General features: G+C 39.0%; 4 protein-coding genes across 9 annotated transcripts; all 4 read left to right on the plus strand.

Annotated features, from left to right (window-relative positions):
* Positions 1-704: 704 nt before the first annotated feature.
* Positions 705-47,718, plus strand: eeig1b (estrogen-induced osteoclastogenesis regulator 1b). 4 transcript variants are annotated; one of them, XR_013816426.1, is made up of 14 exons: positions 705-898; positions 1,144-1,190; positions 1,275-1,570; positions 36,114-36,234; positions 37,500-37,529; positions 40,876-40,992; positions 41,506-41,552; positions 42,148-42,302; positions 42,507-42,647; positions 43,541-43,742; positions 43,903-44,024; positions 44,199-44,268; positions 44,532-45,290; positions 47,378-47,718. XR_013816426.1 is itself a non-coding variant. In XM_079816055.1 (13 exons), exons 3-13 carry the CDS (start codon positions 1,425-1,427, stop codon positions 44,575-44,577), a joined length of 1,197 nt encoding a protein of 398 aa, XP_079672181.1. In that variant the 5' UTR covers positions 705-898; positions 1,144-1,190; positions 1,275-1,424; the 3' UTR covers positions 44,578-47,718. The 4 variants fall into 4 exon arrangements, 2 of the variants coding, with proteins under 2 accessions (XP_079672181.1, XP_079672182.1); XR_013816427.1 differs by having other exon boundaries at positions 42,507-42,614; XM_079816055.1 differs by having other exon boundaries at positions 44,532-47,718.
* Positions 47,719-48,403: 685 nt separating this feature from the next.
* dpm2 (dolichyl-phosphate mannosyltransferase subunit 2, regulatory) lies at positions 48,404-51,943 on the plus strand. Its single transcript, XM_079813994.1, has 4 exons — positions 48,404-48,437; positions 49,124-49,213; positions 49,313-49,415; positions 51,290-51,943. The coding sequence occupies exons 1-4, from the start codon at positions 48,435-48,437 to the stop codon at positions 51,343-51,345; spliced, it is 252 nt and encodes an 83-aa protein (XP_079670120.1). The 5' UTR covers positions 48,404-48,434; the 3' UTR covers positions 51,346-51,943.
* A 1,347-nt stretch (positions 51,944-53,290) lies between these two features.
* On the plus strand, positions 53,291-66,072 carry pip5kl1 (phosphatidylinositol-4-phosphate 5-kinase-like 1). Of its 2 annotated transcripts, none has more exons than XM_079813992.1 (10): positions 53,291-53,484; positions 54,969-55,163; positions 57,226-57,276; positions 58,276-58,430; positions 61,702-61,826; positions 61,993-62,027; positions 62,136-62,191; positions 62,476-62,588; positions 62,669-62,825; positions 65,003-66,072. In XM_079813992.1, exons 1-10 carry the CDS (start codon positions 53,470-53,472, stop codon positions 65,466-65,468), a joined length of 1,368 nt encoding a protein of 455 aa, XP_079670118.1. In that variant the 5' UTR covers positions 53,291-53,469; the 3' UTR covers positions 65,469-66,072. The 2 variants fall into 2 exon arrangements, with proteins under 2 accessions (XP_079670118.1, XP_079670119.1); XM_079813993.1 differs by having other exon boundaries at positions 53,337-53,484; positions 54,955-55,163.
* An 897-nt stretch (positions 66,073-66,969) lies between these two features.
* On the plus strand, positions 66,970-97,698 carry sh3glb2b (SH3-domain GRB2-like endophilin B2b). 2 transcript variants are annotated; one of them, XM_079816251.1, is made up of 12 exons: positions 66,970-67,112; positions 69,672-69,813; positions 75,057-75,185; positions 76,054-76,187; positions 77,661-77,753; positions 86,503-86,565; positions 90,268-90,291; positions 91,442-91,531; positions 92,875-92,975; positions 93,211-93,225; positions 93,670-93,907; positions 96,880-97,698. In XM_079816251.1, the coding sequence occupies exons 1-12, from the start codon at positions 67,050-67,052 to the stop codon at positions 96,985-96,987; spliced, it is 1,200 nt and encodes a 399-aa protein (XP_079672377.1). In that variant the 5' UTR covers positions 66,970-67,049; the 3' UTR covers positions 96,988-97,698. The 2 variants fall into 2 exon arrangements, with proteins under 2 accessions (XP_079672377.1, XP_079672378.1); XM_079816252.1 differs by lacking the exons at positions 86,503-86,565; positions 90,268-90,291.
* The last annotated feature ends 27,095 nt before the right edge of the window (positions 97,699-124,793 follow it).

Here is a 124,793-nt window from a genome sequence, read left to right on the forward strand (position 1 = left end):
TTCTTAAATGTTATGTGTGTTGTTATATTTACACGTGGAAGCTTCAATACCAAGGTACATTCCTTGTGTGCAAACACACTTGGCAATAAAGCTCTTTCTGATTCTGATGCATATCAAAGCAATATTAAACCAACGTGTTAGTAGTGTTAATAATGAGTTCACCACTCCTAGAACAGCCGAGTGTGTCGTAATATAGCTATATTTTTTTGAAAGGTTGAAATACAGAATCGCATAGGCTACATAGAAAACTGACTGTAAATTAGCTAACTATAAAGCTAACCAGTTATTGTATACGTAAATTAGTTTACTTTCACATTGCCCCAATGCATTATCTCTGTATGCAACTGTCTTTTATGTAAATCAGCGTCAAAATGACAAGCATTAGCAAGTATGCGGCCACGAGATGGCGCTACATTCATTCTAGAACAAAACCCAAGCTAATATTTTCTGCTTTAACGCAACACAAGCGCGCGAAGAAATCCTTATTATTCACTAGGATTGTGATTCTCCTTGGCAACACGAACGTTTGTCTTCGTCCTCCCTAGAACCCACTGAGGGTTTATTGACGAATCTACAAAGCTAGCAATCCTAACCTTTATAGTGAAGTCGAAACACTGTTGCGCTCCTGTGGTTGTAACGGGAGTTTCGAACGCTCTCTGTGAACTGCAGGCTGTATTTAGGGAAATCCACGCGTCCATGGAGGCGGCGCTTATTGGAGTTCACTAAAGAGCAAGAGACCGTTTCAGTCCAGAGCAGTCAGTCAGTCTTTTGACTCAACGCTACACAGTTGATTTCGAAACGATTTACATCTGGTTAATAATTATATTATGGGCCGTTTTCTAAATCGTTCCGTCCAGTGATCTCTGTCCTGGCTTCCATATGAAAAATGCCCATCGACGTAAGTATTCAACTGTCTCTATTCAAATGTTCATTTACGACACGAAACAACAGGCGACTACTTTCGATTAAAGAGAGAAGAGATGATGGTCAATTTGCTAAATATTGTCAGTAGCTCTCAAGGAGCATACTAAATTTCCTTTGAATATGTGAATGGTGCCAGTGGAGTCCCAGGGATCTTTACACCTGGATATAATGGATTTCTTCCAGGTAACTAACTCTTCAGGGAATGTGTTTGGTTTTCAGCAAAGACTGTAGCCTTCCCACAGTGCTGCCCCTGTATTGGTTTTAAGGTAAGTTATGATGTAGTTTCTAATGTTGGTCTTGTGTCTTGTCTGACCAGTCTTGGTGTGATTTTCCACTGTTTTACACCTCAGGTTCCTCTGGACAGCTTCAGTCCTCTCAGAGATGCTGAACCAAAGCACATACATTGAGAAGGACTTCCAAGCACCAGATTAAAAGAAACACATCTCCCTGTATTCGTCTACCTCTGTCTTCAAACATCCAAAGTTCAGTCTTAAAAGAATATGGCGTTTTTAATAAAAAAGAAGAAGTTCAAGTTTCAGATACACTTCACCCTGGAGGAGCTCACGGCTGTGCCGTTTGTGAATGGGATGCTTTTCTGCAAAATCAGACTGTTGGATGGTGGAGACTTCTCCATTTCTTCATCCAGGTAAGATTTGGGATTCTCTCTGGTTGTATTGGGTCTAACACAAAAGTTCCATTGGTGTCCATGATTTCTGCCAAATAATAGTTGCTAGGGCAGTAAAACTGTGCTAACGTTTTATTAGACACCACTGTCATATAAAATACTGTAAATTACACTCTTTACACTTGGTTTAAGCTGTGCTTAACATGTACGATTGTTGATGGATGATTATCTGTTGAAATATATTTCAAAGGATGGTTGGAAGGACATTATTTCTGTTATTATTCTGCTGTTGTCTTTGGTGTAGGTTTCATGAGGAACACTTGTTCAGATCTTGGGTTTTTACCCAGCCTGCCCTGCAGCATTTTTGGGTCCATTTAAAATGCACTTAGAAGACCACACAGGTTGCTTTGTGGGTCTCTTGAACAGGTCTCACATCAAAAGCCAAGACATTTTTTAAAGGTCAGGGTCAAACCACTGTGCCATTCTTTACATTGTTTACCCAGGTAAAGGATTTGCTCTTTTGATCATTGCACACAGACAGCCTGAATTGCGCAATCACGTCCATTTTCATGATTTCTTTTGCCCGTGACTAATTCTAAACACATTCCTGCACTTTGACTGTGGTTTAAGATGATAGCACACACATGTCAGTGTTACAGTTGTTTATAAATGGAGGCTTAAGCTCTTAGTTGGTTAAACTCACAGTTGGGCAAGTCTGATCAGACACAGCCTAATTAGAATAATGAAGGACCATTAGTAAATCTGAGTGAATCAGCAGTCTTATATGTTGACCAGTGGGTTATGATTCAAGCATGTGAATGCCATAAAGATGTTGCATGAATCTTACACCTGATGTGTTCAATGCATTATTGTTACCCTATTATAGACTCAAAACAGTTTTGCAGCCATCTGATATAGATAGGTCACAATTTGAGATCACATTTATTTATTTTTGTCACACTTTAGTTTAGGGTCCAATTCTCACTATAAACTAACTATTTATTAATTATGACTTTTTCCTTAATAAACTCCTAATTACTGCTTATTAATAGTTAATAAGGTACTAGATGTGAAAAGGTTACTTCAGCGATTTAGCATTAAGCTTTGTATCAGTAGAAACCCGGTAGTATATTCAAATTATCGTACTTTCCCCCCTCATGTCCCCCTGAGACGAGAGAATTATGCATTTTATTTCTGAAAAAAATCCTCAGATGACGCAAATATCGTCGTTCCACATGTTTTCAACCCGCCCATAGGGGAGAGATCTCACTCTCAGAATGTAAATGCGCACGGCCGCTCGGCTCAGGCATTAATAACGGAGCGGTACAGAGCAAAGTGAGTGTTTCAACTTTTCAATGAATTCCTATGAAAGTTAAGCTTCCATAGGCATGATCTGAAAACGCGCCAGACTGAACACGTGCCGAGAATGACTGCCGCACTTACCTCAGGTCTGCTCAGCTCTTCACTCTCATGATTAATGAAATCTGACTCCTGCTGCGTCTGTGCCGTGACTTTCGTTCGGCTCACTCGCACTTTATTGAAAAGACACGTTCAGTTTTTAATTGTAGTGTCTGTTCTCTAACTGAACGAAATGATTTTATTACTATGAATATCAAAATGACGGTGGGGCGGTGTCATGGTGGGCAAGTGATAACCAGTAGCCGTGGCTTTGGGAGTGGCCTCGTAGGGCTGCGAAGCAAGTGCATTCTGGTGAGAATGTTGTCAAGTGAGTCGTTGTATTTCATCCACTCGAGACAAAAATACATTTTCTGTCTTTTCTCAGTCTAGAAGGCACCAAATTCAAAAATAATTTCACATTTCTACTACATAAATGACCCAATTTACATACACATTCATCTTGCCAGCGCTGAAGTACCCCTTTAAGTTAAGGTTTTGGGTAGGATTAAGGTGCGTAGTATATAGTCATGCAGAATAAGCCATTATAAACTGAAAATATCCTAGTAATATTTATGATAATAAGCAACTAGTTAATAGTGAGAATTGGACCCTAAACTTAAGTGTTACCTTTTTTTAACACTTATCTAATATCAAGAATAAAATGACAGTTTGGTAATAGACTTGATATGAGATGTATGTGTATATTTTCAAATGTATACACACCTATAGATAGATATTAGATATAATATTTTTACTCAGCAAGGATTCATTATATTGACAGTAAAGGCTTTGCTTTAACATTGCTACAAAATATCTTTATTTTAAATAAATGCTGTTCTTGTGAACTTTCTATTTATCAAATAATCCTCAAAAAATGAATTGCGATTTTTCCCTAGAACCACCTTCCGGCCCGTTAGCGACGGCCCAGAGTGCACGAGAAACAGTAACTCTAGAGGCCAAAAATGTGTCAGTCTATTTGAAGTCCTCTTGTGTTGTGAAGTTGTTGTTAGTGGCATATGACTGGGGGTGGTATATTGTGTGGGCGCATTGACTTGCTAGCGGTGCCAGGCACAGTGCGTGCTCTCGTTCTAGTGCACTGAGATGCCCTCCACATTCATTGCGCACAATGCCTTGTGTATCTAATGTGAGGAGGGAGAGGAGGGTTATGTCATGAATGTCCCAACGCCATTATTCCTCATATGGACTGATAGAGAGATTAGATTGGATAGATAGCAGGAACTGAGTGTGTGGTAATTTCTAGAGAGAGAAAGTGAAAAAAAAAAAACAAGACAGTGATAGGAACTGGAAGTGGAATGCAAGATGGATAGAGGAGTAATGCATGAAGGAGAAAAAGAGGGTGAGAGAGAGAAAGCGTAAAACAGGACAGAGACTTCAGTGATAGTCCAAACAGAGAGCCGTTTGTCTGACTAAGCCACGGTCCTGTTTCCCTCTGCCCTCCTCCCCTCTCTCATTCTTTTCTCTCACTCTCTCACGTTTCTTCATCCTTCTGTCCTCTTTATCAGTGTGGACTGAGTTCATGGAGCGCTTGATTGACAGGAGTAAGCTCTCAGAGTGATGACAGACCAATAGTAGTAGTGTCAATGTGGAAGACCTTGCCTCTTTAATCTGATCTCAGACTCGTTCTCCAGCTTTTTCATGGTTCAGGTTTGCATTTGAACTTGGAGAAATCAGATCAACGTGATGAAAATTCCTGGGGTGGATGATGAGGTTGTAGACACAGAAGTCATTATTTTCCAGAGGTGTCTTGGCTTGCTGAATGGACAGAGGGCAGTGAAGCCTGAAGGAAGAGAGAGTGCTGATTGGGTTGCTTTTTAATGGATGGTCTCTATAGAGGCGGGAGTTAAACTTCCCATTCAGACATTCACAGTCATGACACGTGAACTACATCAACTTATGCAAACCATTATCACTACCGTTGGCTGGTCTTTTTTTTTTTTTAGCTTCCTGTTTGTGATTAGCACCCAAACATTAAAAGACTTTGCTGAAAGATTCTAGTCTGAGTTATAAATAATTTTTGTAGCAGATTTTCCTAAGGTGTTTCATCATTGTGGCAGAGGTTATACAGCAGCAATGGTTGCTAAGGAAACTGTGCGTGTGTGTGTCTCTCCACCGATGGCGGTTTTGATGAAATTGCTCTGTAATTGTAATCATTACAGGGATGCTCATCTCTCTTCCTTCCTGTTCTGTTCCTCTGCCTTCCACAGACGATAAATACTCAAGCAGCCATGTGCCTTTGATTCTCACAGATTTATTTCTGCTCAAGAATTAAGGCTTGTTCCCACCAAAGACAATAACTAAAATGATAACTAAAGTTTTAATAGTAATTTTAATTCTATGCATCCACAGTAGGCCATTCTGTCAAGGCATTTTGGGGTTATCGGCATTGGCCAATAGGGCTAGGTATCAACACAAATTTCATGATTTGATTAGTTTTAATTCTCAAGTTTGCAATTCGATGAATTGAGGTATGTTTCAGTTATAATACATGGCAAATTTTTGGGGAAAAACTCTATCTCAACTAATGCTGTAAACTATACAAAGAACCCAAGTTGGTACCTTACAATAATATTAAAGGTTAAAATGAACTGATTTGAATAGGTTATTTACATTTAAATTACACATAAGGAATGTTTTATAATTATAACATTAATAACTTTTTAATGACAATCATAAATACTTGTTTTTGAAATAGAAACATTTAAATGGTGGCTGATCAATCAGCTGCAGATCGGTATCGGCCGATAATCACATTCTATGACTCAATCACTAGTCACTAAATTTGGCAGATCTCACAAACCGATTTAAATTTGAAGAGGTAAAATGTGCATGTAAACAGTATTCAGATGAGGGTTTAGCACCACGTTCTGCTTTGTAACTTCACGAAACATCAGTAAACCATAGTGAATCACGCATCTTTTTTTAGAGCAGTTTGTCTCGATTCAAACAAGCCCACACACAACATAACATGATGCGTAGATCTTGAGAAAATTGTTGCTCTTGAGTGACATGACATGCTGCTTGGCTACAGCTATAGGACTTCCGAACACAGATCATGACACGTCATTTCAACATCATTTGAAAGTTCAACCAGTGGAAACTGGATCTTGTGTATGGTGGGTAGGGACAACGTGTTGACACCAATCGGACATTGTTTTACAGCTGGAGCACGTTTGGATTGGATTGATCGCTAAGATTGTTAGGTCTTGATTTACCTTGCGTGGAAACCATGATAAACGGCACTGGAAGATTATCAAAAACTAAACCAAACTTGATTTTACCTGCCATATATACTATCTAATAGTCATCATGTCAAGCATGCATAACAACAAAACCAATAAATTGCATCACTTTTTCTGGGGTTTTCTCAGCAGTGTTGTAACCTAAGAACCTCCAAACATGATAAAAATCTAGTTTTTTCAAAATAAGGTTTTGCTTGTGTAAGGGGTTAAAGGTGACAGCCAACAGAGAGCTTACATAAAACTTGAATGATCGTTATCGGCCAATCGTGATGACAAGAAATCTAGTTGGTATCGGCTCCAAAAAATAAAAAAATCATAAAAAATTTGATGGATTCTAGCTGACTAATGAGTTGGACATTAAATAGTTTTTTTTTTTTTTCTGGGGTAAATGTAATGTTTCGTGACATAGTGTTTACAAGTTGTTGTTTTATTAATGTTTTTCCGCAGTTGAAACACTGAATGAGGGAGTTGTACTGTATCTTTTAACATACCTTCTGATGTTTATTCCATGCTGTAACTAGTAGTAAAGCGGAAGAAATGATCAATTAACGGAAGTTGTGTAGTTTCCTTGATGGATAATGCATATTGCTATTTATAATGCAAATAGATATTTTATAAAAGAAATTTACATTTCAGAAATAAATTGTTGAACAAAATATTTACTCCATTTACTTGAAAATATGCATTCATTATCCATTAAGAAAATTACACAAATTCTGGCCAAAAAAACTGATTTTATATATGTACACACTACTGTTCAAAAGATTTTAAATACATGTTGTTCTTCACGGTTTCCACAAGAATGTTAAGCAGCACAACCGTATAAAATTTTAAGTTTCTTGAGCACCAAATCACCTTTTCCATCACGGAAATAAATTATATTTTAAAATGTATTAAAACAGAAAGCAGTTATTTTAATTTAGTTACTGTTTTTACTGTATTTTAACCAAATAAATGCAGCCTTGGTGAGCGCAAGAGCCTCCTATCCAAAAACATGAAAAAATCTTACCGACTCCAAACTTTGAAATGTGCTGAATGTACATTAACCATGTCTAGATATGTGTAGATATCGGCTTTAGCCACTGTGCAAATCAGTATTGTTGACAACTACTTTATAAAAATCACTGAAAAAACAGGAAAACACATATTGTCCAATTTACTTAATCATATTATTTAGAATCTACTCAACAAAATTGTGGCTCTCTTCTAAACGTGATTTCTTTGCTTTCAATTAATGTAATTCTCTAAAATGTGCAGTCTAATAGATTACATTATTTGGGGTGAATGTGAACCAGTTAAGTACTCAAAAATGATTTTTGCTGAAACTGTAGTTCCCAGCATGCTTTGCTTGGGACTTGAGGAGTAGAGTAAAATTGTTAAAATTAAGTGTTATTTTATGTGTTTTTGGGCAAAATGAGAAAAGGGGGAGACTTTATATTTTTTAATAGTGTCTAATTGTTATTTATGTTGGAATTAATTGAACCATTTAAATAATGCTTTGTTACCATAGTGGAAAAGAGCGGAGCGATTGCTTAGGCTGTGGACTGATACAGCACATGTCATTAAAGAGCATTTCATACTTAGCATTTGGCATGTGCTAATAGAATGAAAGCTAGTTAGTACAGACTTATAAATCAGTCAACTGACAACACAAAAACATACAAAAATAAACTTGGGTTTTGTGATTGCATTAAATAGGCAGGGTCTAAAGCCCCCCTGTGCACACCACTGTTGTTAGGGAGCCATATTAAAATCACTGTGAGATTACTCAATTCGGTTACTTAAAAATGACTTCATTCCATGATGTTGAAATTATGTGAACAAATTATGTTTGTTTAACTTAATTGATCATGTAAATCCAGCACCTTTTTTATCAGTGATGTTTTTGTTTTATATTTAATATTTTGGTGCTGATTGTCGTTCTTAAATGAACAAAGAGAAAGCTGAAGAAAGAAAGAGCATCCAGTTTCTCTCCGCTCAGTGTGTGTTATTAGGACCATAGCGGCTTTGACAAATCAAGCAGAACCTCATTCTTTAGATTCCACTGGAAGAGTTACACCCCGAAACAGACACAGATTATGCTAATGGACAATGTGAGATTATGAAAACAAATCATTCTCTTTTTCATTGCCTAGAACCCATTCATGTGCATTCATGGCTGTTTGTGTTTAGTATCTTAGCAACAGGGTATCAAACTAAACCTTTGAGAATGTGGTACTTTAGGTAGTATGGCACACACACAAACGCACATTCACAATGATATTATACGTCTTATCTAAGACTCCAGATTCAGTGATTTATACACATAGGGCATCATTTTAATGAAGCGCTTATCTCTCTCCCACAATGCACCACAAAAACGACACATTCTGTCGGCAGTTTACAGGTTCATGCTCAATAGTTTGTCTTTTTTGCATTTCAATGGTGATTTTTCTCCCCTGCTTGTCTAATTTTCTCTTTTCATGGACATAAAGTGGCCCGTAAGATCTGTATCAGGGTGTATTCAGAGTTCAGAAGTTCAATTCTTCTGGTGACTATACACACCATAAGGTTGCTAGTTGAGTTCCTGGCATTTGCTGCCAGCTTGCTTACGCAGCACAAGTGGGCAGAGGTACAAGGGTCTCATCCCGTACAGGCCGCCGTGTTATTGGGCTACAACTACTCAATGAGATTAGCAGCTGAGACTCAGCGGTGCACCTGCTCTCAGCGGGGACAGACTGAGGCTGCTAAACTGCCTCCTGTAAACACTTCATGAAACAGATTGCTGTGAACCAAACAGATGTAGGTAAACAGTTGGAGTGTCTTAAAACTGGACTTTGCACTGTCTGCCCTCCTTTAGACATCAGCTACTGTTTTCCAGAGATCCATTAGTCAATTATTAGTGGTGCTTGCTGTTATATGTCTAAACTTTGGCACGCAACTCATCCCTTATCTTATCTGCTATTAAATTATATCTGAAAGTGTGTGTTTTGTTGAGGAGAAATGTGCTATTACTTTTCAAAGCAATTGGATTTTTCACAAGGCAGATGATAAAGCTGGTAAAAAAACAACAACCTTCGACTTGCATTAAGTGTGTTTACATGCAAAACAATATGCTGATAACCATCAAAAATCAGCTTATTTTAAAAACTAAAGAATACCGGCGGGAAATAAATGTGTACTGTACTGTAAAAGCAGAAATACAATGGCAGAGTTCTGTCTTGTTACATCAATAATCCTGACAATCTATAAAGGAAACTTAAACATCCCCACTTCTCTTTTCATGTTTTAAGATAAGATAACGATTGTATTAGTATCACGGGATATTTTTTTTATTACAGTAGCAACACTTAACATTCCTCTAGCTCAAACAGTAGAGCATGAATCTAGCAACAGCAAGACCATGAGTTTCATTTACAGCGAATCCATAAACCTGATAAAATGTCTATATGCAATGCAAGTCGCATTGGATAAAAATTTCAGCCGAATGCATTAATGTAAATGTAAGTGCACAAATGTATACTGTTCAATGGTTTGTGGGGTGAGTTACATTTTTAAAATGTTTTTTGAAAGAAGTCTCTTACACTAAAAGTAATATTGTGAAATATCATTACAATTTAAAAGAACAGGTTTTTTTTTTTTTTTTTAATACATTAAAATGTAATTTATTCATGTGATGGCAAAGCTAAATTGTTACTCTAGTCTTCAGTGTCACATGATCCTTCAAAAATCATTCTAATATATTGGTTTGGTGATCGAGAAATATTCCTCAATTTTTTCAGGATTCTTTGATGAATAGAAAGTTCAGAAGAATAGCGTCATATTCTAAATGACTTTCCTGTGCATGAATTAAAATATTATAAAAAAACAACAACTTTTGACCTCAAATTTTCAACGGCAGTAGTCACGCAATAAAATATGTACAATAAACAATAGAATTGAGGTATAGAATTAAAAAACATATATAAGTTTAGAAATGTTCAATACTGACATAGTGCCATAATAAAGTGGCAATAGGTCAAATAAAATACTGTATATAAATCAATAAGTCAAGAACTCTCTCATTTACTCATGGATTCTTGAGTCTGTGGGCATATTGTGGGGAAATATGGAATAGAGGGAAAGACGGATAAAAAGTGAGCACCATCTGGAAGTGAGTTTCACACAGAAGTAGGTTAAATGAAGTCCTGGGGGAACAGAAGGGTGGAGGGACAGAGGCATTGAGGACAAGCTTTATTTCACAAAACATGACTGGCTCTTTTGCGTCTGTCACAAGAAACAGTTTTAGATGTAGTTTGTTTGCTTTTGTTTACAGTAGTTTTGTTTGCCTCAAACCTTATTTCTCATGTTATATATATTGTCGCAGATCTGTTCAAGTATTATGTATTTGAGCTTCGCTCTCACAGCTTTTTCACAGCTGTGTCTTATGCTCCCTGGTTTTGCGTAGTCACAGGTTTCCAGGGGTCAACGTTCAGTTGCCGGATGTGTTGCAGGGTTTCACAGACAACATAGCTAGGAATGTCCGCTTGATTTACCTCTCTCCCCCTCACACGTTCCTCCATTCCTCACAGCATTATATGCAAACACTCCAGTGCAGACAACAGTGTTTCTTGGCAGCTTTAATAAACACATCTCCTCCACCTCAAATCTTCAGTCAGCCTGTTTGAAACGTTTCTCAAATTGGTGCAGACTAAGCTGTATTATCAGCACAAGCAACAGACATTATCTCTGGCGCATGTCCACACCTGTTACAGTTACCGTATTTAAATGACAAGCCTTGACATTGTATAGCCTACTATTATGAAAATATAGCCACACAAACCAACAGTTTTTTGTTGTTGTTGTAAGCTTAGGGCAAAAGCTTGTACAATACATACAGTCCCGAACAGGACGAAACATGATATTGTTACCATTCTGGTGATTCCAGTACATTTTCTGTTCATTTCAGCATCAGACTCTTTATATCAGTGCACTTTCATGGCCATTTTGTTGCAGTACAGTGTGTGACTAATACTGTCTGGTAGATTTGGGTTATAATATTAAATGAACACATGCTTTGGTGCACACCATTAAGGCACAGCACTAGCATCTGGATACTTCATTACACACACCAAAGCTAAATCAAAGCCTTTGTTCAGGGAGAACCTACCACAGAAAGAAGAAAACTCCTCGGGTGAATAATGACTGACATTAAGCTGGCTGTAATGTTCCACCAGTATTTTATCATTTCTGTTTCTGTTGGCTTAAAGCACTCATTTGAACATTCAAGAGAAGGAATTATTTAGTGACTTTGCACCCTGCTGCCCTTACATTTTGTTCTTCATGCAAATTGTAGTCGGTTTAGACTTGTCTTTTTTCTCCCTCCAACAATGTTTTTTGTGGTTTTGCCTCTGCACGTTAAGAGGCTAATCATTGTGCTTTATCTTCTGCTCGCTCTTCAGTTCATTCCTTTCTACTTAAGATGCATTTGCTGTCATACACACCGCCTGCTCTCTGATTGCAATCTCGGTGCAGTAAATCTGCTGTGCCTCTTAGAATTTGGACTCTCATTCAAAGACGAGCTTGGAGAGCTTGTGATGTCAAAGGTCAAATTCTTTTTAAGGCATAAAATCGGCATTAGTGGTGAACATATCCCGGCCCCTTTTCTTCAAGTCCTGCATCAGATAAAAAATGTCCCTCTCCCATTATGATGTATATCTGAGTGAAAATGTTAATGAATAATGGGACTCGATTTTGTCCATTGGAAATTGATTGGGTCGATGCTGTTTGCGAGGGAGAGGGAAAGTATAGCACATAAATTATGTTCACAAATAAATAGTTTATAATAAACTGTCAATTTTTATTTCATTGTGACTGTAATCAAGTATTGCATTAGTAGAGTATACATGGAGTATATTACAATGGAAGTATAGGGAAATTTAATTGGTCATCAACACCTTGGTTAGATATTATACATGCAGTGTAACAAATCTTTAGTTTCCCTAGCCCTTCATGCGTAAATGGCAAGTATCCTTGCATACACAAATCTCAGAATCAATGTTTGGCTGTTTAACATCCCTTATAACACACACACAGATTTATAAATTACTGTAATTACTGAAGCGTTTAGCCCATTGGCTACATTGGAGAACATTTGGTGAGTTTAGTCTTGCCTGTTTTATGGAGAATGACCGACATAGAAAAGACGAGCAGCTGAATGAAGAAAACACAGCTGGCACTCCTCAACTCCTATAGAGTTAATAACCACATCTTTTATGCTATACTATACATTAAATGTCCAGCATATAAAATTTTTTATTTACCAATTCATCATTTTATACCATTTGACATGAGCTTACACTCTAAACAGGCTCACATTAACAAGTGGCAGAAGAATTCTTTGCTTGATCTGTAACAACAACAATGCCTTCTGACATACAAAAAGCTCTACAATTTCCCAGAACTATTAAGGGCAATCAACCAAATGGTTTGTATCTGTCAATCCCACAGCAGTGTTCTTCTTACCACCCCTTCATTTTCTTACTTGTGTTTTTTATTTTATTTGGGTCTCTCCCTCTTTCAGTCAGCTGAGAGAGCCTGAGTCAGACCTTCAAATACTGCTCCTCCAACCACAAACACGTGAGGTAGAGAGAGAGAGAGAAAAAAGGGGAGAAAAAAAATTGGCCTATATAGGGTGATGGCAATAAAATGTGACTAACATCAGGAGACACTGTACATGCTGGTCTGCCTGGGTGCTACAAAGATCTGGAGTTGATTTCAAAGAGTTTCAAAGATTTCAATTTAGTCTGTGGTATTTTTGTAAGCATTCTGTTTCCATCAATCTTGATGACTTTGTTTTTAGTTGATCTTATATTTGTTTGTTTTCATGTGACCAGAGCTCCCACAGCAGGAGCATTTCATATTGTTTGCCTGTTCGTACAACAGTTATTGGCAGCATATCATCCTCCATAAAGAGTGAGCTGGGTTTTCTCATCTGCATTGCTCTGTGTTTCTGGCTCTTCTCTGAGGGTCTGGCCTGTCCCATGTGTTCTGATCCATTCCAGTGGAATGAGAGATGACTGAGAGAGCCTGGAGCCTTTGAGAGCCATTCTCCATGTTTGACCTCCAGACTTCAGCTCACATTTGAATGTTCAATTGATTACCTATTGATAAGTGTTTAATCATGCTTTTTAAAGCCAAGTGGTCCCTCTATCTTTGTTACCAAACCTCTTTTAAACCAACAACTCCAATAATTGTGACCTTTTGAATGCTTTCAGTCAGTAATCATTTAAAGTGAGGTTTTGTTGGCAAGTCCACAGGGTCCACTTAAAGCATTGAAGAGGCTCTGATGTCAAAACCCAGTGATTAGGGCCTCTGTTCCAGCGAATCACACTGCACGGGTGGTTACATGTGTAAAGTGCATGTAGGAATGGTCTCCAGCCATTTCCTGTGCCTCTTATGCAACAGCTAACAATGATAATGTCAAGAGGCCCCAGGCTGGTATTTGCATACTTTATCAGAGAGGAAAAGAGCCAGGTTATGATCCAGTGTTAAGTGTGTGAGTGAGGGTCTTTGTGGCTATGGATATCTGTAGTCTGTAGGGCTGCACGACTAAAGAATTTCCTAGTTGACTGTTAGTTGTTTATTTAAACCATAGTCGATTAGTTGGTGGAAAAACTACTTGTCCACATTGTCGGGGAGAAGTGAGCTACGTGTCTTGCTCACAATGAAGCTGGCCTGGATGGCATGATGGATGTAGAAGTCCCTGTAAAGTCAAAATTAAGTATCTGTTCTGAGTTTGTCACACCACAGACAAATGTGTTATTAACCACCCAGCCAAATTTGAATCATAAAAAAATCTGCCAAGTAAATAAAATAGCTTATCAAAATCTTGAAAAAATCAGCAGCATTCTCTGCTCTCAAACGCTGGGGGCCACCGTTTTATACCCGCCTAAAAAATCCTGGACACAGCAATGCTGAAAAACTGTTTAACGGTCTTACTCCGCCATTCAGTACTACACAGTTCACAGTGTTTGTAACGTTTTTCAGCAATACATTTCTAACATTTATAATGTGTTTAGAAACAAATCTCAAAATTGCCTTTACAGGGACTTTAAGTTAAACATGTTGTGCAGTAACTGCGGTACTAATTTAGCTTCCACTAGGTTAATGGTAGAGCGACGGCCATGTAAAGTTGCTAACGTTAGGCTACTACTTAATTAAAAAAAAAAAAAAGTCATGTTTGAGGTTGTACGTCACCTTTTTGTGGGCATTCTCTCGAAATGTTCCCACAGTACTTTTCTACCGACATATTACCGCATTGACCAGCCGTGACTGCGTGACTGTGAGAGAAATGTTGACTTAAAAAGTTTAAACAACATAAGCATGTTTTTCATGTAACTACTACAAATGAATTATTTTATCCAATATTTATGTCATGTCATGTACGTGTTTATGTTTAATACAGTATTGTGCTGTTAGCTTAGCAACATGCTCATTAAAGTCACAATGAAATTAAAGGTTCTTATTTTTTGTTTATTGTAAATTATTCATTCATGCATGATTTTTTTCAAGTAATGTGCCCTTGTAATCTTTAATCGTGTTGCCGTGTATGTAGATTGTCCCAAATTGTTCACATTTGCTTACATGATTTTAAGATGCTGTCTTAGAAGGCAGTAGGCTGCTCACCAAGGTTTTGGACCAGAGCTTCTGTCTCATCTTCATCTTCTCCAAGGCAAATTTTAATGAAAGTTGTCAACAGCTTTTCAGCACGCATCCGTTTTTGGAGGTTAATGCACATGACTTTTGTGATGTGTTTGAATTTATATATCTATTTTTTCATAATTATGGAAAACTGCTTTTGAATTGGTAGTTTTTACTTTGTGTTCAGGTCTAAGGTTTAGCCACTGATTAAGTAAAGTCCTATTAGTTTTGCCTTTCACATGGTTAATTAAATTCCTGAGACCCCTGATTTAATTGAGCAACCCTGGTAACAGAGTAATCCGAATAATAACTCAACAAACACACTTAGTGTGTTTTTGTATGTGTGTGGTCAGAGACAATAATGCATACTGTTTTATTGAATTAGCTCTGAGATGTGAGAAGGTTAATAAACTAATCAAGGTCAATGCAAAAGTAAGTTCATTAGATCAGCTGATTGCATCAATATATTCACATTTGCTCTCCATAAACATCCATGAACTGCTTTCCTTTTCACCGAAATGTGAATGGATTGTCTATCAAATTCAAGAAGGATTTGAGTTCCACCTGGTCTCCCTTGGCAGAAAATTTGGCAGATCAATTTATCTATATGATACAATCTTTGTACCCTCAGGCAGGTCGATTAATCCTCCTTTTTTGTATGACTGAAGGCTTAGACATTAGTTAGAACTTGTTTAAGATCACTGGTCCTCTAGAAAGAGTAGATTTGTTTTTAGTTGTCACTCCTAAACCTCAAACGGTATTGAATGGCAGCATTGAGAGAGAAGTTTCTGGTAGCTGTGTGTCACTGCCTGGACCTGTGCGATGTCAACATCACAGGAATCTCTGTATTGGGCTGGATTGCATTACAAAACCACCATTCTCTTCTTAGCCCCCGTCCCCTACCACAGGTACACCCTAATCTCAGCAATGAGAGCCCGTTACATAATGCAATAAAAAGCAGATCCTTCTGTGCGTCTACTCGGCAGATTGATTTAATCTTGTTTGTGTGTGTGTGGTCCAGGCAAACCCTACATTTTGGGTGCCCGCATAAGGATAGTAAAACCAAAAATTTTTGACCTTGATATTACTGTTGTTGCTGTATTTTTAATCAAACAAATGCAGACTTGGTGAGCATAAGAGAGCATTTCAAAAACATAAAAAAAATCGTACAGATCCGAAAACCTTTGACCAGTAGTGGATACAGAAGCCCTGTTCAGATCCTTTTGACCGTTTTCCCGAAGGAGGTTAGGTTTCATAAACAGAGTTTGTGGTTTTTTTAAAATTCCATCCTAATCAAAAAAAGGCAAAAGTGTAGAATTATAGAGAAAATTACCTACTATTTTTCATGTAACTCAGAGTTATTCTGAGAAATCTAATCTTGTCAGGTAGCTATGACTGTGATTGTTGTATACAGTTTTTATTTTTCCTACACAGTAGTTCTCAGCTTTTATTTTGACAAAGGTCAAAATAAATGAGAAGTCTTCTGAGTAAAATGACAGTTGGCGGTTCAAGTACTGTTGCCATCCCATCTGATGTAAACATCTAAATCATAGGGCCAGATTTACTTAACAGGGCAAACTAGTGTGAGAGCGCAATTCCATAAAAGCGCAGATGGGAGTGGACAGTTCTGCGTGTGATCTACTGACGACGCGCAAATTAAAGCACATAGACACAGCCGGATCATTTCCATAATGACCAGCGCAATCTACCCGTTAGCGTCTGGTTTAAGACGTGCTTTTTTTGGGCGGTAAACAATGGTGCAAACGCCAGTAAATTTACGAGCGCAAACCTTTGTAAATCACCTTGCATGATTCATTTAAATACTCTCCCCCCATAAATTTTGCGCCTGAAAGGGGAAACTCCTACAAATGCATATGCAATAAGGTCAGCCGCAAAAATAAATGTCCACGCCTTTTTAGCACTAATTTATCTCTGCGCGTCTTTAGTAAATCCTGATAGTAGTTTTTTTAACGGCATAAGAGGGTTTGCGCTGGTGCAAGGGCAAGCTGTTAGTAAATCTGGCCCTTAGTCTGTACAGTAACTGTAGTAGCAGCATCAGTCAATTCCTTACCTCAATTACATAGTATAATTAACATAAAACTTTTTTGTTTCACTGGGTTTCATGATGCATCCTATAATCAAATGACCTTCTGTAACGCCTACATCCTGACAATAGACACTCCCACCTGACAGCATATACAGTTCTTTACATGCACACAAACACACTAATAGGTACATGTTGTACAACAATACTGTTTCTGATCCAGATGTTTGTGTGTATCTACTGGAGAATGGGGTTTAACACCAGTCCTGGATTAACTGTCTGTCTAAACAGATGGGCTCAGATTAACTCTTGGGTTGAAAATTAGGCTACAGTTGAGTCTGCTAAAAGGGCACAACCAATACTACGCATTATCCAGATGAATTTGAAAAGGTGTCCCTGTGTTGACTTTAAAAGGCAAAGATGTCAGACATCAGGGAGATTTCAGGGCAAACTCTAGGCTTAAAAAGCTAATTCCACTGCTGTCACCAGATTTGATGAGGCTAAACATCCACATATGATCCACACTCTATCAAAAGTGTTTTATTTCCTCTGCCTTTGTCTTTGTATAAAACAACAATCTTCTGGCTCAGCAGAGTGTCTAGTGGGAGGTGAACAGTCAGTGTTTGCGAGGGATGACCTTAGCATAGTAGTCTTTTCTCTGGGAGAAGATTGATGCTCTTGCTGGAACATCTGGAATGTTGTTATTGTGTTTACGTCAAGACTATGTCATACCTCACCCTTATGCACAATTAGAGGTTTATACTCTAAGAGGGTATGTAGAATAAAAACAAAAGAATAAACTGCAAAAGTCCCCTTATGAAAGATGTTATGTTCCAATACTGTATCTACTAGCGCTGGGCGATTAAACGATAACGATATGTATCGCGATAGACTCGTAATCGATATCAATAAAAAATGCGTTCGATAAAACGTTCAATAATTTTTTTTTTCTTCACTGGAAGAAACCAGAGGTTGCGAAGCCAATCATGTAACTGTATCCAGTTTGGTTGCGACATATAGTCGTCTCGTGTTGGATTCATTCTTCAGTCAACAGAACCGCCGTGGAGTGATAAGTGGGAAACGAGTGCCGCAGCGAGCGAGGAAATTGTTGATAAAACAGGAAAACAAGTCAGCTCGCCAGTATGGCAGTTTTCTGGATTTTATAAGTCTGACCGTCGTCCCCACCAAGACTGGTCAGTGCGAGCTATTCTTGACTGTGGCTGAATCCGAAATCGCCCCCTAAACCCTCAATCACTATTCCCTACTTTTATCCACTAATACAGTTCACTTGAAGGAGTGAATGAAAACACATGAGTGAATTCGGAAAGCCGCTGTGTGTACATCAGCTGTACACTCGTTATTGCGGTGCAAAGTGGAATAGAATGAGTGCACTCAATAACGTCCACTATCGTTTCGGACACCACTACAAATGGCTATCCCCTCAAATAGTGCCCTATTTAAGGGTATAGGGGGCGATTTCGGATTCAGCCTTTGAAACTACATGGAGAGGTAATGTTACTCTGCATCAGTGCCTTATGACAAAACATCTAAACGGTAACGAAATAACGGAGGCACTGCACCTTAATTTTAAGAGATAATTGTTAAGTGTTCATTGTGATTTTAGACTTGTGTTTTATATTTTAATTATTTGAGTGTTTTCCATGGTTGTGTTGCCATTTCTGCCTTTATAACTGAGGGGATTATAATCAGAGGAAGGTTAAGTTTAAAATAAAAATGTTTAAATGTAAAATACTCCTGGTTCTTATTTTAAATGGGCCATAAAACATATCAATAATTATCGATATCGACCGATATGAAGCGCTTATATCGTGATACAGTTTTCAGCCATATCGCCCAGCCCTATAGTATCTACACACATACTCAAAGTGAATTAGTACTTTTATTATTTATTCTGCATTACATATATTTAATAATTCTACAAAAATACTACTTCAAATAAATGCTATTCTTTTGAACTCTTCTTCTGTATCACATTTCCAGAAATATTGAGCAGCTCAACGGTTTTCAACATTGATAATAATAAGAAATGTTTCTAAAAGTCAGCATATTAGAATGATTTCTGAAGACTGGAGTAATAACTGCTTTGTCATCACAGGAATACATTTTAAAATATATTAGAATAGAAAACTGTAATTTTTAAGGGGTCATGAAATGGTAGTTCAATAAATACATACTGCAAGTGTCATACCTCAAAGCTATTTCCCTGATTTAAAATACAAATGTTTGTTTTCTGCCCTTTTGAAACGGCAGGATTTGAAATGACAATGACGTGACATGACGATTTTCCTCTATATGGCCCTTAACATGTATATGTAAATCAAGGAGATGTGCTCATGTTTGTTCATCAATTACAAAGCGATACAGCTGTGAGATGTCAAGAAAGACCGTCCAAAGTTGTTCTGTCCTTGGATGTAGACAAACTGCACCTCCAAAAACAAAGTACTAGAAATGTATGACTGAAGTTTAATTTTAATGAAGTGCCCGAGCAATTAAATGACAAAGTTTTCATCTTTTTGTATCGTTTCACACCGGACTTTCTTAATTATACTCAACATGTCATGCAGCCAGTTTTTCTAAATATTTTATGTTGAAATCTACGGCAGTGTCAAGTATTTTGTCCTCGCTGGAACTGTTGTTAAGTTAATTTATTTATAATCTGTGTTTGTAATAAACATTAATGCAGCATTTAACGCTAATAAGAGATCAAGGGCCAGATTTACTAAACAGGGGAAATTAGCGTGAGAGCGCAATTCCAAAAAAGCGCAGATGGGAGTGAAAATTTCTGCGCATGATCTACTGACAATGCGCAAATTAAAGAACACCGACACAGCTGGATCATTTCCATAATGACCAACACAATCTACCAGTTAGCATCTGGTTTAAGACATGCTTTTTTTGGGCGGGTAAATAATGGCGCAAACACCAGTAAATTGATGAGCGCAAACCTTAGTAAATCACCTTGCACGTGCAAATGCAATAACTCCTACAAATGCATATGCAATAAGGTCAGCCACAAAAATAACTGTCCACGGCTTTTCAGCGCTAATTTTTCACTGCTTGTCTTTAATAAATCCTGACGGTAGTTTTTTAATGCCAAAAGAGGGTTTGCGCTGGCCCAAGCTGTTAGTAAATCTGGCCTCAAGTGTGTGTCAAATCAGTACATACATGGAATAACAATGCTTTCTTGAGTTAAATATTAATATATTGTGTGAAGAAATTGTAGTCAAGTTGAATATATACCACTACAGTTTATGCAATACGTATACGTGCGATGAAGTTCACCAATCACGGAAGTGAGATTTTACTTGCGATTCTGGAAGATGTAACACCCTGGCTTTGTGTTCTTTACAGAGAGTGAAAATGAGAATGGAGAATGATTGATTGTTTTTACAAATATTAGGATTTTTTTTAACACGAACAATAAGATAAAGATCTGAAAATGCATTTCATGGCTCCTTTAATTGTAATATTATGTCACAATATTACTGTTTTTATTGTATTTTGATTTTTTTTTCTCTGTGCTGCTTTAATTGCAATTTATTTTTTTTAAAGATTTGCCTCCTCTATGGGCCTCATTTGGCCCATAGGCTGTGTGTTCGACACCGTGGCACTATACGCTTCACTAAGCTAATGAGCTCTGCAGAGTGATGAAATATAGATATCATCCACTCAAGTGCCTCATATCACTTTCTCTCTGAGGTTTTCAACATGATGGAGAGAACCATGAATAATTCATTAGGGCTGATAATCTTGAATCGGTCACGTTTTAAGATGCATCACGTTAAGATGCATTCCACGTGCTGCCACAAAACAGACAGTTTTTGGAATGTTTTTGAACTCGATTTTCAGTGGCATCGAACCCCAGCCACAGCTAATAAAGCAAGTAGTGGGGTCTCATCGACCTGTGGGCAGAAAACCTTCCACAAAAGCTGACAAAGCAAGGGCCTGTAAAATGTTTTTCACCTCATTAAATCTCAAGTCAGGTTCTAACAAGGTGTGACTCTATAAAAAGACAATTGAGAAAAGCTATATGTTTGCCATGTGAAATCTCATTGGTCCTCATTCCAGCTCCCCCATACATTAAAGTCAGTATAAAATGGAAGTTCCGATCATAGTGACGGTTATTAGAGAGTGAAAAAATGCAGAGCAGGGCTTGATTTTGTCCATTTATGAGTTTCAAAGCAACGGAGTTCACTGTGCACTTTAATTCAAAAGACATAGACCTGTACATAGCCAAACTTAATAGATCCCTAAAATGCGGGGTGCTTTTCACGTGTATCAATAAAGGAACGGATAGCTTTCCTGCCAGGACACCTGTTGCACCAGCTGTGCGCAAGTTACATCTAGCCTAGTTTTGACGTAAATGGGCACTAAGTTACAACTTATGCACTACTAAATATTTTTGCGTTGCACCATTAAACTTAGTTGAAGCCTAAATCTACGTGTAAACTAAATATTTACAGGAGTAACATTGACAGATAGAATAGCGGGCTGACTGAACTGCATCAATACACTCTTGTTTTACATGACAGACTTCAATTCTTTACACGTACATGATAATGCTGAAATATAAACCTACATGCCCTTATGTTTTAAGAGAGAAAACATGTGAATCGATTAACGTTATATTAGCGGTTAACGTGAACCTGTCCAAAACAGCGTGTCGCTGTGTGCATCTGTCCCATCGGTCCGTGTTGTGCATGTCAAATAAAATCAGTCATAATCAATAAATGTCATTTCTTATTTTTTTGTTTCAGTATTTATTTATTGATCCTTAATTTAGTTTCAAATAGCCTACAGTTTCTGAATGTTATTTATATATATAAAAGCACTTATGTTATTCATGATTATAGTATCTTCTGGCATCCTGGGGCACATCAGCTGTCCATCATGTTGAAATAGTAAGGTTTAGACAGTTCAATTATTTTATAGATACCAATGCTACAGCCGCTCTAGCGCTCCCCTGATTGCCTGCCAAAATGGTGGAGTTTAGGCTGTGTGACGTCAACCTCCGGAGCTCTATAGTGCATCATTTGGGACGCTTTAACCCTTTCTAATATTGCTATGAGTACTGTGCTAGACTAACTTGGACTCTTTTGTTGGTTTAACTGCTTATATTGTTCTTCTCATCATATGCAAGTCACTTTGGACAAAAGCGTCTGCTAAACTATATAGAGTTACTCTGTGCAGCAAATTCAAATTCAGTGCGGACACGCTTGTCACATTGCTCTTAGACATGGACATGATCTCAATCTCATTACCCAGAGCTCTGTGCTTCCATATATGGAAAGTGTGTGAGCATATCTTCTCAATACATCTATCTTTTGTGCTCAATATAGACCCTGGTGAGCTCACCTACAAGTGATCGCCACACATCCACGTCACATCCATTGTTCTTTTCAGCAGCCAACATGACCTCAGTGCAACTTAATAATGTGTATATCAATGAAGTGGGTCATGTTGTTTATTTTTCCTTTAGTTTATTTTACATAGTCCTCGTGCCATATGCTCTGTTATTTCTCTCCCACTCTACTATAGATGTGTGTCTGTATTTTGTGGATGCATGTGAGCGTACATGTGCATGTGATTGTATGTTGTGTATGACTCATATTTTCATCCCTCTCTCCAGCTTGATTCCCTCCTTCGTCATTCCTGTTCTCCCCGATCCAGATGAGGAATGCCTCTCTGATCTGTTACAGATTTTACACAGATGTGCTTGACTGTGAACGTCCTTTTACAGTTAAAGGGGACATATCATGGAAAGCAGGATTCTTCTTGCTCTTTTGATATAAAAGTGTTCAATGCAGGGGTCTCAAACTCGCTGCCCTCAGGATGATATTTTGTGGCCCCCTTCTTGACATCAAAGTTTAGTGTTAGTGCGGCCCGCGCGTTGCTCTGAAAAGCACCTTTTTGCTGAATCGTTGTGTGTGCAGCGCTTGCCACGCTTGCTGCCTCTTTTGTGTGTGTGTGTGTGTGTGTGTGTGTGAGAGAGAGAGAGAGACTTAGCTCGCCCCTCCCTCGTGCAGTATAATTGGTTGACGCCGCGTGATTGACAGGAACAGACGAACGAAGCTGATCAGACAGTTGAAACGAATGTGGTCTAACAGCGCTCGTCAATGTCAAAATGATTGAGATGGCCAATCAAATCAAAGTAGGCGGGGTTTACGTTCTCTTTTGGCTCGTGCACACTGCTCAGTCTGCACACACTGACGAGCGCGTCAATCTTTCGCTTAATGCCGTTGCTGAGAGAGACTCTTTTCTACCGGTGAAATCATGAAACCGTGTCCATGGTCTTATTATACAATCATTGATGAACATCTTTGATTTTAATGAAGAAAAACTATATGCGGATTAGAACCCGGAACCTTTGACACGGTTGACAAAAATTCTACCACCAGAGTAGGGCTGTCACGATTATGAAATTTGGCTGACGATTAATTGTCCAATAAATAATTGCGATTATGACGATTAATTGTCTGTTTTAGGGCTTTGGCGATTTATTGCCTGTTTTAGGGCTTTGTCGATTAATTGTCATACAAATTGTTGTGATTATTTAATTGAATCCCTTGTAAGTTGTCACTTGCAATAACACATTAATACACTTAAAGCCTTTAAATATTAAAGTAATTTAATCAATGAAAAATATGTATCTTTCAGAAATGTGTACATTTAAAGAAACAATGTAAATTCAGAAACATGGCTTTTCCTATCACTGCTATGCAGACGACACTCAACTCTACTTCTCATTTCAACCAGATGATCCCACGGTTGGTGTTCGTATTGCTGCCTGCCTAACAGACATTTCTGCCTGGATGAAGGAACATCACCTGCAACTCAACCTTGCAAAGACTGAACTGCTTGTGGTCTCAGCCAACCCAGCACTTCATCACAATCTCTCCATTCAGCTAGGATCATCAACCATAACTCCGTCCAGGACAGCCAGGAATCTTGGAGTTGTGATCGATGATCAGCTAAAATTCACTGACCACATTACTGCAACAACCCGGTCCTGCAGATTTGCATTATACATTATTAGGAAGATTAGACCCTTCCTATCTGAGCTGACCACACAACTCTTGGTCCAAGCTCTTGTTCTCTCCAGACTGGACTACTGTAATGCTCTTCTAGCGGGCCTTCCGGCATGCACTATCAAACCCTTGCAACTGATCCAGAATGCAGCGGCGAGGGTGATCTTTAACGAGCCGAAGAGAGCGCACGTCACGCCTCTCTTCATCAGACTCCACTGGCTACCAATAGCCGCTCGCATCAAATTCAAGGCACTGGTACTCGCCTTCAAAGCAACCACTGGCTCTGCACCAATATACCTTAACTCGCTTGTTCGGACATACACACCCTCCAGGAGTTTGCGTTCTACCAGTGAACGACGCCTTGTGGTGCCATACCAGAGAGGCATGAAATCACTGTCACGGACCTTTTCCTGGACCGCCCCCACCTGGTGGAATGACCTGCCTATCTCAATTCGAGCAGCCGAGTCTTTAGCCATTTTCAAAAAACATCTAAAGACGCATCTCTTCCGGCAGCACCTGACCAATCAAGAATAGCACTTAACACTCTATTCATTTTTCTGTCTGTCTAAATTATTTATTAAAAAAAAAAAAAAAAAATCCTGTGTGTTCTGTGTTAGATTAACCGAGACTTGTTACAGCACTTGCATACTGTAGCCTCTGACTGTTGTAGTTGCTTCTATTGCTCTCATTTGTAAGTCGCTTTGGATAAAAGCGTCTGCTAAATGACTAAATGTAAATGTAAATGTATATGAAAGTATAAATAATAGAAACAATCACCATAAAGTTACCATAACACAAAAAGGACTGTCAATATCTCATTCCAAACTAAAGTAAAATATAAATATATTTTACAAATTTGAAAATTCTGTAAATAACAGAAACAATGAATCACAAATATAAACTATGATCATAACAGAACAGGCCATAAAAATCTAATTCTGAAATAAAAAACAATCATGCTAATGCTACATATGCACATGTAGGCTACTTTCTCGCCAACTTGGAAATTAAAGGAAACCTATGTATGACACGCCAATTCGCTATGCCATTTTGGAGTGCTATCAAGACGCATAATCGCTTTTTAACGTGTTTATCAACGCCGTTTCATTCTATCCCCCTACACTGCCCCTACCCATCACACACACACACACACACACACACTGCCCCTAAACCTACCCATCACAAGAAACATTCTGCATTTTTACATTTTCAAAAAAAAACATAATTTAGTATGTTTATAAATCCATTTACATTCACGCGGAATCACACTGCGTAGACATACACGCGGAGATGATGGTTCGTTTCGGCGTACACATACACGCGGAATCACACGGCGTAGACATACACGCGGATAGCTCAAAATGCGTACAGATAACGCCATTTGGCTTTAGAAAGTGGCGTGTATGTTTAAGCAAAGTCATGATGTCATGTTGATTGGCGTTGTCGTTTTCGGCTTTGAAACTAAATCCATCTTTGTTGAATAACTGGGCTGCTCTAACTCAGGATGGAGAAATCAACAGGGCAATATAATTTGAACGTAATGCTCAGCGTAATGAATTCAGAGGGAGACCGGTAGAAGTAGAGTGCTGCAGGTACGTTGTTCATGAACGAATGATTCTTTAATATGACTCGGGACTACCGAGTTGTCTCAGAGAGTGATCCGTTCATTTTGTTGGCCGCGCGTGTGCGCAAAATCCCATAGGTTCTGTACATGAAACAGAAAATATTAGTTCATCCCTCGAGTCTCGAGTTCGGGTTTGAGTCTTTCGTTCTTCCTGTCAGTCCTATAGTAGACTATGCTGTCAGAACCGGAAAGAGAAATGATTCGTTCATCTTTCGAGGTTCGGGTTCCGCCGGGTCCGAGTCTTTCGTTCTTCCTGTTATGCTGAAATGACTCAATTTTTTTTTTTTTTTCATTTTGCTGAACGAGATTCAAAGATCCGAGTCTGTAAAATTATCCGAACTTCCCGCTACTAACTACAGGGCCCCCTTGTGTCTTCTAATAGTGGGCAATAATAACGATCACCTGTAATGACCGCGATTAGACCAATTAATCGCGATCAAACGATTATTTTATAATCGTGACAGGTCTACACCAGAGCACTAGGGAATCCATAATCGCGGATCTATGTATTTATTCACTCACTCATCCAAAGAATATCGGGACTAATAATATATTTGATGCAAATATTGTTTGCAAATAGTCCCAAAAAGATTATTTCCCAACTAGAATTAGACCTAGAATTTTGCTCACTGTTCTGTTTGACCTGATTACGGCCTTGCTGTGAATTAGTCTATTATTTAAAATAAAATTAAAATCATTCATTATTTCATATTACATTATTTAATTTCTATAGGCTATATTTAGTTCAAATTCAGAGGAAAAGTTCATGTTCAGAAGAAACATTCATGTTGAAGAACTGTTAATAATAAAGATTGAGAAGATTGGATCCGTTGTGCTACTTTTTTTTTAAATACTTGAAACACTTTTTATGTGTAATACTTGATGTGGCCCAGCCTGACCCAGAGTCTACCTCCAGCGGCCCCCAGGTAAAATGAGTTTGAGACCCCTGGTTCAATGTATTAAACTTTCAGAAATACCTGCCAAGTCCACTTAGATGATTCATTGAAACTAAGTTGAGCACAGTAGATTTTGATTTGCTTTAGAGCCCAAAAGGGACATTTGTTTGCAAAAATTTTGCGTTCCACCAAGATACTCACAAAGGTTTTGTGATCCTCCAAGATATTTGGCATTCACTTTCAAAAAACACAGTTGTGCAGGCGAATGCAGAGTTTCTTGGGGAAATGTAAAAGTTTTGCGAGTGAACACAAAACCCTTGTGAAATATATCATTTTTCCTCACAGCTCAATTTTTCACTGTCACTTTTAAGAGCTTTGTACATAAATGTATTTTTCAGCAATGTGAGGAAAGCCTTACATGCAAAGAGATGATCCAGTTTTAACAGAGATCACTTACACATTAGCATTTATGACTTAAATTTGCAGTAGCAAAAACAGCCTGTTTAATTCTAGGGGTTAGAGAGAGGGTGGGAAGACAAAATGATGTCTGTCTTGCTGCCAGAAACTTTCCCTAACAGTATAATTGGACTTTAGGGACACACAAACTGAAGAAACTGTAGATGGAACACGCAAAAGTGCATGTTTTCAAAATCATCTTGCCAGAATGACTAATTAACCAATCCTCCTTAAAGGATCATTGTGTAATTTTCGGGTTTTAGGTTCACCTAACACAAATCAGATGTGTTTCTTGGGGTGGGGCTTTGATGTGGCAAAAACAGCTATTAGGGGTTCATATGGGTTAAAAAATGTTGCGTGTTAAAAATGTAAAACTTGTGGCATGAGACGCTGTAATAGCTGTGAGCTATTATTTACATTGTGTTTACATTTACATGCTCTTTACATGCAGGTGTCTTTGACTTCCTCTGCCGTGTCTCGTCATGTCAACAGTCTGAGCCTGTTTGCACCTGTCTACGTGCTTGCTGAAGTATGAAATACAAGACTGGCTGAAAAAAGCAGAGAGAGGGATGTGTGTGTGTGTGTGTGTGTGTGTGTGTGTGTGTGTGTGTGTGTGTGTGTGTGTGTGTGTGTGTGTGTGTGTGTGTGTGTGTGTGTGTGTGTGTGTGTGTGTGTGTGTGTGTGTGTGTGTGTGTGTGTGTGTGTGTGTGTGTGTGTGTGTGTGTGTGTTTGTTCTGGTTCTGTTTGCTAATGGCTGTTGAATGTCTCTCATTGGCACTCACATGAGTGAGCTTTAGTGTAATCAGTTATCCCTTATGAGCGGCAGAAGAACCAGAAGTCCAGGTTATGTAAGAATGATTCTTCCAGTGACACGGCACACCTGTGGGAGGGCCTTATGTAACAGTGGAGACTAACTGTACATTTACTGTGTGTGTGTGTGTGTGTGTGTGTGTGTGTGTGTGTGTGTGTGTGTGTGTGTGTGTGTGTGTGTGTGTGTGTGTGTGTGTGTGTGTGTGTGTGTGTGTGTGTGTGTGTGTGTGTGTGTGTGTGTGTGTGTGTGTGTGTGTGTGTGTGTGTGTGTGTGTGTGTGTGTGTGTGTGTGTGTGTGTGTGTGTGTGTGTGTGTGTGTGTGTGAGAGAGAGAGAGAGAGAGAGAGCGAGTGAGTGAGTGTGAGAGAGGGGGAGCAAATAGATCAGTCTGAAGAGCGGTCCAGGGGATTTCATTAAAAGGACTTTATCTTGAAGAATCAGCTTACTGTTTAATTACTCTACAGCCGCATCAAAGACTAATTTTTATTTTATATTAATGCAGCAATTTACACACCACCGTTTAAAAGTCTGGTGGCTTATACAAATTTGTAATGTTTTGTTTTTTTAAAGAGGTCTTTTTATACTCACCAAAGCTGCATTTATTTGATCAAAAATACAGTAAAAGCAGTAGAGTGAAATATTACGGTTTAAAATAACAATTTTCTATTTTAAGCCGATTCTTACATTTAAAATGTAGTTTATTCTTATGATAGCAGCGGTGAATTTTTATTCGTAACAATTTAAACCCTTATTACTTTCATTTTTCAATGGAATGTGTCCTTTCTAAATCAAAGTATTCATTTCTTTAAAAAACATTTAGCCTATTGACCCCAAGCTCTTGAATGATAGTTGTGCACTTTTCAAATGGACTAATTAATCACATGTGCCAGATATCTCGACCAAGATGGCGGCGCGAGTAGATCGCGAGGCTCAGCGTCTCTCCAGATTCTGCAATTTTGCGGTATTTTTCTTGTTCATCTCGGGTCTGTTCGTACAGAACAGTTGTGCTTTTACATCGTACACCCGTTGTGAGCTTTTGGATATTGGTTTGCGAATTTCCGACAGTTTTATGGACAATCTTCAACTCCTTCCTGAGATCGCTAGGACGCCCGAGGCGATGCGCTCTGCCCGGCCGGGCGGAAGTGCTAGAAGGCGGCGCTGTGATCGTAAACAAAGGCGGGGTAAGCGTGGAGGTCTAAGGGCTAAGCTAAGGCTAACTCCTTACCGGCTCTCTTTACCCAGCATTTTCCTTGCCAATGTACGATCGCTAGTGAACAAAATGGAGGAGATTCGACTCAGCATTACACACAGTAAGAAACTTTTGAACTGTAACGTCCTAATCTTCACTGAAACCTGGTTAAACAGCGGAATACCGGACACCGCTATTGAGCTAGCGGGACGCCACACACTCCGGGCGGATAGAACACTAGATGGCTCCGGGAAGAGCAGAGGGGGCGGATTGTGCATTTATATTAACAAGGCTTGGTGCACAAACTCTGCTATTGTTGGGAGTCATTGTTCAGCTAACCTGGAGTTTCTCATGGTTAAATGTAGACCGTTTTATCTACTGCGGGAGTTCACTTCCACCATTATCACTGCAGCCTATATTCCCCCGGATGCTGATGCCAAGCTTGCTATGAAAGAACTTCACGCAGCCATCAGTAAACAACAGACTGATCACCCGGAAGCTGCGTTTATTGTTGCAGGTGACTTTAATCATTCAAACCTAAAGTCAGTGCTACCCAAGTTTCACCAGCATGTTTCCTGCCACACCAGAGGAAACAAAACCTTAGACCATGTTTACACAAACATGGCGGGAGCTTACGTTGCGACACCCCTCCCCCACCTGGGACAGTCAGACCACCTCTCTTTGTTTCTATCACCCAAATATTCACCCCTCATCAACCGTGTGAAGCCATCAGTGAAGACCATCAAGGTGTGGCCTGCGGGGGCAGACTCCACACTCCAGGAAAGGTTTCTAAACACAGACTGGAGTATGTTTGCTTCTCAAGCCACCAGTGGCGCTCACACGGACATTGACTCATTCACTTCCTCTGTATTGGATCATATCAATACCACCATTGACAGTGTTACAACCCAGAAACAGATCACCACATACCCTAATCAGAAGCCTTGGATGAACAGGGAAGTTCGACTCCTGCTGAAGTCACGCAATACTGCCTTCAGATCAGGTGATGCACAAGCCTACAGTACGTCCAGGGCAAACCTGAAGAGGGGGATCAAAAAGGCCAAGCACTGCTACAAGCTAAAGATGGAGGGTCACTTTTCCAACTCTGACCCTCGACGCATGTGGCAGGGCATTCAGGCCATCAGCGACTACAAACCCACCCACTCCACCCCCGCAGCCACTGATGTCAACTTCCTGAACGAGCTAAATTACTTTTACGCTCGTTTTGAAAGAGACAACAGAGAAACTGCCACCAAGCTCAAACCCTCAGCTGACCACCCACCAATCACACTCTCCACCACAGATGTCTGCAAGGCACTGAGCTGGATCAGCGCGCACAAGGCTGCTGGACCAGACAACATCCCTGGACGTGTGCTCAGGGCATGTGCGGAGCAGCTCGCTGGGGTTTTTACAGACATTTTCAACCTGTCTCTTGCCCAAGCAGCTGTACCAACATGCTTCAAACGCACTTCCATTGTGCCAGTGCCGAAAAGCTCTAGCCCGAGGTGCCCTAATGACTACCGCCCTGTAGCACTCACACCCATCGTCATGAAGTGCTTTGAGCGGCTGGTCCTGGAACACCTAAAAGACTCTCTACCATCCACATTGGACTCACACCAGTTTGCCTACCGCAGCAATAGGAGCACAGAGGATGCCGTTTCCATGGCACTGCACTCTGTGCTCACTCACCTGGACAATAAAAACACTTACGCACGCATGCTGTTTGTTGACTTCAGCTCAGCATTCAACACTGTCATCCCATCCAAGTTAATTGCCAAACTTGGAGACCTGGGCATCAACACTTCAATGTGTAACTGGATTTTGGACTTCCTAACTGACAGACCCCAGAATGTTCGTTCAGGATTCACCTGCTCCACATCCATCACACTCAACACTGGCGTACCACAGGGCTGTGTGCTAAGTCCGTTTCTCTACTCCCTCTTCACCGCCGACTGCAAGCCTGTGTATGGATCTAATTCCATCGTCAAGTTTGCGGACGACACAACGGTGATTGGTCTCATCAGCAACAACGATGAGACTGCCTACAGGGAGGAGATCCAGCACCTGGCCACATGGTGCGCTGATAATAACCTGCTCCTCAACACCACCAAAACGAAGGAGCTCATCGTGGACTTCAGGAAGGAGTCAAGAGGCACACACGACACCATCCACATCAATGGAATGGCTGTTGAACGTGTCTCCAGTTTCAAGTTCCTGGGGACCCACATCTCGGCGGACATGTCGTGGACGACCAACACCTCCAGCCTGGTCAAGAAGGCTCACCAGCGCCTCTTCTTCCTGAGGACACTGAGGAAGAATCAGCTCTCCTCGGCTATCCTGGTGAACTTCTATCGCTGCGCAATAGAGAGCATCCTGACCAACTGTGTGGCAGTGTGTTATGGGAGCTGCTCTGTTGCGGAGCGCAAGGCACTGCAGCGGGTGGTGAAAACTGCCCAGCGCATCACAGGGACTCCACTGCCTGCCATCGAACACATCCAGAGGAAACGCTGTCTGCATCGAGCTCGCAGCATCCTCAAGGACTCCTCTCACCCAGCCCACAGACTGTTTTCTCTCCTGCCCTCCGGCAGGCGTTTCAGGATCCACCGGACCAGGACCAGCAGACTTAAGAACAGTTTTTTCCCCAGAGCTGTCTCTTTATTGAACTCAAACCCCCGTTGATCCACTTCCCTCATAAACTGCTAACTCTCCTACCTCACATCTTCCTTCACTTTGTTATTTGCACTACCGACTGTTTATCACAGTAACAACTGTTTACATATGCATCTTGCACTGCCATATCTTAACTGGATTATGCTCATTTGCACTGCCGACTATTTATAGTACCAATGTTTACATTTGCATTTTGCACTGTACTTCTAACTGTAATATGCAACCACTTTCCACTGCACTTTTACACTTTTCTCCGGATAGCTCTGTCCATAATTTATTGCACTACCCTAATCGACTGCTATTCCTCATATTAGCCTAACATATTATTGTATACCTCTATCTGTAAAATTCTGTTTATAGTAATAGCCATCTGTATATTGTATTCATAGTACATATTCACCTGTAAATTCTGTTTATAGTAATAGCCATCTGTATATTTATTCACTGTACATATTCACCTGTAAATTCAGTTCTGTTTATAGTAATAACGTCTCTCTATTTATACATATTTATATATATTCAGTACATATCCATGTCCTGCACTTACGCATCCATTGTATATCCTGCACTTGCTGCTATTGCACTTCTGGTTAGACCTAAACTGCATTTCGTTGCCTTGTACTTGTACTTGTGTAATGACAATAAAGTTGAATCTAATCTAATCTAATATTGTGGAGATATAGTCATATAGCAGCCCTTTTATCAGCATCGATTTGTGTGTGTATGTGTATATTTGGACAGTCCCGCTGGAGCATCCAATGGTTCACTGCCTTAAGGGCGCAGCAGTAATAGCTCACAGATCATCAAACGTACCAGTTGTGATGTTTAACCACTCACACCATCCCATTATATTTTAATACAGCAATAGTGTATCAGTAGAGTGAGTTATTGAGTTGCTATCTGCGTTGACTGGCTAATGTCGTTCCTTTTTTCAAATTTGTCACCGCATTGCTTCATAATGGAAAAGTACTTACTTTGTCACCTAACTGTGAAAAGATGGAAGTTTTATTATTTGCACACGTCACAGATGTCATTAAGGTAGTACATTTAAATGTTTTCATTGTGGCATTTATTGCTTGCCAGGTTACTCATACAACGGATTATTTTTTCCATCTCATGTGTGGTTAGTGACAACAGCTTTGTAGTGGCTCTTTTAAACAGGAGTGTTAAAGTTCTCTCTCTCTCTCTCTCTCTCTCTCTCTCTCTCTCTCTCTCTCTCTCTCTCTCTCTCGCTCTCTTGTTTTTCATCCGTCTTTTGTTTGATGTTCACTGGGGCTATGCGCCTTTTAAATTTTAGCTCGGTAGCTGAATTTGAATTATATATATATATATATATATATATATATATATGTGTGTGTGTGTGTGTGTATTTAATTTATATATTTATTTGAATGAATTTATGTGCTTAATGAATGGGACAACCATTATAGTCGTTTTTTTTTTTTGTAGTAACTTTTGTTTTATATAGTTTTCAAAGCAGTCTGACTATGTGTAATTTATGTTCTAGAACAAAACTTCAAAGTCTTTTCAGGTATTAATAACCACATACATTGTTACTCATAAATTGACTTAAACTGCTTTTCTAAAAACCCATTAGGAATTCCTGAGGAAGCCCATGGCCTTCTAGATGTCCATGATGAATAACGCTATAGTTTTGTCCAGTCATGCTTTGCCACAGAGTTTTCGTGAACTGCCAATTACATGTATGACAAAAGACAGAACTTGAAGGAACAGAATGTAAAATATCAAGTAGATTGTAACATTCAGCTAATTTGTGAACTCTCCGTGATTTCATCATTCCACATTATATTAAAAAGTTCATTTTTGATCATCCATGCTTTTTATGTGAGGTTTGTTCTTTCAATACTTAGTTTTTTGGCTTTTAGTATGAATATGTTAGCCTTACTGTTATCTATAAGGTAGTGTGCTCCAAAACAATGACAGAATTCAAATTTAGAAGATATAAGCTTTCAAAACATATAGTCTCTCACTTCCGCCAATATGGATCAATGATTTTGATGACATCACTGCGCACTTCAGCTTCTCATCAGATTTTCTGTCCAATCAAATGCGGCTAAAATTTGTCGTTTGTTCAGACATTTACTATTTTCTATTTAGCTACGTAGTGCACTATGTAGGGGATAGGGAATGATTCAGACAGTGTAAATAGGCTACATTCCATTGGGGCGAATGAAGTCTGGCTTTATGATACTGGAGACATTATAGCACAGAGTCATATGCGCGAGTCCAGTACCAGAAAACATATTGAACCCATTTGAATTCTGCACCGAATGCTATATTTTGAAGCGATATGGAGGAGATTATGAGGGTAATCAGTTGGAGATTAGGAGGAAACTGTGGCTTTACCAAGCTCAACAGCTCTGGCCGAGCTGTGATATAAACCAAACGCTATTGGCTATTTTTTTTAAAAGGGAAGGAACTGTACGATATGTCCTGCCCTGGATACCTGTTTCAGTGGAAATTACGTCAACACATTGAATAGTGCTACGTATTTCAAGGCACTTCAATGGGCCTTTAAGGATGAAAATGCTACATTCTGCTCTCCTCTGATCTTCAGACCACCAGTAAAGTCTTGATGCGATCTTTGCATCATCCTCCAGCTGTGAGCTTACAGGTGCATGAGTGTTTCAGAGGAACTTGTGAATGTCTGATGTTGCTCAGAGAACAGGAAGGAAACACTTTCTCACTCAAAAGAACAAAGCCTTGGGATGTTACTCAGACTCTGAAAGAACTCAGAGCTAGGGGCTGTAGCTTCAGACACATGTGTCTTTCATGTGGAGTGAGTTTGGAAGTCTTCTTCTCCTTCACTGTGTAATTTGAGCTAAAAAAGTCTTGATTATTTCGTTTCGATTTCGTTTCGTTACTAGCTGTTTAGACTAGGGTGCAAGTATATCATTCTTATCAGACATATCTAGCTGAATCAAACATGACCTGTAGCCCATCAGCAGTTGGTGTGTGTGTGTGTGTGTGTGTGTGTGTGGTACTGGTGGAGGGCTGGCCGGTTCAGGGTCACACTCAGGTAATGGATGTGCCGTTATTCGCTCTCATTTTCCTTAGCACTCTGGCGGATATCAGGAACAGATGCCTTGGCAACAAGCCCAGGGTAAATGAAGGACTGGAGGAGGCCATCAAATCTGATTCAAGGCACAGTACAATATGAAGGATAACCGAGTGGAAGCAGGCTGGTAAAACCTTAGTAAGAGCTTTATCTAGTTAGACAGCCACAACAGTGCTTGGTTTTGTGATAGTAGTCTCCATATTAGGGGCAAAATAATATTCCTTCCAAATTGAAAATCATGAAAAGGGCCCCACCACTGCGACCAAAGACTTCCCCCGGTAAATCTACAGAAGATCTACTGTCTTCTCATTTTTGCAGGGTATATAAAATATAAATGAGATAAAGTAGATCTTTGTTTACAGCATAGGTATAGTTTATTTGGTAACACTTTACAATAAGGTCTCATTTGTTAACATTAGTTATATTTCATGCATTCATGTGCAATGTGCCACATATTTTTTGCGTAATATTTTAACCTGTGTTAATGTTACTTAATACAAATATTCATGGTCATGTTAGTTCACAGAGCATCAACTAATTTGATCTTGTACTAGTAAATTAGTACTAATAGTAAATGTTGAGATTACTATTAGCTATGATTAAGAAATGCTGTAGAAGTATTGTTCATGTTAGTTCATCTAATGTAGTTGTTGCATTAATAGTGTCAACAAATTAAACCTTACTGTAAAGTGTTACTGTTTATTTATGTCTGTTACATCTTTTATTTTTAGCGTCTTTGTGCATTCAAAAGTAACACAATATTTGTTATCGTACAAATTTAAAAGAATATTTCCTGTTAACAATTAGAAGAAAAAAAGCAAAACCTTTTTCTATGAAGCCTTGGGAGAGAGTTTATGAAAGTGGTGGGGATGTAAGAGAGTGGTGTAATGCAAAAGAGCTGCAGGAATGGAGGATAATGAGAAGGAATATAACAGAAAGCGAAGGGAGAACACACTGACCCACTTTCATCAAAGAGGTCTGCAGAGACGAAAGGATTAGAATGGTAAAGTTTCCTTTGGCATTTCTTATTGTACAGTCTCTTTTATGACCGCTACTGCCACAGTCTAGCTTCATTTTTGTGACTGAAAGCTCGGCTGGGTTCTAATCTGATTCTTTAACATTCTCGTTTCCTGTGCAAAGTTCTGTTAGTTTCACACAGATGGACGGATGTGGTGAAGAGCGATTAGTACCAGTGAATAGATTGCAGAAAACTTTTCAGCATGACCAGACTTTCACAGTGATCTCTTACCCTGTGAACTTTCTGAAAACTCATCCAAACTGACAATGTTGTCCATTTGTTAATCGTCATAGAGTTCATTGTGTTATTTGTTTTATCTGTGGTCTTCTCAGTAATATTCCACTGGCTGGTTTAGAAAGACGGATTTATAATGATGTTGATAACTCATTCTCTATCTGTCTCTCTCTACAGGCAGGAGGTTCAGGAGAACTGTGTTCGCTGGCGAAAGAAATTCTCCTTTGTGTGTAAGATGAGTGCCAGTCCTGCCACGGGGGTCCTGGACCCCTGTATTTGTAGAGTGTCTGTGCGTAAGGTTAGTCTCACACACACACACACACACATGCACACACATTGGGTTTTCATGTTTTATGGGGATATTCCATAGACGTAATGGTTTTTATACTGTAAAAACTGTATATTTTATCCCTTTACACTAACCCTACCTTTAAACACATCACAGAAAACTTTCTGCACTTTTACATTTTCAAAAAAACATCACTTAGTATGTTTTATAAGCTGTTTTCCTTATGGGGACCAAAAATTTCCCCACAATGACAAGGATTATCCCCATAATGTAGGGTTTACCTGAAACAAACAAACAAACAAACACACACACACAGATCACATCTTAGACCAGTAACACTCTCAACAATAACTTTTCTTTTCAGCTCTGCAAAAATAATAATAATGGCTTAATAGGCCAAAAAAATGTGTACTAAGGTTATTTTCATAGCCAGCATTTTATGTATCTTAAATACACAGTTACATAACATTTTCACACTTTTTGCACAATATTTTAAGATGCACAATAAAAATGTTAGAACTGCTACCTTCCATCACATCACATCAGTGACACTTTAGTATTCTTGGTAACCAATTACACTTACTTTGGATAATACTTTACTCGGGGCAAAATTGTTGGTTGTTGCACATTTGAGTAATTTGTGTAAAAATGTATATATATATATATATATATATATATATATATATATATATATATATATATATATATATATATATATATATATATATATATATATATATTTATTTTTTTTTTATTTTTTTTTCTCACAATAGATATGGAATTGGTTAGTTTATTTCAGTCTTTGGTTACATTATCATCATTGTCATAGTTTTTAAATACAATTCATATTTTTATAATACACTTTCATATTTTAAGTTTAAAAAAATCTGTGTCAACGACAAGGGTAAAACATTACAATTTATACATAAAAGGCATTTGAAGCAAAAATTAAAGATGAATGATTGGATAAAATGTACAAAACAATTTAATGTGAACTTGAAATTATGAACTTGAAATCTGTTAGTTTTAATAAATAAAAAAAACGGGACATCAAAGTGCTCGTGTTGAAGAAATACTTTATTACCCAATTAACGATCAGATTGTGGGACTATTCAGTGAGTTCTGATGTTTGGTTTACTCTTTGGTATCTGCTGTCTTATGGTTTCCTTTGCTCTCATTACCCTTCACTCCCTTTGCCTCAGTGTCACCACACCAATGGCAAACATATTACATAACAAATAAACTCTCTTTCTCTTTCTCTGTTTTCCTTGCAGGAACTTAAAGGTGGGAAATCGTTTTCAAAGGTAAGAGCTTTCTCCTTATCCTTTTTCTCTTTTTTTTTCTTTTTTTCTCTCCATATGATTGGTTCTTCCTCATGAACTGACTTTAAGGGAACATCACAGATTTCTTTCTCACGCTCTGCAAATCAAAAGGTCTGTTTTTTTAATATGTTAAACACAAAAGCCCTTGTGAGTCACATGCATATACACACAAGTATGCATTCTGTACTCAGAGAAACTCAGGACACCACATGTACAGGAAATACTGATTAAGCAAATATAAATGGTGTAATGCAGTGGGAGGTTAGTTTTAGGGATTCTGTGATCTGGTCTGGACCTGTCATAGACATGTGTTTCCACACCTTGAGAATCTCTAAACCACACAGTTATCAGGTATTGTGTGTACCACCCCACATTAATTGTACAATAAATTCAAGCAATCCATGATAATAGACAAAAAGCTGAACCCATATTTTTAGTAATCACAGGAAAGTCAGACACAGGCAGGCCATTTCTCTTGTGTCGATCCCTAAACGATCCCTAAACAGACGCCCTTAGTGTGATTACATATAAAAGTACTATGTATATATATTGATACACTGATCTGGCATAACATAATTATGACCAGGTGAAGTGAATAACACTGATTATCTTTTCATCACGGCACCTGTTAGTGGGTGGGATATATTAGGCAGCAAGTGAACATTTTGTCCTCAAAGTTGATGTGTTAGAAGCAGGAAAAATGGGTAAGCGTAAGGATTTGAGCAGTTCTTGTCGGGTGTTCCCGGTCTGCAGTGGTCAATATCTATCAAAAGTGGCCCAAGGAAGGAACAGTGGTGAACCAGAGCGAAGGCTAACCTGTGTGGTCCGATCAAACAGATGAGCTACTGTAGCTCAAAAAGTTAATGCTGGTTCTTATAGAAAGGTGTCAGAATACACAGTGCATCGCAGTTTGTTGCGTTTGGGGCTGCATAGCCGCAGACCAGTCAGGGTTCCCATGCTGACCCCTGTCCACCGCCAAAAGCGCCAACAGTGAGGCATGTGAGCCTCAGAACTGGACCACGGAGCAATGGAAGGTGGCCTGGTCTGATGAATCACATTTTCTTTTACATCATGTGGATGGCCAGGTGCGTGTCCGTCGATTACCTAGGGAACACATGGCACCAGGTACTATGGGAAGAAGGCAAGCTGGTGGAGGCAGTGTGAGGTTTTGGGCAATGTTCTGCTTGGAAACCTTGGGTCCTGCAATCCATGTGGATGTTACTTTGACATGTATCAACTACCTAAGCATCGTTGCAGACCATGTACACCCTTTCATGGAAACAAACGGTATTCCCTAGTGGCTATGGCTCATTCAGCAGGACAATGTGCCCTGCCACAAAGAAAAATGCTTCAGGAATGGTCTTCCCCAGATCTCAATCCAATCGAGAATTTGTGGGATGTGCTGAACAAACAAGTCCGATCCATGGAGGCCCCACCTCGCAACTTACAGGACTTAAAGGATCTGCTGCTAACAGCTTGGTGCCAGATACCACAGCACACCATCAGGGGTCTAGTGGAGTCCATGCCTCGACATAATATTATGCCTGATTGGTATATAAATATATATTTATAAATATGGAGCACTTTGTGTTTGTGTGAAGAAGTGTGTCACTCTTAGCAGTGCTGCTGGTTGTTTGGGCATGTGACATTGTGATTGCTGCTGGTTAAGGTTATCCAGGCCAAATTACTGCAGAGAGAAACATGTTTGACATGTTTGTGTTTGTAATGAGTTACAGGAGGGTGTTTTGTTTGGGAGTGTGCATCCATGTCCTTTTCTCTTCATTTACTGATCTCTTACATCCTGAACGGGAGCAGTTTGTCTAAACAGTATGCTGATGTAGCAAAAGCTGGGAATGAGGGAGGTCAAATCTATGGACTGTAACCAGGAATGAGGGAGAAACACAGGAAGGAGGGGGTGGATATGACCTTTAAGATGAAATAAAGGGAACCTTTGCTATGGCAGATATTTAATTGCTACAGTACATTGACATGAGTTGAAATGAGTTAACATGAATTTGATCAATGCAAATGTTTGTGAATCCTGGAATCACTTAGTTATTGTCAGTCTCAGAAAGAGCACAGAAAACCTGCATTGTCTGGAATAAACCACATAAACCTTTGAAGGACAGCAATCATTTCTAGCAAGGAGAAGTGTGCCAGTCACAGAGGAAATATTCTGTGCTAAAGGTAGCAGTGGAACAGCAAATATAGATAAGGAATGGCACACACACACACGCACAGATCTGTGAGAAGATTAGAAAATACCCTAATATCTCAGTCTCTCCTGCCTTTTAAGGAGGTGTACAGTTTGCAGCCATTACAGTCAACTGTTTGGTTAAAATATCTCTCTTTAAGTGATTCAATATACAAGCATTATTCTTTTAGAACTTTGTGTGAAGACATGTATGTTAATTATTATATGTATTAAGCCATGAGAACTAGTGTGAAATAAATGTGGGTTTTTACATTTTTTAAATCAATGTCGGCATTTAACATAAAAGTTAATATATAATGATATTCTGTTCTTATAGGAACAGAAAATATGTATTAAAATTTATACAAAATAGTTTCATGGGCAGTAAAAAATATATATATTTTAAATATTTATGGTGGGTAAATTTTCTTCTCGCTCACTGTTGGAGGTGTGACAATAAAACATATTCTGTGTGTGACCTTGCATTAGTCCCTTTATCACTTGCTGTAATATCACACATCAATGATTTTTAAAGGCCAGCCGGTCACGTGCATCAGTGCTGACTGTGTAGGGTATTATTCATCCTATAAAGGAAATGGAAAGAATTATTTCAGCTACTGTTATATCATTAACCAAGGTTAATAGAATTTTTCGAAGAACATTTTTAATGAGAACGTGGAGGGAGAAAGGGAGATAGTACCCAGAAAGCTTTCCAGTATTGTTGGAGAAACCCTTATCGAGTCCGAATCAGAGAGGGATTTCATGGATGAGTGACTCTGCCATCTTCACATGCCTGTAGTTATATAAGAGTGCTCTTAAGAGTTAACCCTTTCCTTTCTTTCTTCCCTTCATGCTTCTACAGCTGGACAGACTTTTGTTTTCTTCTTTTTTACTCTGAATAAAATGTACCCTGAATAAACAAGTCTGAAGTTGAAAAGCAAGATAAATAGGAAAAACAATGAAGCCCCTAGATTTATGCCCTGACTTATTCCTAGTGTCATGTTCATAAAGCTAATGGTGTAACTGTGGGGAAATACTGGAGAACTCACTTGAAGACCTGTTTGGGAGAGTTTCGAGCTTTCTTTTTTGTATGGCTGAAGTACTGATGATAAAACCTTTATTTTGTCTCTCCAGCTGGGCTTTGCTGACCTCAACTTGGCGGAGTTTGCTGGTTCAGGCTCCACTGTTCGCTGCTGTATACTGGAGGGCTACGACACCAAGAATACTCGGCAGGACAACTCCATACTCAAGGTGAGTGTGTCCCTGTTTGTGTAAATGTCCTTCTCTCATTTCAGGAGTGACACTAGACATGTCCATTTTGACGGGCCTCTAACACTCAGTCAGTCAGACCAAAAGCACCACGTTTTTCATCATGAAAGGCCAGGAACCTCTTTTTCTGCATTATTTTTATCACCTTCAGAGTCTATTTTAAAAGGAGACAGCAGAAGCACTGTCCTCACCACAAACAGCGTCATCTAAAGCCGGTATACTGTGTGGGCGACGTGACTGGTCAAACCCTCTCATGAGTCTCTGTAATGACAGGCTGACTGACTCACTTGTCTCTTAGACATGTCAGGAGGGAAAATGTGATGGAAAAAACAACAGATAACATTTACTCATAGATATTTTGTCATTTTGACTCATTGTAATCTAGAATTCATGTGTAGGTTCCCACAGGCAGTATGCTTTACTATCAAAATCTGTTATGAAACAGATATGATTTGAAACTCTTTTATTATTTAATATTTTCATCTCCCTTCCCAGGTTACCATTGGCATGACTCTTCTCTCTGGAGATCCCTGCTTCAAAACGTGAGTGTGTTGCATAACAATGACTTTGTGTTACTGAATTCTACATCTGTCTAGTTCAGTAATTTTCTCCCAGGGGGCCAAAGCCCACTAGTGTCCCTTAGAAAACGATGGCTTAAAATGATTTCAAATAAGGGGGAAAAAAAGATTTGTACACTAAAACATATAATTAATATAATATTAAAATATATTTCTTAGTTTAAATCACTCCCTTCAACCAGTTTTTTCTTTTCTTTGAAGAACCAAGGTTTCCACTGTCTTGGAACACCTTTATGTATTTTAAAAATGTGATTTCTAGACCTGGAAAAAGTCATGTAAATGCCATGGTATTCTTATTAAGAATATGCATTTTTTTCTAGTTATGTCAAACTCTAAAATATTTTATTAGGTAGAAATTGTATTTTTACAAATCCTTATCCTTAATCGTTATCCATTAAACCACAAATTACTAAAAATGTAATGTAAATTCTTTGGTTAGAAGTGTGATTCTTGATCCATGCTCAGTTTAGCACCCCTCCTTTATTTTAGGCAATTGAGAGAACGCATGCGCTTATTGCTCCCTGATGACATCTTAAGTTGTCTTTCTCCTCTTCCTCAGGCCTGTGAGCACAGCTAAGACCATTGCCATGGCTGGGCTGGACCCCTCTCTGCAGCTGGACCGCAAGGGAGAGGGCACCGCCGACCACTCCGCAGCACCCCTGGGTGGCAGCACTCGCCGATCAGTCAAAACCAGACCCTCTGTGAACAACTCGGGTATGACCAACACATCTCTTCTGAAATAGTGGAGAACGTTAACAAGTAGATAAATGCTTTACATTTGTAATTGTATTAAAAATGTGGAGTTTGAATATGTTATTTTGATTTTGTATGGACTATCTTGGAAATGTTATACTCTTGGTGTTCTATATTTTGGACTTTATAAATAAATGGTACTAACCTGAAGCTGTTTTTTCTCAGGAGGCCTTCAGGAGGGATTGGAGGAGAACCTGTCCAGTCCAGATGAAGTGTTCCACACGGGACACTCTCGCAACTCCAGCTTTGCCAGCCAACAGAGCAAAATCTCAGGTGGGACTCAGGGCACGATCAAAAGAATATCAGGTACAGATTATAGCTGATTACAGTATAAAAACATTAACTTCAAACTACATTTCTATCATTTACATTTTATTGTTTAGACTTATAATTGAATAAAGTTTTGAGCAATTTATAATACAGGACACAAGAGCAGTAATACAGAGATTTTCAACACTGATAATAATTTTTAAAAAATGTATTGATCACCAAATCAGCATATTAGAATGATGATGGAGTAATGACTACTAAACATTCAGCTTTTACATCACAGGAGTAAATGACTATTATTTTATATTAAAATAGTTATTTTAAATTGTAATCACTTATCACTGTATTTTTGCAGCCTTGTTAAGAGAGTTCTTTAAGTTAAGTTCTTTTAAAAACATTAAAAAATATTACAGACCCCAACCTTGAATGGTAGAGTATGCATTTAAAAATAAAAAAGGACGCCCACTTCCCTTAAGTGAAAATTTCTCTCGAAAAATGTTTGTTGTGATGCTTAATATTTTTGTGGAAACAGAAAAATACATTTTCTTTCTAAAGATTCTTTGATAAAATGAGAAAATAAAAAGAATAGTATTTATTTGAAATACTAGAGATAAATTGTAACATTATAAACGTCTTTACTGTCACTTTTGATCAATTTTAAATGTGTCCTTGTTGAATAAAAGTATTCATTTCTTTACTTTATTTTTACTGTACGTATTGGTCAAAACTTGAGAGGTTTATACTTGAAAGTGAAAATGAATTTCTGTTTATTTTCATCAGTACATTCAATTGAACCATAAAAGACAAAACATTTGAGAGTTTTACTTTTCGTTTGCACAATACATTGTCTTTCACAATACTGCTATGTTCAAGAGAACTGCTTAGTTACTCATGGACTGATTTGTGGCATGTGTCTGTCTTTCGCGCAGGCTACAGCACAGAGCACTCTCACTCCTCCAGCCTGACAGATCTGTCCCAGCACCGGCGGAACACCTCCACCAGCAGCAGCAACACATCAGGAGGCACGTCTACTGCTATCGAGAGCCCTGTAGACCCGGAGAAAGAGCTGGTAAAACCAGAGAGGCCCCCACGTCCCCCTCGCCCTGCTCTGCCCCCAAACAGACCCTCAAGGTAGGGAGTCACTGGCAACACTCGCTTAACTTCACCTAGGCACTCAAATTAATTTTATTGTCTTATGTTTAACTGCACAAGCAGAAATGGGGTATAGCTTAAACACAAAGTACAACGTGAGTTCATTTGAAAGATAAGAAGTATCTGTATATCTACATAGGAGAAAGAAGGACTCTGTGGAGAGCCATCCCACATGGGTGGATGACACACGAATCGATGCAGATGATATTGTGGAGAAGATTGTGCAGAGTCAGAACTTTGCAGATGTCAGCAACAATGAAGGTGTGTTGAAGCGATTTGGTAATATTAAATGTTTAGCCCCATTAACTCCTCTTTAGCCCTTTTTGTTTTCATTCAACACTAATACAATACTGATATGAATGTGTAAGGGTGTTACTCACTTGTGAAGCCTTCACTTCTCTGAAGCTGATCATTCTGTCACTCTTTCTCTCACAGACAGCAATTTAACACTGTTTATCAGTAGAGATGGTACCACAGCATTAAGTGGCATCCAGCTTGTCAACAGGTAAATTGGTGCTATTTTATACGTGTTTTAATTTAGTGTTATAAATGTAGAAAAATCTAGTAAGAATTGAATTATTGATTTATTACTTGTACTTTCATTCAAGATTGGGCTTATGTTCATCAAGGCTGCATAAAATACAATTGTAAGCTATTACCATTTAAAAGAACTGTTCATCAAGGCTGAATTGTCGGCAACATATGTGCACTATTTGTACGGTTATGCTTCAGTATCATGTGTGATATTGTTCTTTTATTCTTTGGCAGGGTGTCTGCGGGCGTTTTTGAACCGGTGGTGATTGAGAGCCATTAGATCTCTGAGGCCGCGGTGGTCGCGCTTTCACACAGCCACATGTTTTTTGATTTTTAAATGATGGAGAGAGCAAGACATGGACTGTATGTCAGAGTGGGCAACTGACTTCACAACTTGCTCCTCTTATGGGTCTGACATATTACTAGCATATTACAACCGTAACACCCTAATCGTGCATTACATTTGCTGAAAAAATGGGGTTGGTACGTTTTGTGTTTTTTTTTGTTTTTTACATTCATTGTTCTATGGGTAAGAATTAATAATCATAAATATTTTACAGCGGATTCAGAGAGTACAAACTACTTGAAATGCCTTAAGAAGTGAGGCACGATGGGAACTTCAGTCTAACACTGTGAAACATGAGGGCAGTCCAAAGGATTTAGACAGAAATTCTGTTCAATGTTATATTCAAAATTTCATTGATTTTCAGATATTATTTAATGTTTTAAAGAGGGGTTATTTCATATCTTTTATTTCTTTGTGATACATTTCAAACCCCTATTATACAAACCACTAAAATCTGCCCTCGCGTTCATTCTATTAATACAGTTTAGTCAGTAACCAGCTAATTGGCCTGTGGTAAACATTGGTTAATATGCCTGAAATCATATATGGCTGGCCATACAAATATGTCTGAGGCAGAGAAAACAGTTGGGCCATTCCCCCCAAATAACAATTTTCAGTCTCTCAACACTTGTTTTTGTTTGTAAGAGGTGGACAATGGTTTGCTTACACATGTTCCAGCAGGACTGGTGAACATGAAATACAGAAATATACTGTACTGCCCCCCTCTCTTTGTCTTTCTCTTTCAGTAAAATTCCCTATTTCTAATTCAGTCTGTCAGTATTTCTGTTTCACTAAATGTTTCACTTTGCTGCTAGTTTCAGCTTCAAATATTCACGTGACAGCACTGCGGTCACACACTACACAACAGTACAGCCAAGCCGTTTGTGGCATTCCCTCGCTAGGGTCAGTATCAAAATGTTCGAATGACTCGTATCCTAGTGAGATCCTGTATTCAGAAACAATTGCAAATGATTTGTTGAGTCCTTGTTGTAAGGCACAGCTGAATAATTGCATTGTTTGTAGAGCTAGATCAGAGACAGTGACTCATAGTCACACGTCTGTCCTTGGCAACTGCGTCTGTGTTTCTGACCGGCACCTGGTGTGCTCTAGGAAACAGTGTACAATAGGCATGACAGTGAAAGAGAGAACGGAAAGCCCACTTTTCTGTGTTTCTCTGTCATGTACGGCTTGTTTGTCATCTAATTAGCTATTCATGATCTTAATCATGGACATGAATCTTTCTCAGTTGATCTGAGAGCATTCACCACATTAAAAACTGACATTGTGAGGTTTTTTTATATTCATTTCGCACACTTTTTGTCAGTTGAGAGGAAAGTGCAATGTGGGCCTGTTGTTTTGTGAAAGCCCATTTTTGAGTTTGTTCAGGGAATTGGCCCTTAAATATTTCACCTGTCCAGTGGCTTAAAAGTACATGCTTAAACAGAATCACTGTTCACTAGTATAGAGGTTACATTTAAAAGTTTTAAATTTGTATGAATTAACTTTTTATTATAATTATTCATGCCATTTTAAACTAACAAATGAGTCTGTGGCATGATCCAGCTGCTTCTCTGCAGGATTAGGAATCCTGGGAATTTAAAGTAACACTAACTTTGAAAGGGCAAAATATATGGTAGTTACGCGCGTGGCCTGATAAAGCCTAGTGTTCTGGATGTTTCTAATTAGCTAGTATAAAGGGACTTTCTAAAAGACACTGAAAAACGTATCTATATGTTTTTGTTGTTTACTCTTTGTACCTCTTGTCTACTCTATTAGCAACTAAGAACAATAACTCTATCCTGTCATTTCTGTATTTTCGAACCAGCAGGCTGGTTCATTTGAACCTTTTTTGTTTTGGCAGGATTTTTCCCCCTCAACCGTGATGTAAAATGTTTCTGTAATAATGGCCATCTGTGATTTATTGTTCTCTTTCTTTCTTCTCTCCCTTTCTCTTACAAAGACTTTCATAATGCTGATGTTTTTAGTCATAATTGACTGTAGTGCGTGTGTGTGTGTGTGTGTGTGTGTGTGTGTGTGTGTGTGTGTGTGTGTGTGTGTGTGTGTGTGTGTGTGTGTGTGTGTGTGTGTGTGTGTGTGTGTGTGTGTGTGTGTGTGTGTGTGTGTGTGTGTGTGTGTGTGTGTGTGTGTGTGTGTGTGTGTGTGTGTGTGTGTGTGTGTGTGTGTGTGTGCGCGCGTGTGTGTGCGTATATATACTTGATCTATTTAAGATGCTGTTGCTGGGAGCTGACTGGGGTCTATATGCAAAAGTTAATGTTAGCAAGACAGATGATGTCATTTATAATAATTTGTGTACATTTCAGTAATCTGGATCCCTTGTTTTCTTTAAAAATTGGTTGTTTAGATGACACATGTTCATCATGTAAATCTTTATATTGTATTTTATCAGTTTAAAGGAAAGAATTTAAAAGACCAAATAGAATCCAGCTAAATAACTACACTGAGTGGCACAGGCTCCAGGATACTGAAAACCTTAGATGGTGTATATATGTAACGTTCACTACAACGGCACTTAAATACTGAAAACTGACTAATGTCACATTTCTACTTTGCTATCGTAAAGGATGAAAGCTATGCACTTACAAAAAACATCCATACCAAAGGAATAGTTCACCCTAAAATGAAAATTCTGACATCATTTACTCGTCCTCAACTTGTTCATACAGGTTATGAACAAGTTAAGGGAGAGTAAATGATGACCGAATTTTCATTTTAGGGTGAACTATTCCTTTAATAATAGCAACATTAATAAGAAAAATTATATTGTGGAGATTTCTTCAAAAATATATAACAAATTAATTTACCACTAAAGTACTATGGAAATGAATTTATTTTTCTGAATGTGACAAATATTTATATTATAAGATCACACATAAGCAATGTGGTTTTCTTGGTCTCATGTTTGGTTTTATGCATGGAGAGAATACTTTCTAACGATGGGCCAGAACTATATTTCTACTCAAATGTGAATGTTGCTTTCTTTAATGTAACTGTCAGGTGACGTTGTCTATATGTATTATTTTTGGGAAATAAAGATAATGTTGTATATTATAATACAAGATCTTTGTTTGTGTGACTTATTTAACAACATCCAGCTAATTATGAATTATGTTGATGTGTATTTCATTTCATTGCCAGCACACAGAAAATGTGTCCAAATGGACAATAAATGAACAGTTTAATTTCCTAGTAATTGAAGCTGAAACTAAATATGTCTCCAAACTGCCCCATTTAGTTTATTCTTTAAATTCGACTTAATTCACTTAGTTTACTGAACTTCTAACAGTTAAACTTAGTTTATTTGGCATCTAGACATATAATAAATTATAACCCACTAATGCAGATATAATTATTATTATTAAAAAAAAATTTAATAGAGTCGTGAAACTTGACCTGCAGGAGGATAATGCTTTTTTATATGATTCCTCTCCTGTAGCTCTTTTATAACGGGTTACAACTCAGCCTGTGTTACCACAATCCCTCTCTCTGCTACAAAACTATCATATTTAAATAATATTTCAAAAAATCTTAAATAAACACTGGATAAGATAAGCATTTAACAATCCCAATACGGTAAATATGCTCGCCTAGCACTGGCTCTAAGCTTCTAACCAGTAATCATTTGTCTTTGAGCGCCCTCGTGTGGTAATGAGTAACAATAAAAAATACCACAGTAAGATGTAAAAAAAACTACATTTCCTAGCACGACTTCCGTTGTTACTCGGAAGTAGATTTCATAAAATTTGGTTGCATGCGGAAGTGGCACGTCCATAATGGTAAGATGAACTGAAAAAGGGTTTAAAAAAAGTGTTATGTCTGTCGGTTTCATTTATATGTATTGATATTACTCTTTATAGTTCACCGTGTCGTTTCTAGCTGTTAACTGTCTAACTTTCTATTTACTGGGATGAATAAACTACAAGGTTCACACTGGTTCGTAGGATATCAACATAATTCACAAAAATAGTTATTTGTTCGTTTTTTTTGTTCAACTTCCATATTATATATTTGTGCCTTGCGTTATGACAGCTGCTGAATGCATAATTTGCCCTGCCACTGAGATTCAGGCACACAGCAACTTTAGATATATATACGCTTCATAAACGTGTGCGTAGAGGGGTGCAGGTATGACGTCACAACGTTCCCTCGAGATTTTCCTGTGGGTTTTTAATAATGTTTTAATAACGGTCCGTGGACGGTAAACATAATTTGACGATACAAGTAACTAAATAAGAACGTTTGATGTGTGTAGTTCACGTTCAAGTATCAAGTTGCATTTACCTCAGAGTCGGACCATTTTACTCATGAGTCTTCCGGGTTTTGACATCCCTGCACCACTTTATTTTTTCAAAATAAACTTGAGTTTTATTTGTTTATATATTAACATCTCATAATAATGAGACTTATTAAATGTAATTTGCACTTATATGCGAACTAAGCCCTAAAAACTATTTATTTTCAGGCAACTGGAGCAGATCAAGCTGTTGGCTTTGGACTTGTTGGCTTTAGTCTGGTACTATTCACATATTACACTATTTGGGTCATAGTCTTGGTAAGTGTTTTTTTTAATAAGACACCCATGTTTCATATGCTACCAAAAAAATATTGAAGTGATCAAACATTGATGCAATCTCTTCTGCCCTTGTTCCAGCCTTTCGTAGACAGTGACCATGTGATCCACAGCTATTTTCTTCCACGAGAATATTCAGTCATACTTCCTGGAGTCGCAGCATTAATACTCTTACTATTTGTTGGTAAGTAAAGCAAGCATCTCATCCGTAACAAAAATAGCACTATATTGAAAATGTTGTTCATTAAATTTAATAGTACAACTAGGAATGGGCAACAGTGGTCGAGTAATCGAGTACTCGAACGTGACAGCGATCATCGTGAGAACGATGATCGCCCTGACTTTAAAAAAATATATTTGTCTATTTTTTTTATTGGTTATTGCGTAATTTTGCGTGGTACCTGAGGTCTGATTGGTTAGCGTTATACAGCACCTCCAGACCGCGGCAAAATAAAGTGAAACTGAGGCGTGCACTGCAGTGATGTCTGGAATCACTGTGATCATTGAATGTTTAGTGCAATATGTGCAGCGCCAATCTGTCATAGTCTACATAGCATTATAATGAGAACACGATGGAAATTAGAATGCTGTAAATTATCTGTGCTTAGTTCCCCGTGTATCAGCTGATCCACAGAGAAACTAGCGGGAACACTCAGACTAGCGCGTGAAGTTCATGTGTGCATTCGTGTCCTTTTCTGCAAATGCACGTTGTAAGATTACTTTTATGTCGTCTATATCTGATTAATCTAATATAAGAAGCGTTTGGTTGAGCTTAATAAGCTAGCAAAGCGCTGCCGTTATACGGCTGTTGTTCATTCTCTTCAGTTTCAGCTCAAACGCATATTTCATGCTCGACATTATGGTTTAGAGACGGTCATATTCTTTTTAGATAGTCTATTTCTTTCTCAGAATCATTGATATTAGTAATGCAGTAGTGCTATACTGTTCTCATATTTTTTAACAGTAGACCTAGTTTATTTAAAGTTATTTTTCGTTATGAGTTTGAAAACGCGCAGTGATGTCTGTAAACACTGCGATCATGAATAATAAAAATAAGTGCATGATGTGCAGAGTCAATCTGTCAAAGCATTATAATGAACAGGATTTTAATAAAATGTTGTTTCTGTGTGTTTTCGTTGTCCGTGTATCAGCGTTGCTAAGGGAAGAGCGAATACAAAATGTTCCGTTTCAAACCATAGCCTGTAAAATCTAGCACGCTGAAGTTCACGTGCGCATTCACTTCCTTTTGTGTTGATTTAAGTTGTAATAGGTTCATATTAATCATATTAATATTGATATAGGGTGCGTTTGGTTGAGTTTATTAACCAGCAAGCAAGCTCTGCAGGGTGGTGTTATTTCACAGTTTCAGCTCAAAGGCAATGCTCGATATTACTGACTTGGTTATTTGAGACGGTCATTTTATAAAGATGTTTCTTTTTCAAAGACATTTATGCATCATAATCTAGCAGTTATTTTTTGTTTTATATGTTCATGTTTTCATATACCTGTTTTCATGTCACGTTTGTATTTGTCAACAACCATTTTCATAACAGTATTTTCATTATCTCAATGACGGACATGCCCCGCCCCCTTCACATGCCCCGCCCCCGAGTATATAGGTCTCGTTTTTGAGACCTATCGATGATCGAAATGAGAAATTGACAAAAATGCCCATCCCTAAGTACAACCATGTTAATTCATGCCTCAGTACATGCTGAATAAGGGAGCGAATGAGACTGGACCACAAAATAAAAAGTTTTAAAAAGAAAATTATGGTTAAATGTAAATGTTGGATTCACTTAATAATCTGAACAGAGTGATTAAACCAAATTCCCGTAAAAATTTGTAGATATTATTGGATGAATCGCCAACTCAAATTTTGGGCAAAAAACAAGAACGTAATATTCTGTTAAATATTATTTACATGTTGCATTTTCATGAAATCTACATAGATATGCAATCTGGTTGCACAGCTTCAAATTGAAATTCAAAATGTCTTCTGCTGCTCTCCCTTTCTCTTTTTACACTAGTGATCAAATTTTCCCTCTTTTTTTTCAGGTACCTTCATAGGGATTGTAACATGGAAGAATCGAAAGCCTAAGAAAGTTGATTAAGACTTTTCGGGCTGATTTATCTGGTCACAAGAACAAACTGTTGATTTCACTCATGTACCACTTCCTGTACACAGCCACGTGAAGCTGCTCTCCTGGATTTCTGTCATGTTCAGGTGGTTGTTTAAAAAACAAAATAGAGTTCATTACGTAGCCAAAGCAGTACTGAACATTTAGTTAAAGTGTAGTCTAATTGAGCTTTGTACATGCCGTGTCCACGACACTTAAGACTTAAGACCACACTAGTTGTGAGATGTTTAGTTGTGGAGAATTCTGTCCATAGTCAGGAAGATAAAGGCAAATAATACATGAGATCATAATTTCGCCACCTAAGACATAGGGAAGAGATGTGTGTATTTTGTATCTGGATGGCATCTAAATGGAATATGGGATTTTTTTTAAATCATGCTTTAAGTTGAGGATTGTTTCAACTGTTCTCTTATGTTGTAAATAAACATATGTATAAGGTAGAGTGCTTGCTTCTAGCAGCAAAATAATTTGGTATATTTAACAATAATCTAAAAAGAATGAGAGAGAACTTTCTGTAAAGCCATACACAATCCTACGTTAAAGTAATAAAAATATGCAACATTTAGCACAATGTAATGTTTTATTTTTCTCACTCATTTTATAATATTTAAATGCATTACATTATCTATCTATCTATCTATCTATCTATCTATCTATCTATCTATCTATCTATCTATCTATCTATCTATCTATCTATCTATCTACAGGGTTGGGGAGTAACGAAATGCATATGTAACTTAGTTATGTATTTAAAACAAAATTTGAGTAACTGTATTTCATTACAGTCACAATGGATGTAAATCAAATTACAGTTACATCTGAAAAGTATTTTAGATTACCAAAGTGATTACTTTGAATTTTAATGTAATTTATTTCATTTAAACATTAATGTAAACTGTAACATGCAATTAATGTAAACAGCTATTGGTGATTCTCAGACTTTAACTTTGCAAAAGCATCCTAAGATACATTTCTGCTCATAAGTTTCATACCCCTTGCGGAATATGCTAAATTGAATAATTTTAACAAAATGAGAGGGATTATAAAAATACTTTTATTTCGTACTGTCCTGAGTAAGCTATTTCACATTACAGATGTTTACATATACTCCACATGACAAAATGACTGAATATATACAAATTGCCACAGTCAGAAATTTACATACACCCTTGAATCTGATTTGTCTGTGGTTACCTGGATGATCCACAACTGGTTTCATGTTAAGTCATTTGTTTAGGTAATTGTGATTTTTATTTGATTATTTTCTTGCAATTCTGAGGGGAAAAAGTCCGAATTGTAAGAGAAAAGTCGCAAATACCTTTTTTATATTTAGTGGCAGAAACAAGCTTGCATTATACACAATGCATCAAAAGCATTTTATTTTGTTTAAAGATCTTTTTTTTTTTTTTTCATTTAGTACTGCCCTTCAGAAGATAATAACTACATCTCCAATAACAATATCTCCCAGAAGACAAAATGAGTACAATTTACCCTGTTACAATTTATACATCTATCTATCTATCTATCTATCTATCTATCTATCTATCTATCTATCTGTCTATCTATCTGTCTGTCTGTCTGTCTGTCTGTCTGTCTGTCTGTCTGTCTATCTATCTATCTATCTATCTATCTATCTGTCTATCTATCTGTCTATCTGTCTATCTATCTATCTATCTATCTATCTATCTGTCTATCTAGCTCATTGTATGCTGTCATCATAAACTTCAAGGATGGTATGAGATGTATGTATTGCTCGATAGATGACGATACATTGTATTTATAATATGGGAAATGTTGTATAGTAGATTGTGTTTAAAACATTTAGAACAATCATATATTCATATTCAGTTTTATACATCTGTGTGTGCGTACTGTTGTTCTGCGCGTCTTTAGTAGTTCTGGTCCATGTGTTCAGTAGCAGAGCGTCTGTGAGTGTGTCTCTGTTCTGTGGGATGGGCCGGGCTGCTGCAGTCGCGCTCACTCTGATGAGCGACTGACCGAGCGCGATCCGTGTCATGTCCCGCGAGGACAGAAAGAATGCGCTGATCTCCTCATCCACGACCCTCACGGACGACAGCATATATTAGAGCCCCCATAATGAATCGCACTGAGGTACGTACATATCTTTTCTTTTCTTTTTAGACGGAAATACCTTGTTCTTTAATTTTCATCGAAGTGAATGTAAAGTCAAGTTCCTCTGACAGTTCAACAAACGAGTAAATATTACTCTTCCTGTGTTAAAATGGTCTGGTTTGTTCAAATAGGCTACTATCCGTGTCTGATTCACAGTTATAAATGTTATATTATAAATATATACATTATTTCGGACGTGGCTTTCTCTAAATTCTGTCCTTCATACGAGGATCTGATGACCGAGGTCTTTTTAAGCCAAAGGCAGAGAGGGAAAACCCTGAAATGAGATTGGAAAATTGAATTTCTTCATACAGAACAGCTGATTGCCATCACTGGAAACAAACATACTTCTCATTCAATAGGCCTATTTCTCCGGCACTCAGTGGACAGTGGTGAAAACCCCATTTAGGCACATGACAGTTGGTAGGACAAACCAATAGGCTGAAGTGTGAGGCAAATGTGTACAGTGGTTTGCAACTATGATTTCCTTGCATGCAAACAAACTACTGGTGTCTTTAAGAAGCAGTGCATTTATTGCAACTGATGGCATGTTAGATTTGCTGCTGCAGGGGCTCTTTTGTTCTCCTGTGATGGTGCTACATTTACTACTAATGAAGGACTTCAAACCACTTAGTATTTTCCTGTCTGAGTGACTGCACATTTAAAGGGATAGTTCACCCAAAAATGAAAATTAGCCCATGATTTCCTCACCCTCAAGTCATCCTAGGTGTATATGACATTCTTCTTTCAGACGGATAAAATCTGAGCTATATTAAGAATACTCTTTTAGCGCAAGTCGACTTGCGTACCGCCAGAAGCTAGTTATTTTAGTCTATAAAGTTTTAAATATGGATATTTTTCTTAGACAAACTTTGCTTCATAAGGCCTTTATTAACTCCCCGGAGCCGTGTGGAGCAGTTATATGATGGATAGATGCACTTTAATGGACTTCAAAAATGACCTAACAAGTCACTGCCATGATCAAGCTTGGAAGAGCCGGGACATTTTTTAATATAACTCAGATTTTATTTGTCAAAAAAAAAAAAGACAAAGTCATACACCTAGGATGACTTGAGGGTAAGTAAATCAGTCTAATTTTCATTTTTGGGTGAACTAACCCTTTAAGACCTCCAGGACACTTGAATAGAAACAGATTTTGATTTGTTGATCTGTTGTCAGAGAGATATATATATATATAACATGAGTATGGAGTGCAGTAGTAACTTCTCACTTTATTATAATAATTTTGTTTATATAATTATTTATACAAAATATATATTCAACTATTACATTCAAATTCCACTCAACCCCTCCAAAGCATCTGTCCTTTACCAAATATACTGAAATAATCTAAGGGAACTGTCAGTAAACAAATCTTACATCTGTCTGCATGTGGTTTCTACTAATGCTTTGCAAGTTGTTTGTAGGTGTATTCAACTACATGTCTAGATTGTATGTTGTAGATGGAGATGTCAGGGCCAAGTGTGAGCCGACACAGTCGCTCAGTGAAGAGCAAACGGTGGGGAGGGCTGAGGCAGCAATGGAAACTTCTGGGTCTGTTTGAGATCGACCAGCAGCATGAGTTCTACAGTCTCACCTGTATGATGAAGGAAGGGCTGTTTGCCGCAGTGCAGAACACCATTGACAACCCTTTACCTGTGAGTATTCCCATGTTTATGAACCTACACCCCGTCCAGTCCCTATTGAATATCACTTTTTCCATCTTTAGGGAAAGATTACAGAGGGGGAAACGCAGTCAGAGCTAGAGTTTTTGACCAGTTTGTGGACTCCTTGGAGTCCATGAAGAAGATATATAAAACATATACAATTTTCTTAAAGTTTTGTTTCTGCCTATTTACAAAAGCAATTTAAAGTTTTTTATTGGGGGAAGAAACACATTAATGTCTATTTAATAATTAAATAATTACTCAGAATGAACTAGTCTTGGCATATCCACCACTCAGACTGTTATGAACAAATGGTATATGAACAGAGTTCACAGATGAATGATTGTAATCAAACAGGTTTTGAATCATGAAATCACAACCAGAATACAGTCACATGGAAATAAACAGTTCAGTGTTGAAGTGCATATTGAAATAAAAGGTGCGAGAGACAAAAGCTTGGCATGATCAAACACCTCCAAGGAGACAGACATGTTCCATTTGGCATTAATTAGTATGCGGGCAACCTCCGTAGAGAGGACCATATTTAGCGTGTCCTTTCCATGGAGATGGTGTGTTTGTGGTGCTGAGGTGACACCATATTACAATGTTTTTGATTGATTAGAGCTGTTTTTATCCTGGTAATTTGCTCAAGAGTAACAGAGCAGGGGGCGTGGAAGAGTAACCAAGTGTTTCGGTAACAAACACCATTGTACTGCACACATTGGGGAGGAGGGGCAGAATTCAAACAATGCAATGCTTCTCACAGCACATGATGCTGTAGGACCACAAGAGAGCTGAGGGCAGAAATGTTAAAGCTAAAATCAGTGGCTTGTAAACCGTGGATAAGAGACAATGTTGAATGCAGATTGTGGCATAAGTAAATAATAATTTATAATAAGTATAATATCTCAGCTTTAGTGTATTTTAGAGGAACAAGATCATTTTCATGCCCGCATGACAACTTTTTCTGTTTTACTACATTTTCCAATATGTTAAAACCTAAACACAAAATTAAATTGGATAAGCTTTAGTCCCGAATGGTGTCAATAAGTGGTTACAGCCATGCTAAAATACAAAATGCATATTTACATGTCAGGGAACATTTAATAATTAATGACATTTGTAAAATAAAATACAGTTTTTTGAACAATTACGCCTTTTTATGTTGTAAACCATTTTATAAAACGAATAAGACAAAATAATCTGAAAACATTCTTCCTAAAAACCTTTTTATTGCTTTTCTACAGCATTAAGCTTCAAATGTAAACTACACATTGGTTTGATTTTATAAGGCTTCAATCTCATGTTATATTGTGAATATGGTCATGGTTAAATTGTTTTTAAAACCCATTAAAATGGTAATGTACTCCGATATAATAAACTGGATTTCACCAGAATGCGACTGAATTGTGGTAAAACACATGGATACGCATTGACCGGTTTCTCCATTTTATAATATTTTCCTTTCAAAGGTAGCCCAGTGTATCTTTCGATGGCCATTTTCAGTGAGCAGCACAGATGGTTAGAGGCTTGAACTTGTCTATGAGACAAACACATCCTTTGGTTACAAACTACTCAACCTATTTTGGGTAACACTTTACAATAAGGCTTCATTTGTTAACATACGTTAACTACATGTATTTTTCATTGTTAGTTCATGTTAACTAAAACAAGTAAAAACCTATTGTTCACATATTGTTAATTGTTAGTTAATGCATTAACTAATGTTAATAAATAAGACCTTATTGTAAAGTGTTAACCTGTTTTGTAGTGTGGTGGCACTCATGGTCATGTGCTCGTTCGCTAACAAACACACACACACACACACACACACACACACAACCACACACACACACACAGATGATGTTGCATTCCATTGAATCCAGTCTGCTTATGCAGCAGTATGACTCGTGAATGTGCTGCCTGTTGTCCAGGGCTCAAAGCCTCTCTCACACACTTAAACAACAAAAAGTAAAACAATGCCTGCAAAAGCATGTACTAAAATAGGAATGCTTATCATTACTGATCATATATATATATATATTTTTTTTAGGATGAGCTGTGTGAGGATGACTTCAGTCTTGAGGTTACTCAAATCCATAAGGTATGTTAAAGGTAAAACCGGTTTGGTAACACTTTACTTGAAGGGGTGTGCACAAGACTGACATGACACCTTCATAATCATGACATGACACATGTCATGAATATGAAGGAGTTTTGATGCATGTTCATGACAACTGTCATTAAGTGTCATTCGCTCAATTATGTCATTTTTAATGCAAAGATGACATTATTTGAGATGTCTTTATGACAACTTGACATTACCAAGACAACATAACCTGTCATAAACATGACATAGCAGATTAATTTTCAAACTTAAGTATTAAAATATGAAATATTATCCAAATTAAGTGTTAATACTCTGTCAAATTATTTTATAACAGTGTTATGAATATTTTTCATTGACCTAAACTACAGTGGTACAAGTTGAATTTGTCATTAAAATGTCATTAAGTGTCAATACTCAGTGTCATGAATATTTTTCTTGACCTACATTGTGGCGTCATAGAGGAAATCGTACTGAGTCATTGAAAACTCACCTCAAAATGATAGAGTGGCACAACTGGTTAGGTGTACGCCATTATGATGGTGTCTTAGCTAGACTTATCCATGATGTAAAAAAGCATTTCAAGAAAATATAAATGTGTGGGATGCTGTAATTAACTGTTTAGGAAACGTTCTAAACAGCACGCCGCTGTTATAAAATAATTTGACAGAGTATTAACACTTAATGACATTTTAATGACAAATTCAACTTGTACCACTGAAAAAAAGAATTATGACAGGTTATGTTGTCTTGGTAATGTCAAGTTGTCATGACAAAGACATCTCAAATAATGTCATCTTTGCATTAAAAATGACATAATTGAGCGAATGTCACTTAATGACAGTTGTCATAAACATGCATACAAACTCCTTCATATTCATGACATGTCATGTCATGATTATGAAGGTGTCATGTCAGTCTTATGCACACCCCTTCAAGTAAAGTGTTACCTCATTTCTACTGAATCTCATCTGTTGTGTTTGTGACTGTGTGAAGGACTTCAGGATGGAGACGTATGCTGGGCCGGTGTTCGCCAGTCTGCGGCGCTCTCTGGGGATGACAGAGAAGGAATATCAGCAGTCCCTCTCCTCCGAAGGCAGCTACCTGCAATTCATCAGCAATTCCAAAAGCAAGGCAGACTTCTTCCTAACGTGAGTCAGCACAAACGTTTCGCTTACAGGAGCATACGCAACAATGACAGCATATAGAGGAGACAGACTGCTTGTAGAACGATTAAATCACTTTGATAGAGGCATTGTGTATATATTAGGGCTGCACAATTAATCACATTTCTAATCGTGATTACAATTACGGATGCCACAATTATGTAATCGCAAAGGCGCAATTACAAAAAAAAGTCGATTTACATTACTCCGTGTACTTAAGATCTCTCTGTGTGTGTTTTTTAAATACTTTTTAATTTAAAAAAAAAGAAAAGAAATCAAAACAATGTGTAGTTTACATTTGAGGCTTAATGCTATAGAAAAGCAATACAAAGGTTTTCAGGAAGAATGTTTTCAGCTTATTTTCATATAAAAAATATAGCACGCAGTTGCTTCAAACAATGGTATAAAGCTATTCAAAACATTATTCAATGTAAATTGCGATAATCGTTATTAATAATCGCAATCACAATTTCAGGTGAAAAATTGAGAATTATGATTTTTGTCATAATTGTGCAGCCCTAGTATGTATATATACACTATATTGCCAAAAGTATTGGGACACCCCTCCAAATCATTGAATTCAGGTGTTCCAATCACGTTAATGGCCACAGGTGTATAAAATCAAGCACCTAGGCATGCAGACGCTTCTACAAACATTTGTGAAAGAATGGGTTGCTCTCAGGAGCTCAGTGAATTCAAGCGTGGTACAGTGACAGGTTACCACCTGCGCAATAAGTCCTCCAGAAGGTTTTAAGGCAGGGGTCTCAAAATCGTGGCCCGTGGGCCACTTGCGGCCCGCAGGATGATATTTTGGTGCCCCCTTCTTGACATCAAAGTTTAGTGTTAGTGCGGCCCGCGCGTTGCTCTTAAAAGCCTCCTTTGTGTGTGTGTGTGTGAGAGAGAGAGTTAGCTCGCCCCTCCCTCGTGCAGTATAATTGGTTGACACCGCGTGATTGACAGGAACAGACTAACGAAGCTGATCCGACAGTTGAAACAAATGTGGTCTAACAGTGCTTGTCAATGTCAAAATGATTGAGATGGCCAATCAAATCAAAGTAGGCGGGGTTTACGTTCTCTTTTGGCTCGTGCACATTGCACAATCGTCACACACAGAGGAGCGCGTCAATCTATCGCTTAATGCCGTTGCTGAGAGAGACTCTATACTTTCCGGTGAAATCACAAAACAAAATGCAAACGTGTCCATTGTCTTATTATACAATCATTGATGAACATCTTTGATTTTAATGAAGAAAAACTATATGAGAGCGGATTAGAACCCGGAACCTTTGACACGGTTGACAAAAATTCTACCACCAGAGCACTAGAGAATCCATTATTGCGGATCGATGTATTTATTCACTCACTCATGCAAAGAATATCGGGACTAATAATATATTTGACACAAATTAATGCAAATATTGTTTACAAATAGTCCCAAAAAGATTATTTCCGCCTATAATTAGACCTAGAATTTCACTCACTGTTCTGTTTGACCTGGTTAAGGCCTTGCTGTGAATTAGTCTATTATTTAAGATTAAATTAAAATCAGTTCATGTTCAGAAGAAACATTCATGTTGAAGAACTGTTAATAATAAAGATTGAGAAGATTGGATCAGTTGTGCTACTGTTTTTTGGAATACTTGGAACACTTTTTATGTGTAATACTTGATGTGGCCCAGCCTGACCCAGAGTCTACCTCCAGCGGCCCCCAGGTAAAATGAGTTTGAGACCCCTGTTTTAAGGGGTCCCCAGACATTATCAGAGAATAAAAAGACAAAAGCAAAAATGGTTAAAGTCTACCAAACATTCTAACTGTTTCAGTTCTAAATTTTTCTCTCCTTTCTTGCCGTATACATACTTTCCAGAATTGTATGTTTGCTTTGTATTGCTTTGCTCTTTTCTAACTATAGTCCCCTTTGTCTTGCTCACTGGGGTTGAAATGCAGTATTCTTAATGCAGTACGTAAACTGCTTGCATACATTTATTTTGAAAGTTGCTTATACAAATTATTTGTCATTGAAAAATCTTCTTCTTCAGGTTTATACATCCAACATTGAGTATAGCCAATTTATGTTTAGAAACAATATGTTGTATTTATAATGTCACACATGCTATTTATCTAACAGTTTAAATGTTAGTTTTTTTTTTTTATCCATAAAAATATATAGATGGATTTTAGGAAGGGGGTCCCTCATAAAGGTTTGTCATATTTGGGGGTCCTTGGCATCATTAAGTTTGAAAACCCCTGCAATAAGTCCATTCATGAAATTTTCTCACTACTAAATATTCCACGGTCAACTGTTTGTGGTGTTATAACAAAGTGGAAGCAATTGGTAACAATAGCAACTCAGCCATGAAGTGGTAGGAGCATTTCATGCTCCTAACTTTGTGGGAACAGTTTGGGGATGGCCCTTTCCTGTTGCAACGTGACTGTGCTTTTAGAAGAATGGTCAAAAAATCTCATAAACACACTCCTAAACATTGTGGAAAGCCTTCCGAGTTGAAGCTGTTATAGCTGCAAAGGGTGGGCCAACTCCATATTAAACCCTTTGGATTAAGAATGTGATGTCATTAAAGTTCATGTGCATGTAAAGGCAGACATCCCAAAACTTCAGACAATATAGTGTGTGTGTGTGTATGTATTTATTTATATATATATATGTGTATATATATACACACACACACACACACACTATATTGTCTGAAGTTATAATATTATATATAATATTAGTTCATAAAAGTTTTGTTGAAAGAAATACATTTTTATTCGGGAAGGATGAATTAACGTGATCAGAAGTGACAGTAAAGACATTTTTAATGATACAAAAGGTTCATATTTCAAATAAATGTTGTTCTTTTGAGCTTTCTATTCATCAAAGAACGCTGAGAAAAATGTATCATGGTTTCCACAGATATACTGTGTTAAGCTGCCGTTTCAACATCGATAATAATAAGAATTTTATTATCTGATTTCTATTTTATTATAGATTTCTGAAGGACTGGAGTAATGACTGCTGAAAATTCAGTTTTGCCGTCACAGGATTCAATTACATTTTAAAAATTATGAGAATAGAAAGCAGCTATTTTAAATTGTAATATAATTTCCCAGAATTACAGTTTGTTCTGTTTTTTTGCTCAAATAAACGTAGCTTTGGTGGACATAAGAGTATCCATAAGTAAACTTTGTTATATCAATGTGTTTGTTTGATATCAAACCAAATGCCCTTTAACACTCACTTTTGTCTCCTCTGTTCAGTAATGACAAGCAGTTCTTCTTAAAGACACAGAATAAACGAGAAGTGCGATTTCTCTTGTCTAACTTGAGAATCTACATGGAACATCTGGAGAAGTACCCACACTCTCTGCTCGTTAAATTTTTGGGTGAGAACCTTGAAGCTGTTAAATGAACTTTAACAAATGTTTTATATCATTATACATTTAAATGTGTAGTGTAATGCATGATGAGATGGCTTAAAACCCTAAATGGTTTTAGGGTTCCATTTTTTCGCATCCATTTAAGAAATTGTCATGCTTTATTCATGAACAGGTGTTCACAGGATCAAAATTGCACATCAAAGGATGGTAATCATTTCATTTATTTGATATCTTACATTTCCTGTCAATATTATTAATTATTTCATGGACACCGAAGGTACAGGTGATAAAACTCTATTGGTTTTCTGTGTGCAGAAGTACTTTGTTGTGATGCAAAGTGTCTTTTACCCTGATGACAGAATCACGGCAAGGTAAGACCTGCTGCGTGTTATAAATGGAAATCGCTCGGTCCATTATCAGTCCTGTAAATATTTAATGTTTCTCATCTCTCCATCACATATGTGAGTGTACACCACAGGAACTGTACTGCAATCTACAGCCTTGCATTTATTGCTCATTAAATTGCTTTGCCTTTTAGCTGTTACTTTTGGTTTGCGCTGATGGGAAGAATAATGATCTAATCCATCACTCCCACCTCCTTCTCCATTACTCTTCCTCCTAGCTTTAAATTCATCCTTCTCTCTCAATGTTTCAGGTATGATATAAAGGGCTGTGAGGTGAGCCGGTGGACAGACCCAGCCCCTGAAGGCAGCCAGATCATTGTTGTTTTAAAAGATCTTAATTTTGACGGGCAGTTCATTCAGTTAGGTAAGATCCTTGTTAGCAGAGGATATTTACTGTAGACTTCATCTATACCATTACATTCAATCTCCTTGTTCATATGACAGATCAACAGCGTCCTTGGCTCCTGCGTCAGGTGGAGATTGACACAGCCTTTCTTCAGACACTCAATGTGTTAGACTACAGCTTCCTGCTGGCCCATCAGCCCCTGCACCAGGATGAACTCAGCCAGAATCTCGCAACACTCATCATGCGTACCAAAAAGTGAGTGTCGTAAAGTTTAGTATACCATGCATCGAGTCATCCATAAACAACCACAGACATTTACAAAAATGTTTTAAGGAAGGTCTGCTTGTGTACATTGATTCAACATTTCAAATAGTAAATAACCTAAATCTAAATTGTACTGTTATTTTAGTGTTAGTGTAAACTATTACTGTTCTCGTAAACACCTGAAAGCGAGGGTTAATGTATAGTGAATGGAAATCTTCTTAAGGGAGTTGCCAGTGTTATATTTTCCTATCCACCTTATTCCTATACACCCCATGATGCTTTGCATGAATTATGGGTGAAACTTCCGTTAAGCTGTAAACAATCAGTGAAAGGCTCGCTCTATGAATGCAATAATACCTTTTTTTTAATAATGGGTACAATGAGACGACATTATTCTACTTAGCCTTCCACCATAGAACATTAAAATAACATTTATGTGTGTAAAAGTATCAACAAGGTACTTTCAACAGACCATGAATAACCCTAAAAGCGCAATTCTTTCCACAGCAATAACGGACAGGTTCAATATCACTGTAGAAATATGAAATATGCCTTAATCAAAAATGTTCATTAACTTCAGTATTGCGTGATACTATATCAAAGTGATTTCTGTCATTTTGACTGATAATACATTTGATTTACCTGTGAAAACAAACCGGGAAAGAGACTTGAGAATTTGAGGAGAAAAATGAGAGATCTTCGTGCATGCAGTGAATTATTAATGGGATATATCGTACAGTAAATCGGACCACAAATGTGCACTATATGTAGTCCTTTTTCATACTGTCTTGTTATTACATATCATATACACATAATGTATTTTCAACACGTTAAAATACCAAGCGTTACGTTATACGCAACCTTATGATTTAAAATATGACTCGTTTCAGTCTTTTTGAATGGAAATTTCTTCTCAGAAAGGAGACATCCTCAATGACGTATGCAGCCAACAAATGCGACCTCAAAGCCGTAGCCTTCAAAATGTGGACTGTTTTTATCTCAACATACTGTAATTACATAAAAATGTTGAGAATAGAAAACCGTGGAGTGTGAAGATGGTGGATATCTAGTGACAATTGTAGTATATTTATATTTAGTGAAGTCTCACGGTTGGTGTAGTTTGGTATTCATATTTTATTCTTGACACAGTCAGACGCTACACAGATGTTTACAACTGGTCACTACTATCCCACAGTCAACTGCTCATGAGTGGCACGCAGACATTAGAGAGAAACTTACATGAATAAGTGCAGAATACTGATGTTTGATTATGCTTCCATTTTTCTCATGGTTCAGAAACAATGTTTCTTTCTGCTGCATCATATCTCTAGGTAAGTATTTAAGGATAAAAGGCTTTCCCTGGCTGCGAATGTTCATGTTCTCATCTGTTTCCAGATCCTTCTCCTTCTTCTCCAAATGGCCAATGGCAGGCAGGCATGTAGCCAAATCATATCTAGATGTAATGTCATTTTTAAAGTAATGTCTCAAAGAAATGACAACAACTAAATTACTAAACTAAATAATAATAGCCACGTGTCTTGTTCTTGCTACCATTCCATCATTCATTAAACATCATCTCATATACTGTTTATATCAATCTTCTAAACTAATAGTTCACCCAAAAATAATGAAGTTTTTCGTTTACTCATTTTTATATCGTTTGAAACCTTTATGACATTATCTCTTTCGTAGAAACAAAAATAAAATATTTACAGCAGAACGTCCAAGCAGCTCTTTTCCGTACAATGAAAGTGAACAGTGATCACGGACTGTCGAGCTTCTCAATGAACAACTTAAATTTCAAAGTTGTCATATGACTTCAGTATGGACTACTTTGATTTTGCTTTAAAGGGGCTTTTTAGGAGCGGTCCTCATCCACTTTCATTGTATGGAGAAGAGCAGCGTGAACAAAACATCTCTTTTTGTGTTCCACACACAAAAAAAGAAAGTCATGCAGGTTTGGCGAGTAAATGATGTAGTGTTTGCTCTTAAAGGAATAGTTCACCCCAAAAATTACATGGAAAATTCAGGTGAAATAATCTACTGAGGAAAAATCAAGAGATTCAAATCAGAAATAAGCTACAGCCACATATTTTGATCGAATGGAAATCATTGAGTTGGGTAATGTTCTTTGTTCTATTCTGTGTTCCTCTCTGACTTGTTGTTAGGTCAGTGAATGCGACATCCAGTCCTACACATGCGGCTTCACCCACTGTTCCTGGGGCGGTGGCAGAGGAAGACTCCATACTCCTCTCCGCAGAATTAAATTGCGCAACAACACAGTGTCACACAACAGAAATGCACTGTGGCAATGGAGGAACGGACAATACATGCCTTGAGGGAGACAGAATTGAGCAACTCAGTAGGGTGGGAACAGAGTCAGCCGATCTACAAGAGTTCCAGGCCCAGAACCGGAGACTGCTTCCCAACTTCAAGAACCCGCTTCATGTCATTGATGGACCAGAGCATCGTTACTTCATCGGAATTATTGACATCTTCACTGTTTATGGTTTCAAAAAGAGGCTCGAGCATCTGTGGAAAAGACTGAGACACCCAGGGCAATCATTCTCCACAGTCAGTCCCCCAGCTTACTATCTCAGGCTGTGCCAGTGGGTTCAGGACCATACCAAATAAAATAACAGACGATGTGCCAGAGGACACACTCTTCACAAACCTAACTTATACATATCTCATTACAGTGGAAAAGACCTGAATGTAGATTTGAGGGCAAATGTTTTTACTCTTTAAGTACCTGTTTATGGTTAGCTTTGTTTAAATAAATACAATGCTAATGAAAGTACTTGTTGGAACACTATACTTCCAGAAAATGCAACGTTAAAAAGTTGTATTCATTTAAAATGTTTACGCATGTAATGGTGCAATGGCCATTGCATTATGCTGAAGATGCATAGGCATGAATAAGAGCAGTGGAGGTCTGTTTTTGAAATGATGAATTATGCAATACTGATATCCCATGTGTGTGTAATACATATAGGCCTATCCCATTCATCAAAGAGTACATTTTTACCACTTGATAACCAGCTGCTCAGACAGAAAGCCTTTTGAGAGTAAATTAAACACATCTGACTTACAACTTAACAACAGCAGCAGGGTCCCTTCTTTTACGCTGTCTTTCATTTTCAGCATCTGTCATGTGAAACTAAATAAGTGGGCTTTCAAATTTTTTTTCCCCCCTGAAATATGTATGCAGTAAAATAAAAGAATGTTTAAGATCTGTATCTTTTCTTCTTTAAAGTTCTAGTAAGATCATTCGCAGACATCAAACTTTATGCGATTGCAGCCCATCCTGAACTGATGACTGTTTGTATTGTGTTCAAGAAATCATGGATTTATGTCCCTGGAGAAATCATGGATTTATATCCATAGATTGTGCAAGAAATTATGGATTTATATCCATGGAGCTGGAAGGGTTGAGCAAATTTTTTTAGGTATTTTGTGAAACGGTACGATACTGTAAGTAAAATATACAGTATATACATTTGAACTGCTCATTTTATGACTTCCCATAAAAGAAACATTACAGCATCATGGCTTAAATGCAAATAAATCACATTTTTTGGTGCTCCCCTCCATTATTTTATATATAAAATGAGCAGTTCAAACAAATAGGCTCAGGGTTAGTAGAGGTAAATACAAATCTTTGAATATTATGCTTTAGCCTACTAATAATTATATGATGACATATTTTAATTGAATATTGAAGGAATAATCAAATTTATATTAAAAAAAAACACAATTTGCACTATTAGAACAATAAAACTAAAGGGACTAAAAGTCAAATATTTTGGGGTCAGTTAGAATAATAGATTTAACAACAAGAAAACATTTAAAATAAGCTAAATTGATAAAACGAAAGGTTTGTTTTTAAATATGGGTTAGATTGTACCTGCACAGACCACTTTTTTTTTTTTTAAATAGTCATTTTTACTTAAATTAAATTTTTTTTTTTTTTTTTAAACCCGAAAGATATTACAACACTCAAAATGCTGTTCAAAATAACTAAAATAATAAAGGGGTTTAGTAAAGTGATCATCCAACCAGGCTGAGTAGAGGATGGCTGATGTAACTGATGGTAAGATAATTAAACTCCAGGTTGCGCTGTCGATTCAGCCTCATCCTGCACAATCGATCCCGTTGCAGGGACAACCAACAAGCTGATGTTGCTGAAACGCACACAGTGAAAACGCTGACACGATGGATTTCAATGTCAAGAAACTAGCGTCGGATGCAGGTGTCTTCTTCACTCGTGCCGTTCAGGTATGAAATGAACCAGTGCTTTCTGTTTACTTTACGGGAGTTACGTTCAGCCATAAGTGACGTGCGTGAATTCGGTAGGATGGATGAACGCAGCAGCAGCAGCAGAGGGCTCGTGTGAATGAGCGGACGAACAGCTTCGCTCTGTTGTTGGCCTTTAGAGATTCTTACGTGAGCATTCAGAAACGTCGTTTTCTGTTAATCCGTATTTATCTGCCATTGTTCAAGCGAAAAGTCCTTATGTCATTTTACGATGATCTGTATTTTCCTCGCCATTGTAAGCCGATAGACGCAAGCCAAGCCCGTATCCATTATTAATGGCTGTTCATGTGACAGTCACCAGCTGAATTCTCGCTTACAGCGTATTCACTGTTCACTAGAGAAGAGACTAATTGTTTTTATTTTTAAGACGCTTTGTTCAGAGATGCTTATGTTATAGTTAGTCGAAAATGTTTAGTCTATTCAAAATATACTGTACTCCGTTATAACCACAAGACAGTAAACAGGTTGATAATCATTGTCCAAAGTTTAAAGGGACAGTTCACTCAAAATTGAGAACATTGTCATCATTTACTACTCACCCTCATGTTGTTCTAAACCCGAATGACTTTGTTTCTTCTATTGAACACAATAGATGTCCTGCTACTGTTCTTGCAAAAAAATATTCCCATAGAATTAAAGTGATGATAACTGTTCAATGAGAGAGCTCAAAAAATTAAACAAATATCAGCGAATAATAACTTAAATTTTTTCAGTGTGTTCACACAAAGCCATCTATCACTTCTTTTATGATACTTTGTGTGTTTGTATTGTTATGATTTAACTTTTTTAAGCAGCGCAACATCGCTGTAAAGAAAATCATAAAGGTTTTGGAACAACAGAGCACTGAAAGGTCTGTGTGTGTGTGTGTGTGTGTGTGTGTGTGTGTGTGTGTGTGTGTGTGTGTGTGTGTGTGTGTGTGTACGCACATCTGTGTGGGTGTATGCACATCTGTTTCCATTACGTGGGTGGTTTGGCATAAAACATTTTTTTTTTAAATTATTCATTTCAATATTTGTAATTTTAAAAATAAATGACATATTGGAATGAATAATAAAATTGGCTGAAAAACTGTCTGTAAGTTGTGGCAAATTATATTTTCTGTAAAATGTATTAATTGTATACTCCTTTTATAGGCCAAAAAAAAAATAAAGACAACATGAAAAAAAAAATGACCCCATTTACTTTAGCACAGATGTAGTGTTGAGGTAAACAATTCATCCTTGCAAGTTATTATACACACACACACACACACACACACACACACACACACAAATTGTCTTCGTAATCTTTAATCAAAATCTGGAAATGTACTTCCCCTCTGGAATAGCCTTCCCTGACAGTGAGCTGAGTGGAACGCCTACTTGTCTAGATCCAATCAATTCCCAGTGGGGAAAAACAAGCCATGCCCCCTATTTTTCTCATTCAGTATTATGTTTCACTCGGAAAATACGTCACAATACTGAAGTTAAGTCTGCGTCAACTGAAGGCTACGACAAACTTTAATACAAAATGCAAGAATTTTATTTTATTGATAATTAACTGATAACTTGAACCAGTATGTATTGACATCAAATACATTACACGTATGAATAGATCAAATTAGTCGTCAGGAGTAGGATGACATGCATTCAAAGCTGCAGATGTAGCGGGAGTCATGCTGAGTCGCAGCGTGTGAATGTGATTTATGTCTTTTTTCCTCATTCCTGAAATTCCTCAGGACTGAATTTTATGCTTAGTCAGCAGGGGTTTTCCCTGTGCTCGAGTGAAATATCAAACACCAGCACTATATTCTTTCGCCTTTCACAGAGGAAATCTGTACTGCAGTTACACCGGTATTCCAGGAGATTCAGGGAGCATTTAGCTGTTAGCTACTGCTCTTCAATAATAACTGAGGTTTTAGCCTCCATATTTGGATATTAAGTGAATAATCTGCAAAGGCTCAAACAAATCTGTGCCATACAACACTTGTCTGATCCTCTTCCATTTTATTCTAGTCTCTCCCCTGAGAAGACATAACAGTAAAAAAAAAAGAAGAACTCAACACTGTTGTTGTCCAGGGACCAGATGGAGGGGGTGTCCCCTATCAGCCAATCACCTTAAGTGTCCCTGCTTATCCAGTCACTACTACTGTACCTGTCAGGGATTTATTTGGGAGCAGATCATTATCACTCAAAGCCACAGTTCTTTCATGGAGAAGATACTCCGGTCAGAACCAGTGTGCATGAGCTGTAGATTACAGCTTATACTTTAGGCCTACTTTTAACATGTAGGCCTTTTTTGACCTGTTATATTTTTATATGAGCTTTGGAAGGAATGAAGTCATTATGCCAGCAAATCATGTGAATAACTGTTAGTGTTATTTTTCCTGTTTTGCTGAGACTGTCTTGTTTAGAATTCTGAAATAAAGCGTTACAGCAAAATTATGCATATTCTTGTTCCCCATAAAGAACTGCTGATATGTACGTCTGGTTTTGAGTGCTGCTCTTGCAGACAGTCTGAATTGTTTCGTATGTTCTTCAGTACACAGAGGAGAAGTTTGGCCAGGCAGAAAAGACTGAGCTAGATGCCCATCTGGAGAACCTGATCGCTCGAGCAGACTGCACCAAAAACTGGACCGAAAAGATCTTCAGACAGACCGAGGTGCTGCTTCAACCCAACCCAAGTAAGAATCTACATGGGTGTTTAATGTTTAAGATCTGGGGTCATCTGCCTAAGCCCTGTATTGCATTTTCTAAAAGTCCCCCTGTAGTCAATCATTTTATACCTTAAAACTCATCTTTGTACACCAAAATGAAATGTAAAAAACAAAATTTCCTGTGAAAATTTCTTCATGCCTTAAAATAACTTGAATGTAACTACCCCCCTGCTTCATTTAGTACACACAGAACCATGAATATGCAAATTAGCCCCGCCTCCACTCACCCACACCAGCTCAGAGATCCACTTGGTCAACTTTTACTCAGTAAACGCTGCACAGTGGTATCGCTCTTTACAACGTCAGACACATAACGGTATTTAATATGATTAGCCTTTTGCTTGACTATGTTATCAAACAGCTAATAATGTGTTACAAACCATGTTCCCATTCGCCATCTTTGAGTCCGACAGCTGCCTTCTAAAAGAACATCTTAGATCGTTAGTGGAGAATAGTTAATCATAACATCATAATAAACATCGTATACATTATTTACCTGCTATATTGCTAAAAGTACCTGATTTTTCATATCAACAGAAAAATATACCTGGATAACCTGGCTTCTCTTGAGACTCCCCTGCTTTGCAGCACAGTAATGATGATAATGCTAAAGCCCGCCCACACATTGACATGATTGGTTACGAGGTAGTTTCGGATGTCAGAAACAATAGTGATTTTTAAACTACGTTTTTGAGACTGTCTTAGGTTCACCTCCGTTTTAAGAAGAAAATACGCAGCAAATTCTCATGGTGTTGAATTTGGTTTGTCTGAAAGCATTTTAAACACTGCACAAAAAGGGGGCCTTTTAAAGAAAATATTTTGTTATTGGATATTGTCTGAAATGTGTGGCCTTAAAATGTGTTGGAAAATATCTCATGTTGTTGACATTTCCCATTAAAATGATGAACAGGAACATCTATTTGTTGACATCTGAATCAGTCTACTTTAATGACACCATTTGCTTGATTACACCAAATGATGAATGATGAATCTGCAAAAAAATACTTTTTATTCGAGAAATCAAATGTATGCTTAATTCCTGTACAGCCAGCCAGTGAAATATAATGCCGGACAACCATCTTAAAACAGCAATGGTGCTCAGGTGTCACTATGTCAGCTTTCACGTTATGTGAATGCAATATTTCACAAGGGTGCTGAGATGGGCAGCAAACTGGCATAGTGGTTAAATCTGAGCTGTTAAAGGTCCCATGGCATGGATTTTTTATTTTATTTTATAATGTATTCTGAGGTGTACTTATATTGTTAGTATGATTTTTACATCATAAAATGTCATAATTTAGAAATAAAAGGCATTTTTTCTATACTGATGTTTGCCCTCTGACTGAATGCCCTATTTCAAGGGGCGTGTCTGCTTTGAGACTTCAGTAAAAACGCCCACTGTTGTGATTGGCTGACATCTTTGCATTTGAAATGAGTGTTAGATCTTGTGGCTGAGGGGGCGTGGTTTAACGAGGTCTACGATGCACTAGCTGCTGCCAGAGAGAAGGATGGACCTGAGTTCACTTCTCATCAGTTCTCTCAGCACGTCTCAGTTCAGTGAACTGTTGTAGTTACTAGCATTTACTTCTGGTTATTTGTTTATTTATAGTCGGAGGGACTGTCACTCATGTCAGAAAGTTAGTAACTTTAGTAAATTATGAATCAGTGCTGACTCGAGACACGAACCGTTTAGAACGATTCAGTTCGATTTGGTGAACTGGTTCGACCGCTTCACTAAAAAGAACCGTTCAAAAGAACGATTCGTTCGCGAACCGGACATCACGGACCAGAGACGGAGCGATTGCTAACAAAGTTATATTGTTCCTACTGAGTTGTGAGAGCGCTGTCAGCGTGAGTTTATTTTGTTTGTATCTGAGAGTTCTGAACAAACATGAGTCCCAGTCATGCCGAGTCCGTCTTCATCATTATTCTACCAACTTTGTAACACATGCAGGGTTTTTCCTGGGTCAAAAATGGTCTTCGGTGGTGTCTGACAGACATGGTCATCCACACACACAGTAAAAAAGTACCCTACCCACGTGATCTGTGAGCGCAATACTGACAATACATTTAAAATAAATGCAAAGAAACCGTTTGTAATTTTTGCTTATCTTATTTTGACATCTGATATTATGTATGATCTCTACCTTGATGTTTGTTTCTTTTGATCCTCATTTTTTACACTTTTTACTGATAATTGTTTTGGTATAATCATATCAATATTAAAAAGTAGCATTAAAAAATGTACAAATAGCCTAATTTTCTACCATATACAATTTTGTAAAATTATCAGCTAGCTAACAACTTTGTTCTGGTCTCACCTAACTCCAGTCTACACTAAATTATATTTCACTGCACATTGTCAACATAAATAAGCTGAATGACTGTGGATGATTAAACTAATTCCTACTATCCGCTCTTGCTAAATGGGGTAAGCATACTTGTGTTCTCGTTTCAGATGTTCTGAGTAAATGAATAAACTGATTCGTTCATTCAGTGTGGGACGGATCAGTTGTTCTAACCAGTCGCTAAAATGATTCGATTCAAAGGAGTCATTGGTTCGCGAATCGTACATTAGCAGACGCGTTGCGTGCGAATCCCGTCTGTTAGAACATCGCGAAAGATTTGTCAATACAGAATACACTTCATAACAGAATATAATGTTTTCCCGTTTATTGAAACTTATGTTTATGTCAGCTGGTCAGAGAAAAGTCAATGTTTTTTGAGCGCAGTTCACACTCAGCGGGAATTCAAGGAAAAAAAATATCCGAATGCGGCACGTGCAACATGGATTCGGTCTTCCGACCTTTTGATTTTGATTAATATGTGAAATATGAACCAATATGTGAAATATGAGAAGACATCGACAGAAAGAGAGAGCGGTCGCGCGGGGGAGGAGCTCTCTGCTCTTTCTCTGTCACTCATTTAACACTGCCATATCACACGTGCAACAGTCATCTATTCTACACTCATAAATCACAATAACTCATCAAATAAGGCTTTGGCGGGCCAAAAATTTGTCTTGGCGGCCGCCAAAAAATTTTCAATGCAGGAAAAACCCTGACATGTAATGTAACCATTACAGTTGTCGAAATGAACGAGTTACAAGTAAGTGTTGATTATAGCATTATTTTTTTATATTTTCCTATCATATGAAAAGCGTCAGTGACGCGCATTGAGTACACAGCGCAAACAAAGACACAAAAGCGCAGTAATCGAATGTAATCCATTTTATTGTAGGAATAGCTGGCTAGCCTAGCCGGATACCCTCACGCTTACCCCCCTTTCTGCTTAATCTCGCGCCGCGTAAGGCACCTCCGCTGTGGGCCAGATGCAGTACTGGGGGTCGGTGATGTGAAGGCTGACCGGTCAGTGCAGCCCGAGCTATGGCGTGCGTGAGGTTTATCTCTAAAGATGTGGCTTTGCCGATGTTGAGCAGAAACTCACGAGTGTATGCACATTTAAGAACAGATAGACGCGACGAGGACGTACAAAAACACTGACTCACAAGATAGAAAACACGAAAACACCATTCTGTCGGGAGAGAGAGAAGCCGCAGCGTGTGCACGAATAATAAAGTTCTGTGTGAACTTGAATAATTAGCTACACATCAGAAATCACTGATCACAGATCAGAAGGAACTGAGGAAAGACTTCTGTTTTCATTTGTACATCCAAACACTGAGGAAACTGCCAGCATTCACTCGTTCACAAGCCATGATCACTTGAGGACAAACAAATATGGCGCTTGCATGGGCGTGCCAAATTCTCTGGGCGGAGGAAAGGGAGGTAACCGTTCCTGTTGTGACGTCATAACTGGAAAATTCAAGATCAGCTCGTCTGAGCTGTCATTTTCCTCAAAGGCAGAGAAAGACAGCCAGAACTCGGTTTACACCGATCAAAATTTCTAACCACTTGGGGACAATATTCAGGCTAGGGGAACTCATATTAATGTTGAAAAACTTCATAAAATGAAAATTTCATGCCATGGGACCTTTAATCACTAATGTGCTCTTACTTCACTCCAGGTTACTGCAGCTGGACTGGAAGGCACTTTGGATAAAACCGTCTGCTAAATCACTTGTTAATTACACTACTGTTCAAATGTTTTATATTTATTAATACTTTTATACAGCAAGGACACATTCAATTGATCAAAAGTGACTGTAAAGACTTGTACATTGTTGCCAAAAAAAGTAAATGCTCTTCTTTTGAACTTCATATTCTTAAAAACATGTCTCAGTTTCCACAAAAATAGTAGTCTGCACAACTGTTTTTAACATTGATAATTAGAAGAAATGTTTCTTGGGCTCCAAATCAGCATATCAGAATGATATCTTTGTTGAACATAAATGAGCTCATTCAAAAACATTAAACATCTTACCCACCACAAACTTTTGAATGGTATTGTAAATCTCTTACATATGAGCCAAAAATGACACATGAATGAAGTTTTTATGTTGGCAGCAAACAGTGAAGTAAACCACAAACCCATTTTATATCAATACTCCTTCAGTATAATTCCTGGATCATTGATAAGGCCACAGGTTTCAGATGCTTTCGCACTCATCTTTGACTGCAGTACCATTCATGTATTTAAACGTTTTAAAGTAATTGCAAGAGGTTTTGATGGCCTAGTGATTGTGTACTAGTAAGAACACTAACCTGTTCTTTCTAACTCTCTCCATGCTCCAGTTGATCAAACTGGTAAGTCTTGTCTCTACTCCCCATGGCCTGTGCTTTAGGTCACCAGTTTAATTCCTTCCCCCAATGACTGATGTTTAGTTTTTTAGTCACAACGTGTGGATTTCGCTCTTCTCACTATGCCTTTGACATGGTAGTACTATCCTTAGTTTTGCGGAAGAGTTTGTTTTAAAAAGGAGGTTGAATCTTGTGGTTTTTGCCAGGCAAGGCAAGGCAAGGCAAGTTTATTTGTATAGCACATTTCATACACAGTGGCAATTCAAAGTGCTTTACATAGAAATTAAGTTAAAATAGTCATAAGTGAAAAAAAAAAATTTATATATATATATATATAAAGTATAACAGTTATAATAGGAATTAAAAGGAAATAAAATATAAAAATAAAGATGAAATCCCCTATCTGATTTAGGTAGGGTTCAAGCTTGTTCTTCAGTCATCTGAATATCAAATCTGAATAAACTGACTGAATAAAGCATGTCTGTGTTACTGATATGAATCTCTGTTTAGGTGCCCGTATTGAAGAGTTCTTCTATGAGAAATTAGACAGAAAGATCCCATCCAGAACCACCAATGCAGAGCTGTTGGGACAGTATATGCAGGATGCTGCAAAGGACTTTGGGCCAGGAACTCCATATGGTTCGTACAACCAACCAGAAGAAAATTAATATAATATAATATAATTAACCCGTTTTCAGTGTTTTTTTGTTTTGTTTTTTTTTATGTTTTTTTATCTGTGTTAATGCCAACTGCATACTTTTGGCACAAGTGTGTATTTTTATTGGAATTTTACTATTTCACTCCCATTTCAGTTTTTCAGTTCAACATGTTTTATTAAATATATATTATAATAAATAAATATAAATATAAAAATACATTTTATTTTATTTTATTAAATATACAAATTCTTTTTCCTGTTTTCCACTATTTGGCTTTTAACATGGCCAAAAATGAATGTATGATTTGTTTGATTCTTGACCAGTGATTATGTTGCATACAATGCTGCATTTGTAGTGATCTAGCTATGTAAGTCTCCAAATCAAGTTAATGTTTTGCTGCAAGACATGTCACTAGATGGCGCACTTGCCCTCTCTAAATAGAGGTTGAGCATAAGGTTTGTTGGCAAATACTTTTCCATATATATTTCTTAAATATCATGTCACACTGCAAGACAAAAAATCAGTACCACTATCAAAATAAATATGAATATAGAAATTTGGAAAACATATTGAATACATGAAATTATTTCATTTACACAGAATCAAAGCAGCATCATCTCTAGTGGTCCATGGCAGGTGTTAGTGATTCATAAGTGATTAATAGAGTTTAGGACTCTTGTTTGACTCCCATCTGAAAGAGTTAAATGTGCAAACCAAGTGGTTTGAAGCAGTCAGTAATTCATGAGATGTTCTTGGTTAGTTAAACAAGCTTGAAAATGATTTGACAGGAAAACATTGCAAATGTAATTGGAATCGTATGTAATTATACGTTTTGTGAATGTTTCCAGGCAGTACTTTGATCACTGTTGGAGAGTATCAGAAGAGGTTGGGTGGAGCAGAGCGGGAATTCTTACAGACATCAGCCATCAACTTCCTCACACCTCTGAGGAACTTTCTAGAGGGTGACTGGAAAACGATTTCTGTAAGTGAAATTCATAATCTCTGCATCAGATGGCTCACTTTCATCTTATATGTTAGCCAACATAGGCCTAAATCTGTTTCTGTTTCTTTATTTATATAGCACTGTATAATTACAACTTGATTGACAAAAGTGCTTTATAAAGTAGACACACAAGATAATACATCAGCATAGTAATAATAACATTTAGTTTTATTAGCAAGTAGTACAATCATATGACATGTCATTTTTTAAATGCCAAAGTGAATAGATACGTTTTAACTTAGACTTAAAAATGGCCAAAGTCTGCGCCTTTCAAATAGCTAGTGGCAACTTATTCCACAAATTGGAACCGGCCTCCGCAAACGCACGATCACCCTTGTGTTTAGATCTAGTTCTGGACACCGTTCACTGAATCTAAGTGATCTATAGGGAGCATGACTTCTAGATCTGCAAGGTTATTAATGGACTTGAATACCAAGACAAGCATTTTGAACTTGATTCTGTATCTTACAGGCAGCCAATGCAACGAGGCAAGAATGGGAGTAATATGTTCATATTTTCGTGTCTGGGTCAAAAGTCTAGTGGCAGCATTCTGCACCAATTGCAGCCGAGCTAGAATTGACTTGTTAATACCCTGGAGTTGCAGTAGTCGAAGCGGGAAGATAAAAAAAAGCATAAATAACTTTTTGAGTATCTAAAATTTTTTGTGATTTGACATAGATGAAAGAAACTAGACTGGACTTCAGCATTTGTTTGTTTATCCATTTTAAGCTCATTATCAATTAGGATGCCAAAGTTGTTTTACACATGATCTTATATTTGGTTCGAACTGTTTTAGTTTGGTTTTTAGGACTGCCGTAGCAGACACCGGCCCAACTAAAATGATTTTGGTCTTGGATTCATTGAGATGAAGAAAATTGAAAATGCACCCACCCACTATGCACCTATTTTGTATATTTTGTTATTTTGCATGTAAAGCATAGATGACTCTAGATTCACTTTTTTAAGATGAGGTTTGACTGTTGCATGTTGTAACTGATCTGGTACAGTTCTAGTGCTGAGACATAAGACAGAAGACTAGGTCCCAGCGTATTTACAATCTGTTTTAAAAAAAAGGGAGGAATCGTGTCATGAGGAGAAGCAGAATAACTTTAAATGTAATACTGAATAATACACTACTGTTAAAATTATGACTTAACATATGCTTTATCATGTTTGTCAACCCATCAAAATAAGTGTACTTCTTTAAATAAGTGTACTTTAAGGTAAAGTACTTAAAAAACAAAACAACAAAAACTTTTTTTTGTGGCCCTGACAGTGAACAGACTATGTGTTAAGAAACAAACATAAACACTCACTTTAGGTACACTTAAGTGGCCTTTTATTTTATTAATATTGTCTGCATGGACAGTTTTAAAAAAAAAGTACTTTTATGATGCAGATACAGTTAAGCACACATTCTTTTTCTCAAAGGTCTGTTTGTTTTGATTTCAGAAAGAGAGAAGACTTCTTGAGAACCGGCGCCTTGACCTGGATGTTTGCAAAGCTCGACTAAAGAAAGCAAAGTCAGCAGAGGCCAAGGCTGCTGTAAGGTTTATTTTCACATATTCAATCATCATCACATGCCTCATGGTTTTTTTTCTCTCAAGGGACAGTTAAGGAAGTATGCCATGTAAAATCAAGGATATTCATTGTCTAGCCCGCAGCCCAAACATAGCTCATCGTGAGGTTATCAGTGACTTACAACCGTAGTGTGCAAGCGAACAATGTGATGTGGCAAATCAAACACTGAAAGATGGAAAAAAACAAAAACAAAAGTTACACCACCAAAAAGACTGATTCCTATTAATCTGTTTACATAATGGAAGCATTTCTGAATTAATTTATGTGTAAATAAGATTTACATGTTTAAATTCACCTTGACTAAATAATTCTGGAAAATGAAAATGATTTAAAACAAACAAACTGCTAAACCTGATGCATGATGTGATTTAAAATATGATAAAAAAGTAAAAAGTAAAAATATTTTAAAGCATGTATTAGGTTAATAAAATGCATTTGTAAATTTTTTTGTTCATGTTAGTTCACAGTGCATCAACTACTGTCTGAAACAGGCAGCTTTTGAGTTCCAAAATGTACAGCATTAGTAAATGCTAAAAAACCCCAAAAAACATTAAGATTAATAATAAAAAAAAATCAATAGTAATTGTTAGTTAACTATCGTTAGTTAATGCAGTTAACTAATGTTAACAAATGAACCCTTATTGTAAAGTGTTACCCTATTATTATTATTATTATTATTATTATTATTATTATTATTAATGTTACTATAGGTCATTTTATTCATTAGGTCACCAAATACTTTTAAAAAGTGGCCCCTGTGCTGTGTAATTAGAGTATCCCTATGTTAAAAGTGATGCTTTTGGTTCATTCTGTTTACCTCATTGAAAGGCTAATTTACAGGCTCAAGTTTTTCAGGGACTGGTTGTTATGTGGAAGATATGCTTTAAGTCAGGCAAATGGAAACATCATCATTGAATGACCCTTTCATATCTTTTCCTTTCACATACACTCACCTAAAGGATTATTTGGAACACCTGTTCAATTTCTCATTAATGCAATTATCTAATCAACCAATCACATGGCAGTTGCTTCAATGCATTTAGGGGTGTGGTCCTGGTCAAGACAATCTCCTGAACTCCAAACTGAATGTCAGAATGGGAAAGAAAGGTGATTTAAGCAATTTTGAGCGTGGCATGGTTGTTGGTGCCAGACGGGCCGGTCTGAGTATTTCACAATCTGCTCAGTTACTGGGATTTTCACGCACAACCATTTTTAGGGTTTACAGAGAATGGTGTGAAAAGGGAAAAACATCCAGTATGCGGCAGTCCTGTGGGCGAAAATGCCTTGTTGATGCTAGAGGTCAGAGGAGAATGGGCCGACTGATTCAAGCTGATAGAAGAGCAACTTTGATTGAAATAACCACTCGTTACAACCGAGGTATGCAGCAAAGCATTTGTGAAGCCACAACACGCACAACCTTGAGGCGGATGGGCTACAACAGCAGAAGACCCCACCGGGTACCACTCATCTCCACTACAAATAGGAAAAAGAGGCTACAATTTGCATAAGCTCACCAAAATTGGACAGTTGAAGACTGGAAAAATGTTGCCTGGTCTGATGAGTCTCAATTTCTGTTGAGACATTCAGATGGTAGAGTCAGAATTTGGCGTAAACAGAATGAGAACATGGATCCATCATGCCTTGTTACCACTGTGCAGGCTGGTGGTGGTGGTGTAATGGTGTGGGGGATGTTTTCTTGGCACACTTTAGGTCCCTTAGTGCCAATTGGGCATCGTTTAAATGCCACGGCCTACCTGAGCATTGTTTCTGACCATGTCCATCCCTTTATGACCACCATGTACCCATCCTCTGATGGCTACTTCCAGCAGGATAATGCACCATGTCACAAAGCTCAAATAATTTCAAATTGGTTTCTTGAACATGACAATGAGTTCACTGTACTAAAATGGCCCCCACAGTCACCAGATCTCAACCCAATAGAGTATCTTTGGGATGTGGTGGAACGGGAGCTTCGTGCCCTGGATGTGCATCCCACAAATCTCCATCAACTGCAAGATGCTATCCTATCAATATGGGCCAACATTTCTAAAGAATGCTTTCAGCACCTTGTTGAATCAATGCCACGTAGAATTAAGGCAGTTCTGAAGGCGAAAGGGGGTCAAAGTCAACTTTCAAGTCAAGTCAACTTTATTTATATAGCGCTTTTAACAATGAAGATTGTTTCAAAGCAGCTTTACAGTGTTAAACAGGAAAATAATGCAGCATAATTTTATTCAGCTGGATAGCCATTCTGGAGAAAACGCTGATGTCATCAGTTCATTTCAATTATCATACAGTGACAGTGTGGGCTTTAGATCAATAATTAGATCAGTAATTTAGTTTATATGGTTAATTTAGTTTATTAATTAGATTTATTTCGATGTGTAGTTGAAAAATTTAGTGTCCCCAACTGAGCACGCCAAGCCAGAGGCAACAGTGGCAAGGAAACCAAAACCCCATCAGGTGACCTAATGGAGAAAAATAAACCTTGGGAGAAACCAGGCTCAGTTGGGGTGCCAGTTCTCCTCTGACCAATTAACAAACAGCGTATGATTATTATTATTATTATTATTATTATTATTATTATTATTATTATTATTATTATTCTGGCAGCTTTACAGGTCAGAGGTCATAATAGATCGGAATATTCGAGGGACCGGAGGCAACATGCTGGAGACTGGTTTATTAAGGATGATGTTGATTAAATAATTATTAAAGTGCTATATTCGAATGATCGGAGGCAACACGCTGGAGACGGGTTTATTGAGGATGACACATCGATTTAAGTATTATTTAATTGTAATATTCGAACAATCAGAGTCAACACACCGGAGACGGGTTTATTGAGATGCCGTGTCGATGAGGCAGTTGCAGGGGGAGTCTAATCACGGTCTCTGCAGACACTTCAGGGTCCTGTGTTGGTCTTCTCTGGGCGCAGGTCCACCATCTTAACTGGATACGGCCCGGATCCGGCTGACTGCAGTAAACCTCGGGATAAAACAGAGAGACTATCATTAGCGTAGATGCCATTCTTCTGATGATGTAAAGAGTACATCAGGTGTTATGGGAAGTGTTCCCGGTTCCGGCTGACCTAGTTAATGCAGCCTAACAAATCATTTCATTGAAAAAGTGTTTTATGTGTATGCCACAGTAAAGAGATGTGTTTTTAGTCTATATTTAAACTGACAGAGTGTGTCTGCATCCCGAACAATGTTAGGAAGACTGTTTCAGAGCTAAATAGGAAAAGGATCGACCACCTGCAGTTGATTTGGATATTCTCTGTATTATCAACTGGCCAGAGTTTAGAGACCGCAGTAGACGTGATGGAGTATAATATGTTAAGAGCTCGCTCAAGTATTGGGGAGCTAAACCATTTAGTGCTTTGTAAGTAATAAGCAAGATTTTAAAATGTATGCAATGTTTAATAGGCAGCCAGTGCAGTGTTGACAGAACTGGGCTAATATGGTCATACTTCCTGGTTCTAGTAAGAACTCGAGCTGCTGTGTTTTGGACCAGCTGGAGTTTTTTTATTAAGTGAGCAGGGCAACCACCCAGCAGAGCATTACAATAATCTAGCCTTGAGGTCATAAACGCATGAACTAACTGTTCAGCATTTTGCATTGAGAGCATGTGCCGTAATTTAGATATATTTTTAAGATAGTAGAATGCAGTTTTACAGATGCTAGAAACGTGGCTTTCAAATGAAAGATTGGTATCAAAGAGCACGCCCAGGTTCCTCACTGACGACGAGGACTTGACAGAGCAGCCATCAAGTGTTAGACAGTATTCTAGGTTACTACTTGTGGAGCTTTTTTGTCCAATAATTAAAAATTCAGTTTTTTCTGAATTGAGTTGCAGGAAATTACCGGTCATCCAATGTTTTATATCAGCTATGCATTCCGTTAATCTTGTGAATTGGTAAGTTTCTTCAGGGCGTGAAGAAATATAGAGCTGAGTATCGTCAGCATAACAATGAAAACTAACGCCATGCTTCCTAATGATATCTCCCAGTGGTAGCATGTACAGGGTGAAGAGTAGCGGTCCTAGCACTGAGACTTGTGGTACTCCATACTGAACTTGCGATCGGAGTGACATCTCTTCATTTACTGCTACAAACTGATAACGGTCTCATAGGTATGATTTAAACCATGATAATGCAATTCCACTAATACCTACATAATTTTCGAGTCTATTCAAAAGAATGTTGTGGTTGATAGTATCAAATGCAGCGCTAAGATCGAGTAACACTAATAGAGAGATACAGCCACGATCGGATGATAAGAGTAAATCATTTGTAACTCTGATGAGAGCAGTCTCAGTGCTATGATACGGTCTAAATCCTGACTGGAAATCCTCACAGATACCATTTCTTTCTAAAAAGGAACATAATTGTGAAGACACTGCCTTTCCAAGTATTTTTGACAGAAAGGGTAGATTTGAGATTGGTCTATAATTGACTAATTCTGTAGGATCAAGTTGCGGTTTTTTAATAAGTGGTTTAATAATAGCCAACTTAAAAGTTTTCGGTACATATCCTAATGACAAAGATGAATTAATGATATTAAGAAGAGGATCTATGACCTCTGGTAGCATCTCTTTTAATAGCCTAGTCGGTATAGGGTCGAGCATACATTTTGATGATTTAACGAGTTTAGCCAATTCTTCTTCTCCTATAGCAGTGAATGAGTGTAATTCTTCCTCAGTGACGCTACAATGCTCTGTCTGATGTGATACTGTACTAGATGGCTGCATGGTTAAAATTTTCTTCCTAATATTATCAATCTTACATGTGAAGAAGTTCATAAAGTCATTACTGCTGTGCTGTTTACAATCATCAGAAGTTGAAGCTTTATTTTTGGTTAATTTAGCCACTGTATCGAATAAATACATCGGTTTGTTTGTTTTCTTCCAAGAGAGTTGAGAAATGTACAGAAAGGCCGTAAAAACTGCTAGATCTGCTTGTGATCGTGTGCTCTTTCCACGAATTACGAAATACCTCTAGTTTTGTTTTCTTCCAGCTGCGCTCCATTTTTCTGGCTGCTGTTTTAAGGGCCCGGGTGTGCTTGTTGTACCACAGCGTTGGACTATTTTCTTTAATCTTCTTTAAGCGCAGAGGAGCAACTGTGTCTAAAGTACTAGAAAAGAGAGAGTCAATAGTTTCTGTTGCAACATCGAGTTCTCCTATACTATCTGGGATGCTGAGGAGATGATACTGATGAGGAAGATTATTTAAAAAGCAATCTTTAGTAGCGGCAGTGATTGTCCTGCCATTTTTGAAGCGAGGGGGCAGCTTTGCAACCTTAGCTAAATTAAGTATACATGATACTAAGTAATGATCTGAGATGTCATCGCTCTGCTGCAGAATTTCAACGGTATCAACATTTATTCCAAGTGACAATATTAGGTCTAAAGTATGATTATGGCGATGAGTGGCTCCTGACACGTGTTGCCTAACTCCAATAGAGTTTAGTGTGTCTTTAAATGCTAATCCCAATACGTCTTTTCCGTTGTCTACATGGATATTAAAATCACCAACAATTAGTACTTTATCTACGGCCAGTACTAACTCTGCAAAATCAGCAAATTCTTTGATAAAGTCTGTATTATGCCCTGGTGGCCTGTATACAGTAGCTAACACAAATGTTGAACGGGTTTTATCATGTACACTACATAGCGTTACATAAAGCACCAAAACTTCGAAGGAATTATATTTGAAACTAGACTTCTGAGTAATACTGAAGATATTATTATAAATTACAGCAACTCCTCCCCCTTTACCTTTCAGACGCGGCTCATGTTTATAACAATAATCTTGGGGGGTGGACTCATTTAAGGTAATGTAGTTGTTTAGTGTAGTAGGTAGTCGTTTAATGTAGTAGGTTTCTGTCAAACAGAGCACATCTAGATTATATCATTAACAATAAGCGCTTTTCGGGAAAGGGATCTAATATTCAGCAACCCAAGCTTTATCAATTTTTCATCTGTATTATCTTTTGTTTATTTGTTGGACATCAATTACATTTTTACTGTTGAATGGTTTTGATGTTTTTTTGTATTTACTAATTCGGGGAACAGACACAGTCTCTATATGATAATATCTAGGTGAAAGAGTCTCTATGTGCTGGGATTTATCTGACTCCGGGAACGTGAGACAGCTAGCAGACGGTCGGTTTAGCCAGTTTGTCTGCTTCCTGACCTGGGCCCTAGTGAGTCAAGGTTTAGTTCTAAGACTATGTGCCAAATTACTAGAGAGAAGAGCGGAACCACCCCAGCAGGGATGGATGCCATCCTTCTTCAACAGGTCAGCTCTGCTCCAAAAACTTTTCCACAGTAACACAGTATTAGTATGGTGTTCCTAATAATCCTTTAGGTGAGTGTATGTTTGCTTTTTTCATTTAAAATTTTTTTTTTTACTTTCAATGATTTAAGAGGTGGCCCTCACTGAGAGTAACTTACTCTGAGGGATGAGTCATCTGCTTTGAGTCATGTTTTTATTTCCTTTCCTACATAATGCACTGTTTTAGGATGTGTTTTTGGTGATTTCCCTCTTGATACATATCATGTTAAGGTTATCTAAGGTCAGGACTGGACCGGACGAGACTATGATTACCTCTATAAAGGATCCTGGTTGTGTGTTCTTTTCGTGTGTTCAAGGGAATACAATTAAGACTCAGTCATCAGGTGTTTTTTTTTTTTTTTTTTTTTTTACTTTCCAATGGCCACATAAATTTGATTGTGTTGGATATTTTCCTTTACTTGTATAAACTAACTTGTCTCTCTGTTGTCATTTGCACAGTGTGAGGGAGATGTGAGTATCCGTGTGTGTGTGTGTGTGTGTGTGTGTGTGTTTTCTCAACTGCCTTTCATCCTTAGCTGCCTCATGCAAGCATTTACTTGTAAAGACCTGATAGTTGACCTATTTGTCACCTCTGTGGTGCAATAATATAGATATATAGATATAGAGATATAGATATAACCTTTCAAAAGTCAGTCCTTTAGTTCTGATGGAAAAGTCTGTGAGATACAAGAGATAGAAATGTTAATGCTACAAAATAATAAAATTAATCTCTCTCTCTCTCTCGGGTGGATTTTAGCAGTAGCGTGTAACAGTCATTTCCACTAGCCACTTTGGCAGGTCTGCGGTAGTGCGAGTGTGCATGTCTCCACGCATGCACAGGTCCGAGGCCTTTATCTTACGTACATATGTGAACATGATGAACATTGTCCTGAACACTCCCCCATTTATTTTCAGTGGATTTTCATTTTTGACAAATATAAGTTCAGATCAACGAGGCCTACAATCAGTCAGTTTCAAAAATAAATATTTTATTTATTTATTTATTATTTTTTTTGGACAAAAAGATTGAATATAGTTTCCCACCTTGTTACACTTGTGGTGTTCCCAGTCAAAAATTGCTTATAATTAGCCTATTATGGTATATTATTAATACAAAAATTATCCCCAAATTGTAAAAGTATTTATACCCTGTGTGAGCGAAGTCAGTAATGTTTAGTCCAATGTAATAACATTAACATTTTCAGGAATTGCTGCATTGTTATTATATGTGCATTTTAAGTCATTTGAAAGGTTATTGTTCACTTAGATATATTTTTATTACCACAAAGAAACAAACAATAAATAAATACATATTTCGATAAGTGTATAGTCTGACCTGTAATAAAATGGCATTTCCCAACAACAAAATTGTGGGCAGTGAAAATGCTGAGAGGCTGGTAACTTTGGAAAACCAGTAGCCACAGTGGCTGGTGAGCAAAAAAAGTTAATTGTGAAGCCATGTATACACTGTACAAACACACACACACACACACACGTTTGTTTTTGTGAAATGTGAGGACATTCCATAGGCGTAATGGTTTTTATACCGTACAAACCATATTTTCTATCCCCTTACACTGCCCCTGCCCCTAAACCTAGCCCTCACAGGAGACTGTGCAGTTCACTTTCTGTGAAAAAAAACTTGTTCTGTATGATTTATAAGCATTTTGAAAAGTGAGGACATGGGGAACGTCCTCATATTTCACCCTCTTTTTGTAATACCTATGTCATACCCATGTCATTATACACATTTGTGTCCTGATATTTCACAAAAACATGCCCACACACACACACACACACACACACACGCTTCAAGTCATTGTGCTCAGCATATTGGGAAACTAATAGATGATTCATGCCACAAGCAGCAAGGATCTTGTCTATTTTGACCTCTATTTCAAGGTCATCTAAAATTTACAAGAGTTTGTCAAGGCACATGGAAACGAGGGCATTGTGCTCTTCATGAAACACAGCAGTGCAAAGAGTACAAAGTAGACTGCTTTCAGTCTACGTCACCATAATTGTTTACAATACATTACTTATGCAAAAGAGTGACAAATTAAAATTATTACTATTTATGGGAAGTAATGTGTTGGATACTTGGAACACTGTCTGAAGCACTGAAACAAAGTTATGAGAGAACCTTCTCATCCTGCTTTATATTCTAAATCTGATACAAAAAAGTGATTTAAAAAAAATCTGCAGCTGCCCTCCTAATTTCCCTGTTTTTGTGTGTGGCAGAGTTTCCAGGCTGGTTTGTGTTTTTTTTTGTTTTGTTTTTTTTTTCTCTCATTTGAAAATAGTGTTGTCTGCTGGGTTAGTTCATGTGGACACATGATTCTCTGTAAAACTCTGTTTTCCCCCCTCCACCTGTAGGATGCGCCTGACTTTCAGGAGACTAGGCCACGCAATTATGTTCTGTCCGCCAGTGCATCTGCGGTAAGAAGGCTGCAGACCCTTAGCATTAGAAGTCCCCCCCCCCCCCCCCCACACACTATTTTTCTTTCTCTCTCTTTCTACATGACCCTTATTTGTATATATTTCCCCACTGAAATTAAGCACCAAAACTTTTAAATGTAGATTAGTAGGATGTCCTTCTACAGTCCGTTCTTTAATGGGGGTGGTATAACACCGTACTGTTGTTTTGGATGAAAAGCATTGGTAAAAGCGTAAATTAATGAATAAATAAGTCTCCTTTTTACACCTAACAGCTTTGTGTATAGTATCATCCTCTACCCTTTGCCATTACCTGGAATCTTAGATGGTTGAAATGTGCAGGTGATTATGAGAAAAGGGCCTCACTGAAACTTTCATCATCCCATCATCTCATACTTTTTCATTCCACCCAGTGGGATAGTGAAGTTGGTGATTCATATCTGAGTGACAGAGAAAAGGTTGTATGAACTTGAATCTGAAGTGAAGCCTTAATTTAAACCCTCTTAGAGTAGTGTACTTCTAGACATGCAATGTTTATTGTCTGTCTCTCGTCAGCGCAGCTCAGTGATGGTAGCATCTCCTCAGACTTGTTGTTGACCCATTGTTTAAAAACTAGTCCTGCTTTTTTTTCTGTGTTGTGCTTTTAACCCAGTAACATTGTCTTATTCGCGTCTCCTGTCTTACAGTGGTGTGTGTGACTGTGTGCCTTTCCCTCTGTGACTGATTAATGTTTTGGTGACAGCAGATGCAATACATGTATATTCAGTTGATTAGTAGTAATACATAATAGTGAGTTGTGTAGTTTGTGTGTGTCCTCTTAGATATGTTCTATACATTACAGCTCAAAAGTTTGGACACCGCTATTCCCTCTTTACACACATTCTTAAATGTGGGAACTTGGGAAGTCAATAACCTGTTAACTGCCTCAACCCCTCCCTTAGATCTTATCTTAATTAAGAAATTCACGAACTCTGTAAATATAGACTACGGTTGGATTTTTTTTTGACTTTATGCTATTTTTAAGACTTTATACGATTTATAAATATCTGCTTTCGAATGATACCTAATTTTTGATGATTTCTAAAATATGTAATTGGGGGGGGGAAAGCCTAAAATTTTACTAATTGTGTCTCTACCTGGACACTGGAATTTAAGGGTTAGTTCACCCAAAAATGACAATTCTGTCATTAATTATTCACCCTCATGTCATTCCAAACCCGTAAGACCTTCGTTCATCTTTGGAACCAATCAAGATATTTTTGGTGAAATCCGAGAGCTTTCTGACCCCTCCATAGATCGCTATTTAATAAACACTTTCAAGGTCCAGAAAGGTAGTAAAACATCATTAGAAAAAAGTCCATGAGACTCCAGTGGTTCAACCGTAATTTATGAAGCATTGAGCGTTTTTGTGCGCAAAAAAACTAAAAAAATAACGACTTTATTCAACAATTTCTTCATGTCTGTGTCAGTCTTCTACGCAGTTTACGTTGGCCAGCTCCTGCGTTAGCATCACACACATGCGTCGTAAACATTATCTTCGCTTCATAAAATTAAGGTTGAACCACTGTAATCACATGGGCTGTTTTAATGATGTCTTAACTACCTTTCTTGACCTTGAAAGTGTTAATTACATTGCTGTCTATGGAGGGATCAGAGAGCTCTCGGATTTCATCAAAAACATCTTAATTTGTGTTCTGAAGATGAACGAATATCGTGAGTAATTAATGACAGAAATTACATTTTTGAGTGAACTAACCCTTTAACAGGCTTTATAACCTATTATTATGCGACTCTCTGGAATGCTCTGATTGTCAGTCGTGGCATCCAGCAGTCTCTCATTCCCGTCATCCATGCCAACTGTTTATCCGTAGGCTCATCTGTGTAACACAGCTGTCACCATCTTGCGGTTATCAATTGTGTGTATATATATATATATATGCCAGCCACTTTATTAGGTACACTTGTTCAACTGCTGAAAAACGCTAATATCTAATCAGCCAATCACAATCAAATGACAGCAACACAAGATGATCTGCTGAAGTTCAGACTGAGCATCAGAATGAGGAACTTTGAATGTGGCATGATTGTTGCTTCCATACGGGCTGGTCTGAATATTTCACTGCTGATTTTCTTTTCACTCACAACCGTCTCTAGGGTTTACAGAGAATGGTCAGACAAAGAGAAAATATTCAGTGAGCGGCAGTTCTGTGGGCAAAAATGCCTTGTTGATGCCAGAGGTCAGAGAAGAATAGCCAGACTGGTTTGAGCTGATAGAAAGGCAACAGTAACTCAAACAATCGAGGTCTGCAGAAGACCATATCTGAAGGCACAACACGTCAAACCTTGAGGCAGGGCTACAGCAGCAGAAGACACACCGGCTCCCACTCCTGTCAGATAAAAACAGAAAACCGAGGCTACAATTTGCACAGTCTCTCCAAAATTGGACAATAGAAGATTGGAAAAACATGGTCTGAGGAGTCTGGATTCTCCTGCAACATTCAGATGGTAGGGTCAGAATTTGGCATGAACAATGTGAAAGCATGCCTTGTACCCATATTTCCATATTGTACCATGGCTACTTCCAGGATAATGCACCGTGTCATGACGCTCAAATCATCTCAAACTTTTTTTTAGTTTTTTTTTTTACATGACAATGAGTTCCCTATATTCAAATGGACTCCACAGTCACCAGATCTCAATCCAATAGATCCCCTTTGGGATATGGTGGAACAGGAGATTCACATCATCGGTGTGCAGCAGACAAATCTTCTGAAACTGTGTGATGAGGAATGTTTCCAGCACCTTGTTGAATCTGTACCACAAATAATTAAGGCAGTTCTGAAGGCAAGAGAGGGTCCAACTCTTTACTAGCAAGGTGTACCTTATAAAGTGGCTGATGAGTTTGTGTGTTTGTGTATAGCCTATGTTACACATGCGATTTTCATTTTTACGCGTTAAAAATAGGAATGCAATTAACGCTGAAACCTTTTTTTCCTTTGGCTAGCTTTACAATTATATGATGATGCTATCATTCATTCAAGTGCTATTAAACAATTTTAAGCGCGATAAGACGCAAATCTGTACTGGAGCGGATTTCTGTGCCCGAAACGCTTGCACAGAAAGCCGCTTCAGACAGTACAGCATTCAGTTCTCTTTTGCGCTTGAACGGATAAATTATGTCAAAAGAAATGTCTGTTATTGGCGAGTATCCTCGTAAGCAGAGTCTAAATTAGTAAATAAATTTAAAAAAAGTGTTCCATGAACGTAAAGAGCTGTGAGAAAATCTAAAAATCCGTCAAGTCTTAAAGTGTAACAACAACAAAAAAATGTATATATATATATATATAGTGTGTGTATGTGTCCAAACTTTTGACTGGTCCTGTCGTATAGTTTGCATTTGGAGCTTTGAAATTATACTGACGTCATGTTATTGCAGATGTCAAAACATGAACATCCCCTGCGAACATTTGCAGTGGAATATGGGGGGGAAATAATATCTATTGCTTTTATTCTTTCATTTTTGTTTGACCATGTGTCTGATTACATTAGAATGTCTCTTTCAATCTCGAGATCCCATGAAACTTAACAGTATGTTACTTAAGTTTTACCTATGAATTTTAGTCAGTATTTTTCTCAGTAGGTCTATATTTATAAAGGCATGTTGTCATCACTGTTCTTCTCTTGTCGTTATGCTGCATGTTCCAGCTCTGGAGTGAGGAAGTTGATAAAGTGAGTATTGGGCAAGATCTGAAGATTTATGATTTGTCTGTTTTTAGACATTCCTTTGTTCTTTTTTAGTTCTAATAAATAAACCAGTGCACATTAATGTATGTAATAAATGTTCATACATGTGTATAATGATAGTCTTTGCTCATATTTCCATCTGTACACAAATCTTATCAGACTTCCTAACAAATGGTACAGGTTTAAGCAAGTAATTGCTAATTATTATTATTATTATTATTATCGCATTATAATGACCAGAATGCTGTGCACACTTTTGGGATTTACATCATAATATCTGTCCAGATATAGAAATATAAAGCAGTTGCAATAATGATCTCTAAAAATGTTAAGAAGAGTAAAAAAAAAAAAAAAAAAGGGAAGGCAACATGATCATGATTTAAGACAATGAGTGGATACATTTGTATTTGTCATACTAGCTTTAGTCAAAAAGAGACATTTTTGTTACTACAGCTGTAGAATTCAGCCATTTCCTTCCCTCTGAAATAGTGCTTGAAATAGAAATGTTGCTTTCATCATTTCATCTTTAATGTAAATAAATGGGGTATTTACAAATGACATTACAATAAACATAGATATTTGATTGTTCGTCTGACCATTATATGATATTTATTATCAAAGCTCATTTGCTATAAACAATTCTGGTGTTTTGTCAGTAAGTGTTTTCTACTAGGTGCATGTTTCAGGTTCTTCCTAATTGCATTACAATCACCAACAATTCATGAATGGTGTTAAGTGGGGTTGAGTGGCCAGCGGTTAGAGCACATGACGAGCAGATGCTGAACCATGTGGATCATGTGAGAGATCTGGCCTGTGTTGTGTGCTCATTCCATTTCCCTTCCGTCTCCCCGTGATTGCCTGTCCTCTCTCCACTGTCTCTTTCAAAAAGTGGTAAAAAGCTTTAAAATGTTCATAAAAAGATGAAATTGTCAAATCAACTGATTGTGTTGCTGAGTACTTTTTTCCTATAAAACAAGAAAGAAAGAACTGAACAAAAGGTTAGGTGTCTGGACGGGTGTCTATTTGCTAAAATAAACAAAACAAAAAAAGTTGGCTAGACAAAGTAGCTGATGTAAGTGGGAAAAAATGTGTCCTGTGAGTCAACTTTTTATGTTTGTGTTTGTGGCTCCACCAGGCAGAGCATGAGCTGCGTGTGGCTCAGACTGAGTTTGACAGGCAGGCGGAGGTGACACGCCTCCTGCTGGAGGGCATCAGCAGCACACACGTGAGTACCTGCGGTTCTCACACACTACTGTTCATTTTCGATATTATGCAAACAGAATCATTGCAATGTCTTGGTTGGTTGGTTGGTTAGTTAGTTAGTATTTAACTATACCGACACCTAAGACATTACACAATTCCCAACACGTTAAACATCTACCCTCACCCACACATACCAATAATTACTTATTGTTCAATAATTTAATGGATAATGGAATTAGAGAATTATTCAACTTACAGGTTGGTACCCTACATGTCCTGCCTGAGGGCATCAACTCGTACTCTTTATTAAGAACATGGCTTAAATTGTAAGGCTCTGCTTCTTTACAGACCTCTCACAAATCTCCTGAAGAGAAGATAGGGGCAACATGCCAATTATTTTTCCAGCTCTTTTAACCACATTTTGAAGTTGTGACCTCATTTTAATGGACAAGTTGCCAACCCTTTACAATAGTTTACAATACCATTTAAAGGTTTGGGGGTCTTTTTTTATTTATTAATACTTTTATTCAGCAAGATTGCGTGTGTGTGACAGTGAAGACAAAATGTTAATGCGATTTCTTTCAATTAAATGCAGTTTTTTCGTTTTTTTTACTTTCTATTTATCGAAGAATACTGAAAAAAAAAATGTTTCAGAGTTTCCACAAAAATAGTCATTAATTATTTACCCTCATGTCGTTCGACACCCGTGAGACCTCCGTTCATCTTCGGAGCACAAATGAAGATATTTTAGTTGAAATCCGATGGCTCAGAAAGGCCTCCATTGGCACAATGCACGGTTCACTCTCAAGACCCATAAAAGGTACTAAAGACGTCGTTACAATGTCCATCTCACTAAAGTGGTTCTACAATCATTTTATGAATCGACAAGAATAGTTTTTGTGCGCAAAAAAAAACTAAATAACGACTTATATAGTGATGACCGATTTCAAAACACAGCATCATGAAGCTTCGAAGTGTTATGAATCAGTGAGTCGATTCAGCGGTTTGGTCTCACGGGTGTCGAACGAAATGAGGGTAAGTAATTAATGACAGAATTTTCAGTTTTGGGTGAACTAACCCTTTAAAAATCACAGCTGTTTTGAACATTGATAATAAGAAATGTTTCTTGAGCTCCAAAACAAACAGCTTTTTAGAATGATTGAATAAAATTTATTTTAATTACATTTTCAAATAGTTAATGGTAATGTTAAATTGTCATAATATTTCACAATATTACTGTTTTTTTTTTTAATCAAATATATGAAGCCTTGGTGAGCATAAGAGACAAAAACATCTCACAGACTCCAAACTTTTAAATGGTAGTGTACGTGTCAGGAACTATTTCAAATAGATTTTCTATTGCAGGTGAACCACTTGCGTTGTCTGCATGAATTTGTGGAGGCCCAGGCTGCTTATTACACACAGTGTCACAAGCACATGCAGGACCTTCAGAAAGAGTTAAGCAGGTGAGAACTTCAGTTATTCACTGCAAACTGCAAAAGCAGCCCATAAACAATAATTTGGTAGTTTAATTTAGTTCACATTAGTCGATTCTTGATATGGATAGATGTGATGACAACCATTAGTAACAAGGGGTTTATCCCACACATTTAATTTATAGCAACTGGTTTCTAGTAAAGAAAATCACAAGACTTCTTGATCAACAGTTCTTTTTCTGCTTTTTCTTTCCTCTGTTCTCAGTGCAAACGGAGATACGTAAGTAACTTTTTCCATCACGCTGAAAAAGGAAGAGAGTTTACAGACTAAATTTAAGGCATAGTTCACCCCAAAATAACAATTCTATCATCATCATTTACTCCCATTCATGTCATTCCAAACCCATACAACTGTGGTTAATCTTTGAAACACAAATTAATGTTTTTTTTGTTTTTTTTTACGAAATGGTAACTAAAACTAAAATGAATCCATATAAATTGAGCGGTTTAATTCATGTCTTTTGAAGAGATATGACTGCTTTATATGATGAACAGATTTAATTTGGGATTTTATTCACATATAAAGACATACAGAAGGCATCATAATGCATTCACAAGAACCAATGAGGTCTGTTCTAGTGTGACACACATATGGGCTTCCATATTTCCCACATGTATGTATGTGTGTATTGTATGTGTGTTTATTTTGAATCTGTGCTTTCAGGTTTCCTAATGCCTTTGCTGTGAATGCCTCCACATCAGGGGTGTCGACAGGACCTTCTCCCCTTTCCACTGCCTCTCTACCTTCACCTAGTCGTCCTCCAAACCCCTCCAATGCCCTTGAGCCCAGCACGCTGAAGATTGAGGAGGTGAAGCCTCCCGCTACTGGCACTCGCAAGGCCAAAGTGCTGTATGACTATGATGCTGCAGATACAAGTGAACTTTCCCTTCTCGCTGATGAGGTAGGGCATGATCAAAAATCTGTTTTCCCTCCTTAGTCAATAACCTTCATTCCCATTCAGTCAGTCACGTTCGACGTTATGTCGGACTGACTTCATGGGATCTCGCCTGGGAGCCCAATCACCTCCAAGTGGTAACAGAACAAGCCGGCCAGTGAGATTTGCATGACAAGTCACACCTACGCGTATAAATATGACCAGCATTACTCACTTCATTCATATTTTGCTTCGGAGCCGAGCAGTTGCGACAGCGATTGCTCATTCCATTTACCTTCTAAAGAATAGTACTTTTCTATAAAGAGAAAACCGCTATTTTAATTGCTATCAGGAGAAACACTTCGTAAACAGCAGTTTTAATTGCATGAGAACATGACCACATCTGCACGCGGGTCAAACTGATTTTTCTCACAGCCAAGAGCATTAGGCCCGCTGCGCACACAAGCCTCTTTCTTTGAAGAAAGCAACTCTGGCCCTCATGCTCTGCTGTTAACTCCTCTCAAGCCCCTGAGAGGATGAGAATGGCAGAGATGCCCAGATCCCGTGGGCATCACTCTCCCTACAGCAATGGGATTCCCCGGTGCTCTTCACCCTCGAAGACCAGTGCGAGTGGTTTGATCTCTTTCTCAGGGCTCAGAGAAGGATGCAGAGGAGTGGTCGAACTCCATGGAGGAGTCCGCCCTCCTCTGGCCTAAAGAGCCAGCTAATGTCAAGCCTGGTCTGGATGCCGAAACTAATCTGTGTCCTGACCAAGGCCGGTTAAAGACCTTGGCTTTGAGTTGTCGGCACCGGAAGAGCCTGCCCACAGCTGCCTTGACTAGTGATTCCACCAGCGAGCCCCCCACAGGTGAGCCCCCCACGAGAGATCTACCCTCTTCTCTCTAGAAGTTTGTGACAAACTTACTAGGTTGCAACTCGGCCCGTGTCTACTCTTCAACTTGGACCACCCTTACAACTGTTGACATCGCAGAAGGGCTACGAGAAGCCTCCCTTTTCGAGGCTGTTGCCGTGCATCTCTGCCTGACCACAGCCCAGAGGTCCTCATTGACATAACATGGGAGTTCCTGCTCTTCAGGCACATATCCTGTCTGCTTAAGCCAGTCTAGGACCTCTGTGGTGTCTGGTCTTCTTAGGGGATTATGCCCCATGGTGGACGTGCCCCAAGGGCTTAAGCCTTGTGGTCTGAGCCTAACTATCTTGGACTAATTCTTGCCTCACCATGGGTATTTTTCACCCTAGTGTTGGGCCATGAATATTGGTTCGCTATTGGATTGTGTTCACCATAGCGTATCGAAAGAGAACATCTTGGTTACTTGTTATATACGGTGATATGTCACATCATTTTACAGTAAAATACTGTTAAAGAGCACCTATCATGGCATTTAAAATGTTCCAAATATTGTTTTAGAAGTCCCCAACAACAGTTTTGCATGCATGCAATGACAAAAAAGACTTTAGTTTTCTTATAATATGCATTTATTTTTACCTGTTTTGACAGCGATTCTCAAATGATTCCTTTAGTGATTCACTTTTCAAAACCCCGCCTTTATGTGACGCTAATCTGCTGTGATTGGTCCGATGACCCAGTCAGTTGTGATTGGTATAGTCTGTGCAGATATTTTCGGAAACGGAACGTCCATCAAAGTCTTATAGTGACAGTAATTTGTTAATATGTGTCAGGAGTTATGAATATGAAAACCGCGTCTGTACCGTTTGATTGTAATATGAGCCTCAGATGATCTCATTCATAAAAAAACTCCTCTATTCTCCTCACGAAGACTCGCGACAAATCAACATCCCTCAGGGCTTTTAGTTCAAAAGTGTGCAGATGAGGAGACATATTGATAGATTCTCATATGTGTGTCAAATTTCTAAACAGAGGAGTATTTTTTATTCAATACTTCCTCAAAATGCGCAGATATAGCCTAATCATGAGCGATTGAGTCTCTTATGTGTTGTTTTCAATTCATACTGGCAGCCGGAGGGCGCTCTGTGCACATGTAGTCCATGTACAGACAGACGAAGAAGAGGCCATGTGCCATAATAGAAGTCCATAATAAAAGCTTCCTGAGATCGCGAAACATACATTTGACGACTAATAAACACTCAATCGCGACGATGTATGGTTTGTCTTCAAGCCACTTAGTCTTCAAATGCTCATCCTTGGGCAGATGAAAAAAGTTTGCTTTTGAGTCGCACTTCAGAACACAGCGTCTCGTCGCCATGATGTTTTCTAGTTTTCACTGGCGTCTTGGAGCGCAATAAGTGGGCGTATCGTATTCAAATAACTTGACAAGTTGACGTCATCTAGTCAGAGAAAAAGCTTTGGTCTTCTAACGATTCTTAAAAATGACTCTGAGTCGACTCTTACCTTTGAAAGAAAATAACTATATATACGGTGCACTGTCATATTTCAAACTATGCAGGATGTTTTTGTTCACTTAGATCTATGTTACACACTACTTGAAAGGTAAATTTCAAAATTCCATGATAGGTGCTCTTTAAGTTTACAGTTTTTGTTTGTGAAAAACAACCTGACATATCATAATTTATAGTGATGAATATAAATAGATTTTCCAAGAATTCCCTGTTTTTTATGGTTCTGTATTATAAAGCTATAAACAGATTTGAGTACTCTAGTTAGGTTGGTATTTGTAATGGTGAAGTTCTAGCAACCACAGCTGCCATTTTTATTTACCGTAAATTTCATTTTTAAGTTTTTTTTTTTTTTTACAGTGTAAAGGTTTTAAGTTTGAACCCTCTCAGGAATTATAAGTAAACTACCTCCATTGATCCTCTCTGATCCATCTGAACCAAGTCTCTGACATGTACGACTATAAAACGCAATCCTCAAAAGACGTCAAAGGGGTGTTTGAAATTATATTTGTTTATGCACGTCTGAATGCTTCTGTGCCCATTGCAACACAGCCCACAGCAAAATGTCTTCCTGATTTTTCTTTGTCTCTGTTATTCTGTAGCTGATTACGGTGTACACGGTGCCCGGCATGGACCCAGACTGGCTTATTGGAGAGCGAGGCAACCAGAAAGGCAAAGTGCCTGTCACTTACCTGGAGCTCCTAAGCTAGATGCCTCGTCCTCTTCACAAATACAAAGTCACACTCAAATATGCATGAACAAATACTCAAGCACTCCTGAACACTGAATTTACCTGGTTTCTTTCTATTTTTATTTTTTTTGTAATCCCTAGATTTACATCTAGGTCTGTCTTGTTCTGTTGTTACTGTGCAAAAATATGTATTATTGTTTTTAGTCCCTAGTTATGTTATGTTATGTGTGTATGTTGTTTCATTTGAACAAAGTCCTGCATTTCTTAAAATAACTTATTTTATTTGTGACCCCTCCAAGTGAAGAAAACAAACTGAAAAGCTTTTGTGTTTGAGCTGGATGTGAGTTTGTGTGTGTGTGATCATGTTCTGAAGACACTAAACATCTAGGCTTTGCTTCTTTGCGTGTCGTCTCGCTTATCAAGCTTATATGGTGGTCTTGGGTTGATATTAGCGTGTTTGATTCCAAATGAGGCATTTAGGTGTTTTGTCAATGATTGACAAGATTGTAAAGGTATTAGGTTCGGTTATGATGTACAGTATGTGGTTTACTGTGAAATGTAAAAAAAATAATAATCTAATTTCTTTACCATCAGTAGTACTTCTTCACATCCGCCCAGTCAGCACCTTCCCACCTTAGTCTCTGAGTTCTGTGCTTGTTCCAAAAAGCAATGCATATTGAATGGATACAATTTGAATATCTAATAAAGAGTTTTACTGGGTCTTGATCTAGATGTTGTCCTCTAATCGGGGTTGTTGTGTCCAATACTTAGCGTTCAGATGCTATAAAAAAAAAATGTTTTTTAATTATCACCTCTGTTAGATTTTGCTAATAATACAGGGTTTGCAGGTGCCTGAATTACACGTCCTCAACTCTTTTGTCTGAAGGAGAAGGGCAGACAAGCCCAAGGTAAAGCCCATACATTTACTCTAACGGATTACTCAGCTGGATTCAGAGGCACGTCAACCCCATGGGTGCATCCCATATAACTAATTTCGCTAGTTCACACTTGCATATAATTAAATAGTGTAAAGGTTATGTGTATTTGGCTTGCTGTCCGGAGGGAGGGCTCTGAGCTCGATATTTGGCCCTGAGCCCGAGTACTCCCTTCGGTTGAGATGGGAATAGTTAGAACTAGAAGTGAGGAGATGGGGTGGTGGAGGTAAGTCTTCTGCATATACACTCACCTAAAGGATTATTAGGAACACCATACTAATACTGTGTTTGACCCCCTTTCGCCTTCAGAACTGCCTTAATTCTACGTGGCATTGATTCAACAAGGTGCTGAAAGCATTCTTTAGAAATGTTGGCCCATATTGATAGGATAGCATCTTGCAGTTGATGGAGATTTGTGGATGCACATCCAGGGTACGAAGCTCCCGTTCCACCACAACCCAAAGATGCTCTATTGGGTTGAGATCTGGTGACTGTGGGGGCCATTTTAGTACAGTGAACTCATTGTCATGTTCATGAAACCAATTTGAAATGATTCAAGCTTTGTGACATGGTGCATTATCCTGCTGGAAGTAGCCATCAAAGGATGGGTACATGGTGGTCATAAAGGGATGGACATGGTCAGAAACAATGCTCAGGTAGGCCGTGGCATTTAAACGAAGAAAACATCCCCCACACCATTACACCACCACCAGTGTTGGGCACGTTACTTTAAAAAAGTAATTAGTTATAGTTACTAGTTACTTCTTACAAATAGTAACTGAGTTACATCATTATAAAAGTTACTAATTACCAGGGAAAGTAATTACTGCGTTACTTTTTTTTTTCTTTTCCAAATGTTCAAATATGTCAAATAACTTGGATGCCCCCAATATTAGATTGTAACTGAATTTATCAACACTAAATAGAATAAATTATTATTATAAAACATTGTACATTAATGTACACTATTGTAATGTTGCTGTGGGACAATGTGAGAGACACCTATCAAATTCAATGCATTATTGTAAATATTATCAGTAGGCCTACTATAGTGTAAATATTGTGTAAATATTATCAGTACTATACTTTCCTTTGGTAGTGGAGCTCACGTTATCACCTGGGTTTTTAGCCACACATTTTGTGGCATATGATGATGTGAGGCGCTGCAGAATCACTTGCCAACGGTGTGGAGAGACTCTTTCTTCCTTGGCATAAATTGCACGTTAAATAAATATTCTTACCTTTCACCTCAATGAGGGAAAAGTAGCGCTTATACTTCCAGTTTGCGAAAGCTACCTTTGAAGTCGTTGGACCATCGCTGAATGTGCATATGTGTGTGCGTGTGCGTGTGAGTGAGTGTGAGTGTGTGAGTGAGCGTGTGTGAGTGTGTGTGTGAACCATAGACCGTCAAAAAAATAGGTGTGAACTCAACCTATCAACTTCAACCTTGTCTCCCACCCACCAATCATCATCAGTTATGTGTACCACCGCACCCACCCCCAACATGCATGGCTGGTGCACACGCACACGCACACACACGTTGCAGGTCCGACTGACAGAGAGCATGTTCGGATGTAAAGCGCTTCAGTGAGCTCAATTATAGTAACGCGACTAACGCCACATTTTTTTTTCCTCAGTAACGCTAACGCCGTTGTAACGGGAGAAACAGTAATTCGTTTGATTACTCGTTACTGAAAACAATAATTCCGTTAGTTACGCCGTTTATCTGTAACGCCGTTATTCCCATCACTGACCACCACCACCAGCCTGCACAGTGGTAACAAGGCATAATGGATCCATGTTCTCATTCTGTTTACGCCAAATTCTGACTCTACCATCTGAATGTCTCAACAGAAATCGAGACTCATAAGACCAGGCAACATTTTTCCAGTCTTCAACTGTCCAATTTTGGTGAGCTTGTGCAAATTGTAGCCTCTTTTTCCTATTTGTAGTGGAGATGGTACCCGGTGGGGTCTTCTGCTGTTGTAGCCCATCCGCCTCAAGGTTGTGCGTGTTGTGGCTTCACAAATGCTTTGCTGCATACCTCGGTTGTAACGAGTGGTTATTTCAGTCAAAGTTGCTCTTCTATCAGCTTGAATCAGTCGGCCCATTCTCCTCTGACCTCTAGCATCAACAAGGCATTTTCACCTACAGGACTGCCGCATACTGGATGTTGTTCCCTTTTCACACCATTCTTTGTAAACCCTAGAAATGGCTGTGCGTTAAAATCCCAGTAACTGAGCAGATTGTGAAATACTCAGACCGGCCCGTCTGGCACAAACAACCATGCCACGCTCAAAATTGCTTAAATCACCTTTCTTTCCCATTCTGACATTCAGTTTGGAGTTCAGAAGATTGTCTTGACCAGGACCACACCCATAAATGCATTGAAGCAACTGCCATGTGATTGGTTGAATAGATAATTGCATTAATGAGAAATTGAACAGATATTCCTAATAATTATTTAGGTGAGTGTATACCTCTTCTCTCGTTAATTAAATTGATTAACCGAATGCGCTCCTCTCCTGTTAATTAGGTTAATTAATGAACATGTCAGATCTTTCTTTAACCTTGAATAGGGTGCCGCCGACCGTGAGGCCAGCGGAGGAAGGGGAAAACAAAAGATTCTACCCCGGTCCTCCACCATCTCCTGGGAAAGACCAGTGTTCACCTCCGAGCTGCCCATCTCAGGAGCGCCGCTTGAGCTGGCATTTGGCAGGCTTAGGGGCGGAGACAGGCTGGTCCGCCTTCCAGGTGGGAGGGGTGGGTGCCGCAGGAGGGCGCCCTTGACGGGGAGCAGGTTGAGGCGTCTGAGCCAGTGGTTGGGTGGAAGCCGCCGGGGCAGATCATGTTTTATCGTCTCAGTCTGCTTCTGTGTGGCCGAGAACAGCCTGAGAGATAGGGGAGTTGAGGAACTCAGCCTCAGTCCACTCAGCCTCCCGCATATCTGCCAGGTTGAGGCATAAATGGCATTCCTGGACCACACAAGTGGACATCACCTGACAGAGAGAGCGTGAGGTAACCTTCGTCACCAGCTGACCATTAATGCTTGGTCAGCACTGCCCTCGTGCATGCTTCTGAGCACCTTGGCCTGATGGACCTGTAAGATGGCCATAGCATGCAGGGTGGATACGGCTCTGTAGGTTTTCGCCACCAGAGTAGACGTAATCCTACAGGCCTAGAAAGGGTGCTTTGGATCACCACGCCAGGTGGACGTGCTCTGAGGGCATAACTGCATTGCTACAGATTTTTCCGTGGCGCCATCAAGAGCAGTGAAGGTGGAGGAGGCTGTCGAGCGATCGCGGAAAGTTAACAGGAACTTACACGATTTCGTGACCTCATCATGCACTTCTGGGAAGAACAGAACTGGAGGCGGGTGCTGACGGGTCTCAGCACAGGCCACCCCCAAGAATCAATCATCCAGCCTTGAGCGCTCGGGACATGGCGGAGGGTTCCACTCAAGCCCGATGCTCTCAGCTGCCCGGGCAAGCATGGCCCACACGTCCTCCTCAAGTCACCCTGGCCACCAGTCAAAGTATGCCCTCTAGTGATTGCGGTGTGGTAGAGGGGACTAATGAAGGTCATGGAGTCTTGACCGTAACATTGCGATGGTCATGTTCCTGCAGTGGGAACATGAGTCATCCACAAATGCTCTCTTGGCATGCACTACGCCCAAGCACTCGAGGCAGCGCTTGTGCCCATCAGACTAACTAGCAGAAACTAGCAGACTGAAGCAGAAACATAATGCGAGATTGCACACGCAGCTCCTTATATTATATACCCACGAGGTGGGGCGGAGTTGCACTATGCAAATTCCGTAGACCCATGGCATTGTTTTGCCATTGGCTCGTTTTGTAGAACTCAAACGTGATAGGCTATAAGCAAGTGACTGACTTAACTGAAACTATGTGTTTTTGTTCATTTAAACAATACGTTACAGCATTTATTTTTAGATAGATAGCCTTAGTATTATCACGTATCGCTTAATTAACTTTGTCTTCATGCTAATGCACTGAATTCAATGCAAGAAATTTATCTGACACCACTAGTGAAAATGTTTCATTTTTACAGTTTTCTCATTTAATAACTATCTTTTAATTACAAATTTAAATATTAGCATGACAATTGAAGAAAAAAAAACATTTAGTAGCCGATTATGTTTGTCTTTGTCCCCCTTTTGCTTATATAAGAGCAACACTCGAGAAGAATGTCTGTCCTACTATAAAAGGTCACATGATCAATGTCACATTTGGTTTTTAATGACCAAGTGAAGAATCTAAAGAATTTCTTATTCATTTTTGTCAAGTTCTAAAGGACTGTACGTAGTACTAAAGGTGTAATTGAGAACCTGACTGAAATAAAGATGAACTGAGATGACAGCTTTAACACAAGCCACAGATTATAAGTGATGTCAAACAATTATATGCAAAGGTTACAAAAAATAAACCCTAATAAACTAACACTCAAACCTTCATGTGATTCATTGAAATATTTGTATACAGATAGTGTAATTGTATTTAATTTCCCCACTAATTCGTTTGGTGGATGTAATGCTAAGATAGCCTTCCTCCATCCATTCTGTTGACAATTTCCTGTTTGACAGTTTGTTACAGTGTTCCACAATATCATGCCTTAAGCAAGTTGGCACTATAGCATTTTTTTTCAGTACCATAATTAATCATACCATATACTGTTATTTACAGTACCAACTCTTTACATTTGTATTTTGCACCGTACTTCTAACTGTAATATGCAATCACTTCCACTGCACTTTTACACTTTTTTTTCGGATAGCTTCTGTCCATAATTTATTGCACTACCTTAATCCACTGCCATATTCCTCATTTTAGCCTAACATATCATTGTATACCTCTATCTGTAAAATTCTGTTTATAGTAATAGCCATCTGTATATTATATTATATTCATAGTACATATCCACCTTTAAATTCTGTTTATAGTATTAACCATCTGTATATTCTTCACTGTACATATTCACCTGTAAATTCTGTTTATAGTAATAACCATCTCTCTATTTATAGATATATTTTTATATATTCAGTACATATCCATGTCCTGCATTTATGCAAACGTTGTATATCCTGCACTTGCTGCTATTGCACTTCTGGTTAGACCTAAACTGCATTTAGTAGCCTTGTACTTGTACTTGTACTTGTGTAATGACAATAAAGTTGAATCTAATCTAATCTAATCTACAGTGACAAGAATAAGTTTTCCTGCACTGATTACTCATAAAATGTGGTCAGATTTGACTTTAACTCACAATTATAGTCAAACACAATCTGACATAACTAATCACACACAAACAGTACTTTTCACATTTTTATTGTCCTATTGTGCCCCTTTTTACAAGATGTAAAATACGTGTCTGATGTCCCCAGAGTGTGTTTGTGAAGTTTTAGCTCAAAATACCCCACAGATAATTTTTATAGCATGTTAAAATTGCAACACACTGTTTTTGTGTGTCCCTTTAAATGCAAATGAGCTGGTGCTCCCCCCTTTCTAGAAGAGGGTGGAGCTTCAAGAGCTTGCTTTAGCAGCTCTGATTACCTCAAGTGGAAAATGTCAGAAACTGTTCAGCCTTTTATGATGTCACCAACCTGGGAAGAAGCTCTTTGTAGTCCCTACCAGCCGTTTGTTGTAGTCCTTGTTGTAGATGTTGTTTATGCTCAAACAGCAACATTACACACAAGTTAACAATATCAAAACAAAATCAAGGACCCCTTTAATTATTCACATTGCAGGGTGGAGAATTTTTTTTACTTGAATGTTGTCTTCCTCTTGCATCTTAATAGGGAAGTGAAAAATAGTTCAGCAAGCTTTTGTCTTCACAGACAAAGAGGTTTCTTTGGCTGAAAATGACGAACGAAAATCTCTTCACGCTGTGTTTTCAAACAGCTTACTTCAACTTGGTAGCTGACCAATTTTGGACTCCACAAATCTGTTTGAGTTAATCTGTATTTCTATGTTGTCTTGATAGCACAGCTCTCTTTTGTTATATCATCTCAATTAGACTGAGGAAAACTTCTCCGGTTCCCTGAGATGAGGGAACGAGACATTGCGGAGCTACCGCTTATTGGGAAACCCCTTCCTCCAATAATACTGAAGCCTTATTGAATCACGCCAGTAACACTGGCCAATGGCATTCAAGAGCGCAAATATGAATGGAGCTCCCCTCTCTCTATAAGTCGGCACTTGGACGTCATCCATTCAGAATCTTGACTGAAGCAAGTTGAACACTTCGACATTGCGAAGTTACCGCTTATGGGGAATGTATAAAATCACGCCATGTTGCCGCGAGGGATCCTGGCCCGACTAAGTATGTCAATTGTTCACACACAGAGACATAATGAGCATGGAATGAGGTGCTGGCTCGACTAGCATGTCAAGCTTCACAGTTACAATGAGAGTGGCAATTATATTGGAGCTCTTGGTTTACACAAAACAGTCTATAGGACCAGGGGCCCGTTCTTCGTACGTTGCTTATTACATCTGAGATGATTTGACAGATCCCAGATCTTTTAATCGTGATAACTGATCTCTGGCTAATTTGGTTCTTCAAACGCATTTGCTGATTGGATTAAAATATCTGGATTAAATGATCTAAGATCACTGCGCGTTCTTGTGTTCCCTGAAGAGGGCAGATGCATCGATACTCGAAACCACGATCAGCAATGCAGCGATTGGCTGGCGTCAAGACAGCAACGTAATGAAATCATATAATTAAAAAAGCCACCTGGCAGAAAACTTGACACAATAAAAACCCCACGAATTTCTGGACCTTTATAAGGAAACAGCCAAACCACCAAACCAACATACAAGTTATTATAGATAAATTATAAATGTTTTTTTTTTTTTTAACATGATTACCAATTATTTATATTCACTATTTTATACAGTATTTGTACACCCCTTACATTTTTATTTCAATGTTGTAATTAAATTTTTAATTCAATTTGGAGCAGATTTGTAACGTGACAGTATTAAAGTTTCTTAAGGGTCAAGATCAAATGATCTGCATCTCTTGCGCTGCATGAAGCCACTCCCATAATATCTGTGATCACTTAAATTAATGCACGGCTCATATTAACTGTACAACATGTGTGTAAACCTCCAATAAAATGATAAAGTGATTATTCCATCACAAATAAATCGCTCAATCAAATGGCTGTGTCTATATATTATTATATACAACATTATAATATTATATACATTCTCATATACATATACAATATAACATTTTTATATTATTATTATTATTTAAAATTATTATTATTGCCCCTGGTTCAGTAATGAACTCTTGTAATAAAGTAGCAGTGGCTGCTGGGACAGATTTTAAGTATCACCTCAAGATGCAATCTAATCCTGTTTACATGAAATAAGCCTGCTCATGAGCAGGTTTAAGCTTACGGACCTGTTACTATGACAGCAAGTCCAGGATGAGCTTCGAAGAACCAAACAATCCGAGATCATGTTAAATCGTTAACAATCAAATCCAGCTAACTGAGTTAGTGACGTACGAAGAACGGGCCCCTGGTCAAAACCATGTAGAAGTTCAGGGGGCAGCAACTAAAACGATGTTGCGTCACACCGGGGGTGGAGTTGACACCGGTGAAACAGAACATGAAATGGCGGCGGCGTCAGCGCCATCACATACATAAATCAGTTGAAGTTTTGTTAATTGTAATGAAATTATGTGTAATGAGGCAATGGCCGAACCAGTGCTCAAATGAGTACCGTATGATATAATGACAAACACGTGTATCATTCACGTGATGAACTATATCATTATAATGTGAATGTCACAAGCTGATACGAACAGCATTGAGTTGCTGCGTCAACACAGGGCTGTATATGACCTGGCTGAAACCACTGAAGTGTGTAGCTCAGATCATAACTGAGGCTGCGTAGGTGGGTGCTCTGTTTGCACAGACAGTACATGTGAGGCAAGGGACGACACATCTAAGCTATAAAACCTTACGAAAGTGTTGGGTGACAACTAGCCTGCTGCCATGCAAATGCCCTTAAATGGTAAATGGACTGCATTTATATAGCACTTTCAACAGACCCATGGCCATCCAAAGCGCTTTACATCTTGCCTCCAGCTCGCCAGCTCGTCGGGAGCAGCTGGGGTGAGGTGTCTTGCTCATGCCTTGCTCATGCCTCGACACTTGGTCAGGAGGAACCGGGGATTGAATCACCAACCTTCTGGTTTGTAGACAACCTGCATGAACCACTGAGCCACTGCCTTAATAGATATGCCATATATGCCCACGAGGAAGCCAATCCTCTGGTGGAGTGGGCTTGAACCCCTATAGGACATTCCAAACCCATAGAGCCATAAGCCAAAGCAATTGCATCGACAATCCAGTGTGACAGTCTTTGCTTGGACAACTTTCATGCACCCTCCATAACATACAAATAGCTGCTCTGAGGGCTTGAATTGTCTAGAGCGCTCAATATAAATATGCAACACACGTACAGGGCACAGCAAGAGTGTATTAAAGGGTTAGTTCACCCAAAAATGAAAATTCTGTCATTAATTACTTACCCTCATGTCGTTCGAAACTTCGGAACACAAATGAAGATATTTTAGTTGAAATCCGATGGCTCAGAAAGGCCTCCATTGGCAAAATGCACTGTACACTCTCAAGACCCATAAAAGGTACTAAAGACATCGTTACAAAGTCCATCTCTCTACAGTGGTTCTACAATAACTTTATAAAGCGACGAGAATAGTTTTTGTGTGCAAAAATAACCTAAATAATGACTTATATAGTGATGACCGATTTCAAAACATAGCATCATGAACCTTCAAAGCGTAATGAATCAGCGAGTCGAATCATGATTCGGATCGCGTGTCAAACCGCCAAACTGCTGAAATCACGTGACTTTGCCGATCCAAACCTCTGAATCGACTCACTGATTCATAACGCTTCTAGTTGAGCCATCGGATTTCAACTAAAATATCTTCATTTGTGTTCCGAAGATGAACGGAGGTCTTACGGGTGTCGAACGACATGAGGGTAAGTAATTAATGACAGAATTTTCATTTTTGGGTGAACTAACCCTTTAAGCGGATAGTGTTATGACCTGTGAGTCGAAAGCGCTTTAGGTACATGACATTTCCTAGGCATCAAGGTGACTCTGCAATCACCTGGCCCAAATTCAATGCATGAGTCGTCAATTGACAGTGCTCGCTGGGGACGACCTTTGGGACGAACTCGCTTAACAGAGGCTAGCGCGAGTAGGAGAGCTGTCTTGAGAGAGAGCGTGTGCAAGCTCGTTGATTGCAAGGGCTCCCATGAGAACGTCAAGCACAAGTGCCAAGTCCCAAGTGGGTAGAGTGGAAGGGCGAGGGGGGTTCAGTCTTCTTGCTCCCTTTAAAAATCGAACCACTAGGTCATTCCTACCAACTGGGCGATTATTGATGTGCATGTGGAACGCTGTTATAGTGGCCACATACAATTTCAATGTGGATGGCGCACGGCCGTTATCAAAAAAACAGTGGGCAGTGGGTGTTCTCTGTGAATGCGACCCACCTCCGCCCTGCCGAATAGACTCCAAATCATATTGACATGATAGCATGTCCGTGCCGCAATTCAGGCGTCCGGTGACATGTACTGCCCGAATGGAGAGGAGGTATCGATCTGCCCACAGATCGGCTCGAAAGAGGCTGCAGAGGAAGAGCTTGCCATTGCTTGGGCAAGTTCATCACCCTGGACGATGGCCACACGGAGCCTGAGAGTCCAGAGGCACATAACTCCGCAGTGGGGGCAGTCCAAACCTACCAGCGCCAGCTGCGTGGGCGCGACCCAGACAGAATACACGACTCATGTGGTTTGATCTGTGCAGGAGAGGCAATCGCGAGAGGTCATCCTCGTCCGAAGCTCACTGGAACACAGCAGGGGAAGAGAAGGTTTTGTAGATCACGGTGAGTAGTCTTGAATATAGGCTTCTTGCTTCTTTCAGAAGGTTTGCTGAAGGAAAAGATTCTGAATGGTTGACGTCCAAGCACCGCCTTACATAGAGAGAGGAGCCCCTTATATTTGTGCGCTTTGAACGCCATTGTCAAATGCCATTGGCTAATGCCAAAGCAGCACTAAATCGTGATGCACCCTCCACCATACTTCACAGTTGGGAAGAGGTTTTGATGTTGGTGTGCAGTGCCCTTTTTCCTCTGACCAAAGCACTGCACATTTTTAACATTTTTGACTCCACTGTCCATAGAACATTTTCCCAGAAGCATTGTGGAACATTTCAGTTGCGGGCAAACATGAGACATGCCAATATATATATCTAGTTAATTAAGTGTATAGTGGTTTCTTACATGTTGTCCTTTCATGAACACCATTATTGTTCAGTGCAAAGACTTCAACTGTGTGTAGAGTTTTCTGGAGCTATTTTGCCTTGGGTTCTTTCTCACCGCTTTCAGGATTTTTTAAGATCCTGTGAAGTATTTTGGAATGGTTCATACTGTTACATCCATTGGGACGTAGGAATTGTATTTCTTTTTGAATTATTTGTATGGATTCTATTTTCTGTGTGTGCTTTTGTGTTTTTTTTCTCTACCTATGTTACTCTTGCTCCTCCTACTGTCTTCTTGACAGGCTCATGAGTGCCATCTGAATCCTGTTCCAGCTTGTTAAGTGGCGTACAAAGGAACTCAGAGAATTCCAGTCCAGAGAGAGAGACTGAGGCTTCCCTCTATGAGAGAGACTACCATCTTATGTTGTGTATATTACCTGTAGTGTTCAGGTAAAGAGCTGTGAAGTGTGTCTCAGCTAACTTGTGTATATCTAGTACTTTAGAACAATCTGATCTGTTAAGTATGCTTTAGCTAACTTTGGTGTACCTGAGCCGTGTAGTGTTACATCTAACATTTGCATTCCTGAGACTTCAGCTCAATTCTGAGCAGTGCAGAGTTTTTCCAGTTAATTTAAGTTCTATTTGTGAACATTAGGTATTTTTGTTGCCTTAATTTTCTCACTGTAGGGAGGTGTTTTTTGAAAAAAAAAATTTGTATTTTGTTAAGAACCACATTTTCTCCTGTTTTTAAATAGTAAGGGAGTGTCGCGGAAATTCTCAATCCATTTATCTTACTTCACCACGCACAATTCAAAACAACTCCCAGTTGTTAATATAAAACTACAGTATCTCGAGGTAATTCCCCTCTCGAATACATCTAACACAATTTCAATACTTCTAGGTAATTCGCCTCTCGAAGTAAGGTGACGCCGTCCCGTCGAGAAGCAACTATCACTAGCGTGTACTCAAATGCACATGAGCACACAGGTCTTTAGCATCTATACACTCTCACCGTCCTTCTAAGGTGTACGCTGATCTCTGCAGGATCCTTATTACTAACGTATTAGAGCCTCACCCCGAGAATGGCTCTATAGTCTTCCAACACTATCACTGTCTCTGCTGTGATCTATTGAGCGCAGAATCTTTAGTACTTCTATTCCTCAGCTGCGCAGCATATATACCTGACACCACTCCCAAGTTGCTTTTTGCTGAAATTAATGTTTTATTTATTCACGGCTGGGAGATCGCTGGTCACAACCAGTTTCATGCTAAATAACCCTTTGACCATTTCTGAGGCCATTGTATAAAATATATTTCCATCACAGGAGTTAGGTAATTGTTTCTGTATTTTCTTTTATTTTCTTTTGGTAGGTAAGTTATCCTTAACAGACCTTTAGTAAAAATGTTTTGTTTGTTGTTTTGGCCTCTCCTCTCCTGATGCTCTTTTTGTTAATTCTTCCCATTTGTTTAATAAATCTTGTGTTTGAAAAACAAGTGTCATTAAGCATTTTGTATCTGACCTGGAGGTGGCAGTTTTCTCATTCTCTCCCCGCAACTGCCATTTTATTCATTGATCATGCATGAAATAATATAAAAAATATTTCTGCCAGAGAAAAGTTGTCCTGAACAAAAAAGAACAGACTATGATGCATGAACAATGCCTGAAGGTCCAAGTTAATGGAAGAATATGCCACCAGGAAACATGGGAAACAGGGAGAGGTCAACAAATTATCAAATAGACATTTAAATAGACATTGCAAAAAGTAGCTTTAGAAAGAAATATTTTATTTGATTCAATATAGAATTTATTGCACATAAACATTAAGGCTACAACGGCCAAGGTTTTTTTTCAGAAGCTGCAGTTTAATTGGTATTTAGATATATTTAAAGGTGCACTGTGTACATTTTAGCAGCATCTAGCAGTGAGGTTGCGAATTGCAACCGCCCACCCCTCCCTTTCAAAACATACAGAGAAGCTACGGTGGCCGACCCAGGACAAAGATGTCGTCGTCTGAGACAGCAGAAAGTAGCTAGCGCTCTGTAGAGCATGGCGGCGCAAAATGACTCCACTGTAAGGGGACCCTGTATGTAGATAGAAATGGCTCATTCTAAGGTAATACAAATATAACGGTTCATTATGTAAGGTCTTTATACACCACTGAAAACGTAATTATGTATATTATATTGAATTTCTGTCAATAGATCCTCATACATATTATACACAGCACCTTTAAAGACCAACTTAAAGAAGTTTGGCTACCAACATTCTTCAAAATATCTTCTTTTATGTTATGCAAAAGAAAGAAAGTCATACAGGTTTGAAACAACTTGATGGTGAGTAAATGTAAATAAACAGAATTTTCATTTTTGGGCAAACTATCCACAAAATATGATTTTTTTTTTAATGAGATGATATTCTAAATAAGAAACTAAAACAGCCAGTATAGGTGGTGGTAAATGTCTAAATGATCATTGAGTCATTCATGCATTCCAGTCAAATGGCTGATTCATTCAGGAATTAATTCATGGCTCTCTTTATGAATGGGCCATTGAATCATTAGTTTATCAGATTGAAACGCAAATTCATTCTACACATGATAGGCTTGTTCGACTTCATGCAGCCCTGCTCAGACCGTTCGGTGACGATTGAGACAGCGCCAATGCCACTCCACTGTGATGTATGGCATCAAAGTACCACAAGAGCAATTGGAGAGCAGATAGCTGACTCAGCCGGCGCAGCTTCTCAAGAGTGGCTGCACAAGCTCTGATGAAGACCCCGCTGTTCCACATTTTGCTGGATTCACTGCATGACAATAAACACGGCTGTTTTGTGTTTATTCCAACACATTCAGTTCCACTTATGCTCACAAATCTGCATTTTTATAACAACTTATAAAAATGGTTAAAATGTAGACCTCGCTACATTAGTATTTAAATAACATGGCATATGTTGAACTTTATTCTTGTACAAACAGACGCTGTATTAAAGGTGCGGTATACATATCTACAAGCTTATGGTATTTAATGCTTTAGTAAAGTGAAAAATTTATATACAGCACCTTTAAGCAGTACATAGTCTCGTGTAGCCACACCTTTGAGCCCAATTTATACTTCTGCATCGAGTACGCCATAGCTACGTCGTAGGCCGTGTGTTGCACGCGTAGCCTATGACGTACCCTGACGTGCACCTCTCCAAAAATGTAACAGTGCGTCAATTTTACGTGGACCGCAAGCGCTGTGATTGGTCTGCCAGAACCCCTCCCTCAGGGGTACACATGCTCCCTCTGCACATGGACGCAGACAAGGATGCAGAAGTACAAATTAAAATCGACGTGTAGCCCAACGCAGAAGTATAAATCAGCCTTTACACTGATGGCAGAAGTTCTGGACCTGCAGCTTTTATTGGTCAAGGGCCGCCCAAGACATTTAATGCAACCAATCACAGTTTGTTTTGTTCTGCGTCATGGTTAAGGGCATGAAAATGGAAAGTCGATGTCCCTGCAATTAAAGGGATAGTTCACACAAAAACGAAAATTTGATGTTTTTCTGCTTACCTCTAAGGCAACCAAGATGTAGGTGTCTTCATTTCTTCAGTAGAACACAAATGAAGATTTTTAACTCCAACCGTTGCTGTGTGTCACTCATATAATGCTTGTCAATGGAGACAAATTCTATTAGAGTAAAAAAAACATGGACAGACAACTTCAAATTAAACCCCGCGGCTCGTGACGACACATTGATGTCTTAAGACACGAAACGATTGTATTTATGCAAATATATCACCTCATATCAGACAAACGCTTTAGCTCTCCAGACTGCCATCACTTCCCGTAGGTGAGGTCAAAATAGCGGCCGGGTCATAGTAATATACATAGATACCTCAAAACCGAGCAAATGACTCTTCCAGCGTTCATTTGAACGGGCCGTAAATATCAGCTCTGCAGCGGATATTAATATCCGAACAATAGTGAAACACTATTTAACAGCCAGGTAACTTAGATTGGCAGTTCAAGACATTAAATTGATAAGCACATAACACAAGAACAGTTATCTTGGAATACAAACGGAACTTTATTGATTACTCTAACACGTTAAACTATCTAACATAAACACACGCACTCGCACATTCACACGTTGCAGAAAGGAAGAAGGTGAGGAAGGAATAAGTTCTAAGAGAGAGAAATTATGAAATCCTAAGCAATATATGCATTTATGACACATGACCTGAAGAAACCATTGATCAGTAATTTAACCTCCTATCGTTTCTTAGGCAGGGTTATTACATTTGATCTAATGCACCAGTTCAGCTTGGAATCTAGAGGCATTACTTGCGTTTGTGTCTCGTGTGTCGTCTGACAAGGGGGGTTCCCTTTTCCTGGCTGGATAGGGGTTTTCCCGGATCTTTCATTCGCTGAAGGTCTGGTCGTGTCTTGGATCGACGTCTTGGGAAACCAATCACGTGGTGTGTTGGCTGGATGGAAGTCTTGTGGTCGTTGTTTGAAGTTGAAGCGCGCTTTTGGAGACTCGTTGAATAACTTTTGCGGCGAAACTTAACAGAACCCGAGACTTAACGGAAAGAAAATAAACTTTAAGTAAAAGAAAGGAAAGTGAGAGAAAAGCAGATGGCCTGAATGAAATCGTTGTTTAACCCATTTTCTCTGATCTTGGTCTGCCACGATCGTCAGATCATCTCCTGGGAGCTCTCCGTTCAGAACTCAATCTGGTCAACTCTGAACTGCGAACCAACTTGAACTGGAACCGAACTGGCCGCGAACAGCCTTGAACTGGATTCTTCGTTCGTGTTCTGAGATTAAACTCAAATATTTGCCCATCCCCTGGATGGGTTCTGGCCAACTAGGCTTCAGGGGTGACTGTGTCTCCACCCCTCCCATAAAATTGGGTTATCTATAGTAATTTAGTTTTCTGCTCTTAAGCAGGGAGTAAATTTAGACCTAATTTCTTACTATAAGGACATGATCAATTCTATAAAGATTTCATTCAGCTCATCTGTTGGATTATACCCATACGAACACAAAAATATCAAACACGATGCCTTTTCATCCACTCATTCAATAGTTACATAATTGCATGAATTGGGAGTAATATACCTGCATAATAGTCACGTGTATAAGTTGTAACACACTAACAAGCTATGTCGAAGGCTATTTGAATGAAAGTCCAATAATCAGTGATTTGATGCACTCCATATGTAACGGTTTCTGTGAGTTTGCTTGGAGTTTTAGCTGTGTCACGTGGAGTTCATTTACTGGTCATTGAAAAGACAGAGATCTGGTTTGTTTCTTTGTCTTGTGATCACAACGAGTCCTCTGTCCTCTTTAACTAAGTTTTGGGCAAAAGTCCATAGGAAGTCGGTAAATTATTTTCTACAACTGGTAGCTCCGGGCAGAATCGAGCCTCCATCTCTCTAGTGATCGATGGTCGATTTCCTGGGGTCTGGAGCTGAATTGGGCTTTGTGAAGGGGATGTTCATTTGATCGAATCATTTGGAAGATTCATTCATCTATATGTCTGTGCCCATAATTGCTACAATAGAAACCATAAAACTATGGTAATGAGGAGCATGGTTTTTGCCTGTGTCATGATCTTATGGTTAAACTCTGGAAACTATGGAAACATTTCATTGGGACAACAAAGGAGAATTTTAGAGCTTTATAGCCTAGATCCCATAGATGAAGCTATGCTTTTTTCTTCTGTAGATATGATTAGATCTAATAAACTTTAATGGAAGTAAAATATCAATTCAATAATTAACAGCCTCCAATATAATGCAATATGAATATTTAACACATTTGCAGTATATATCTATTATTATTTGTTTCTGCCCTTTATTTAGCTATTCATTGATTAGCCTATTTATTACATTTTAAAGGCTGTAACCCCAGCTAAACATTAAGGGGAACCGTGTGGGCCGGATGGGCTTTATGTGACAGTGATTTTATAAGTTTTGAAACAAATTTACAAACAAATATTTATTTGAATTTCAATACAAAACCACATATTTATGAGTAAGTCACACAAAATATGTTGCATTCTTAAATGGAGATGTACTATACAATTGCAACCTAGAGGTAATAAACAGGATGGGTTCCAAATTAGAAAAGTTATTTAAAAATGAACAGATCTGAATTTTAAAATCAAATGACAACAAAAAGTCTGTTCATGAATAAGTTCATAAATGCACATTCAAAATGTTTTAACATAAAACATGCACATAGTTTCACTTACTACAATTTCACTTAATTTTTTTCACTTCCGCTTCTTTTCTGTATAGTAGATACAGTGCAACCATGTTATTTAATAACAATTTAAGCATTTTGTATCAGAGTAAACCTCTCATTTATATTTATACATTCGCATATCTATACGCACCTAAACAACAGGTCATTAAAAAAATCAAGCACACCTGCTATTTCTAACAAATTTCAAATGCGCCTTAATGCCACTGGGTAGTAAAACCTTTAAAAGGGTACTTCAGCGCTGGGAAGATGAAATGTGTATTTAAACTTGGTCATTTATGTAGTAGAAATGTGAAATTATTTTTGAATTTGGTGCCTTCTAGACCGAGAAAAGACAGATAATGAATTTCGGTCTCATGTGGATGAAAGACAACAACTCCCAGGCTGCACTAGCTTCACTACTCAACAATGGCCACTCCCAAAGCCAAGTCTACTGGTTATCACTTGCCCACCATGACACCCCCCCCCACCCCCGTCGTTTTGATTTACATAGTAATAAAATAATTTCGTTCAGTTAGAAAACAGACACTAAAATTAAAAACTGAACGTGTCTTTTTAATAAAGTGTGAGTGAGCCGAATGAAAGTCACGGCACAGACGCAGCAGGAGTCAGATTTCATTAATCATGAGAGCGAAGATCTGAGCAGAGCTGAGGTAAGTGCGGCAGTCATTCTCGATACGTGTTCAGTCCGGCGGGTTTTCAGATCATGCTTATGGAAGCTTAACTTTCATAGGAATTCATTGAAAAGTTGAAACACTCACTTTGCTCCGCACCGCTCCGTTATGAATGCCTGAGCCGAGCGGCCGTGCGCATTTACATTCTGTGAGTGAGATCTCTTCCCTGTGGGCGGGTTGAAAACATGTGGAACTAGCTCCTTCTACTGGCTGTAGTCTTTAGCCTCTGGCCAAAAAATTAGATGACGATATTTACGTCATCGGAGGATTTTTTCCAGAAATAAAATGCATAATTCTCTCGTCTCAGGGGGATATGAGGGGGGAAAGTATGATCATTCGAATATACTACCGGGTTTCTACTGATACAAAGCTTAATGCTAAATCGCTGAAGTAACCCTTTAAAAAAGGCCAATGCTAGAGGTACGAGACATCCAAGTGACTTCTACCCCAGAGGACAAACTTGCAACTGTTCTTGTTAATTTTCACCCTGAGACTAGTGTCAGCTTCTAGCATGATAACTCGATTCAAAGTGATTGACTGCAGCCAATATTTTCTACAAAACATAGACTCTTTACCACTTATAACCTCTCTTTCTTTTTCATAGCTGCTATGCTTCTGTGAGACATCGACCTCTAAAGTCAAAAGCTCTGAATTAGGCTTACACTGTCCATAGGATATACGGTAAGAGATCCTTAGATTGATCAAGTAGAGACCCTTTTTGAAGACGTGGAGGACTGTTTGGTTTTCCAGCTTGAAATTTTGGTATCCATTGCCATCATTCATGATGCCCCACTTGATGCAGGACTGTTCTTCTGAATAAGCATCACAGCTTCTAGCTGATTTAAGAGAGAAAAGTCAGGACTTTACAAAACACACATCTACACTGAAACTTGACCCTAGGTCATAAAAAAAATATGAGCTACAGTAATAAGACACACAGACTTAAAAATGCTTATACTAATTACATATACAGTATATGTCTAAAGTGTTTCTTAAAGGGTTAGTTCACCCAAAAATGAAAATTAGCCAATGATTTACTCACCCTCAAGTGATCCTAGGTGTATATGACATTCTTCTTTCAGACGGATAAATACAGAGTTATATCCTGGCTCTTCCCAGCTTTATAATGGCAGTAAATTGTTGGGTCATTTTTGAAGTCCATAAAAGTGCATCTATCCACCATATAACTGCTCCACACAGCTCCGGGGGGTTAATAAAGGCCTGTATTTTATATAATAAAGGTCTACATTTTTAATATAACTCAGATTTTATTAGTCTGAAAGAAGAATGTCATATACACCTAGGATGGAATGAGGGTGAGTAAATAATGGTCTAATTTTCATTTTTGGGTGAACTAAACCTTTAAACTTAACCCATTTAATCCCAAATTTTTCTCAGAGATGACATATATGAATTTGTATGGTATTTGTAAGGATATTAAACAATCAATGTCAATTATGTAAAAGAATAATTGAAAAGTGCATGAAAAAAATGGGTTTTAAGTCTGTTCACAATTGTGACGTAGTAGAACATAGGGAGTATATGTTGTTAATACATTTACAAAATGACCTCCTCCAGTAATTAGTTTAAAGGGGTCATAGAATGACATTTTTGTACAAGTTAATATGATTCTTTAGTGTCTAAATGAAAAGTTTGTAATATACTTTAATTAAAAATTCTCATTAGTATTGTAAGAAAACACTCATTTTACCTGGTCAAAACCAGCTTAGTTTTCAGCAAGTCATTTCAGTGTATGTGACTTTAAATGATAATGAGCTTTGCTCACCCCGCCCCCTCTGCTCTGTGGGGCGTTCGGTTCGACCCGACACAACACCACAACACACGTGGAGTGTTGCCTTGACAACATTTGAGGGTATATTTTCGAGAAATAATGGCAACGGGAGTCTCTGAGGACACATCTGAGCAACCTTATCATTTTGAACCGGAGTCGGACCAGGAACAGATGTCACTTTGATCTATCTTTGTACTGGCAGAGTAGCGTAGTTGCTATGTGTTTACTGATGTGTTAGTTCATTGACAGATTGATGTTATGTTATAAGATTTTTTTTTTTACATTACTTCTTAATCAGTAACAGACACCGTTATAAACCATGTACAAAAGTAAGCTTAGTGTAGTGTTACCACGTTAACTTTATCACCCGAGTAACTTACACAGTTTGTAATAACAAACATAACGCGTTGTTCATTATAAACGTGGGATTATGAATTATATTGAGAACATCATACACAGAAAGCATGCCGTAATGTAACTCAGGGGCGCCGCTAGCAATTTTGGGCCCTATGAAAGAATATGATGTTGGGCCCTCTACCACACCAACCTAGCTATCCAAAATCTTTGTCTGCAATTTAATAATACTGACCAATTAAGCTCCGCTCGCTCAACCCAGAATGCCCCAATTGGCTGATGAAACATTGATTAAAATGAATATACAATTTATCCAAAACAAAACTTAATGAAGTGGTCAATGAATCATGTCTGAATCAACTCCATTCATCTTATGATGTGTCCTATCTCATGCTGTTCACTTTTCATAATCGACATAGATAGACAGATCGACAACATAGACATAAAAAACCCACATAATAATATTTAAACATAAATATAAAAATAAATACCTTAATGGCTGCAACAATTATAGCACGTCATGTCGGAGTGGGATATGAGTGAACGTAGTTTTACCGGTGAGTGTGAGCGGTTCATGAGTGGAGCGTTTTGCTGGATTTTGCCAGAAATGCGCCATAATTTTTTATATTTGTAAAGGCCTTTGCACACTGAGTCCGAAATTCGCATGCAGAATTTTCGCACGTCAAAAAATTAATTCGACCTCACGTTATGTCAATTACGCTTGCACACTGCCTCCGAAACTTTCGTCCGTAAAAAAAAAAAATCGGAACAGGTTCGATTTTCTGCGTTTTTCGCATCCGTTTTTCCCAAAGTGCTGATGCCCAACTGTTGGGGAAAATTTTAATCACAGAAGATTTTATCTTCCAGACCTGTTTTCTCTATTGTGTTTTAAATGAGTCAGATCAAAGAGGCCCCACCTGTGGAAGCCATACATTGTCCCTTTTATCTTTTATGGCTCTTGGAATTGGAGTTCCTGACTAGCATCTATGCGTTTGAATAGTTATGCTGATTAGGAGTAGGTGATACTCTGTCTGTTGTTACAGATGAAGGACCATTGTGTTTCAGCTTCAGTGGGTTTCGCCAGATGTATGGGAAATTACTGAGGGGGTTATTTAGACATTGGGGGTATAAGAAGCTTGTGGCTTCTTTGTGTCTCCAGTTCACACTCAAGGTAGCCTCGAGCGGCTGCGTTTGACCGTGGCTCTTCCTTGCAAGGAAAATAAATCTTTATAAAGACAATTGGATTATGGTTTGTTTCTTATTAGTGATGTCAATGAATTAATTTTTGCCATTACACAACCTAAAACTGCTGGCAGTGCTGGGGAATGAATCGCCAGTGCTCAGATACCTACATATACAAATATTATTGTATCAAAAATACTACAAATATTATTATATCACAGCTATAATTATAGCACACCAAGTCCCTGTAAACCGTGTGTGTGTGTGTGTGTGTGTGTGTGTGTGTGTGTGTGTGTGTGTGTGTGTGTGTGTGTGTGTGTGTGCGGGCGCGCGGATCCCTTTAGACATAGGCTGTCAGTCTCTGTTCAGGATAAATTGAGTCACGAAAATTTGTGGTCTTCTTTTTAATATGTGGCTCCAGTATCGCTAGCAAAGCATCAAACGGAGTCACTGACATTCTAAAGTAAACTTTGAATAGGTCTGGATAATCCCGCAGCTCCTTGATAAGAGGAACTCTCCTTCCTCTACGCGATCGCAGAAGTGGATGGACCCAATATTTCCTCTTTTTCATTTTTTAAGAGAGAGGACAAAAAAAATCGTCCTCACTATTTGAAGACGGCATTTTGTGTTGTTTTGCGTTTTTTTCCGTAACGCATTCATTAATACACATCGGACTCAGTGTGCAAGGTCTCTGTGCGTGACGAATTTTTCGGATCACGAATACGAAAAAACGGATGCGAAAATTTCGGACTCAGTGTGAAAAGGCCTTAACTCTTTGGTAGATTATACATTTATAATACATTACTACTAGTACTGTTACTACTAATAAAACCGATCTCTGGGGGCCCCAAAAATGTATGGGCCCTTAGAATTGTCCTAACTTTCCCCCCCTTAGCTACGCCCCTGATGTAACTTACCCTGTAAACTTTAGCCTCATTCATCGTGAAGCGTGCAAGTGATTTGCAAAGATTAATATAAAGGTTAATAAAACGTTAGACATACATCTTCTGATGTGCAGCAGGAACACGATCCTTTTTTCAAGAGCAGCTTATTAGCAAAACCTGCTTTATACTGACGCTCGTTTATAAAGCAGTCTGCTGAGAAATGATTCGCGCAAACATTGACGTTGATCGGGGGAATATTCCCTTCTAAAACAAAACTCAGCAGCCACTGGGTCTTCAGCGGTTCGGATTTAGGAACATCAAAATGACTGCTGTGTTCGTTATTACACCCAACAACACAACACCACAATCGCTTAGACGCCATTCTGCTCCAGCGTATCAACAATGGCGGACTGATGACAGCTCGCTCAGGGCGGGTCAGTGTTGAAACGCTGCTGTCAATCAACAATCTTAGGAGGGACGTACACCGTGTAACGTCACACGATCAGACGGCTCGATTTGAGACAGGGGAAAATATATAAGGAGATTAAAAAAAAACACTTGGGGTTACTTCACTGTAACCCTGTTCCCTGATAAAGCGGAACGAGATGCTGCATAAGCTTATGCAAATGGGGATGTCTTTGACATAACCAGCTATGAAAATGGTGTGAAAACACGTCAATGAAATTGACCCGGAGGTATCTATAGCCTCGGCTGGTGACGTCACCGGGCGCACCTGCTGCACGAGGTTATAAATAGATGAGCTTCCGCTGGAGCAAACCAGATCTTTTGTTTGAAGACCAGTCCTGAAGCATCATCAGCACGGCCAAGCAATGCAGCATCTCGTTCCGCTTTATCAGGGAACAGGGTTACAGTGAAGTAACCCCAAGTGTTCCCTTTCAAAAGCTACACTCAATGCTGCATAAGCTTATGCAAATGGGAACGAGAATACCCACGCCGCCGTGCCTGATGGTGCCTGGACCCCTTACGGTTGTGTAGGTGTGCACAAGAACGCAAAAAGCCTCAGGCATTAGCCTGCGATGTCGACTCAAGGACATGAGAGCCCGGAGTGGCATGAGCATCCAAGCTATAAAACCTTATGAATGTGTGCGGAGAGGACCAACCTGCCGCATCACAAACACTTTGTAAAGGGGCACCCCTTGCTAACGCAGTAGAAGAGGCGACTCCCCTGGTGGAGTGAGCCCTTAACCCTATAGGCGAAGCTTGACCACGCGCCTCATAGGCAAGAGCAATAGCATCCCTGACCCAATGTGACATTGTCTGTTTGGTGGCGGCAAAACCTCTGTTACGGCCCCCATGACAAACAAACAACTGCTCCGATTTACGCCACTGGCTAGTGCGGTGGACGTAAGCCTGAAGAGCACGGACCGGACACAGTCTATGAAGTCTCTCCTGATCCGGCGTTATGAACGGCGGAGGGCAGAAGGTTTCAAGAGTGACAGGATGTACAGTCGAAAAAGGGACCTTAGGCAGGTAGTCAGGGTGGGGATGCAGAATCACTTTCACCAAGCCTGGGGCAAAGTCTAAGCAGGATGGCGATATTGACAGAGCCTGCATGTCCCCGATTCTTTTCAAGGAAGTTATAGCCATAAGAAAAACCATCTTTAGAGTCAGAAGTTTGTCAGACGCTGATTCTAACGGTTCAAAGGGGGTCTCAACCAGACCCTCAAGGACTAAAGCTAAGTCCCATGAAGGGATCTTGGTTCTAACAGGTGGCCTCAACCGCCTAGCCCCACGAATGAAGCGAGCGAGAAGAGGATGTTTCCCGAGCGACACCCCATCCACCAAGGCGTGGCAAGCCGAAAGAGCGGCCACATAAACCCTGAGAGTGGAGGGGCAGGTGCCTGATGACAACTTTTCTTGCAGAAAATCCAGAACTGAAGCAACTTGGCAGTTGACTGAATCCACATTATGTGTCGTACACCACCTTTCAAAGACACCCCATTTATTAGCATAAACTTTCCGAGTGGAGGAAGCCCTAGCACTTAGAATGGTCTCAATAACTGCAGGCGAAAGCCCCGTGTCCCTCAGTTGGTGCCCTTCAGGGGCCAAACATGAAGGTTCCACAGGTCGGGCCTGGGATGGAATATCGTGCCCTCTGCCTGAGACAGAAGGTCCCTCCTCGCCGGAATCGCCCACGGCGAGCCGTTGAGGAGAGACACTATCTCCGAGAACCACACTCTGTTCGGCCAACGCGGCGCTATCAATAAGAGGCAAGACCCTTGCTGGCGAACCCTGGCTAGAACTTCTGGAAGCAGAGCGACTGGAGGGAAGGCATACAGGCGCATTCTGTGCCATGTATGAGCCATCGCATCCAGACCCAGCGGGGCTGGGTGACCGAGAGAGAAGTAAAGGGGACATTGCGCTGTCTGACAAGAGGCGAAGAGGTCCACTTCCGCTCTGTAAAACCTGGTCCAAATCTGTTTGACTACTTCTGGGTGGAGTTTCCATTCCCCCGCATGTAATCTCTGTCTGGACAGTAAATCTGCTCCCACATTCAGCTGCCCCGGAATGTACACTGCTCTGAGTGACAAGAGCTTGTCCTGGGTCCAGAGAAAAATCTGTCTCGCTATCTTGTTTAGATCGCGTGAGCGCAGACCTCCCTGGTGATTTATGTATGAGACTGCCGCTGTGTTGTCCACCCGCACTAGGACATGACAGCCCCTCAAATGGGGAAGAAAGTACTTCAGGGCCAGAAATACAGCCATCAGCTCGAGGCAGTTGATGTGCCAGGCGCGCTGATGACCCTCCCATTCCCCTTGAGCTGGACGACCACTCAAGACCGCACCCCAGCCCGTCAGGGAAGCGTCCGTCGTTAGCAGTTCGCGACGACAGGGAACGCCTAGCGTGGGACCCGAGGTAAGAAACCGGGGTCTGAGCCACATAGTTAGTGTGCGAAGCCCGCGGCGCGTCACCTTTATTAGCCTCTGGGGGTTGGCCCTTGGATGAAACCCCCTGGCCCTGAGCCACAACTGGAACGGTCTCATGTGCAACAGCCCCAAAGGAATCACCGTGGAAGCCGAAGCCATGAAACCTAACAATCTTTGGCACCGTCGAATAGTGAGATTTTGACCTAGCCTGACTTTCCTCAGGGTATGCAGAATGGTTTCGACTCGAGCGGGAGACAGATGTGCCCGCATCGTGTTCGAATCCCAAACTACCCCCAAATAAGTCGTTCTCTGGACAGGAGAAAGAACGCTTTTCTTGGCGTTGAGTCTCAGCCCGAGAGAAACCAGATGAGCTAGCACAATATCTCTGTGCTGAAGCGCCATCTCTCGCGATTGAGCTAGAATCAGCCAATCGTCGATATAATTCAAAATGCGAATGCCCTGGAGTCGCAATGGAGCCAGTGCTGCATCCATGCACTTTGTGTATGTGCGGGGTGATAAGGCTAGGCCGAATGGAAGAACCCGAAATTGGTAAGCTTCGCCCCCGAAAGCGAACCTCAGGAACTTCCTGTGTTGTGGCAGTATTTCTATGTGAAAATATGCGTCCTTCAGATCGATCGTGACGAACCAATCGCGATGTTGAACTTGCGACACGACCATCTTTATGGTTAACATCTTGAACTTGAGTGCTTTGACTAAACGGTTTAAGCCTCGAAGATCCAGGATTGGACGCAACCCCCCCTCCTTCTTGGGAACCAGGAAATATCTGCTGTAATAGCCTGACTCTCTCTCTGGAAGAGGAACATATTCTATGGCCCCTTTTTTCAAAAGAATCTGCAGCTCTTGTGACAGTACTTGCGCTGACTCCGGTCTCACGGAAGTGGAGACCACGCCGTTGAAACACGGAGGGCGCCGAATAAACTGGATTCTGTATCCATTCTGTACTGTGTTTAACACCCATGCAGAAATACCTGGCAGAAGTTTCCACGCTGCCAGGTTTTCTGATAGTGGTATTAATTTTAATATTTCCTGTTGAGGGGATATTAAATGTCCCGTGTCCTGGATGGAAACAGGATTTAGACACGGGAAATTTAACATTTCGCTGGAAACCGCTGCCCTCCGAATCGCCAGAGGCGGCGGAAGAGGAGAGGTTTCGTGAGGGTAGCGAGACGGAGCGAACAGATGTTTTATGACGCGCCCCGTCTCGCGGGGGGCTACCCCCACTAAACTGGGCGCAAGACCATCAGGAAGATTTTTTCTTTTGTGTTATAATGGTCCTGAGGTCTGCCCTGGGAGGCTGCTTAGGGCGGCGAGACGGTCCCCAGTCCTTACGAGGGGGAGCGCGACTCACTACACTTTGCTTTTTAACCTCCCTTGAAGGACCTGGGGGAGGTTGGGTGGATGGTAGCCCCTCCCCTTGAGTGCGGCGAGGAAGGAACTGTGTAAACGCTTCCTCGTGTTTTTTGGCTTCCCTGAATTTAGTGACGACAGAGTCAACTGCGCCACCAAATAAGCCCGTGGGGGAGATCGGAGAATCTAGCAGGAACACTCTCTCCTTATCCTTTATTCCTGACAAATTCAACCACAGATGCCTCTCCGTGCTCACCAATGCAGACATAGAACGGCCGATAGCGCGGGCCGTTTGCTTGGTAGCACGGAGAGACAAATCTGTAGCCCGGCGAAGCTCAGCAAAAGCTTCGCCGTCGATCGACCCCCCCGCACTCAGATCCTTCAATAGGTCAGCCTGGTAAGCCTGTAACACCGCCATGGTGTGCAGCGCTGCACCAGCCTGACCTGCAGCTTGATAAGCTTTCCCCACGAGCGTTGATGTTGTTCTACAAGGCTTCGTGGGGAGGACCGGTTTCTTAAGCGAAGATGCCGACCCAGGCGAGAGATAGCCCGCGAGCGTCTCTTCCACCTGCGGCATCTCCGTATACCCGCGTGCCTTCGCACCCACGATAGTCGAAAAAGTCGACGTCGAGGGCACAAACACACGCGAGGTATATGGTTTATTCCATGACCTAGATAGTTCGTCATGGAGGTCCTCAAAGAAGGGGAGAGACTGATGTTGCGTTCTCTCCCCCCCGCCGGACAGAAACCGATCCTCAAGCTTACTGCGTTTGGGGATCTCTTGTTCACGGGGCCAGTCAATCTGCAACCTGGCCACCGCGCGAGTAACCACTTCCAATAATTCCTCGACAGATTTACTACTGTGCGAGGAACGCTCGGAAAGTGGCTGCTCGAAGTCCTCAGACTCAAGAGATAATACATCCTCATCCCGCGCGCGAGCCGAAGAGGCACCGGAGTGCGCTTCGGGATCGCGCGGAGAGGGATGTGGATCTGGCAAATGAGCAGTCGAAAGGGACGGACCCGTCTCCTGCTCATCAGTCAAATCCATTCTAGAGCCCCACGGTTGTAATGCGGGTGCGGACTGAAAGAAGCCAAGCCGAGCGCGCAGCATCTTAACTGTGAACAGCTCACAATGCTGGCACTCGCCCGACTCCAATGCAGCC

This window comes from Gobio gobio (assembly GCF_949357685.1).
Source record: "Gobio gobio genome assembly, chromosome: 4".
Classification (NCBI taxonomy): domain Eukaryota; kingdom Metazoa; phylum Chordata; class Actinopteri; order Cypriniformes; family Gobionidae; genus Gobio; species Gobio gobio.

What these genes read in the sequence shown, in the direction of transcription:
- dpm2 (XM_079813994.1), top strand. An exon ending in CTATTTGGGTCATAGTCTTG is followed by an intron (nt 49,214 to 49,312) that starts GTAAGTGTTTTT and finishes CCCTTGTTCCAG; the next exon opens with CCTTTCGTAGACAGTGACCA. An exon ending in AATACTCTTACTATTTGTTG is followed by an intron (nt 49,416 to 51,289) that starts GTAAGTAAAGCA and finishes CTTTTTTTTCAG; the next exon opens with GTACCTTCATAGGGATTGTA.
- pip5kl1 (XM_079813992.1), top strand. An exon ending in AAGGCAGACTTCTTCCTAAC is followed by an intron (nt 58,431 to 61,701) that starts GTGAGTCAGCAC and finishes TCCTCTGTTCAG; the next exon opens with TAATGACAAGCAGTTCTTCT. An exon ending in TCTGCTCGTTAAATTTTTGG is followed by an intron (nt 61,827 to 61,992) that starts GTGAGAACCTTG and finishes ATTCATGAACAG; the next exon opens with GTGTTCACAGGATCAAAATT.
- eeig1b (XM_079816055.1), top strand. Translation starts at nt 1,425, where the DNA reads ATGGCGTTTTTAATAAAAAAGAAGAAGTTCAAGTTTCAGATACACTTC. An exon ending in GTGGGAAATCGTTTTCAAAG is followed by an intron (nt 37,530 to 40,875) that starts GTAAGAGCTTTC and finishes TTGTCTCTCCAG; the next exon opens with CTGGGCTTTGCTGACCTCAA. An exon ending in AGATGTCAGCAACAATGAAG is followed by an intron (nt 44,025 to 44,198) that starts GTGTGTTGAAGC and finishes TTTCTCTCACAG; the next exon opens with ACAGCAATTTAACACTGTTT.
- sh3glb2b (XM_079816251.1), top strand. Translation starts at nt 67,050, where the DNA reads ATGGATTTCAATGTCAAGAAACTAGCGTCGGATGCAGGTGTCTTCTTC. An exon ending in GCTGCTTCAACCCAACCCAA is followed by an intron (nt 69,814 to 75,056) that starts GTAAGAATCTAC and finishes ATCTCTGTTTAG; the next exon opens with GTGCCCGTATTGAAGAGTTC. An exon ending in TGGGCCAGGAACTCCATATG is followed by an intron (nt 75,186 to 76,053) that starts GTTCGTACAACC and finishes GAATGTTTCCAG; the next exon opens with GCAGTACTTTGATCACTGTT.